We start from the raw sequence: 128,588 nt of genomic DNA, 5'->3' as shown, positions 1-128,588 counted from the left end.
TACTACCTGTTTCTATTTGTTCCCAACCATTACCTTTGAAGTTGAACTAGCTTTTACTATTCTAAATTTTAACAAAGACTTGGGATTGGCATCACCCTTAGTTATATGACATGTGCCTACCCAGTTCCCGACCGATCGACATCTTTTTGCTTCTTGACACTCTACATTTGAACGAAGCCTAGGGAGCGGTAGTACAGGCACATGTCGTACAAAGGTTTTGAACAAAAGGCTTTGGGAGCGGTAGAGCAGACTTGGGGGTGGTATCTCCTTTACTTATATATAGTCTTTGTACGTCTTGTGTCTAGCTGTGACCATGCGAAACCTTTTGAAGTTGAGTTATCTTCTGCTTTAGCGTTCTAAATCTGAACAAAGACTTGGGAGCGACACCTGCGTTAACTATATGAGGTTATATAACCTTTGTACTACATACCCCATACCTGTTACTGATACGTCATGAGTTTATGAGCCAGTGACAATACGGCTAGAATCTAAGCACATGCTGTTATAGCCCTTGGACCACATTTACAGTTTGGAACTTTCTCAGTGAGGTTGTAAATTTTTCCACTGTTGTTTTTCCCTAAAATGCCACTGCATGAAATGTTTGATGAAGTAAGAAAACCGAACGTAACTTTCTACAGACGGCTGAGTCACAGTAGTACAGTTCGTGTTTATTGCCACGAATTCGAGCCACATGTTGCGATCGAGACAGCTAATACGCATATGATGTTATTGAGAAGACAATGGGATGAATTCAAAGACAAAATGGATGATATCATGCTTTCCGTAAGAGCTAAATCTAAAGATGAAATCCTACTACATGGACTCCGAATCAATACCGATGGTGGTGTTTGTGATTTCTATTGGAAGCAATTCTCGCTAGCTGCAGAAAGACGAATGACTCTACACCTTTCTGAAATAGAGTCGATATATACTAGAATCATAGACATAGATTCTTTTCTTCAACGTCTAGAAGACGAAAAACCTGCATTTTTGTTAATGCAAACAGTTATATTGGAGCATCTTGACTGCGTTAGAGAGCGTATAAAGAACGACATGTTTATCGACTCTATCGATGTTTCGTTTAACGATGTTTATGCTTATTTTCTTAGAAATGCAGAACCATCTACAAGTGTTAAAATTTTTTCTAATAAGTGTTTGAAAGAAGGTGTAGCTACGGTGTTCAACCATTATGCTTTGTACAATGCTGTAGTTTCGATGATTGAAGAACTTCAAACTGCTTACACTACGAAATATACAAAGTATCCGTTCTGATCAAAGCAATGTACATATGTAAGTGCTTGTGTTGATTTTTTTGTGATTAGTAACTACATCTGTAAAACTTAATAATAAAAACATATCTATTTGAAAAAAATATTGTCTGTCTTTTTTCTTAGAAAGTAGAAAATAGGTTTTAATTTTCCATTAATCAATAACCTTTTTTAAAAATTGAGAAGTTTCTTTTAGGAAAGAAAAAAAAAGACATAAAATGATTTCAAATATAGATTAAAAAAAAAAAAAATTCAAAGTTACAGATAGAATCTGAAGATGGAGCCACCATATCACGAAGACGGTAAATAAATAAATATACACATCAATACATTTTACTTTTCAGTTTTTTTTTTTTTTTTCCAAGATAGACTCTAAACATAGGGATACAATTCAACTCGCAGAGGAACCATCACAAATAGTTATAGGTAAAAATATATACATATTAATTTAACCATCAAAAAAAAAAAAAAAAAAAAACACACATAACATTAAACAAAACCACATAAAATGAAATACTTAATTTCAGATTTTCAACTTACAGAATGACCTGGTAGATGGAGCCACATCTTGCAAAGCCACGGAAATATATTTTAAACGTCAAAGTCATAGCTATTGGAAAAAAATATATATTTAAACATCTTAAATAAAATCTTTAATTTCAGATTTTCAACTTTCAGAATGACCTGGTAGATGGCGCCACAGTTTCTTAGTAGTTACGATGTTATGACAGTCTCAGTGCTTTTGGTAAAAAAAAAAAATTTAAACATCAAAGCAACTTAAAGAAAATACTTAATTTCAGATTTTACAACTTTCAGAATGACTCGCTAGATGGCGACACAGTATCTAGGTCTTCCGATGTCAATGTAATCTCCGTTCAGGAAGTATTGTAACCCCAAGTATCAGTATGTGGGAAAAAAATATATATATATATATTTAAATAAAATCCTTAATTTCAGATTTCAGCTTTCAGAATGACTCGCTAGATGGAGCCACAGTTTATTGGTTGTTACGATGTCGTGGCAATCTCCGTTCAAGAAGTATTGTGACCCCAAGTATCCGTATGTGGGAAAAAAATATATATATATTTAAATAAAATCCTTAATTTCAGATTTCAGAATGACATGCTAGATGGCGACACAGTATCTGGGTCTTCCGATGTCAAGGTAATCTCTATGCACTAACTGTTATGACTCCAAATACACGTATGTGGAAAAAAAAATATATATATATTTAAATAAAATCTTTAATTTCAGATTTTCAGCTTTCAGATTGCTTCCATAGATGGCGCCACATCTTGCAAAGCCACTGAAATATATTTAAACGGCAAAGTCATAGCTGCCTAGGAAAAAAATATATATACGTATATTTAAACACCTTAAATAAAATAAAATCTTTAATTTCAGCTTTCAGAATAACTCAACAGATGGCGACACTGTTTCGGGGTCTTCTGTTGTCATTGTAATCTCCGTGCGCTAAGTGTTGTGGCCCCCGCGTGTGTGTGTGTGTGTGCGCGCGCGAACCCACGATCCATTGCGAGCACGGTAGCTTGAAAAACCAACGCGGCAAAAACAGACGATTCCTACGGCAGCAAGCGACCAGAAATCACAGTCAGACTCAGAGCCGTACTCGGTTTATACCCCCAGACCAATCAGAACATCGGTTCATATCCCCCTCCAATCAGATCAAGGCGAAATACAACTTCCTACGTCACACTCACACCACTCTTAACTATAACAGCTACATTTACACATATTCTTATAACTGAAAGGGTAGCCGTGGGGATAAGCACCGGACCACCAGTAGCAACGACATGGGTTCAAGCCTAGGTAAAGCAAAAATAAAATTTATATATTTAATACCGAAAATAAGTGGTGCCACCTAGCGGGTGAAATAAGAACTAAAATATTTTTGGCGCAACAGCTAAGCCTAAACCTCGGCTCGCTTCACCGGCACACGCTCAAAACCTAAACGGCAAAACAAGCGACCGAGGCGGCAGCACGCACGAAAATTGACGCCAAAATTCATAGAGCCGTACTCGGTTAGAACCCCAACCTTATACTACTTAAGCCCTTTGACACATCTTGTCCTCAGCTGACGAATGTGTTGTAAAAATGTCAGCTTTTTGTCGAAAATAAGTCCAAGGAATTTGAATTCTGCTACAACTGGGATGTTATTTCGCCCAAGCCTTAATTCTGGGTCAGGGTGAAGATTACGTTTGCAACAGAAGTGTATACAAACAGTCTTCTGTGATGAAAATCTGAACCCATTAGCCAAAGACCAAGCTGTAAGATGGTCAATGGTTTTCTGCAGTTGCCTTTCAATGATCCTCATATTGCATGAATGACAAAATATAGCAAAGTCATCAACGTAGAGGGCATTGTTTACAGTGGGTGGAAGTTGTTCTGCGATAGTTTATTTTGATTGCGAAAAGTGTGACACTTAGAACGGATCCTTGTGGGACTCCCTCTTCCTGAGAGAAAACTCGAGAGAGGGTAGATCCTAAACGGATTTGAAAATGGCGATTCGAAAGGAAGTTTTTAATAAAAAGAGGAAGGTTACCTCTAAGGCCAAAGTTATAGACGTCTTTTAAAATCCCAAATTGCCAGGCTGTGTCGTACACTTTTTCAATATCAAAGAAAACTGCTACCAAATGCTCGGATTTAATAAAAGCATCACGAATGGACGTTTCCAATCGGATTAAATGATCCAGAGTGGATCTATTTCTTCGGAAGCCGCACTGTGTCCTGGAAAGCAGACCATTTGTTTCTAAATACCATACGAGGCATGCATTAACCATTCTTTCCAGGACTTTGCATAAACAGCTTGTCAGAGCAATAGGACGATAGTTACTTGGATTTCTAGGGTCTTTTCCTGGTTTTGGGAAAGAAAGGATGATAGCCCTTTGCCAGGAATCCGGAAATTGTTTGTGAATAAAAATTCTGTTAAACAGAATTAACAGGTGATCCTTAGATTGTGGTGAGAGGTGTTTTAGCATTTCGTAGTGGATGTCATCGGGCCCCACAGCACTTGCATGCGTGAGAGCGAGTGCTGCATTTAACTCTTCCTGTAAAAAGGGCTTGTTATATGATTCAAGCCCTTTTGAAGAGAAGTTCGGTGGGTTTTTCTCAATTTTCTTTTTCAGGGCCAAAAACTCTGCGGGAAAAGATGTTGTTGCAGAGATTTTTGCAAATGTTTCCCCTAAAATATTTGCGACTGCAGTTCGATCTGCAATTGGACATCCGTTGTGCTCGAGGATCACTGAAGGGCATGGTGGATATTTTCCCTTCATTTTCCGGATCTTATCCCAGACTACTTTTGAGCTAGTAGCCTGAGTTATAGAAGATGTAAAACGAATCCAAGATTTCCTTTGGCTCTGACGTCGTACATAGCATGCTTTTGCACGTGCACATTTGAATGATATTAAATTTTCAGTGGTGGGATATCGGCGGAATATCCCCCAGGCTTTGTTTTGTGCTTTTTTTGCTGCCGTGCATTCTGAATTCCACCAAGGTTTCGGGAATAGTGGGAACCGGCTGGATGATTTTGGGATTGCAATTGCAGCTGCTTGGACAATCGTTTCTGTGACATGAATGACTGCTTCATTGATTGGCTCCTGACTGACTGTATGGATATCAAGGTTTGCCAGATGTTCAAAGGCATTCCAGTCAGCCTGATCAATCTTCCACCACGGTAAACTAAATGGCAGACACTGTCTTCCACTAGTTAGGGTGGTTATCACGGGGAAGTAATCGCTTCCATATGGATTTTCTTCTACCTCCCAAGTAAGTGAAAGGAGAGAAGGGGAGCAGATAGAAAGATCAATGGCAGAGAATGTACGGGTAGGCATGTGGAAGGTGTTTGTTCCCACATTTAGGAGGGAGAGATCATTGTCAGTGAGCATATGCTCTATGACTCGTCCCCTTCCATTGATGTCAGCACTACCCCACAGAGTGTTATGTCCATTGAAATCCCCAAGAATTAAACAAGGGGAAGGCAATTGCATGATAAGATCATCAAGGTCTTTCTGGGGGATGTCAATCCCAGGTGGCAAATAAACAGAGCAGCCAGTTAATAAGAACCCCACTGTAAGGCGAATTGCTACAGCTTCAATGCTAGTTGTAAGCTGCAAAGGCTGAAATGGGATCTGGTTGCCGACGAGGATTGCGACTCCTCCGTGGGCAGGACCATCCACAATTCTATCTTTACGAATGATGGTAATGTTATGCATGGTGGGGTCATCATTTGCCTTTAAATAAGTCTCCTGTATGCAAAAGCAAACTGGTTTGTGCTTTTGCAGGAGTGCCTTGATGTCGTCAGTATTTTGCCGGAATCCACGACAATTCCACTGTAGGAATTTAGCCATTATTTGGACTTGGTGGGTCCATCAGGCGGCTTCTGAGGTGCTGAGGGCTTAATTTTGTCAGTCTTGGATTTATCTTTCTTGGGGAAGTATGGACGCTGTCCTGTGTCCATTTCTTCCTCAGCGAAGAGTTCCAAAACTGACTCATCATGTACCTCCTTCTGCTCAACATCCATGTTTTCCTGGGTACTAGGTGTTACTTCCCCTTTCTTATTCTTTTCTTTTGCTTTTGTTACTTGTGGAGCATTAGGAGGTATCGATATAGGAGTGGCAGCTGATTGGTCCTTCTGTGCAGGTTTTCGGGAGCTTAAATGGGAGTAAATGGGAGTAAATGATTCTTTTGGGGGGACGGACATGTCCGTCTGAGTCCCAATCGAACACCTCCCTGCTACCTTCTGGGCGTAGGTAGGTTTTTTGATGTTAAGAGGTTTCACTGCTTTTCTTGCCTCCTGGTACGATATGTTTAGCTCTGCCTTCAGCCGTTGAATTTCTTTTTCTTCTTTCCACCTCTAGCATGCCCTTGAATAGGCCGGATGTTCTCCCTCACAGTTAATGCAGGTGGGTTTAGTGGCTGAACATGCTGTTGTTTCGTGGTCCTTTGCACCGCACCGGGCGCATGCAAGGACTCCACGGCAGGCCATTTGAGAATGTCCATACTTCTGACATTTAAAACACCGTAAAGGGTTCGGAATGTATGGACGTACTGGACAGTTGATGTATCCAGCTTTAATCTCATCAGGAGGTTTGGGAGAGTTAAAAGTCAGGATAACACTCCTGGTTTTAACAATTTTCCCATCCCTTCGCGCAGTGATTCTCTTGACGGCAGTAACTCCCTGTGGTTTTAGTTCGGAGCAGATTTCCTCCTCGGTGACGTCGAGAAGGTCCCACTCCGAAATGACACCTCTCGATGAATTTAGTGTTCTGTGTGGTGTCACTGTTAGGGGTATTCCTCCGATTGGTGTTACTCGGAGTAGATGTTCAGACTGCCTGTCATTTTTTGTTTCAATCAAGAGGTCTCCAGAACGGAGCCTCTTAACTGATTTGGGAGAACCTGCTAACCCGTCTAACCCTTTCTGAATAAAAAAGGGCGACATTTTGCCAATCGGTTTTTCAGTGGTGGAATGCATAATGAGAAATCTTGGGACAGGCCCTGATGATGATGTTTCAGTTCGCTGCCTCTTTGTCGCAATAATATTATCTGCCTCTCCGTTTATGTTTTCAGATAGGGACCGGGTTGGGGCCCCTGAAGAAATAGGTTTATCAGGATTCATTGAGGTTTTCATATTGTTCAGTGCCCGGGCTCCCCACCCACCACGGAGCCCAAAGGGATGCCCACTACCCGGCATGCAATAAATGCGCTCGGGAGTGGGACGCCAGGGCTACCCAGACACTATACCCGCACCGCCGCCAGCCTGAATCCTGTCCCTCGGACCATGAGGGTAGGGGCGTGGCATTGACACGGTTGACCCTCGCAGGCGAGCCTACTAGCCGATTGATCCTAGCCGGGCCTTCCAGGACCACCCGTCTTGTCGAAGCAGGGGCCAAAGTGGTGTATTGAAGCTGGGCCCCTCAACCACCAGGGTCCCCCTTTCCGAATTTCCACGGGTCGCAGCGCACGGCAAACACGCCGGATTCCATCGATGTAAGCCTGGAACCTGGGCTGTGGGCGTTGGATCCCAGTGATGCTAGTCTGGAAGTCCAGCAGCGTCACTGGGAGGTCCCCTCACCACGTACAGGTGCCCACGTCGAGGGGCCTTGCTGAAAAAAAATGTGGCAAGTTGGGTCAGAATGTGTATGTCTGAATTCTGCCCAGATACAACAGGAGGGATTTGTGGCACAGTGATATCGTCACCATCCTCCCCACACCAAGTGGAAAAGGCCCGCTGTTTAATCCCATCGATGACGCAAGGAAATTTAATGGGCTTTTTTTCACTCTGTGGCTGAGTTAGTCGGTCTCAAGCATAGATAGCAAGGTTTTTCGTCCAGCAAAACAGACAAATCGACCAGAGAACACACGCAATTTACAGACATAAAATACATACATGGGTATATGTAAGAAATTACAGGTAGCCATAATACAATAATTTGAATTTGTTGTTGTAGTAGGGTTTAGGAGTATCACCGACTAAGGCCATATTTCTCCGTGTATACTGTCTGTAAATTGCATGTGTTCTATGGTCGATTTTCTGTTTGCTGGGTGTTCTGCAGAAGCCATGAAAAACCCGAGTTCTGCAGAAGCCATGAATGCATACATACCTTTAAGAAAATATTGCATGGGGAGGATGCCAAAATGGGTGACTGCAGAATTGGCTAGTCAAATACAGCAGAAAAAGATAGATTGGGACAGTTACAGCGATGAAAAGTACTGAAGCCTACAACAGGTACAAGTTGATCTGTAATAGTACCACAAATAAGGTCAGCGAGGACAAAGCTGCGTATGAGAAAGCTTGACTAAGAGAGCAAAGAATGAGGACAGGGAATTTTTCATGTATGTGAATGCAATGAAGAAGAAAGCTAACTTTCGATTGGATAACTAACGATTGGAACCTTGTGCACTGGGTGCGGGAAAGTCTTAGATAACCTAGCTGACGTTGCGAACGAATTGAATAGGTACTTTGAATTGGTTTTTATGAAAGACCTTCATGCTGAGAAGAGGCTGTCTGATTGAGGCCGAGCCATGTGAAGTTAGTGAAGTCGTAATTACAGCTGATTGTCTATTAGAAAAACATTTGAGCATAAAGGCAAGTTAGGCTCCCGGAATTGATGGTATATACCCTGTAGTTTTGAGGGACAGCGTGAGAGATGTATTGAACCATTGAGGTTAATTATTAGAGCATCTTGAGACTTAGGGGAGATTGCCAACATATCGTCAATACAGTCTGCATGGCTCACATAGTGGTATCGTCACCAACCTCCCCACACTGGCCCGGGTTCGAATCCAATCGGTGACACCAAGAACTTTTCTGGGCTTTTTCACTCTGTGGCTGAGTTAGTCAGTCTCAGGCGTCAAGGTTTTTTTTACATAAAAACCGGGGTTTTTACGTAACTCACACACAATATATATGGGAAGTTGAATTAATATTCCAGGTACCCTAATATAATAGTACGAGTATAAAACATTTGAGCATAACGGCAAGTAAGGCTTTCAGAGTCGATGGCATATACCCTGTAGTTTTGAGGGATAACTCGAAGGTTGTATTGAATCATTGAGGTTAATTATGAGAGCATCTTTGGATTCGGGGGAGATTCCTTTGGATTGGGGAAGTACCAACATATCGCAAATACAGTTGGCGCGGTAGCACAGTGTTATCGTTACAGAACTCACACCGGGTGAAAAAGGCCCGGGTTTTCTAAGTAGTAGACTTGTTAGATGGCTGGTTTCCAAGAAAACAGCAAACACGCGGGAGCGTTTGCGCGCGCGCACACACACACACACACACACACACACACACAAAAGAGGAAAGCTTCGCGTAAAACAGGAAAAAAAATTTTTTTTTTCCTCATCATTATGGTAAGAAATACTAATTTAACATATATTTGGAACTAAACTAAGATTTCATTCAAAATAATAATAACTAAAATTTCAAAAGGTCGAAAACTAAAGCCAAGCAACATGTCTCAGAAGAGTCCAGTCGCCTCTGTGCTATAGCAACCTGTCTTGAGAACGGAATCCGAATGTCGACATCAACTGCAATTTTATTTAGTTAATTGAATGCACCTTTTTTTCACCCCTCGTTAACAATAAATCATTTAATTTGCAAAACAAAGGTGGTTTTTTTTTTTTTTTTTTTTTTGAAATTTAATGATTAATTTCCATGTAACGCCTTTTACAAAGCTATAATTTAAAATTTGATTATGCAGCATTTTTTTTTTTTTTTTTTTTTTTCACATCTGAAGAATTGAGAGGTATATAAATAAACCATGCCCACTCAACGTTACTTCGTACAGATTCATCGTACAAACTGTAATGTTCATCTGTCCACAGAAACTGAACTTTTATTGAAACATTTGAAACTTTATTATTCTGGCTAAGCAAGAATAATAACGATTAGAGAATGGAGTAACTAACAATGGTTGTAAAATCTGTTAACTACAATGAAAAGTGAATCTAACTAAAATTATATTCATCAAACTTACTTAATTAGAAAATACTGGACATTTAAATATCTGGTATTTTCTTAATTTGTTTACCGGACAGCAGGCTCAAATGCCAGACTGTCCGAGTCAAAACAATACAATTATCGCTTTAATTTCACGACAGTACTTCATCCAGCAAACTTCAACTTGTGCAAGTTTTACGGCGAGAAACCAATAACAGCTCCAGCGTTTTGTAGAAAATGTGAAGATGCAACATCATCCGATTTCATGAACATAGTTAAGTGTCGTGTTGTCATTTGTTATACATATACACAAATAAAGACATAACCTGACTCAACATTTCTTGGTTCTCTTTTACTGCTTAAGGGCCTCGAAAGGTACCGCAGTAAATTCCTCTGTGAGATTGTCCCACTTTTTTAAAACTTAGAAAATAAACGTCGGAATTCTCTAAAGTTATGAGTAGTGATACGATGCACAATTAATTTGGCACATGTCACTAGGCGGTGCTAAAATCACCAGGAGAGAGTACTATTTAGGAGAAATGATAAAACTGAATAATTGTTCACAGAGATTTTATTAGTTAAAGTGAGCCGTTACTTCTTATCCTAGTATCAGGTGAGTTGAATGTTTTTGCTCGGTAAACTGCTTTCCTAATCTTTAATTTATTGATGTTTCTGTTCTTGAAGCAAATAAATAAATAAATAAAAATAATAAATAAATAAATAAAATAATTGTGCGCGTGGGAATATTATTTTCAATACTAGAAACACCAGTGTTTAGAAAAGCACTGCTAAGGTTTTATTTGCTTAGTTTTTTTATTTAGCTGTAAATAACTTAAACAATTTTAACAGTTAATAATTTATTCATGTTAAAATAAAGTTACTATTTCATTTATTACAGTAAGTCATGATAACTGTAATTCAGGTGAAAAAAAAAAAAAAATACAAGGCAGTAAGTAATTCATGAGAACTAAATAGTCCAGATTTATCTATTCATTATTTTCCAATTTTCAGCTTGCTTAGATCTCCTCAGGATCCGCTTCCGCGACACTACAATCCACCTTTTAAAGAATTACTAAACTAGAGGTGATAACTGAATTTTCCAATTTCTCTTCCTTGCCAGTAAATATAATTTAAAATTAGCATTACATTTACCTTGAATGCAATAGCTTTCATATTCACCATAAAACAGTTTAAATTCTTGGACGAGTGTATGTGAACTTCGAACTGCTAATATTAACAAAAGAAAAGCTCAATATATTTGTCAAACTTCAGTTTCACCTCAGAAAAGTTTGGATCATAACGTCTGGAAGCATATTAATTGCTTCCAGAAGTTGCTAAGATCCAATTTAGACATAAGCAAAATAAACCATGGCTTGGGATCATGCTGTTTCCTTTTGTGAGGATAAAAATCAACAATTACAATTTTAGGGCTTCTTCATATGCTTTGGGTCTGATTTATGTCAAAATTCAGCCTCTGATGGGGGGGGGGGAGCTAAGCACCTCCCTTTAATTTAGCATGTCGTAGTAACGTAACTTCTTAACTATGTGTGCTGTCTTAATTAAGGCAGAAGACTAGGTAGGAAAGTGGGCATGTTCATTAATATCTTAAAGATCCTCTGAGAACATTTATTTTTTGAATGTGGAACCTAATTTAGCTAAGCTTACTATGTTACTTTGAAGAGGTAGGGGGATGCTTAAAATGCTGACATTCAGTTGGACGAGAAACGGTTATAACATCATAAATTGCAGATCAGTTTCCCCGTTTTCGCTTGGATAAACAGCTTTCTCACTAAAACTTAAATGTTTAAATTAAAATATATTTGGCAAAGAATAGGCATTTACTTTAACATTGCAGACAAACTGTACCCTCAGGATACAGTTAGACTGCGAAAACTAAATTGTGTATTATGAATAATTTGGTAAATTATGCATATCCAGAATGTCTACCGAACGAACTAAATCGATATTTTACATACTGGCTCCTTCTCATCTTCAAATGTAGGTTTGTTTTTTGGCAATAATTTTCGGAAAGCATTTACTCAACTTCCTTTAAGTCATTTTCCGGATTTGGGGTGAATGGAAATACGAACGTAACGCACACTTCGTTTTTGTTTCCTGAATTACTGAAAACACCAGGTGTAACACGTTTGTCTACGGGAAATTACAACAGTTCTTGCCATGTCTGATCAAATTTAGTAACGTTAATGGGGAAAGTAGGGAAGGTTTATATATCAGATTTGTTTTTTATTTTCTCTTAATGGCACTGATTTCTCATATGCAATAGTATCACAACGAAATTCCTTAGTATTGCACTACAAATAAAGGGTACGTCCTTTCGAGAACAGTACAGCATACGCAAATCTCTAAAGTTATAATAATAAATTTTCTGTTTATACTCCGGGACGACCAAATGATCAGAGGAGTTCACAAGATAGACAGAATACAAGAAACAGCACCGTATTCAGCAGTCACGGGCTTGAACTCCAGTCACTCAAGACACGTGTACTTATGCACGCGCGCGCCTGACCACTAGGCTACGGCGGCCTAACTGTGACATTTTTGGCTTTTGCATCAGCGTAACGATTCAACTAAGAAAATTTTTTAACCATTCTAATTTGATTTAACTTTCCTTTCCAGCGCCCGCCCACTTATGGTAATATTTGCGACATAATACCATTTACCTTCTCATAGTTCGAAGGGTGCATGAATACTTTGACTCTGTGTGTATTCGAACACGTGCATTTCTGTATCCTCATGCTTCAACACTCGGTTATAACAGTGTTAAGAAAATGCTGAAAAGTATAGGAAGTCTAGTGATTTACTGAACGATTTACTAAACTAAAATTACCATGAAGATGCCGTTAAGTTATCTTCATCGTAATCGTGGATATTTGATCTTGTATATCTTCGTAAAAATAAAATAAATGAGGGTACATACGAACAAAAACAAAAAAACACCTTTTCCTAGTCACATAGCTTACACGGTACAAGAATTGATGGCGCCTCCGTAGCCAGGTGGGAAGGAGCAGCAGTGCATAGCATACACTTTTTGATAAGACCGGGGGGTTCGAGCCTGTCACCACCAAATACAGAGGATGTGGAAAGGTCAGGGAATGACCACCGCATATCCCGGAGCAATATGGCCTTAGTTGCTAATGCTCCTAAAAACCAAATAACTAACTAACTAGCTCCTAAAAACCAAATAACAACAACAAGAATTGATAAAGCCAAAGGGCCCATGAATACGAGGTGGAGAACACTAGTCTGTCCCGATAACTTTTTATAAACATAAAAAAAGAGAAAATAATAATAATATTATTATTATTACTATATAACAATAATAATATTACTACATAATAGTAGAGAACCCATACATCGTGTCTTACATTTCCGGTAAATCAAAAAAAAAAAAAATAATAATAATAATAAAGGACTACAACAAAAAAAAAAAAAAAAAAAAAAAATTATATGGGTCAAATCAGATTAAATTATCTCGCTATACTAGCTGTTGGACACAAAAAAAAAAAAAAAAAAAAAAAAAAAAAAAGCCGCCAAAATGACCCTAAAGAACATTAATGATTTTTCAAACAAAGGCAAGTTAGAAGAATTTTTACATAGCAGCCAAATTTATAATTCAACCTCATTATATCGTTATAGATTATTAAATTGCTTATTTTGATGTATCAATTTTTGAGCAGTTTTTTTTTAGTTTAGATCTGTTGAATATTACTTAAAATGTACATTAAAAATAATATTTTTACGGATTTTTACGAATAAAGTTTCATGTTAACTATGTTAATTTTAAGGTTTTCCTTGTTAATTAAAACATGAAACACCAAAGTCGGGGGGGAGGGGTGTCCACTTCGGAGGTCTTTGCACAGGGGCCCAAAAATTTTTCTTTTTTATTATTTATTGTATTTAATTTTATTATTTTCACGGTTTTTTTTTTTTTTATTTTTTTTGGCTGGTGCAGCAATGAGTCAGGCTTCCTTGCACCATATGGCCTGTAAGCTTAGGCTTGCTAAAACAAACAAAAAAAAAAAAAAAATATATATATATATATATATATATATATATATAAATAAATAAAAATAAGGTAATAATATATATTGGTGCATTTAACATCGGAATATTCTGACAAATTCAGTGAACAATAATTATACACGCAACGAACAATTAAAATAGATTAGAAATAAGTCATTAGGAAAATGCTTAAGGGCGAGACAAAATTCTTAGGAGGGTGAACTTCGATCTACTGAAGAGGGTCAGATTAAGTTTCCCCGGAACGGGCCGAACCAGGAGAATAAAATACGGAGAAGATCAAGAACAGGGCAACTAATTAGGGATTACACTAAAGTAAGGGATGGGAGAATTTAGGACGAAAAGAGATATAAGGATTTGTTCGGCGGGAAACTGAGTTGTTGGTTGTTTTAGAGAGAGTGGGTTGTTTCAAGTGAGTAGATAGTTTTAAAGTGAGTGGGCAGTTTTAGTACAAGTAGACCGTATTAGAGTGAGTCGGTCGGGGAGATTTTGGTACAGAACAAATAAATCAGATGTGGAGAATCATAAAGCAAAGTTGCCTGAAGATCAAGGAGCTGGCCCAACTTGGAGAATGGGAAAAGTTATTGTAAGTACTGTTTAGTATTATTATTCCTAGTCAAAAATATAGTCCTGGAGAAAGGCATTCTGTAATCCTAACTGATTAATTTGATTAACCTAGGAAGTGGCAGGATAAACAAATTGGATGTTTTTAAAGGAACTGTATATAAATCAGCTTAGCAATGAGATATAGTAAGGACTTGTTGTAACTGTCCATCCCAGCGGAGGTCGCCTGTATTAAAAATTTAGTGAACAATTTGTATGTACATAAGTCAGTTTCCTAGAATTAAACATGTTGCAGTTTTCATGTGTTTTGTCAGTTGTCTCACTCAAATTCTAGCGAAAAACCCAATTTCCCTGGACTTGTTTATGCAGTCAGAGGCCCAAGGATAACTTATAGTTACCTGATAAAATTAAAAGTAGGTGGAAAAATTTGTGTACATACAGGGTGATTCACTACCAGTGCGACAAACTTGCAGGAGGTGTAAGGGGCCAAAGACGAATCGGTATCACATAGCATTGCAGGGTCCGAAATGCCTTCGTCATGCGGTAGAGGACGTAAAACGGGAGGTCGCGTGAACAGCGATCCCGCTGGAAGTCCGCATTTGCGAACCGGTTCCCGAGGCAGTAGGATGGACGAGTATTCAAACGTTGAACTGGCCGACATGCACCTCGTGTGTGGAGCTGCGGACTGTAATGGGCGCGCCGCTCTGCGCTTGTACCAGGCACGTTTCCCGCACAGGCGTGCTCCTCATCATACGATTTTTGCACGTGCGCACAGAAGGTTACGTGAGACTGGTTGTTTCACGAGAGGTACCATGAATCGAGAGCGAACGACGAGGACGCCAGACAATGAGGAGAATGTCCTACGTCTTGAAGAAGGCAGTACGAGTACTTGAGCGATAGGCCAACGATTGGGTATTTCCCAATACACTGTATGGAGGATACTGTCAACAAACCAAACGAGTTCATACCATCTGCAACGCGTCCAATCATTGGAGCCTACGGATTATCCACTCCGGAGGACTTTTGCTACTTGGTTTCTTCAACAGAGTGCGGCAGACAGCGCATTTGCTGCATCCATATTGTTCACGGATGAGGAAAGTTTCACAAGAGAAGGAACCTTCAATCAACATAACGCCCATTTGTGGGCTTTGGAGAACCCCCATGGTACACGAACACGTGCAACTCAACGCCGTTTCTCTGTCAATGTTTGGGCCGGCATTGTTGGAGACCACCTTATTGGACCGTACCTTCTGCCCCCTCGTCTGGACGGTAGGGCATACTTGATCTTTCTACAGCAAATCCTGCCCGGACTTATTGTATGTATGTATGTATGTATTTAACTGTCGAAGGGTGGCACCCGGACATACATCCATCTCCACCAATTTATCATATAATATCATGTTCTCATAATGGCCTGTTAGTGTAAGTGTGTGTAATGTGTTATAAGTGAAACAGGCTACTCTGCCACCAGGTGATAGTCCATTGGGCAATTACCACCTGGTGCCCATCCCTGGCACGAGGAGTTATGCCTGGATCTATTAACTCTGGCTGTGCATATTGCACCTAAATCCCGCACCCACCAGTAAGGGTGCAAGACTGGTGGGTGCCAGCAGTCCCGCTCCTGGGGTGCCCACACCCAAGAGCCAGCAAAAAAAAAAAAAAAAAAAAAATGCACGAACTAGGAGAATACATCTTACTAGTGAGTGCAACAATCCCGCCTCATGGTCATTCCACAAGGCCAGCCAAAAAAAAAAAAAAAAATTTCTCCCTGCCTCCAAGACAGAATGCCTATCCATCCAGAGGAGGGGAGAAAAAAAAACAGGTCTTTAGTCAGTATTAGTAACAACATGTATACTCCTCCTTTTATTAAATGTCAACCTGCAAAACCGTTGAAATTCTACAAAATTCCTTTCATTAGACAGCCAAATTAATTCAGAACCCCTAATAAAATTAGGTACCAAATTAAATAAGTCTAATATAAATTGCATTCATATAAGATATGATCCCATGTTTCCAACCTTCCACAAACACAGTAAGGATCTTCCACTAAACTGATGCAACTTACTTTTTAAGGAACCATGCCCGTAATCAAATATGAGCATTCCATACATGGATAAAACCAGCGATGCAATTTGTTATTAAAATTAAATTCCACACTAGGTATAAATAAATAAGTTACTCTACCAGTACTTCTGGAATCCCAACGGTCCTGCCATAATTTAATTAATTTCACCAAAATTTCTTTCTTCTGTTTGCTGACTGCAGAAGAAACTTCATTAGTAATCCCCAGAAATGTAATTTGTATTCCTTTTCTTATAAAATAACAAAAAGCTCTATACACGACTGTTAAATCCAAAGGCAATACCCCCACAATCACCTGTAGAGCATTAGTCGAAACCGTCTTACAAACACGCAAAATAGTTAGCAACATTATTCTTTGTATTGATAATAGTTTTTGTTTAAATTTTACATTGACAGTACGAACATACCAAATTGATGCAGCATACGACACAATCGGAATAAAAAATAGCTTTATAATATAGATACAAAATGCGTTTACCTAATCCCCAATCTTTTCTGGTAACCCTAACTATAGAAGCAGCGTAATTTTTTATTTTCCTACTTAAATAATTCAAATGTTGGGAAAATAATAACTTATCATCCAAGATAACCCCTAAATATTTTACCTGGGAAACAAGAGGAATTTGTTTACTAATAATCGAGGTGGTCTGTAGTCTAATTTTCCTTTTAATAACATCATGACAGTTTTAGAAGATGAAATTTTTAGTTTATTTAATGTAGCCCAATCAGTCAAATCCTGAACAATAACCTCCATTCAACTTTCTAATACTGCTCTAGATCTTCCTGTCACGCACAAAACCAAATCATCAGCATAAGCCACCTTATGACAATTAGGGACTGTTCTACTTAACCACTGGTTTAAGACCAGATTCCATAAAATAGGACCCAACACAGATCCTTGTGGACAACCGCGATCAATAATTCTATTAAAAGTTAAATGTTGAGATCTTATAATAATCTGTGTATCCATTAAATAACTTTTAATAATTTGGTATAACAAATTGGGACCCCAATTTGTTATACCAAATTGATATAACAAATTTGGTATAACAAATTGAGAACCCCCATGGAACACGTGCAACTCAACGCCGTTTCTCTGTCAATGTTTGGGCCGGCATTGTTGGAGACCACCTTATTGGACCGTACCTTCTGCCCCCCTCGTCTGGACGGTAGGGCATACTTGATCTTTCTACAGCAAGTCCTGCCCGGACTTATTGAAGAAGCACATGTTCCTCAGTCGTTGCGCCGCTCAATGTGGTTCCAGCATGATGGAGCTCCCCCACATTACACCAGTGACGTCTGCCAACACCTGAAAGTTACATTTGGATAGGTCGTGGTGGTCCGGTTCATTGGCCTGCTAGATCGCCGGACCTATCATGCCTGGACTTCTTCTGCTGGGGTCAAATGAAGACATTGGTGTACGAGACCCCCGTTGATTCAGTTGAAGACCTCGTCGCTCGCATCTCTGTAGCTTCCGGGGAGATTCGAGACACGCCAGGAATCATCCAGAACGTTAGGGATTCCATGCGGCGGCGCGGTGAAGCCTGTGTGACTGCTTCTGGTTGAACTTTCGAACACCTTCTGTAGCATGGCTTTTTGCCAATGTAAAACGTCATTAAAATGATTTCTGTTACACAAACGAATTGCTGTTTCTGTTCTTTTTCTTTGTTCACACGACCTCCCACATGACGAAGGCATTTCGGACCCTGCAATGCTATGTGATTCCGATTCGTCTTTGTGCCCACTACACCTCCTGCAAGTTTGTCGCACTGGTAGTGAATCACCCTATATAAGTACACTACTTATTTATGTATGTAGTACGCAGAAGAAAAAGTGTACGCCTACAGGCCATTGCTACGCCACTGCTGGACACTATTAGGACCATGAGCTAAACAGCATGCTGGACTAGCACCACTTAGGTGACACTGGTTGGATCGCCTCTGGTCTGAGTCACTGCTTCGACACGACGTCGCATGGAGTCAACAAGGCGTTAAAGTGGCATTAGGGATATTGTATCATTCATAGAACAAAACTGTTCTTTTTTTCTTGGAGAGAAAAGGTCAACGGTTTGTGCTGATGAACACTCCCTTCCAGTTCATATCACTAATGCTCAATGGGATTGACATTAGTGACTGCGCTGCCCATGACAGAACTTTCATCTTTCTCGTGTTCCTCAAGCCACTCTTTCATACATTTGGCACGGCGGGTGACTGCATTATCTTAAAAGCCACCCTCCACTTTCCCCTGATAATAGGTATAAACATGTAACATTGCCGAGTATACCTGATCCACAACCATGTTCAGATATGGTGTGGCATTAACGGTACAATCCAGTGAGATTAGGAGGCAGGGTATGCCATGAAAACATACTCAGCACCATTGCACACCTTACACGTTGTGTGAACAAATTGAATCTAACTAGGCGTCCAACCTCCAGCACGTCAATCTCGATAACTATATAGGCCTATGCATTAATTTTTTATTTATAATATACTTCTGTTGGTGCTCCGTATACTAAAAACGGTTCGAGAAATACCTAGTACGGAGTTCTGCCTTGAATTTACGCTTTCGTGACGAAAGCGTAAATTTAATGAATTGGGTTAGGGGGATCAGCCACAGGGTTCTCCCTGGATGTCTCCTAACCACTCACCATTATTCACATTGGGAGAGGTTCTAAGTATCCCGCAACATCAATTGACCAATCAAGTGACGGAGTCCTTGTTAGTACTATCCACATTCTTTTTCTCCTAAGTCGGCACGCTTTTAAATGAATAAAATGCTTATATTCTTGAACGCGGAGGAACCGCAAAATAAAGAGCAGTTTACAAATACTCGTAAACTGCAAGAATCTGCGTATTTCTTGGCAGAGCTTCGGAAGCGGTCCGCTTCATTAACGCAAATGTCCATTAAATATATTTTCAGTTTAACTCGGGACAGTCTTTTACGGTCAAAGTTCTCGTTTTGTTATTTGCGATAGAAACTAGGCATCCAATTAATTAAATGCAAATACAGTACATATAATTCGACTATCCATTTTAATCATTAATGCATATAACACTAATGTTACTAGCAAAACTGCATGTTTCATTAATTTTTTTTTAACTTTTTCAGACATTCATCTTTGAAACGAGTCAATCATTGAAAACGCTGTATTAAAATAAAACGGCAGTTATAAAACGTTTCAGTCAGCAGGGATAAACATGTCAATGACGTTTTTGTTTTAGTTGTCGTGGCATCGATGACTCTGGATAAAATCACGTTCTTTGTATGAGTATCACATAATTGTTCTGCTTTCAATAAAAAATCAAATCTACTGCTAAACTCATATTATTAGTACCTTCCCATTTCACCTATCCGAACGAATGTGTGAAATGGAAATAGAGAATTCTCCAACATTTTGTCTAGTTATTCCTTGAATTTATCCAGGCTGTCCACTTCTACAACATCGGACGGAAGTTTATTCCACCAATCAACCACCCGTTGGCTAAAGACAAATTTCGGCACATCTATTGTGCAACCGTACTTCCTGAATTGGAATTTATGCCCTCATGTGCATAGTCTGAGCAAGAGGAAGAATCCCATAAGAATTGAGCTTTCTCAATCCATTCCTTAAATACCTCAATCAGATTATCGCGCAGGTGTCTAGTCTCCAGACACTGCAATTTGCAGTACTGAAGCCTTTTTCGTAAGGGTGCTCCTTTGTTCCTCTCACCAATCTGATTTCTCTTCTCTATACCCACTCCAGCAACTCTACATCCTTCCTAAAATGAGGCCTCCAGACCTGTATGCAGTACTCAAATGTGGCCTGGCCATTGCCTTAGACAAGGAAATAATCACCTCATCCCTACTAGCAAAATTACTGTATATCATAGACAAAACACCATGTGCTGTCTGGCAACCTGTCTGCACTGCTCAGAGAACTTCATATCTGACTACACAATTATGCCCATCTCTTTTTCATTTTACACTACCCTGAGTGTAGTACCACCTAGTTGGTACGTTAATCTGGGATTACTGCTACCTATATGCGGTACTTTGCATTTGTTAATCTTCAATTGCTATTTCTCAGCTCAACGCCTAATTTTTCTAGATTTTTTTGCAGTAGCACACCGTCATTACTGTCATTAACCACCCTGCCACCCTTAGTATCATAGGAAAAATTATACATTTAAGCCTGATATACCTTCAGCAATATCATTAATAAAAACAGAAGACAATTTGAGTTCCCGAACCCTGGAGTCTACAATGATAACATTAGTCCACGATGAGCAGTGCCCATTACAAACAACTGTCTTGTCTTACTCAACCATCCGTTTATCCATAGCAGTAATTGACAATCTGTCCACCCATGCATTATGTACCATACTGTGCAACTACTTCAAAATCTCTGGCAACATCTTAGTTCTCCTTAGGAAACTCCTTCAGTCCAGGACCCTATGGATCAGAAATCAAAGCCATAATCACCACATTCTCTGCTCCAGAGGGCTCCCCCAAGGGGGGGGTTCTCTCTGCCGCCCTCTTCGCCGCATCTTTAGAACCCTTCCTATCACAAACCGTACTAATTTTACCACCTACGCAGATGATATTAAGTTCTTCATCATCACAAAATGCCACCAGTCTATTACTGTGAGCTCCAACCGGCAGCTACATGAATTGGAAAACTACCTTCATGCGATTGGGCTCTCCATTAATAAAGAGAAAACTGCACAACTCTCTATCACCAAGAAGAAAAATACCAACAATGTGAACATCATCATAGCGAACTCTCCAGTTAAAAAAGTCACCCAACATAAAGATTTGGGTATCATCTGGGACAAAGACCTCACCTTCTTGCCTCACTTTAATGCCACTCGAACGAAAACATATTCGGCTTTATGGGCAGTAAAACAAGAGATCTCCAACTTCCATAACCCGGACCTTATCATCAAATACATTCTTCGTTGCATTTTCCCAATTCCATTATATGCCTCGACTATATGGTCCTCAGCACCCTCATCATACCAAGCCAGGTTCCTCTCCCTGGAATTATGGATCTTGAAATGGCTAAATAGGGTTGCCGGGCTAACACCTACAATATCAAAATCTGTTCTTGTCACCAATCTTAATACGCTTCCATGGAGGTATCTCTTCATCTCTAGGAACCTTCTTACCCTCTTTCAGCTTCTATCCGGAAAACTGAACTCACCCAATATATGGGATATCATCGCCAGACCGTCCGACAGGAGAAGATGCCAGTCCAACACCTCCCCATACAGATCGAAGCTGCGTTGCATGTCCTCCCTGGACAACATGTTTCCACAGAACTCCTTCCAAATATTTAATAGATTAGCCATAGACGCTGAGAAACTTTGCAAGGACAGAACCTACAGATCTTCCATTCTTGCAGACATGTATGCCTTAGTCAAGCTCTAGCGTGGATGGTGCGACATCACTCTCTGTGATGTCTCACCATCCACGCTCCGATGTATCCGTATGCACTTTTATTTGTTGTAACTTTATGTTTTTGTATTTGTTGTAACTGTATGGTTTTGTATCTTCACCAGTGGCTGTTTAAGGCCGTATATTGTATCTGGATCTGTATTCAATGCATTTGTCTGTATTTTATGTCTTATCTCTATATGTAACTCATGTCCTCTAGCTGCACAGCTGTAAAGGGACATTTCTTCGGAAATAAAATTGATATTAATAATAATAATAATAATAATAATTTTCCCGTAATGCCACACAGTTACAATTTGTGCAGAAATCCAAGTATACATCAAATTATTTTTTGCATCCAGTTATTTTGTGACTGCATCATTGTATCCCATCAAATTAGTTATACAAGATCTACCCTTGACAAACCCATGCTGTGACCGAAGTATAACTGCACTCCTGTCGAGATGGTCCTGCATTACTTTTTTAACCAGTTACCCCATTATATTCCTTGGAACAGAAGTTAAGCTAAGAGGTCTGTAATTACTCATGTCATTCTTTGATTCCCCCTTTGTGAATTGGTTATAAAATCGCACATCTCCAGTCCACAGGGACTTGCCCTGAATCAAAGGATGCTTTCATAATTATGGCTAAGGGTCTTCTAACTCATGTGTTACCTCCCTTAATATAACTAAATAGGTTCCACTACCCCAGGTGCCTTTCTTACATTTAACTTCAGAAGCTGACTGTTGATGATTCTGCTCAGATAGCTGACAAACTGAATGAGTATTTTGTATCTACATTCACACATGAGGAATTAAGGGAGGAAAATGACAGAAGTTTATCAAACTGTAACAGGTTGCTTAATGAATAACTGAGGGCAAATTGGAAGAGAAATTGTTGAAGTTAAACATAAAGGCACCTGGGGTTGATGGGATCTATCCAGTTATATTAAAAGAGGCGGCAAAGGAACTAAGCAAACCCTTAGCCATATGAGAGAATTCTTGGATTCAGGGGAAGTTCCCACGGACTGGAGATGTGCAAATGTATCCCCGATTCACAAAGGGGAATCTAAGGGTGACACGAGTAATTACAGACCGGTTAGTTTAACTTCTGTTCCGGGTAAAATAATGGAGTCACTGGTTAAAGATGCATTGCAGGATCATCTAGACAAGACTACAGCAATAATTCAGACACAGCATGGGTTTGTTAAGGGAAAGTCTTGTCTGACAAATTCGATTGGATACTATGTGGTTACAAAGGAACTAGATGCAAAAAAATAATTTTGATACCATATACTTGGATTTCAGGAAAGCTTTTGACACTTTTGCGCATGAAAGATTACTGTACCAGTTGGAGCAGTATGGTATTAAGGCTAAGTTTCTACAGTGGTTGAATGGGTGAAGACTGGTAATCTATGGATGCTGCTCTTCATGAACTAATGTTATTAGTGGAGTCCCACAGGGTTCAGTGTTGGGCCCACTGTTGTTTTGTATATTTAACAATGATATTGATGAAGGTATAACAGGCTTATTGTCGAAGTTTGCAAATGATACAAAGGTTGGCGGGATTGGTAATGGCAGTGTGCTACTGCAACTGGATCTAGAAAATAATTTTGGGCAGCTGTGCTGAGAAGTGGCAACTAAAGTTTAACGTTGACAAATGTAAAGTACTGCATATGGGTAGAAGTAAGCTCAGAGGAACCTACCAACTGTGTGGTACTATACTTAGGGTGGTAGAAAATGCAAAAGACCTGGGAGTGATTGTGCAGTCAGATATTAAGTTTTCTGAGCAATGCAGACAGGCTGCCAGGGCAGGTCATGGGATATTGTCAATGATATACAGAAATTTTGCTAACAGGGAAAATGAGGTGATTATCCTTTTGTATAAGGCAATGTTTATTCATACAGGTCTGGAGGTCTCATTTTAGGAAGAATGTAGAGTTGCTTGAGCTTGTACAGAGAAGGGCAACAATATTGGTGAGGGGAACGAAGAGGTTCTCTTACCAAGAAAGACTTAAGTTCTGCAAATTGCAGTGATTGGAGACTAGGCACCTGCGAGGTGATTTGATCGAGGTGTATAAGGCCTTGAATGGGTTGAGCACATTGAATTCGGATGGGATTCTTCCGCTTGCTGAGTTTACGAACCTGCGGGGGCATAAATTCAAATTGAGGAAAGACACTTGTAGAATAGATGTTCAGAAATTTGCCTTTAGCCAGCGGGTGGTTAATTGCTGGAACAAACTTCTATCTGTCGTTTTGGAAGTTGATAGCTTAAATAAATTAAAGGAGGAACTGGACAAACTTTTAGATGGAATGGTTGCGTGAAATTTTATTATTATTTTTTTTTTTTTTTTTGGCTGATGCTACGTGAACTCATACACTTGCTTTCTTGCATCACATGCCTCTTACTATAATTTATCTTCCACTTTCATCTTAGATATTACAAAATCCTTTAACTCTCTGGTGTAGTGTTAAATAAACTTCTAAGGTCTGCTCCCGTAAATTCCTCACATGTGAATGCGAATGCAAAGTACTTATTCAGCTTGTCGGCAACCTGACCAGGATCATCAAGAGTTGAACCATCAGTATCAAATGACTTATGTGATTTATCCCCTTCCTTCTAGTCTCAAGGGTAGCACAGCTGGTAAAAACACTTGGTAGAAAACGGCCTGAGTTCGAGTTCCGTCGATGACGTGAGGAATTTCCATGGGCCTTTTTAACATCTTGGCTGAGTTAGTCGATTTCAGGTGAGGGTTGCATGGGTTTTCCTCCCGGAAACTAGGGTTTTGCGTCCAGGAAATAGAAAATGACCAAAGAACACTCAATTTACAGACATTACAGATGGAGTATAATAAACTAAGTTACCGGGGAAACCCCGGTGAGCTTTAGTCGCTAATGTTCCTAAAACCCTACTACAAAAACAACCCTTTCTTATAGTGTTTACATAAGTAAAGTCTTCGCTATTTTTCTTTGTATCCTTTGCCAATGATTTCTCATAATCTGCCTTTGTAGAAAGTCAACGACGGAAAATCTTTTCCGTCATTGATGTTCTACAACTGTCTTTTGGGAAAGCAACGTTCCATGCAGGAAAGAAAATTGCCAGTTCGCCCAACATTCGAAAACAGCATCCAACACTGTGGGCAAAAACAAAAGAAAAAGTAAAAAATAAAATTAAATAAAAATAATTAATTCCAGGTCAGCTCCTTTTAACCAAGTCGTTTAGCTCAAGAGAAAAGAACGGCGAGTTTTCAAAGTATCGGTGGGGGGGGGATAAAATAATGGAAACTGGTACGAAAGTAGTACTTTTTGTAATGGTGATATGATGTATTTATGAAAGTGCAGTGATGGTTTTTCTTGTTTCCTGCGTGTAGTACAGTGAAGAAAAGGCAATGAAAACTGATGTTTATTTAGAGATGATGTGAAAAGTTACATGAAGAAAAGGACCAATCCAGTCAACCTGTCTGATTTCCAAAGAGGTCAAAATATTGGTGTGCGTTTAGCAGGGACACAAGTGACTAAAACTGTTGATTTGTTTAACGTATTCAGAGCAACTCTATCAAAAGTAATGTGGCGCATTTAGAGCCTTAGTTCTTAGTTGCTTATGCGCCAACAAAACTCAAACCAAATAAAATCAAAAGTAAAGTCGGCATTCACGAAGTATGGAAAAACAAAATCCGATAGGACGATTTGTGATTAAAAAAAATCGAAGCTGGTTAAGAGGTGCCGGACAGTGAAAAGGTTTGTATCCCCGAAAACGTAAAACCACTCCTTCAAAAAATAACTGCAAAACGTAATGCGAGTATCAGCAATCCAGTTTCTAGCAAAACAGTTCGGCGAGAACATCGTAAAGCTGAAATTTATGGCAGAGCCACTATTTTCAAGCCACTCGTTACTGATGATAATGCTAGAAAGAGGATATAATGGTTAAGAAGCATAAAAGCCGGGCACTTGATGATTAAAAAAGGTCATATATTCGGATGAATCATCATTCACACTTCAGAGAATTTACGTTTGGCGAATGTTGAAGCATATCGTGGAATAACTGTCAAAGAGGAGGAGGAGGAGGATCAACAATGGTTTGGACAGCAATATCTTGGTATTCTTCAGTTCCGCCATCACCCTGAACAGGAAAATTATTGCCATTGATTACCTTGATATAACTGAATGACCAGCTTCATCCCAGGTGCAAGCAGTGGTGTATTCGGACCGGAACGAAATTCCGGTACGTTTTTCTAAATGTAATAATAGAAAATCATTAAATTTATACACCTAATATTATGAAACAATGACATAATCAAAAGGGGGGGGGGAGAAATATCTATTTTACCCATTGCTACTAAAAATATATATTAATAGTAATCTTTAAAATTAACAGATTTCTTTAAAAATTTATTTAAAAACAAAAATATAAATTTCGCAATGAAACTTGAACGTTACTTACTAAAGTACAATGTGGTAGATAGAGATCCAACGAATGAGATATACTTGTGATGCGTGCTAACGCTGCATTTTGTTTCGCCATGAGCTGAACGCTAGAACTGGTTTTTCTATGAACCTTGAGTCGAAGTCTGATTCAGTTACTGTACAGTCAATGTGGCGTTATCATATGTTCTTCTGGAGAAGAAGCGTTCCAGTACTTTTTTTTTTTTTTGGCAATACATCTGTGGGTGCAATCTGTTTCCCACAAATGATGCCATGTTTCAATATGATAACGCTCCGATACACACAGCCAGATGTGTCCAAGCTTAGTTTGATGAGTATGAAACTGGGGCTACGCATCTTCGATGGCTGAAAAAAAATTGTGCGCGCCGAGCACGCATAGCAGAAGTGAAACTTCTTGTAGAACCTTTTGAAATGTTTATTATTTCAATGTTACAGTGGTTTAATATTTTACAATTGTTTTACAAAGTTTTTACAGATCTCTCCTTTGTACTCAATGGAGGTGATTTCGGTGGTCACATTGCACGTATACGTGCTCTATACGCCTCACAACGCTCACTATTAGTCTTTGGCATGTTGAATTATAATTTTTTTTTCGTCGAAGTTTTTTTATGAAATACGGTAGCCAATGACGAAAGAAATATTTTGTTTTTAAAATCGAACTGCTAGAAGTTGCGATATAGCGATTTAAAACGTAAACGCGATTAGCGTGCGCGTTACACCGTGGGCGCGCTGTAGGTGTACTAATTGCGTCATGCGTTGCTGCTACGTATTTCATTTCGCATTTTCGTTGCGATTTTTGTCAATCCACGGACGCAAGTTTCACTTGGGATTTACCGGGAGCGTAACTGCCCGACCTTGGGATTTACGCTCCCGGTAAATCCCAAGGTCGGGCAGTTACGCTACCGGTAAATCCCAAGTATCTATATAATATGCTGCTTCCATGCTTTTGCTTTCTTCTTGTTTACTCTAAATTTTTATACCTTAAAATCTATTAGAGTAATTCGAGGGTGACTGAGGCATAAGCCTTTCTTTTTCATTACATAAATAAATTGCACTAATTAATAATAGTTGGTACTCACTTATCCTTGATTCACTTCCCTTAGTTTTTATTAATAATTTTCACTGCTATCTGTCGGGATAGCGGTTATTCTGCCAGTTTCCTGCTAAATGTAAGGTATATTAAAGAAATCAAACTAAATTGATACAATATTAGCAGTAAATTCTCAGTATATTTGAACCTAGAAAAACTGGCAAATGACAAACAGAAACAGATGGCCTCGGCTAATTTATTGATGGGATATATTGAGCGGAGTTAACGTTCCATTCAATGTATCCAAATATCAATAATTAGCTACATTTTAATTTTACTATAATATATGTGTTTATTTATAGGGTACATCAAAGAAGTCTAACTTAGGTTACCTAAATACTTGGCCCTTTGGCCGCATTGGGTATAGTTTTCACCACTAATACTTATATTCTAAATTATTATTTAATTGCTCCAGTTGTATGCAATTTATCCAATGGGTATTAAATTTAAAAAATAAGGTTATATACAGACAATCATTATTTTTTCAATCATTATTATTTTGATAGCATTAATCTGTTCTGATACTCTATATCTATTCCTCATATTCTTCTACATAATTTCATATATATATATATATATATATATATATATATATATATAATTCAAAACATTCCAAACGAATCCACCTTCGTCAAGGAATTGGAGAAAAATGCCTTTGATTTCGACCAATGAAACGGCAGATGCATATAGTGATTATATTGTCTATTGGTATATGGAAAATTAGAAACAGAACGTGTCTTCCAAGTCTGCTTGCTTGTAAGGTTCTCGTAAATGACCTCACAACTGCAAGATTAGTGATTGATTGGTTGCATGTACTGTATTATGGTCGTACCGAGAATCGAACCATGACCAGAGTGCATTTCTGTCGGTGACACTGCATATATTTGTAAAAGCAGTTCCTGCATTACGGGTGTTTTTTTTTTTTTTTTTTTAATCCAAACATGATCTACATTATTTGCTTAGCCCACAGCTTACATAAATCTTGCAGAAACAATATGAAAAAATTTTTGCGAAGTTAAAAAAAAACTTCGTAAAAGACACGCATAGCATATTTATAGAGATGTGCCAACTTGGCCTTCCTCTTTCGCCAAATTTTATTTTGACAAGGTTCCTGAAGAAGAGGATTAAGTGCAGTACGGTTTTATGACAAAACTTTGATGAAACTGCTATTAGCGCTGATTATTTCGTTACAGAACTACTGTTTCATTGATATTCATTTTGCTTGGTAATCCAATTCTATAATCGAACTTGAAGCATGGGGACTTTCTTTGAGCAGTGTGATGGTAGAGGAAGTTTTTTTTTTTTTTTTTTTTGTAGTTGTTGGCGCATCGGCTTCTGTGGCCATAATGCACCTCCCAAGGTTTTTGCAGTACTTTGATCCAAGCCCGAGGCGGGATTCGAACCCGCAACCTTTGGGTTGCCAGGAAGGCACTTTACCCAGCCAGGTCGGCAGAGGAAGTTCAGTTAGAAATTTCAACCATTCCTGCAGACATAAGAGGAAAACTAAATTTCATAAATAAAAATAAAATTCGGATATCATATTTTAAGGAAAATATGATTAGATGACTGTTAACAGAAATGACCAGGAAATTCTATTTCAAGCAGAAGCTTTGAAAGCTCGCATTTTTAAGTTTAATCCTGTCACTTCTGTTGATATGGAAAGATCGTTCTCTGCTCTTGTATTGATTTTGGACAATAAAATGCCAAGTTATAATGAACCACATTAAAAAAATGTTATGTACGATTTAAAACTTTATAGAAATTTTTATTAACGGGTTTTGTAAATTTTAACTTTTTTTTTTTTTTTTGGTAGTTGTTGGCGCATAGGCTTCTGTGGCCATAATGCACCTCCCAAGGTTTTTGCAGTACTTTAATCCAAGCCCGAGGCGGGAATCGAACCCGCGACCTTTGGATTGCCAGGCAGGCACTTTACCCACCCGGCTAGCCCGGTCGGCAATTTTAACTACTAAATACAATCGTAATTACTGAATATAATTGTAATTCAGTTAATTGTGATAAGCTGGAAATATAAAAAAAACGTGTGAGAGTGTTGTGTATTTTGGTGCGTATTGTCTACCGATTAAATATTCTTACACCGTGTATTTCTGAGAAAATATTAAACAATTAATTAAACTTATCGTGGCTGATAAGTTTTTTTTTTTGCGCTTCACGTTTTTGAAAACTAGGCCGTACCTCATCAGTACAACGCGAGTATATAATGGAATCCAGTATATACTGGATAATGATTATGATTTGTGCATCAATTTCTCAGCAGTAATATCAGAAAAACAGGACTTTTTAAATTAACGTTTACTAAATAGTTTATTAAATTCTGCTGATCACGAAAACAAAATACAGGACGAAAAAGCCCTCGTCCTGTCCTGCTTTTAATAAATTTTATAAAACAGCTTCTTATGGGAGAGTTAAATGTGTACACAGGGACAATTAAAAGCACGAGAGCATTTAGTATAATCTGTGCCATGTGACACGATCAGATGTAGATGTATCACCGGCTGCTCCGAAAACTTCCGACATTTCACGCTCATTTCCTTACCGGGAACTTAGTCATCTCTTTGAGGAATACTGAATTCGCGAAGCGTTTTTGTATACCCCACTCGTAGATTGGAAATCGTGTGGAATGTGGAACTGTGTGGAATGCGAAAATAACAGATGATTTTATTTTCTCACGACGTGGCTTAGTTTGTTTGTTTTTTTTTTTTTAACCAAGAAAATTTCGCATACTTGAATATGAATAAACTGTTCACAGTTGGGCAGAAAGAGCGTAAGTAAACGTCAGTTGTTTTTAATGGTGAAGGATTAATACCTTTTCGTTGCGCTATATAATAATATCACTTTGTGTACCTGATAAGTTATGCTTATGAAACTTTGTTTAGGCCGAAAGCTCGTGGTCTAAAAAAAAAAAAAAAAAAAAATTACCTGGAGGTTCAAATACGCACTTGATTGAAAATATTTAAAAATAAACGTTCTTTTTATAATCGGCACGACTATTAGATCAGAAGAGTTTTTACGATTAATTAATCACCAACGTTCGAAGTAGTTCTCGGTTACTGACTGCTACGGTTATAGTCTTTGTGATTATTACACAGTGGCTACGACCGCTGTGATTTATTCAGTCTAGCAGAGCTGTCGGTGCTGTCCCATCCTGACCAGAGAAAGGATCTCTTACAGATTTTTGCATATGGTAGCAGAATTAGTCCATTTCGGAAAAGTTTCTCTCTGTCTGTCTCTTGGGGATGTGGGGTACCTGAAGACTCTTCTCACGTCCTTTTTGAATGCTCTCTTTATGAGGACCTAAGATCGGCTCTTAAGGTAACAGGTCCAAACTTGTCTCCTGGATGTCAGGAGACTACTCATATCTATCAATAATTTCCAGGCCCTTGAAACCTTCTGCAGTGCTGCTTTTAATCGTAGGAAGACTTAACATCAATGTTAATGCAAAAAAATAAAATTGAAAATGCATCATAAATGAACCTGTTACCTCGTCTGTCGTCCTGATGACCTCGAACAAAATTTGCTGGTTTGACGAACACGCCAAGGTTTTAACAGATGTTGCGTTTTTCTGGCTCATCATTTATTAAGACTCTCCGCAACTCACTCCTTCCTCTGTACAATAATACTGTCATCAAATAGTGATTTCTGAAACAACTCCGGATTAATAGATTTACATTTAGAACTTGTTCCTGCCCTTGTTTTTGGTTAACTTTGCTGTTGCTGTTGTTTAACTGAAGACTTTTACTCCTTGTGGATTACTTTGGGCAGCACTGGATAAAAACATGGTCGAGCAGTATCGTACTGCACTTCCCCTCCCCCTGTTATTTTTTTCTTTTCTCCGTCTTTTGCTGTCGCGTTTCCTGAGTGAAAGGAAATGATTGTGTATGCGTGCTAGTGCCAGCTTGCTGGCACCGAGTTCTTTTGAATGGTTCCAAACTAGCTTTGGACATTCAGTACGTGACTGTTCAGATTGGTCACGATACATGCATGCGCACTTGTGGCCTGTCTCCCCGTAATGTAGACATGGGCAGGCTTTCCAAGATCGTCTTCCTGATGACAAAATGGCCAGAAACAACACACACACATCACTCACATTTCTGGCCTTTACAGAGTTCTGTATTTTCAGAAACGGGATTCACTGCGCGAATCCTGTTTCTGAATTTTGACTGCCTGCTTTTTGCAAATTTGCATCGACCTGACATTTCGAACTCAATAACTGACCTGATCCTTGCCAAATTTTGAGACAATATCGTAATCAAAACTAAATGAAAAAAAAAAAAAAAAAACGAAAAATAATGCAGTTCTATAATGAAACTTATACTGTATTAGTATCCTGCATCATAAAAAAAAAAAAAAAAAAACTGGTATCAACGACCCCCAAGCGGTGTGCTCATAACAGTAAGTGTATTTATGCCTGTAGAAGTGTGTTCATCGGCCAGTTTTCAGGTTGTGTGGGTGAATTGTTAGTGACTATTAAGAATATAATTAGGCATGGGAATATTTCAGGGAAATCCTACATCAGGGGCGCACCTGCTGTAGCTGATACGAACGCGTCAACTATTTTGTAACCATATATTTTTTTTTTCTCCATCGATAACACGCTACAAACGCTATTGGCCCAGGAGACAATCGCCCCCTAGGCGTCAGGCCAGTTAGCCCCCTGCCTCCACTCTACGCCTGAGATCGGCTATCCACAGTCTCAAGTGAAGAGGACTCCAGAAATTCCTCTAGTCATCGATGGGAATCGAGACCAAGCCTCTCCAAACGGGCGGCAGACGACGATGTACGGTACCGACTAGGCTGCCACGGAGGGCTTACTGTACTGTACAATTAAAATACACCGATGAGCCAAACCATTATGACCAGCGAGTCGTTATTCAAATCAAAGCAACTGCAGGTGAAACTACGGCGCGGGTCGGGACACGGTATGTGTGTGTGTGTATATATATATATATATAAAAAACCTGATACTGAGCTCCGTTAATCAGTCAAAAGCCAAATTGTAATGGTCAGAGCATATCCGAAACGGCACGGCTAGTGGGATGCTCACGGTCAGCCGTGGTTAGTACCTATCTAAAGTGATTTTTCACTTTCGGTAGGTACTTTCTTTCATTTCTTTCGAAAAAAATTTTAATTTATTTACACACACACACATTTTATTTACACTTCCAATATAAATATACAATTGATTTATATACAGGCAGTTCCCGCTTTACGAGTTTTTTTTTTTTTTTTTTTTTCCTCAAGTATCAACAAAATCGAAAGTATGCAAATTAATTTTCATATTTACATGCGGTATTCATGGATGTTAAACATTCATGAATACCGCATGTCAAACCACGCTCGTAGCTATACAATACATGTGGTGATCGTTGTAAAGCGTATAGCGCACATACACGTGTAATGCGTCGTGTGATTGACAAAAATCGCCAAGAAAATGAGACACGAACCATTCATCCCCCCACAATTGTACCACTCCGTACCAGACATGAGCGACGCATGACCCAATCAGTACCATACTGACTGCGTCATGCTATTTCTTTCATCATTTTCCACCGTATTTAATAGAAAATTTCGACAGAAAAAATTAATTCAACATGCCGTGCAATGCGACCACCGAAACCACTGAGTACGAAGGAGAGAAGAAGGATGGAGTTGAACAAAGAAGCCGGAGAAGGTCCAGCCACATCTTCAGAGCTCTACATCTCCCCAGAAATGTTAGAAGTGAATTTGGACGAAGGAGTTATGAAAGTTGATACGGTAAATGAAAACGATCGAGTCCTCGAAGCCCAGTAGTAAGCGAAGCCAAAACCAACTGCCAGAAGTACTCCATGAAATCGTTCAACACGTAGCGGGCGTAATACACAGCCAGAGCAGCAACAGGATTTTAAGAAACACTGGAGCATACACGCACAGTTTAAACTTACAATCCTGGATAATGACTTCGGTTTAGTCTGTTCCGTGTGTGATTTTGTTCAAGAACGATGTGAAGATTGTAGCAGCTCGAGACCACGCTCTCCTTCAAACAGCATTTCCAAATGAGGATGTAAGTCAAATATCGGCCTGTAACAGTTGTCGTGGCTCTCTCAAGAACAAAGTGAGACCGGCTCTGTTGAAGTCAAATGGTTTTAAATATCATCACTTGCCGAAACTAGATTTGGTAACGGAACGTCTCATATCTCCCGGTCTCCCATTCATGCAGATTCCTCGCCTTTTTTTTTTTTGGTAGTTGTTGGCGCATCGGCTTCTGTGGCCATAGTGCACCTCCCAAAGTTTTTGCAGTACTTTGATCCAAGCCCGAGGCGGGATTTGAACCCCCGACCTTTGGGTTGCCAGGCAGGCACTTTACCCACCTGGCTAGCCCGGTCGGCATTCCTCGCCTGTGACATTCATACTGTCATTATGGGATCCTCGGTCAAGTGATAAATGTTCATCTAAAGAAGTTTCATTTAACTTTAGCTATGCGTGCTCGGCGCGCACACTTTTTTTTTCTATTTACACATATCCAGAGCGCACATGTATTCAGACACCTAACGTTGACATTTCCAGCCACTCGACACATTACCCAGAATGTAAACAATATATTTAATGTGTGTGTGTGTGGTTAAGTTCATACATACAAAGTCCTGCCCAACACAAGCACCATTTCTTCTTTACATAGCGGGACATGACAAACATACACATACAGTATATTCAAAAAAGGGCAGCCAAACCTGGGGAGGAGCTAATCGATATCCATGGACATGTATTGTTCCTTAACTAACGACTCCGCCAAATCGATATCCATATGAAGAACTTCTCAGAAAGTGTGTGGATTAGCATCCTGCATCGGTTCGATTCTTAGGTAATTTTTGTGGTTCGCAGACCGTTTTCAGTTCCAGTTTTTATAAATAATTTATTGCCATACGACAACGAAAGACCAGAATTAAAAGGTTAGACAGAAAGAAAAGGACGAAGACAATTTACCTGATGTGGAAAATTCAAGCGATGAAAGCGTTGACCTCTACCTGACGAAATAAAAAAAAATATACCACAAATTTCAGAAACTAATTTCTGGAAATGAATAAGATTTTCATTTGTTGAAGTGATGGAGAGGGAAAAATAATATATATATATATATATATATATATATATATATATACTCTCTCTCTCTCTCTCTCTCTCTCTCTCTCTCTCTCTCTCTCTCTCTCACCCACATGCACTATATTTCCCCTCCCCCCCCCCCAAATCTTGCAGCTGTTGCTTGTTTCATTCTTGCCATTTCTGACAGCAGTGTAACTAGTGAAAGATTTTTCTGTATTTCTAATATATAGCTGAACCCAGAAATTAATGATTGTCCTCTTTCTGTATAGGAGAAATGCGTAAAATTAATTGTTATGAATATTTTCATTATTCTTTTTTTTTCATATTTAACCGTTTTATTTATTTTTGAAATTATAAAATAAAAATATGAATATTGCTGATTAATTTTTGCGTTATTATCACTGATTTGTAAAAAAAAAAAGACAATATTTGTTTTTAATTTTATTTAATTTGGGGGCGGGGGTTGAGGGTCGGATTCGGGTCTAATGCAATAGACCTGCAGAGGACTCCAGTATGACTGCAAAGCTTGACAATTAGACATATTCGGGGATGGACTGATGTGAACATATGAGTCCCCGGAACAGAAAGGTGTGTTACAAATTTGTTAGCAGGGAGCTCGCTCGAGAAGAATTTCAGCTCAGGGTCGTCTCCAGTAAAAACAGTCTATTAAATTTTATCAGACTATTTTAAACAAAGGGCTCCTAGATCCCAAAAAATTAAACAAGAGCAAGCTTTAAGCAAGCCCCTTGTTAAAAATTTTGGATTACTTGTTAAAAGTATTTAACACCATAAAAATCGAAACGGAACTTAGTAGAAGTAATTCTGTAATATGCGTACGAAATATTACTAACCTATAAATTCCCGAGTTTATAAGACCTGTTTTAGAAGTCTTAGAAAAAGGTGAATTGTAACAGATATGCGAATACCGTACCACAATACACAAGTATTGACAGGATGGAAGCACGAAGTTACATGCAAGAAACACTGTCGCAGCCTTCTCTAAGCGAGCCCTAAACCGAATCGCACTTTTAAGCAGTTGCAGGAGAGCACAAGCCTGCTGGAACACGTCAAAATTTTCATAATATGAATGAGTGTACATTTGTGCTTCTGATGGAATACATATCAAACTCGCGTGTTAACTTTTTTTTTTTAATTATTATTTTTTTATTGCCAAGTCTTTAAAAAAAAAAACGCGTCTGATCCACTTATTCTGGCGAGAAAATGAAGCTTCTGTAAAATGTAAGCATTACTAACACTTCAGTCAAATTTCTCAGAATTCCCTTCCCGACTTAGTACGACACGCCATGGCTGAGAACAATGACCAAAACTTGGATGTATCACCAAGTTTTGGTCATTAATACAGTATTATTACATGTCTGTTAGTTGCACAAGGGTCTTACTCGTAGTAAGAGGAAAATGGCAATCGTATTTCGTTGATTCTATTAGATTTGTACGGCAGTTATCTCTTATGTGTAGAGTCAAACCATTATACATAGTTTTCTGTCCCCTTTTCTTCATTATCCCTAAGGTTTATTGGCAACTAGTGCGACTGTATGGTGTATTGTTGGTGGCAGGGATTTAATTAACGCTGTGAAGCCAAAGTATATCTTGTCTGTAAGTTGTGCGTATTATATGGTTCGTTTTCTGTTTCGTTTGATGAAACGATCGAACCTTTTTACCCAAGGTGTCAACTAACTTTTCTCCTCTTTGTACTGTATTCTAATTGCAGTGCAGATTCGCTGTCCCCCGGCATTGCAACGTATAGCCTTTCTAGTTATCAAGGAAGCAAAGGGACCTAAAAACCATAATAGTTTTATGAATTAGTTTTCGTGCTCATCAGACAATTGCATCATATAATTGTAATAGAAACAATCAAACAGGATCCTACTTTTCGTTACATGGTACTTCTGTAGTTGTTGGTTTTACGGTACAAGATACATCAGTATCTTGTGCCGATATATTGTGTTCATCGACCGATTTCCCCGTTGTGCGCACTAAAAAAAAACCTCTGAGTAACTCACGGAAACTATTCTCTCAAGATTGGCTAACTACAGCTCGACTGAAGAGACCTATAGGAATTTCTCCTGTCGAAGACAGGATTACAGACTTCTAGAATTGGAATATACACCTTTCTGAACGAATGAAAAGTGAAGAAACTACTATACTTCACGGAGGATGATTTCTGTATCTTAAAAACATGTAATAAAGGATTGAATAATTCAAATCAATACATCTTATCAAACAAAATGGAATTGTACAAATTTGTATTTAAAAAAAAAAAGATGGTAGCAATAAGAATAAAGCAATAATGCATCCAAGTCTTCATGAATTTCCAAACAGTATTTTTCTACGGCAGATGGAAAAATAATTTATAACAAACGTTTTGATAGTGTTATATTTTTTTTTACACGTACGAGGGGAGTTAAAAAGTTTAGCTCAATATAGATCAGAAAGGTTTTCGTGAAAGACCATATTGCCAATCCGTGTTGTGACACTTTTCATGTGTTCACAGAAAATTTCATGTTTATAACTATATTCTTCTCCTTTAGAAAGAGCGCTGAAGTGTGGAAGATGACTGTTGAAAGAATCAAGCACTGTGCAGTCATTGAGCATCTTCAGTAAAGAGAATGTCGCCAAAAGAAATTCACGAAGACATGCAGCAAATATTAGGGGAATCTTGCCACGGTCAAAAAGTAGGTTGTAGCATTTAAGCGTGGACGAGACAGTGTTGAAGATGCACCCTGCAGTGGAAGGCCTGTTACTGCAGGATGCATTTTCGACTGTCGATACCTGCAAATGTGGATGCCATTCATAACCTGATCATGCAAAGCCGCAGAATAACATTTGAAGTACACTGAGAAAAGGTTCAACATTTCCCATGATCGCGAGCTCACGATACTGTAGTGAACGTTTGGGAAATGAAAGTTTCTTCGAGGTGAATCCATAAAGCACCTGAATGTAGGTCAAAAGCGGAAAATAGTGATGTGTTTTCATGAGGCTGTGCAGCATTTTGAAGCTAAGCTCAGATTTGGGGACGGTATGTCAATGGACGAAACATGGGTGTACCACTTCAAACCTGAAACAAAAGGACAATCGAAACAGTGGAAGCATCCAATCCCTCTTCTCTCCCTCCCAAAAAGCTTCGAGTGCAGAGGTCTGCTGGGAAAGTCATAGCATCCAGCTTCTGGGATGTGGAAGGGCTGATCACGGTTGATTTCCTGGAACGAGTGCCACTATCATTGCCGTGTAGTATTCTAACCTACTGAGACGTTTCCGCGAGGAACTGAAGCTCAAGAGACGCGAGAAATTGGCCAAAGGAGTCATCTTGCATCAAGACAATATACAGCGTTTGTGACTCTGCAACACTGCGTGACTTTGGGTTGGAACTATTACAGGATCCGCCCTACTCATCGGATTTGGCCCACTGGACTATTTTCTGTTTCCAAATCCCAAAAAGAACAGAAATTCGACAGTGACAATGCTATGATTGATTCGGGCAGCAAGTGGTTTGAGTCAAAAATGTTCTGAATTTTTTTTGAGTTGGTCACGAAAGCTAGTAGCTGTGCCAGAAAGTGCTGATAAGGGGGGGGGGAAATAATAGGTTTCATAACTTTCTAGATCTTTATTATTATTACAGCTTAAAATTTTATCTGCATAAAATTTTAAGCTGTCGAAATTGAGTTTCGGAAATTTGATTGTCTCCAGTTTTTCTAGATCTTTAAAATTTAGAAATTTGGCATCCCCATTAGTAACCCTAATTGCATAACCTGAAAACTCACAAAATCATTTAAAATTTTATGCAGATAACGTACTTGATGTGCTTAATTACAAAACGGTCATGCTCAGCTCTACTTTAGTTTTCACCAATTAGGCGCATCCAGAGGATGAAAATCGCTCCTGCAAGTAACTGCCATTGAAGTGAAGAATGAACAAACCTCGATGGAGTTTGGCGGAAACCCATCTTTAGCATATTAAGATCACCTTCCTACATAATGCCATCTGGGTAGAAAGAATTCTCACAAAGCTGAAAACTGCATTTAATAATTAAATCATTACAAATTGTAACCGCTAATTAAAGTACCATTTGTAAACACTGTCTTAATTTTTGTATAATCTGACATAAAATTACCTAAAATGTGTGTGTAACATATAGAATTTAACTATTCGGGTTCACTATGGATTTACGTATAAGAATGTGATTCATCAAACTGTACTACCCGAAGAATCTTGGGAAATTAAGTTACGCTGATTAGATTAACCCTGAGGCAACTATGCGTATTAACGTGTTCTTAACAGGTTTATCTTATTCTGCTGTCTATGAACTTCTCCCTCAACTTTCCCAGGTTGGCGAAATTTTACAAGAACTGTAATCATGTGAATGAGAACTGGTCAGTCAAGGCCACCAGATCAGTTAAGTACTTTGCTTTTCAAATTGCAAAATTAAATACAGGGTATAACTAGATAAACAGAAGTACAAGTAAATAACTAAAATCTCCTGAAATTTTATATATATATATAAAATAGGATATAACTATTTCACGTGTGTTATAGAACCGCGATGAGAATAATGAGAAAGAAAAAGTGCATCTTACTGTCAATAGAGTTCTAATTGGCGACAATACTACGCAGCCAGTTTTGTTCTGGAAGTTTCCGATTCTGGGCACAGTTGTCAATGAAAGTAATTTGAAAGTATTTTTCGAAGTTGTCCAGTAATAAAACTGCTTCACGGAAATAGATAGTCTTGATAAGACTATCAGACGTGATCCATACTACTAATTACTTTTGCAGGTGCAAAGGTCGAACGCTTTACTTTGTACTGTTTACACCCACCAGTATGTCTTTTTGGCAAAACTCTCCAGTCCGCTTGAAACACTGACCCTTGCAACTTTGACTACAAGTTAGTGTTAAAACAACTGAACTGCATACAATTGTAAAAATAATTTAACCACATTCTTTATTAATCGTTCATTAATTCTTCGCCTATCCATATTTTCATCACGTATGTAAAAGTGATTAGTGTTATAGTTTATAGTAGATCTATAACAACGATCACCAAGTTTTAAGTCAGTCACTTTTATTTGAGAATTTGAAGGTGTAATTTTAAGCAACTTGTTTTTCTAGTTTCAGGTTCTTTTCGAAAGATGCCGCGTTCTCAAAAATATGCAGTTTACACCATCAATGTACCTGAAAATTCTAGTCGATCTCCTGTGTACAGCTCATCAAACTCTTCTATAGATGTAGAAAAACATAAAGGAAAGGTGTTCGCGCGTGGCTGTAAGTGATCTTGAATAATTTTGTACTGTTTGTTTTTATATATAATACTGTTCTAACGGAGCCTAATCAAATAATTTAAAATTATTTTATATATATATATAAAATTATGTTAAAATATCGTGAACTCGCCAAACAGCAACATGCCATTCTGTGACCATTTTTGTTTAATTATTTCTGAAACGGTTAAGCTTCGTATTACATGGCGAAAACACGCATACTCTCCATCCCCCCCCCACCCCATAAAGGCTGATTTTGCAGGGATGACAAACATAATTCCTTTATTAGTATTCCATCATTTAGTCATGTACTGGTTAAACAAATAAAAAAAAAAAAAAAAAAGATAGAGGTAAGAATTAACCTCTATCATTTTTAACTGTTCCTCGACAGCGACAGCTGAAAATTCTATATTCACAGTGTTTTGTGAGTAATAGGCCGTTCTAAAATCTTTGCAAGTCATGGCTGTTTTTTTAGTGTAGTTATCAACTAAACATTCAATTGAGTTTTCGATTCGTTTCGCAATCCGATGGCAAGCTTGTACTGTGTTGTTTATTTATTTATTGAGAGATGTAAACTTAGCAGTTTTTAATGGAACCGTGCGTATGGTGACAGTCTTCGGTTCTGTGGAAATCACTCCTATTAGTTAAGAAAAATATCCAACGAACATTTTTTTTTTTTTGTGCATCTTTCTGCGAACCCAAATTAGCTGCTTTACAGGAAATCCGTTCCAGGAAAAGCCAAATCTTTGTGTACCCGTACCCACGTATTTAGACACCCGGACAAAGAAGTTTTATGAACGCTTTAGTTACATCCAGATGTAATATCTTGATTGGTGGAACAGTTCATGTCAAGGTGACCAGAAATTTTCTGATGAGTTAGGAAATGAAAACATCTGTGTTATGAAAGCACGTAGGTGAAAAGTTACCTAAGATGGAAGAGAGAGAGAGAGAGAGAGAGAGAGAGAGAGAGAGAGAGAGAGAGAGAGAGAGAGAGAGAGAGAATACAGCTAGATAGTAGATTAGTTTCTTTGACGACAGAAAACAAGCTAAGCTGCTCATTAGCGTACTTTTCTAACTACAGCGTTTGATGTATTTAGAAAATAGAAAAGTTTCTATTTTCTAAATACATCAAATTAGAAAAGTAATTAGAAAAGTTTCTGAATTTACAGGTTTTGTTACGAGTTAAGATGTGCGGCTAATAGCTATTTTGAATAATAAAACTATTTTTAAAAGTAGATATTTCCTAATAATCAAGAAGTAGTCATATTAGTCTAAATTATCTACTAACGTTGTGGATTCGGCTTGCCTATTTTAAAGCTCTCACGATGTGTCGAATTCAAAAAGGGGCATTACCCAAGGTGCGCCTTAGTCTGTCCCACGTGGATGATCTTGCTATTTTACAATATTTGCTACTGAATCAATAAATACGGTAAAATTATTTCAGTGTTGAACCCATTGGCCAGCTTCCAATAAGCGAGAACGAGGTAAACTGACTAATAGGTAGGAAAGCGAAATCGATCATATCATAATCAGCAACTGGTTACACAAGAAAATACTAGCATTGTCTTTGATGGATTATATGAGAAATCAGAAAGTGATTAGCTACAAAGAATGTAGAGTGATTGTGTGTAATGATGTGTATTATTATTATTTTAACTATGGGGAATACACCTAACTGAAGTTTAGTTCACTTCCCCGGATATCAGTGATATCACTGCCCTATTACTCTGCACTTTTATCGAGAAATGGTGAAACCACGTCCGATGACCCACGCAGCTGAGTCCCCGATATTAACATTTTTATAAGTTTATACTTCTGCACGACCAGGTCAGCGGAGTTCACAATAAATCATCAATACAAATGTTAATCGTATTTAGCTTAATTTGACGTTCTATTGCCTTATCCAGGTGGCCAAGAGCAAGGGTACAAGTAATACACTCGTTCGAATTGTCAGTGTGTGTATTCTTCCATTCTGTAACAATAACTGTTCTGTAATTAAATGAAATAAAAATGTTATCATAATTTTCAGTTGACTTTATTAATTTTATGCTAAAAAAGATCAGAATCGCGATGAGCGTTTGTTTCTTTGGGCCAAGTAAACTGACCGGCAACCTCTGGAAAATCACGTTTGCACAGTTCGCAGATATTGATAATGGACAGCTTAACATGTCCAAGACCAATGTGGCAGCCACCGTTTTTAGGCGCGTTAGAATATATAGTCATAATGCGCCTTTTGTCTTCACCATGTCCGTCCGCATGTAACAACCCAACACCCAGTGGATGAATTTTCATATTTTACATTTCGTTCTGTTAAAACAATTTGATTTGTCGACCCTTCCCCAAATTTCATTAATATCAGACCAATAGAAATCAGGCTATTATTATTTTATTTATCTATTTATTTTATTTTATTTTTTTTTTTTTTTCATACATATCACATAGGTTATCCGTATACCGTACGCAGCGTTGGTCGGAGCAATGAATGGGCAATATAGCGGTTGCGCAGAAATGAAATTTTCTCCGTTCTCGCATAAAATTCATTGCATCTTTTGTAATATATCATGAATTACTACTATTTCCTAACGCGCGGGTACATTAAGTTTTTGACTTGAATACGTCTTTAAACTGTCCAACTGTCTAACCGAGTGGGCAGGAGCGGGAGTGCAGTAGCACACGCTCTTTGAGTAGACCGGGGTTCAAGCCCCTGACTGCTGAATACGGTCGATCTGCCAACCCGCACTGGACCAGCGTGGCAGATTATGGTCCATTTCCCTCAGCATGAATTGTTGAGGAGGCTTCCATTTTTTTTTCCACTTTTTTTTTTCCACTTTTTTTTTTTACTACGTCTTTAAATTCGGTCCGGTATGGGGGGGGGTCTCTACGAAAACTCTAGCGACCAAAACAAATGGCAAGATTTGTCGCGCTTATATCTCGTAAACTATAAATGATAATCTAATGATTTAAATTTTGTTGGATAGAGGGTTTATGTCCGTATCTAAAATGGTGGGTAGTGGGGGGGAGCAGCGGTTAGGGGGAGGGGTAGCGCTTGCTCGTGAACACTGAAAATGGCGACGCCGCGCGGCGTTTGGATTGTGTAACTTGGGATTGCGAAGAGATAGGACGTTGAAATTGATGTCGATTTGTAGAGAATAACAGGATCTACAATATTATTTAGCAATGATAAAATAAAATTTGTAAAGTTATAAGCCGATAAGTATGCTGAGTTGAAGAAAATTTTCATAATGTCGAAAAAATTGCAAAGGAAATATGAACAGATTTTGGAAAGAAATCTGTACATCATTGGAAAGAAAAATTCAAAAGTTCAACCTGAAGTACATTTCTACATCGCCCACTACTCTGCGCAACACTTGTATAGCTTTAACCTTTGTAAGAAACATCGATGTAAATACTATGCCATATGTATCTTACTTCTCCTATAATCGGCCTTTGATAAATAAAATTATACTTCACTTATAACCACCAAGACTTTATTCATTTACATCTTACCCTTCCTCTAATAACACAAAGACGGATTCACGCCTTAAAGGATTGCGTCCCCGTACACAACCCACCCCATTTTTTTTTTTTTTTTTTTTTTTTTTAAATCAAATGAAGCTGGTACTTAATTACAAAGTATTTCAATTAATCCATACTTTACCGTTTTCTACACACATTACAGCGTTGCGCACTCGATGTAATTTTACGATCTCTCATTGTTGATGTAACTGGTTGCAATCAACTGTGCATGTCGAGCATGGAGACATTATCAATGGTATTTCCCCGCACGCACAGGATTTTCAAGTACAGCTCGGTTCAGCTGCAATAACTTTTGCCACTCGGCAGCTCAGTGAATGCTTTGTTAGGCATGTCGCGTTTTTCTCCACATTGAAGAAACAAATGCAGAATTATACGATTAAACTGTGGTTAAAAAGGATTGGGTATATCCCGTTAATTTTTAGGCTGAGGTTATATTTGTCCTCTGAAATTTTTGAATTTGCTAAAATTGGACAAAGTAGTATCAATTAGATTCAACTTCTAAATTTAAAATATGCCCAGTTAACTGCTTGATTCTCAATGGGAAAGTTGTTCCCAGTCTTCGATTTATTCTAAAAATGTCATCGGTGTATTTCTGAAACTAATATAAGCCAATTTTATTTGAAGCAATAAACAAACACAACGGTTGTATGTGATATTCGCTCTGCAGTACATACATTTAGCTCTGTAGAACTGGCATATAATGGTGTTATATTGTTTCTCCTCGTGCTAATGATTTTTTCAATGCATTTCATAGAACAAAAATGAATTATTTCAAATTCTAGAGAAACCTGTTCCACATTTGAATACTGTATAACGTAAACTGTTAAATGTAAAAATTTGACAATTCACAAGACGTTTTAACAAGGAAACGTATAAAAAGACAAGACTTGTGGCTGTGGAATCAAAGAATGCATTGTACCTTCCCCTGTTTATTATTTTTGATTAGATGATATCTAATCAAAATCAGATATGATGGATGTAAGCCATTCAATTGATTGTATTAAAAATACAAACAACGGTTATAGTTTAATTAATGGCTAGACATGAATACAATACTCCACATTTGTAGTATTCTATTCAGGTTTGGAGACCGCACTTAAAAAAGACAACTTCTGGAAAGGGTTCAAAGAAAGGAGAGAAGACCAGATTAGTGAAGTGTAAATCGATGCAAATTTGAAGACTGGCTTAGAAGGTGGACTGCAAAAAAGTTTGACTGGTCATCTAAGAAGAGATCCGATTGAGATGTATAAAGAGCTGAGGGATTGAGTAAAATGAAGATCTATTCTCCTTCGTAGATGAGACAAGAATCAGGGGACAGAAATATAAAAAAAAATCCCATGGAATAACATAAAACTTGATCTCATGAAATTCACCTGTGTGGATCAAGCTGCCTATATTATTATTTATTTATTAATTACTATTTTTGACTCGTGCAGTAAAAAAAAAGACCGCTTCCTTGCATCATCTGGCCTTACTAATACCATATTTTAATCAGAACATGGATTTGTTCAAAGCTTGGTGCTGAGGATGGATTATTTATTGAAGGAATGCTGAAACAATTTTTTTTTCCATTAGTTATTCCATAATTATCAAAAAAACTACAAAGTTTCAAAAATCAAAACATACGTTACAATCTCTCCTTTATAATATCAATGAGCCGTCAATCCCCAAAATCAAGTGTTTGGTAGTACCATCTTCGTGCATATCAGTTACACTAATGGTGTCTAACTATATTCAAAATAGTTTCGTATTGACTTTTGAAAAATTTATCTTAAGTACTTTTTATGTTATTTCCCTCTTATGTTTTTTGTCTCTGCCTCAGTATTTAACATTATTAAAACTAAGGAATGGTATTAGTGTTATGTAATACTTATATAGGAGTTTTCTATTTACTACTTAATTATTAAATGCCGAAAATTAAACTATAAATAATATCAACAAAAATTAAATCCTATTCTTATTTTAAAAATGCATATTTGGTGGTAAATAACCGTTCTTAGTTAATTGATAGAACTTCTTAATGTACCGTTATTTTGAAATTCATAATTAATAGCAAAGCTTAACTGAACTAACGGTACTCATCTCGTTCTTTCCCAGCCTTCAGCATTTTGTTTTGTCATCGTGCCAAAAAGGATCGAACGCCATTGGCAAAACTACCGTACTGGTCCAATACCACGGAGGACCCAAAGAGTTGGGGGAAGGCGACAGTTAGTTCTGTATGAGCTGGAAAAGGAATTGGAAAATGTGAATTGGAATATCATCGGCTTAGCTGAAACAAGAAGAAGAAATGAATCACTTATAAGTTTATCAAGTGGAAATCTGCTGTACACCAATGGAAACAGTGAAAGGAGTGAAGGTGGAGTTGGGTTTCTGGTCCATAAAGATTTTAAAAACAACATTTTGGAATTCAAAAGTACATCGCCAAGAGTGTCAAGACTAATACTCAAGATTTCTAAGAGATACAAGCTAAAGATTATAATGATTTATGCACCAACATCGAGCCATGATAATGAAGAGGTTGAAGAAATGTATACCGAAATTGAGTCTTCTAGATGAGCATAAAACCCACTACACTATTATTATGGGAGACTTCAATGCTAAGGTTGGAGAAAGACAAAACAGCGCAGAAAGGGGAACAATAGGAAATTTTGGAATTGGTGAAAGAAATGAAAGAGGTGAAAGACTTGTGGAATTTGCAGAATCTCAAGGATTGTCAGTAATGAACACTTTTTTTTTTCAAGAAAAGGGTGAACAGAAAGTGGACATGGAAGAGTCCAAATGGATTAACTACTAATGAAATCGACTTCATCCTCACTAACAGCCGATATATTGTGAATGATGTTACTGTCCTGAATAAGGTAAATGTTGGAAGTGATCACAGAATGGTAAGATGTACACTTGATATAGATAAAGGAAAGGAAAGGAAAGGAAAAAACTGACTCGAGTAAATAATACAAAGGTCTTTGAGATAACAGAAGAGGAGAAAAAGCAGTATGTACTGGAACTTAAGAACAAGGTTGAGCTTCTGCAGACTGCTGAGGACCAAGATATCGACGAGGAATATTACAACTTTTTGAAAGTTGTAAAGCCCAAGAAATCTATAGGGAAAAAGAAATCCAAAGAAGAAAAAATTAGTCAAGAAACACTTGTCATGATGAACCGAAGACGACAAATGAAAAGCAAGAAAAACACTGACAGGGAGAAAATTGAGTATACTGAGTTATGCAAAGCCATTAGAAAGAGACTCAGAGAGGACATAAGAAGATTTAACACAAGAAAAGTAGAACAAGCATTAAGGGAAAACAAAGGAATTAAATCAGCAGCCATGAGCAGTAATACAGAAAGACAAATGATACTGAAACTGAAGAATAGCGATGGTGTACTTATAAACAGCAGAGAAGGCATAATTCAAATAGCAGAAGACTACTATAGAGAATTATACAAGGAACAAGGGAATGATGCCAGCAGTGGGGAAGATGGATTGCAAAGTAGCAACACATACGACATACCCAATATTCTTCCTGATGAGGTAGAATATGCATTGAAGAAAATGAAGAATCAGAAAGCCCCGGGCGAAGATGAAGTTACTGTAGAGTTGTTAAAATTGGGAGGAAGAGACATAACACAAAAACTGGCAAGGCTCTTCACAAAGTGCATTAGAAAAGGTGTGACGCCTAAGCAGTGGAATAATGCAATCATAGTTTTGCTGCATAAGAAAGGAGATAAATCAGAAATTATAGACCAATTAGCTTGCTATCCCACATCTACAAGTTGTTCACAAGGGTCATTACTAATAGATTAGAAAGAATACTTGATGAGAATCAACCGAAAGAGCAAGCTGGCTTTAGGACAGGATTCTCAACTATGGATCACCTTCATGTAATATCACAGCTAATGGAGAAAGCAAATGAATATAAAACACCATTATGCCTGGAATTTGTGGATTATGAAAAGGCATTTGACTCCATACACCATAAGGCAATGTTTCGGGCACTGGAAAGACAAGGCATTGATACCCCATATATTATGATTTTGAAGAAAATATGAGAGTGCTACCTCCTTTATTAGACTAGACAAAGGAGACACTATCTCCGAAGCTGTTTACTGCTGCCCTTGAGGAAGCTTTCAGAAGATTAGACTGGTCGCAGAAAGGAGTCAATGTGAACGGAGAGTACCTAAACCATTTACAGATGACATTGTGGTCATTAGCCACGATCCCAACGAATTAGAGGAAAATCTTAATCAGTTATGCACAGCTAGTAAGGATTTTGGACTAAAGATGAATATGGCTAAACCAAAAGTAATGATGAACAAGTATGCCATGGAAAGGAAAATAATGATTGAAGGAGCAGTAATTGAAAAGGTGGAGTCATATACTTATCTGGGACAAGTCATTAGCTGTAATAATGATAAATGGCTGGAAGTCAAGAGAAGAATAAATTTTGGATGGATAGCATTCAGGAAATATAGTCACATACTGAGGAGCAATATCCCAGTTTGTCTGAAACGTAAAATAATGAATCAATGTATACTCCCCACCATGACTTATGGAAGTGAAACTTGGGCACTCACCAAAAGAATGGAAGAGAAGCTGAGAACTACACAGCGAAGAATGGAACGAATCATATTGGGAATCAGACTGTTAGATAAGAAGAGAAACACATGGATTAGGCAACAAACTCAAGTAAAGGACATTCTTATCAAAACTAAAGAACTAAAATGGTCTTGGGCAGGACACATAGCTCGAAGACATGACAGATGGACTAAGAAAATAACAGAATGGTATCCAAGAGGAGCTAGAAGAAAACCTGGAAGACAAAGGCGGAGATGGATAGATGAAATTCATGAGTTTGTGGGTAGTAAATGGATGGCCAGTGCTCAAAACAGAAGGAACTGGAAAGTTGCTGGAGAGGCCTTCATCCTGCAGTGGATTGAAAATGGCTGATGATGATGATGGTTGATAAAGAGAAAAATATGAGGGGGCGGGAGACAGAATTTATACTTTCATCAGTGTTTGGTTACAGATTGTGCATTAACTAAATCCCCATCCCCCACCCTAAAAAAAAAAAAAAAAAAAAAGTTCGTATGACTTTTCTTCAGAATTCCTCGAAAAGATAATGATGACACATATAAATAAGTTAGTCTTCAGTGATGAGGTAACACTTCATATGTCAAGATGAGTAAATCGGAAAATTTACAAATGCCGGGAGAATAAAAAACTCTCCATAATTCAATTAAAAGGAACTTCCAAATTTTTGAAGCAAAAAGGAAACGTTTATTGCAGAACCAGCAATCAAAGAACTGCCTATCAATACATGATGCAGCTGCAGGACAGTATTCTATATCTGATTTACTAACAAGACTGATCCACACTAAGTTTCCATAAGATGCGATTATTACTGTTAGCAGCTAACGATGCAAGAAAGCAAGCTTATAAAGCATCAAAAGTTTGACCAATAATCACACAACCGCTGGCTGAAGGCGAAATGACGCACATCTACCCTCCAACCATCCTTCAATTTGATTGCATGCCCCCTTGTGTGTGTAGTTTGAGCACGAGGATGAATGCCATTAGCAGTGAACTTGCTAAATCCATTCAAAGCCTTAAACACCTCAATCATATCGCCTCGCAGGTGCCTAGTAGATTTACTTCGCAGGCAGGGCCGGCCGCAAAATTTGTAAGACCCCTATTTAAGGTTTACTTGAACAATGACTTGCGGGTCGTGAGGTCCTGTGCAAAACTTATACGGGGTGTTTTTGAAATAGTGATTTCTTTTTTTCAAATTTCACAGCAACTAAGAAATATATAATTCTATATTGTACTGAACAAAAATTTCGAATACGAATATTTAATACATTAATGAACAATATTGTTTAACAATTGCAGTCATCTCATAAAAATAGGAACATCGATAAATAATAATAGGAACCAATAATCTCACATAAACAATTCAAATATTATTGAAAGTGAATAAACATAAAAATTACATTTTTAAATAACGTCTTATGTTCGATAGGACGTTCAAATGGTATAAATTTTCAAGTCGATTCACGAAAGCGCTCTTGGAGTGACGACAATGTGAGTAAGACTGCGATAGGCTCATTGATAGAAATGCGGGAAAGACGCGGATGATATTATTATTTAGACCATTTGAACGTGGGGCCCTGTTCAATAGAATCGGTTGAACATGCTTGAGGCCGATCCTGCTCGCAGGTAAGACCACCTTTCGTTCCCTTCACCAATCCCGTTGCCTTTCTCTGCACCCGTTCCGCAGATCTACATCATTTCCTAAAATGAGACCATCAGACCTGTATGCAGTACTCAAGATGCAGCCTAACTTATTACCTTGTACAATGAGATAATCACTTCTTTATCCCTACTAGCAGAATTCCTGCATATATCATTCGCAAAACCCCATGAGCTGTCCTGCTCAGAGAACTTCATATCTGATTGCACAATTACTCCCAGGTCTTTCATTTTCCACTATCCAGATGTGTGTAGTACCACACAGTTGGTACTTTAATCCTGGATTACTGCTACCTATTTGCATTACTTTGCATTGTTTCAAAGTTAAAACTTCTTCAACTTCCATTTCTCAACCCACCTGCCTAATATTTTTAGATCTTGTTTCAGTAGCTTACCCTGATTACTGTCATTAAACCTGATATACCTTCATCAATATCATTTAATAAATATAGAAAACAGCAATGAGTCCAGCACTGAACCCTGGGGGGACTCCACTAATAACTTTAGTTCACGAAGGGCAGTGTCCATTAATAACTACTGTCTTCTCCCACTCAACCATCCCTTTACCCAACTTGTCCTTAATTCCACATTGCTCCAATATCAGAAATATCAAAAACTGTACAGTATCTATCAAAAACTTTCCAGAAATTCAAGTACAGTATATGATATCAAAATTATTTTTTTGCATCCAGTTCCTTTGTTACTGCATCATAGTATACAACCAGATTGGTGAGACAAGATTTTCCCTATACAAATAAATCCATGCTGTGGCTGCAATATAACTACACTCCTGTCTAGATGGTCCTGCATTATTTCTTTAACCACAGACTCCATTATTTTCCGTGGAACAGAAGTTAGCTAATAGGTCTGTAATTGCTCGTGTCACCTTTTGATCCCCTTTGTTAACTGGGAATACATTCACCCATCTCCAGTCCATGGGGACCTCCCCTGAATCCAAATACGTTCTCATAATTACGGCTAAGTGTTACTTATCTCCTTTGCTGCCTCCCTTAATATAATTGGATAGATCTTATCATCCCAGGCGCCTTTTTTATATTATGTTTCAACAATTTCTCTTCCATTTTACTCTGTTATCATAAAATCAATTAGCTCCCTGTTAGATTTTGAGCTTTAGGCATTTCCCTCCCTAAAGCTCCTCATACGTGAATGTAGATGCAAAATGTCGTACTTGGATGAACTCCTAATCAATGGATTGGGCGTGGAGTTGGCCCCCATATCACCAGGTTTAACACTCATAGATTACTCTTTGTACAGGATCGTTAAAGACAACGTCTGGGTTCTTCCTTTGCCACTAGAAACGCTCAAGTCACAATCACAAAAGACTTTTTCTGGTACCAAAAAATGACTACGCCATTCTCCATAAAGTGTAGCAGCAGGCTGAACATCGGCTTAACATTGCTGGAGACAGTCGTGGTGCTCAGATTGAACTTAATTCTTCATAACATTTTTTTTTTTTTTTTTTTTTTTTTGTGTTTCAAATGTTTTGTATTACTTAATGATTCTCTAAACGTATTCTGAATAACAATGGGGGGAAAAAACTAAATGGTAAATTCACTTATGATAGAGGTTTAGCCAAAGTAATCGGCAGTTCTTACAAAGACTTTTTTTTATAGTTTCAAAGTTCTGTCCGCATTGTTAATAATACTCTTACAGACAATGATGAAGCACTATGCGAGTGAGTGGAGTGAGCTCTGGAAACGCTTCATGGTTAAAGAGCACACATACACACATATTCTTGTTAAGTCAGAATGACACATTCGTATAGTTTACTGCCAATTTTATTTGCAAACCAATGTGAAATACGCGATGCATTACACAGGTTTCTTACAGCTGTAATTCCAGTCGAATTTATTTCTGGTAAATTACCACGATGTAATAATTAAGCAGGTGGATGCAGGTAACAATTTTGACATTATATCTTGACTTTAGTAAAGCATTTGATACCGTATCACATGGAAGGCTGCTATATAAACGGGAAGAAGCTGGAGTTCCTGATAAGATTCTACGCTGGATTGCAGGTTGGCTAAAAGATACGAGGCAGAGGGTTGTAAACGGTTAATCTTCAAGACGGACCAGTGTAACAACAAGAGGGGCCCTTCAGGGAGCTATTGGATCCATTCCTATTTCGAAATCGTTATGTTGATTTTAAGGTGGGAAGGGCGGTTACCATCGGAGCCGGGTCATGCTGCTTCAAAAGAATTTGAATCAGTTGCATAATATTTCCAGAAAAATGGCAACTATAGTTTAATGCGGTCTCAGGCAGTTCTCGTGCGGTGTTGGAGGTGAATGAAAGCCGGATTTTAACTGACCTTTCTACCTGGTCATTGGCTAACAAACTTAATTAATCCAGTGAAAACAAAAATGATGCTTTTTAAATCCAAGTTGGATCTCAGCTGGGTTCCCCAAGTCAAATTTTTGCAAGCAGGGGTTATTATTGACCATAAGCTTTCCTTTTGTCCTCTTATGATTCACATGAGTACTAAAATCAAAAAATTCACAGGATCAATTATTAGAATTTCCAGAGGGGAGTGGAGTCTCTCTAGGAAGTCACTTTCTCTACTATGATGCTGTTAACCCTGCCCATAGTCACCTACGCGGCAGGAGCTTTGTTTCACCGGGCCACCAATTCCAAAATGAGGTTAAAACTGAATTCCATCCAGCGGAGCATGCTCCTCTCTATTCTCAGAGTCTGTAGAACAGTTTCTACCGCTGCAGTGCAAGTTATTGCGGTCCCTTCCTTTGGATCTATTTGTCATCTATTGTGGCCTCTGCTATTGATTCAAAAAACAAATACCTTCAGACTTACTTGGTATCCAGCTAAATTTAAATGAAGATCATAAAAAAATAGAAATCCAGATGCTTTAACGAGCTAATGAGTATCTGACAGACCAGATGGGACGTCACTCCACTTGGAGCTTCCACAAGAAAATTCCTGTCTGATGTGACCTTGCTCTCTAAATCGGTTAAAACCTGGTGCCCCTTAGCTATGGAGACTTCCTTTCTGGTAACTCGACATGGCTCTCTCAATCAAAAACTAAGTTTGGCTTGCATCACACCGATCTCTGCTGCTGCGGGAATACAGAAGACTGGAGTCACCTGCTCTTTAACTGTGCAATCTACGACGACCTTAGGATGAAGCTCCGAGCTGACGTTCAAGATCTGTCTCCAGGGCGGTAGAAATTGCTTCTGTAGAATAAGAACCATCTTTCAGCTCTCCAGAACTTTGCCCCCAGAAAGAGAATCGACGCAATAGTAGCGAACCAAAATAGTCCATCACATGCACCTATGTGAGTGGGGAAACAGTTTGCTTCTCTGCTGTCCTGGATGACAAAACATGTACTTTCAGAGGACACTCATATTTCTGTGTAGTGATGGCCTGCTCATGAATTAAGCACGACTGCACCAAAATTAGCTATATTTTCTTCTATGGTTTGTGTATGCAAGACTTGTCATTGTACTGATCCTAAAGGTCACCAGTTCCACTTTTATCTCGGAATTATCCTGGATACAATAGTACTTATTGAAGATTACTTATTATTATTCTTAATCAGCAAGACTTTTATTTATTATTATTTTAATTTTTTTTCTTTATCCCAACTAGCACAATTTTTTTTTTTTTTCTTTTTTCCTAACCAACACTACTGGCTTTTATTTTTATTTATTATTTTTTTTATTTTGCTATATTTTATTTTATTCTCTTTTATTTCTAACCAGCACCCACTACGGGTCGGCTCTCTCTCTCGCTTTCTTTTCTTCTAGAATGGGGCCCAGAGGATCCTGGCCCACCTTTTGGCAACACTAGGTGGGTCAAACTCTTTTGAGACAGTACGTGCTCTACTGGAACTGGCCCACCTTCCCGTGGTGTGGACGAGTACCCAGAATCATCTGTGCAGGTGACTGATGCTTCTGGGTAGCCAAGAAGTCAGAACAAAATACACACAAGGGCGTATTCAGGGGTGGGCATATGCCCCCTTAACCAAAAATTTGAAACTGAAGAAAAAGAACGCAGAAGGCTTAAAAAACAAAAGCCTGGTCGGTATGTCCCCTCCCCTTAGTGATACCTGGACCTGGTCGCCATGCCTCCCTTACGAAATACCTGGATACGCCACTGCAAACATACACCAACATATTTCTGACCCTTTTACAGTTGACTCTGTTCTTCACAGAGACACGAAGCGGAGTTGAACAGACGTTCCAAGTGCCGCCCTATACATATGTCCACGTAATGCTTCTAAATGTAAAGTTATGCATTTGTGAAGCAGAAATCCTGGAGTCGCATATATGGTAGAGAGAGATGAGCTAAACTGGTTCGTTTTGAACCAGTTTAGGGTCTGTTCTCCCTCGTGGTGAGATATGAAACAGGTGGCATAAATATAAAATTTATGTTGTCGAACCGAGAGATGAGCTAAACTGGTTCAAAACTGGTGTCATGCTTCAATTTGACATGAAAATTTTTCTGAAATGTAAACAGGCGGCTAGGAAGGCACATGGTGCCCTGTCTGTGATTTACAGGGCCTTTGCTACTAGAAATGGCTTCATTATCCCTCTTTACAAAGCGATGGTTGAACCACATTTGGAGTATCGTATTCAGGTTGACGACCGTACCTAAAAAGGCTTAACTTTTGTAGAGGGTTTAGAGAAGGCCAACCGGATTAGTGACGAGTGCAAAGAGATTAGTAGAGGCACACGATTCAAGAAAGCAAGCTTATAACACCATCAGCCGGAAAGAAGAAAAAGAAAAAAAACTTCCCATTTCACTAATCCAGTCATTCCAAATGTTTATCTAGTTCTGCCTTGAATTTAAGCTATCAACTTCCACAACAACAGATGGAAGTTTGTTCCATCAATCAACTATCCCCTGGCTAAAGGTAAACTTTCGCACATCTATTCTACAACTGTCTTTCCTCAGTTTGAATCCCTACCAGCTCAGGTTTGGAATCTGAGCAGGAGGAAGCATTCCATCAGCATTGAGCCTGCTCGATCCATTCAAGCCCTTATATACCTCAATCAGATCGCCTCGCAGGTGCCTAGTCTCCAGAAGCTGCAATTTGCAGAACTTAGCCTTTCTCATAGCACCTGTCCAATGACAGAAGATGCATATACAACGGCTTAGAAGGTGTGCAACCGCAAGGTTTGAAAACCAGACATCAACTCATCACGAGGGAGCAGGGTTTGTTCTCCCTCGTGGTGAGATATGAAACAGGTGGCATAAATATAAAATTTATGTTGTCGAATATTCGAATAAGTGCGTCCAAACGCGGTGGAAGTAGTGTTTTAAAAAAAACTTAGGCAACGGGAATAATACGAATATTCTGTTTTATTTTAATTATTACATTTTTGACTAATGCAGAAAAATTCGCTTCCTTGCACCATTCGGCCTTACTAATGTCAATTAAGTTTCTCTAAGCCATAAGGCACACTTTATTATTATTTTTTTTTCTGCGTTATTTACTTTTTGTTTATTTTAAGCCAAAAGATGATCTTTTGGTTTAAGTTCATCTTTTGGGCCTGCAGCCCAAAAGATAACAGCCCAAGTAGGGTTAACATATTCACTGTAAAGTGAATATGTAAACTCTACTGACCTCGGCCGTCTCGAAATTTACTTATTACATACAAAATACGGAAATGGGAGGGAACAACATTAATGTGCTATACATGAAGTGACAGATTATACGAGCATGTGTGCAAGCTTTGCTTAAATAAATGAGACATTTGTGGGTTCTCTGTCGAATCCTATCGTTATGCCAGAGAAACTTTCGCTACTTTAATAATAGTGCTTGAACAAGTTAAACTAACTTGCGTTTCGGTTGTTAATATTTTTCAATTCGAGCACTGCTTGTACCTGCACTCATTCTTTATTTTGGTATGTTCATAAAATCTGCACAATATGCCCTGTGTGCTAAATAGGATGTGGGCCCTAACCAAAAAAGGAAGGAAAGAGGAACGGCCGCCATTACAACTATCCCACATGCGATCTCAATATCTGAGCGACATCGCCAAATTAATTCTGCGGGATATCCGCAGGATATGATATCATTATTTACATGTACACTCATTCGGCATGCTACAATTTGTACATGGAAGTATCAGAAAAATAAACTGTTTAAGTAATGTTTATAACACTTGTATAAACTGTGCTGTCTCTTATACTTTTAGTGGTGGAAAATGTCTCTGCGGAGGCAACTTCGAGTAATAATCCATCAGCTGCAATTCAAAATACATGGGCCATTGTGATTACTATACAGTAATATCGGTGTAAATACACCATAGTTTACCCATAAATTTTACTCCATACGTAGTGTAAAGGCATTGTTAATTTTATCTCATTGTGGCCTTCACAACGAGATACCAGGTATTGCACTATTTCGAATAAATAACACTCCTCTAGTAGTACAGGAGACTACTGTTATTTATTCTCAGTGAAGGCAGCCACAATATGAGATAAAATTAAACGATGCCTTTTACACTACGTATGCAGTTAAATTTATGGGTAAACTATGGCGTATTTACACCGATATTATATAGTTAATTTAAACGCATATCATTAAATGCGCAAGGCATAATATCTTCAAATATTGTGTTATTACGTAACTTTTCCATATCCGAATGCGCATGGACCGTGACGATTAGCTCTTGGATTATAAGAATAGTTTATCCGCATGTATAAAATGAATAACTTGGAAATAAATTAATGCATTTTGCTGCTTTGAGATGGAATAAGGCAGAAGGGGTTTGGCAACGGCTCGCAGTGCATTTTACCTAGGCATATTGCCAGAAGCACAAGTCTTACTGTCAGTAAGAGGACCACGTCAATTTGGAGTGAACGACAAATCAATGTATTCTATGCAAGAATCTGTGTAAGAAGGAGATTTAAAAAAATTTAAAATTTAAAATATCCTGAATTCGTTAAAAATTTTTTTTTTTAGAACTATCAGGAAAGAAATCCAACTATTCACAGCTAATAGGATTAAAAAAACTCAACAATATATCCCATCCACTATATATCCCATCCACTACCGTCAGATTTCAACTTCACACAACTCGTTTCAACAGCAAAACAAATCCCTGCCCAGAATTTAAAGAATATATGTCGTGCATCAACAAATTAAGCAGTATTGCTGTCTCGAAAGAGGCAATGATAAACGCAATTAAAAATCTCCCTTCTAAAGGTAGCGCAGGACACGACAATATACCGATCTTCATGATCAAAATCGCTAGTGTCTACATTGTAGACCTTCTGGTCTTCTTTTTCAATCAGACCATAAATAACAACTTTTTCCCCCCAGAATAGGCTCACTACAAAATTTTCCCACTACCGAAATGCAAAAACATCAAAAGCAGCAAAGACATCAGGCCAATATCAATCTCATCCTATGTACTAAAACTCCTAGAAAGATATATGCTACCAATAGTGAGGAAGCAACTCTTCCCAATACATCATAACCAGATTCACTACGGAATTATCGGCCAACCCTCGCAACAAACCAAATAATCCTGAAGGCTCTCGATTCTAAAAATCAAATCGATACAATTTACACAGACATCAGCTCTGCGTTCGATATAGTCTCCACACATTCTCTCTTGCAACTTCTAGAACTGTTTTACCTCATCAACGGTAATCTATTAAATCTCTTTGCCAACTTCCTCAAAGAAAGGGTGCTGATAGCAGACTTCAAAAAAAAAAAAAAAATCTTATCGGGCCATTTGCTCATCTGAAATCCCCCCAGGGCGGGACACTATCGGCAATAATGTTCTCCGCAATCCTCCAACCGTTCCTACTAACCCATAAGCATGTAATATCTTATGCGGACGATGTTGAAATCATTGCCACCCCAGACTCAAGTCAATCAGCTAAATGCACTGAAGAGCTGATCTATAACATCCTCCAAGAGTTCGCTTTAACCTCAAATCTTTCAACCTCGCACTCAACCCCTCAGAATCCAGTTACCTCCAAATCTCACTTAAAAAGAGCATCTTTCCCATAACTACCTCCCTGAATGCCCAAACAATTCCTATCGTAACCCATCATATGTATCTGAGAATTTTCTGACTCAAAATTCAACTTCGCTACTCATCTGAACAACCTGTCCAAAAAAACTCACAAGAGCCATTTGGCTGGCAAAACAAAACCTTCAACATATACACTCTGCCCATATTATAATACATTTCTTTTCCAAAATCATCAAGCCAAAAATTCTCTATGCTTGCCCTGTCTGGGGCCGGCGTGGCCAATGCAAATTTCAAAAATATCTCTTCCCTTGAGTACTGGTTTCTTAAATGGACTTTCTTCAAGTCCAGCAACGAACCTGTCTCTTCCCGAACTTTCATGGTTGACTGCCTAAACTACTCCGACTTTTTACATTCAATCTGATACAACCTTTCTTTCTTTACAAAACTGTTCAACGCAGACATTGATTGTCCAGAAATTTGGGAAGTTATAGCTTGGAGAATCCCCAGGAAAGTAGCAAGATCCTAACCAACTCTAGTCCCTTTACTAAACCGACTCCGTTTAATCGAAAGGCACATCCCATTCAACACTCTGCTCTTTGTCAACGGTTTGAATATAGACCCGGTCTTATAGCCCAAAATAGGGCTTCCCTGTCACAAGCGGCTAAACTCATACTAACGAATCTCCACCGAACTAAATATAACCACAATGTTACATCCTTCCTCTCCATTCATCCTGACTTTACAGTCTAGATATCTAGGGGAGCACACACCTTCCACTCATCAGATGACTCCAGTATTTTATGTTTTCTTGAATTGCAGTTCTCATGCATTAGCTGATCTCGAGAATTTAGTGATAGCCAAGTAACGCGCAGTTGTGTGCACTGAATGCCAGCTACATGTGTCAATAATTTTTGCCTCTCCTGTTAATTGTATTCTATTCTATTCTAATTGTATGTGTCTTTATGCTTTAACTGTAAGCCCCTATAGCTGTTGCATGTTACATGGCCACGCTGGTCCGGCACTTTGTCCAGGATGCCTCTTGGACAAACCTGCAACCACTGGCTTGTCCGGAGCTGTTGTCTGTATGCATTGTAGGAACGAGTGACCGAGAGCTAATAAACGGAATTTTATTTATTGTTTTATCTGACAATCAGTGTGTCTCACTGTAACATAAAGTCGAGCACGTTATCCAAATTATCGGGGTGACAGAGATCATGCCTAATGCTTCTAAATAAATAAATTCTTTATTGCTAATAAGTACAGGACATGTACTAGAGACAATAATACTCAACACGGCGACATGGCCAGGAGTTTTACATTATAAATGAAATTAATTGGCAAAAAAAAAAAAAAAAAAAAAAAACGTTGACTAGACAAGATAACTGAAAACAATATCAATTACTTCATTCGATATCTAGTTATAACCAGACTTGAGGATTCAGTGATAAACCACCAGTTATTTTTTTACCATAAACGCAGATTTCATACCAAGCGGAATTAAGTACTTCATTTCAGAATTGAAATATGACTTTTCTTCAGTTATTCAGCAAAATACCGAATTTAAATCTCTCTCTCTCTCTCTCTCTCTGTGTAATATAGTGATAAATAAATTTTCTGTTTATACTATGGGACGGCCAGAGGAGTTCACAAGATAGACAGAATACAAGAAACAGCACCGTATTCAGCAGTCACGGGCTTGAACCCCGGTCACTCGAGGCACGTGTACTTATGCACCCGCGCGCCTGACCACTAGGCTACGGCGGCCTAATCGCGGGATGCCGTGGCACCTCAGGTTGCCGCAACAACATTCCAGGGGTGCCACGTATTTTGGGTTTAAGTTACTTAAACTTATTTTTTTATTATTATTTATATCATTATAAAAAGGTGTCCATTGTGCGGTATATTTTTAACTTTGTGGTGATCTATAATTGATGTTTATTTAAACCTCTATATAAAGAATAAAATTATTATATAAGTATATATAATTTGAATTATGAATTGTAATATACAATTTGTTTATAATTATATTATTATAATAACTATGATATAACTTTTTAAAATATTACACACACACACACACGCGAAAAAAAAAAAGAAGGATTTTTTGTATATTCTCAGGCAAATGTAATGTTAAATCATTTCTGATGGCATTACTTGTTCTGACTAGTAATTTTAACTGTTTTAAATAAATATAGTTTTAAATTAACACACACAATCGGATCTAACAGGCAGAAAATTGAGTAAGGGTGCCATAAAATAAATTACTTAGGGGTGCCGTTATTAAAAAAAAAGGTCGAAAACCAATGTGGTTTTCGACCTTTTTTTAATAACGGCACAATACATGCAGTGTATCCTAATAGTTTTTTATGAAAATTAGTTTGGCACCTTGCCAGATTTTACCTTAAGGTAAGGTGACTATACATCCGAGTCACTTAATAGAATTATTCACAAATGTAGAATCTTATGCAAACAATAAATATGGAATAAATAAATTATCATGCTATATTATTCTATGAATTTATAAAAATTAAAAAAAAAAAGTTCCATACTGAAAAAAAATTTCTACGTCAAAGAAATATGAATGATGTAAGAATAAAAATAAGGAAAAAAGGTGAAGATAATGACTACATGTTTATAACTGCAGTGTTATCGTATGTATTTCCTAGAACTGTGAGAAATTTCTCTTTCATAAATTTTTTACAAAAGTTCAAAATTCATATAATTTTGTGATTTAAATTCGCCAAATTCATATAAATACTAACAATAATTAAAATTAAGAAGTACGCATATTTAAAATGTTTAGCATTATATATTTTCTTAATTGATTCCGAAATACTAAAATTCTTCGAAAAAAAGAATTTTCCGTTTTAACTAAGTGCACTTGATTTTTTTGTAATGATTACTACTGAATTAACAAAAAATAATAATAATAAACACTGAGTTCTTTTCATTTATAAAATCTGTTCACATTATGAACAGATTGTAATGTAACTTTATTATCCCACACTTATAAATCTGATTCGTTACTTATTGTTGCACATTTTTAAACGGATTTTAAAGTTAAATTATTTATTAATATAATAAATAAAATATTATTAAAGTACTCAGAAAATTAGAAAATAATTTACTTTACTTACGAAGGTACATTAATTAAAAAGACGCGTACACTAACGTGTGTAACTTTCAAACAGTCGCTTTGTCCTGGATTTTCTTCTCTTGAACACGTTTTGTCCCGGTTTTGCTCCAAAAGTATATGGTTACCCTACTTATAGGGGAAATGGCCACAATATTTGAAAGATGGGGAATTTAACTATCATCTGTACTGGCAATTATAGTAAATTAAGGTTTAATTTAATGTGGTAGTATGCTAATTATGTTTTTGTTGTAATAGGTTATACGTATGCATATAACTTTACTTTATAACTCAAGTAAGATTCCCCTGGTTTTTCTATAACGGTAATAGTTTCCTGTACAGTTTTTTGCGAACAAGAATTTTATTATAATGGCACAACATTCTTGAACACTAAACTAACCCGTGTGCAGCTATGATTATGGACATCTCACTTACACGGAAGAATCTGAAATCGTTTGAATCATTACCGATAAAATCCGTGGTTGAACAGGAGCACGGGGGGACACGACTTAAGCCCCTAAAGCCCACATGTTTACGCTTCTAAAATCTGCCGATGCAGAACGTACCGGCAAACCTCAGACAAAATTTCTGAGCATGCCATTGTATAGATGGCAATACTACGAATAAGAATCAAGGTTATAGTATCCACTCTAGCTTGAAATCATTCATTTCCCTATTGCTGACTTCATACCAAGTATTATCATCGTGGCTCTTTCCGTGTTTCCCAAACGGTGTACGAGTCTTTGACAAGGCGTCATCGCTACACTTAGAGCTTATATGCTACTACAAGAAGGTTGCGAAAGGGTAATAGTAATTTTTCAAATCACGGAAGAACAGAACTCAATTACAGTTTGGTCCTGTGTACATTTATAAATAAATAAATTGGGTTTATTAAAAGGAGTCACGTTTTGCTGGCTGGTTTTGGCTAGTTTTTAAAACAGCAGCGCATGACAAAATATTCTATAATGATGATTTAGAATATAATCACTGCTGAACTAGTAAGCTATTTTTCAGTGGTGAAATATCTGTAGGTTTAAGAGTATAATTTTTTTTTCCATATTTAAATATCAACCTTAAAAATACTTAGTTATTCATAACTAGTATCTGCTTGTATATTGTAGAGTCCTCTCTCTGCTAATAAACTCTGAACGTATTCACTTTTCATTAAATGTCGCTCCTTCGTTACTAGATGATTAGATAAAAACTATCACAAGCAATAATTTACTTGTGTTTATTTGTTCAATTACCCGTGATCTTTTTACATGTAGATCATGCAAAAAAACTAACTTCTTTCCCCCCACTGACGTTGTATGTAGTTTTCTTGCATCATTTGCCAATACTAACGTTCTGCTGTTTTATAGTGACAGTAGAAACAGTGATCTCTATTCCTGATGTTCTTGTGGAGGTGATGAAATCATTTCCGTCTGTGAAGAGCATGGGCTGATTTAAAAACGCTAATAAATAGGCCAACACCGATTTAAAACTTAGTTTCTCTAAAACCTTTCTTTCTATAAATATATCCTCCTTTCAGAGACTTAACAAAAACATTCTGTGCATTTGGCACATCGCCGCCTCCCATTCATTTGGAGACGTCTAAATCCAATTTCCACAGACGACTGGAAGAATTTCTAAAAGTCCTCTTCAAAACCGGTGCGTTAGTCCTGGTTTTTCTGCTCGCGCTACATGCAGATCGGGCCAAGACCACGCACATTTACAGACAATGGCACAATCTGGCCAAAGAAGTTAATGCTCCTGAGAACTCAACCACCTTTAGGAGACCTTTTTTGAGATTTAGAATTACCAAACAATTTGTACTTTTTCACGAGTGTACTCTACAATCGTATGTTTATATTTATATTGTTACATTGTAATTAAAGATGCCTGTTACTTACCGTATTTGTAAAAAAGTAACATTTTTTTCCCCTTTGTTTTTAGGGTTGATTGCCTGCATAATTGGGACGATGGCTTTACTTTTTATGCTGTGTGTTTCTTTAATCCCTCGTCGTGGATACCTATGGAAGTCTCCTCCTCCTAAACTTCAATCCCATTACACTGTCCAAGGTAATTTTGCTCCGTTCTCTTAAGAGTACTCACGCTTTAAATTCAAAGAAATAGGCTCAATTCTTTTGTTTTTCATTTTTTTTTTTTTTTTTTTTTTTGCAATCACTTTTACATTAAAAATCTAGCCACACTATAAATGAGAGCATCAAAACTAGGCCAGAGTTTCGAAATGATGTTGAATCTAACGCAATTCAATGTATAAACTGTCACAGAAGTCCCGACATAAGTTTACATTTTCATTGAAAAACATCATGCGCAGTGCTAAGACTGAAAAACATGAACTGCTCAACCGCTAATATTTAGCGATAAAAAGGAGACATTTTTTGTCAAGAAGACTAAATATATACTCGTATATTTCCGTAATCTTTTATGGAATTTTAAATGTATTTATTTTATTGATATGTTTATTATGTGATTACAATGGTAACACTCGTATATTTAGCAGGTTAATTAGACAATTCGAGAATAATCAAACTCCATAAAGTATGTTTCTCATTCGTTGCCACTAATAATGACTGACGTTAGCTGTCAATCGAACTGCACATCATATATTAAATGCTTTAGTAAATTTCCCTAACTTAGCGTATTGTAATGAAACTATTACATATAGCCAAACAGAAATCAGTTGTAATTATAAGTGTTCAGTTAATACTACAGGCAGCCACATATGGTTATGGAAGTTTACAAAACAGAAAGCACAAGAACATTACCAGATAATTTAGCAACGACGTGGGCTTCGACCTCTGACCTCGTAGTCGTGCCGGAGCACGACTGCTAGGTCAGAGGAGTTTACAATTAGTTATTTCGATAAGGAATAAAATCGTTAACTGTATTTAGCAGTCATTCGAGCTTGAACCACGTTCCACTCAAATAAGAGTGTATTACTGCACTCTCGCGCTTGAACACTGGTCTTCTTCGGGCCTACATATGTGCCCACGTTTAACCACTAGCCTATGTCAGGCCTTTATGTCAGCTCCAAAGAAACTACGACAGAGAAACGCATTACAATTTATTTGTTCTGTATCTTCCTCGCTGTTCCAACCTAGGGTTGGGTCAGGTGAATCAGATGGAAAAGCCTTCCATCTTTTTCTATCTTCCTAAATCTTATCATTCTCTCCCACTCAATTCCCTTCGTTTCCACACCTTCCCTAATCTGATCTCTCCATCTTTACCGGGGTCTTCCTCTCGGTCTCTTCTTGTTCAATTTCATCTCAAACATTCTTATTAGTATTCTGTTCGAGTTCATTCTCTTCATGTGTCCAAACCATCGCAAACGTGATGCAGTCATCTTCTCCCTCAAACTTTCTATTCCCAAGTTCATTCTTTATTTTGTCTCTTCTAGTTTTAACTAGCATAGTCCTTAACACCTTCATTTCAATTGCTTGGATTCTGTTGGTATCATTTTTATTCGTCCTCCACGTCTCAGCAGCATAGGTCAAAATAGGGACAAAACATGCCTTATTTACCAACTTTTTACACTTCTTGCAACTTCTCTACCCCCATAACAGGCCGTTAACGTTACAGAAAAAAACTCTGACTAGCTGCTATTCTCCACATTGAGGCTGCCATCCTTTGTTAATACACTCCCTAGGTACTTAAAATTGTCCACTACTTCCAACATTTCATTTCCTAATTTTATCCTTTTTACACTCGCTTCTCCCTCTCTGTTCATCACATCTTTGCTTTTTTTTACTTATCTTTAGACCAGGTCTGGCCAACCCAAATCGTTCTGCGGGGCCGCCTTGAAGAACTACAAATATTCCGCGGGCCGCACATAAAATAAAACAATCTTAAAAAAAAAAAATCAAATGCCTTAAAAATTAATTTATTCCTTAATTTTTATTATATATCTACATCGCTGAGATATTTGCTTTTCTATGCGATCACTCAATTTTTTTTTAAAATCTACTTCAATATCAATATTGGTAGTTGCACATCTTAATTGCTTTGTTATTGAAGCTCGAGATTTACTTTTAATAAATTAAATTTTTGAAAAGAAAGTTTCACAAACGTATGTGGATTCGAAGATGCTCACAATTTTTTGTGCAAAAAATCTTAATTTGGGATACTGTTTCGCTGTCACATACGCGTTGTAAAAGTTGATTTTTGATGGCGTGGCGTGAATGTGTTTTAATTCATTGGTGCACTGTAAATCAATTACTTCCATCTGCAGAGTTCTGTGGGATTTGAAAAGCAAAGATAGTCTAGTATTATAATATTTCTCGTTATTTACAGTGCCTAGTGCAGCTAGTGAATGATTTCCCACTGATGTAGTCAGTAGTATAAAAATCATCTGTCGGGTCGCAAAAAATGTGGGCCGCGGGTTGGCCAGGCCTGCTTAAGCCCATACTCACTGACTACACTTTCTCAATGTGTCAGTTTATCTTGAAGTTCTTCCTCCTTGTTTGCCCAGAGGACAACATCACAGCTGTTCCATTTTTTTTAATCATCCACCGCTACAAGGATATTGTCAATGACAATAATAAAAAGTAGTGGTGACAATACACTACCCTGTCGAAGTCCATTGGACAATGAAAACCAATCTGAGCCCCAAATTTTGTTCTCACAACTTTCACACTTTGAATACTTTTAATTATTACAACCTCCTCCCTGTCTATTACCATTTTCTCCAGACTTTCCCACACTATCATATAATAAGATTCTTTATTAACATAAATTTTATACAATATATGCCGTTTCGAGGTCTAAAAATACAGAAAGAGGCTCTCGGCAAACCAATGTCTTTCTACAATTCTGTTAAAGCAGTCAATCGTTGACATTCCTCTTCTTAATCCATACTGTTCTTCCCTCATTCTCTCTTCTGCTTTATTCCTTAATCTTGTCTCGAGTCGCTCAAATATTTTACCACGGTGGCATAATAAATTGATAGCAATAACAATTTCTTTGTTTTGATATTAAATATAATCAACAACATTAAAGAAACATATCTCTTTGGTGTTTACGTATCAGCGGGTAACCACAGTTATTATTATTTATTTATTTTTTTCGTAAATAACCAAACCTTCTTTTACAAACAAACAGGTATACTTCATAGTGTTGAACAGTATTTGTTCGCAAAAAGAAAGTTATGTTATGTGACTAAAATTTGAGCGTCTTGCTTCTTAAAACTAGGATCACGCGACAGCATCACATTCTAAAATGTTTAAAAAAATGTTTAGCTTTACCGTCTGTATGACATGCGGTTTGATCGACAGTAGCTGCCAGTTCTAATTAGGAGCAACCAATGAGAAACACCCCAGGTACTCACATCTGGTGAGTGTGGGCTTGGCAAACCCAGGGTCCTGAGCTGGATATCATCATTTTTCTGTTTCTTGGTGATTCCTCACTCACACACACGGTAACTTGAATTTTTTTTTGGTTGGTGCAGCATAAGCCTCAGGCTTCCTGTTACCATATGACTAATAATAATAACCGAATTTGATTGTCAACCAACCATCCAATAATATCATTGAGTAAATTTTATAATTGAGGAATTTATTGTAGCTTAAACACAGAGCGTACAGATAAAGCAGAAATATATGAGCTTTCGGCTATATGGTAGCCTTCATCAGAATTAAAATACATGAATGGCAGTTGGAATGAAGATGTGCACTGCCAGGTGCGTGAGACGCGAGGTTTAATTGTTTGTTGACGTCTGTGGCTGTGACGCATGATGACGTGGCCAGCGCTTGTCCAATGACAGAACTACTGACTCTGTGATCGGGTTGAGTTGGTAACCACTGTTCCTGTTTAAGGATTTATCCGAAGATTTTATATTTAATGATTCCAACCAGGTACGCTTTAGGTAATGGTGGGATCTGTCTACCACCACGACATCGCGGTGTGGGTCGATGTCGTGGTGGGTTGTCCAGACATGTTCGGCGATAGCTGAGTGTTCTATATCCGCTAAACGGATCGCTCTTTTGTGCTCCGAGAGACGTTTCTCGAGTCGACGTCCAGTCTCTCCGAAGTAGCAGCTAGTGCAGTCACGGCAAGAGATGCGGTAGACTAAACCGCTCTGCAGAAGGGTGGGGACAGGTGTTTTCACGTTGGAAATGAAAGAACGCAGTTTCCTGCCTGGGAGCTGGATGCACTTTATTCCGTGCGTTCTCAGGATTCTGCCGATCTGTTGTGACAGGTTGGGGTAGTATGGGATGAATGCCCTTGTGGATGGCTCGTCACTGTTGGTGTTGTAGCTGGTCGTCACGATGTCACGTGTCTGTAGATCACACCTGTCGAGGACGTCAATGGGGTAGCCACACCTCGTAAGGTCTACTTTGACCCTAGTGACCTCTTTGCGTCTTTCATCAGCGGAGCTGGAGTGTGTCCAGGCGCGAGTAAGCAAGGTTCGGGCCGTGGAGAGGAGGTGGCCTCGCGCGTGTGCTGACCGGAAGTTGGTAAACTGGCCAGCACACATGGGCTTACGATAAACTGTAGTCCTCAGGTATGTGCCTTCACGTCGGACAAGTGTGTCTAAGTATGGTAAAGAGTTGTTCGACTCCAGCTCAATCGTGAATTTTATGAAGGGCGATAGTGAGTTGAGGTATGATAGAAGTCGCTGACCTGAGTCTCTAGGGATGACCACGAACACATCGTCAACATAGCGACACCAAAAGGCGATGTGATCAGGTGCGTGTGCAAACGCACGTCCCTCTAACTCCTCCATCACGATGTTTGCTGTGACTGAGCTGACCGGGGAACCCATGGCCGTGCCATGTATCTGCTGGTAGACTGAGTCATTAAATATGATCGCACCCCCTGTTAAGCACAGTCTGAGGGCGGTGGAAATGTCATCGGGTGTGAGACCAGTTCTTTCGTTGAGGGTTCTATCATTGTCCAAGAGTTGTTTTGCACAAGAAATGGCAAGTTCCCCAGGGATGGAGGTAAAGAGCGATATGACGTCGAACGATGCCATAACTTGATTCTGCGAGATGGATACAGTGCGAATCCTCTTTATGAATTCAACACTGTTGGAAACGGTGTGGGTGGTCTTGCCAACCAGAGGAGAAAGAAGTCTCGAGACAAATTTAGACAGCTCGTAAGTCGGTGATCCACAGCAGGATACAATTGGTCTCAGTGGTGTGTCTTCTTTGTGCACTTTCGGTAGGCCCTTAAAACCGTGGGATCTGACATCCGGAAGCACGGAGGTGATTACGGGTTGACTGTGTGATCTTCCCTTGTTTCAGCCAACTGTTGACGAGGATATTCACCTCTGATTCCCATCGTTCTAAAACTCTGTTGGGGTTGATGGTCAGGGGTTTGTATACAGTAGTATCCCGTAAAAGTAGTAGCGCTTTCGCCATGTAATCAGTGTGATCCATTACAACCGTACGGCGGCCTTTGTCTGCCGGTAGAATGACGATGGACGAATGTCGTGGTGGTAGACAGATCCCACCATTACCTAAAGCGTACCTGGTTGGAATCATTAAATATAAAATCTTCGGATAAATCCTTAAACAGGAACAGTGGTTACCAACTCAACCCGATCACAGAGTCAGTAGTTCTGTCATTGGACAAGCGCTGGCCACGTCATCATGCGTCACAGCCACAGACGTCAACAAACAATTAAACCTCGCGTCTCACGCACCTGGCAGTGCACATCTTCATTCCAACTGCCATTCATGTATTTTAATTCTGACGAAGGCTACCATATAGCCGAAAGCTCATATATTTCTGCTTTATCTGTACGCTCTGTGTTTAAGCTACAATAAATTCCTCAATGAATCCAGAGCACGTGGGCCTGTTTCGTTAAATTTTATAATGGCACGCTTGTCTTCTCAGCTTTCAACCTATGAAAATCCTAAGTAGCACAGATTATACCTTTCGTGTTTGTGAGCTTTCATAATAACGATAAAACGCTGATTCGGGAAGCGAAAACGTCAGTCAGTAAGTTTCATGTGTCAAATGCTCTTTCTTTCAACAGACGGCAAGATAATACTGTAATAAATTTAGGTTGTACAATATTTGATTTAAAGTTTTTTTTTTTTTTTTTCACGTATAATAGAATACAATGTAAGGTATCTTAGTGAGTCTCTCTCTCTCTCGGCTGATTTTGTTGTAATTAACAGTAAAGGACTATTAAATTCGAAGACATCTCATGAAAAAACGTTTTAAAAATAACAAAAATGGTACTTTATTTACACATAAAACGATCAATGGATAAAATCAGCTATACAAGCGATTTACTCATTATCATCTCCAACTCGCGCTTTTTTTTTTTTTTTTTTATCTGAAGAACTAAATTTGATTAAAGTTGTTTATTCCCTTTGAATCTGCAGGTGGACTGTACCTTTATCCAACAAGCATGCCATATAAAGAAATGTGGATGGAAACTCGTAAGGAATATGTTATTTTGTTGGATGAAACATCGATCAAAACCAAGATTATCCCCGAGATGAGCGAGCTCTACAGCAGTGAGTGATCTCTTTAATATTTCTAAAGTTTAATAACGTGATAAGCGAACATTGCCAGTTAGTCAGTATGGCGTAGCCTTGCATTACTAGAAAAAAAAAGACGTTTACTGCAACCAGATCTATTTTTGTTATCGCTTTTTTTTACTCTCATCGCGGTTGACGCATGTGCAGTGGAAGTGATTACCTAACATCCCGATTTGACACGTTGCGAAAAATAGAAAAGAACTAAACAAGGAATGTTCCAGGGAGGTGTACTGGTTTCTTACCAGTAACCTTTAGCCACAGAAAAATGAGAATTAAATTTAATTTCATCACCCAAGGAATAATCAGAGAAACTGCCCCCAGTGCTGGGGTCTTGGAAATATGCTTCTGGGCGCATTTAGATTTCAAAACTTCACCATCTTATGCTGAAAACCGGGTTACTGAAGGCATCTAACGCTCTGCTATTGAAGTACAGGCAAACTAAATTCTGGCAAATCTTATGTCCTGGGTACCTACAAATTAAATTAATACTTAAATGCAAACTCAGTGTCATCAGATCTCCCACAATCAGGATTAACAGTCAATTACTAACAACCAGGCTGTTAAATTTCTTGATATCACTCTAAATAACAAGTGGTCTTTCATCACATACATATGAAGACAATAAGAGAGAAAATCGAAAACTTCATTTCCATGATTTCCTGTATTACTAGGAGAGCATTGAGGGTTGAAGGGTAGATCCCTACAGCTTATGTATACAGCTCTTTTATTCCTATTATCTTGTATGATGTTAAAATAAGGTACCATTACACAAACAAACAGTTCATCCGTACCCAACTTGACCAGATACAATGGCTAAAGCAAAAGTGTTAGCATTTATCATATTATAATTCTTGCTTTTAATATATTCTTTATTTGTTTTTATTGGTTTGTATTTAATAGGTGACAGAGCTGCAATGGCTCAATACGTTCTACGTTATATATCAATTAGTTAAGGAAAGGAGGAATTACCTCTATGAACACTTCTGTGCCGATATTCTCCGTTGTTGTAGAATATATGCGGACTGGAGTTCGTATCGGGTCCGGGATTTGTTGACCCCCGATCCAATGTTATAGATGTATGACATTCGGCCATGTGGCCAAGCATTGTGATGCAGAGGAGTTCTGCGAGTATTGTGCTGGACGGGGTTATGTGTACAGAAACTGTAAAAGGAAAAATGAGTCGCCAAAGTGTGACTATTGGCGGAGGAAGTTGCCGTCGGTAAGATCTGCCCAGATTATGTCCGAGCGGTTGATATTCTGAAAAGAAAAACCGATTTTGGTGATTAGCTGGGGACCCTCTTGGGTCGGCGGTCTCTGCTGTAGGTTTGTGCTATTCAACTCAGTCCACAAATGCTTGCGGAGATTTCTGCAGATCTGAACGTTAGACAGGGGCATGGGCCGGCTGCTTGGGTCTGGTGTGACTCCGGTATTTATAATTGTCATATGGGTTGTATGAACTGAAAGAGGAGGCTGTACCTCTTTAATGTAAGAATAGCTTAAATGACAAAGAAATGGATTTAGAATTAGATCTGTTTTTTTGGTTATCTGACCGGGAGTCGAACTGGTTTTGTTAGATAAGGCGACCTACCTCCTCGTGGTGGGGGCGGCGATGACGTCCCTGCCACAAGACCAAAGGTCGTTCTAAAAATTTTATGTTAATGGTCAAAGACTGACTGACTGTTTGCTGTGGTATTCCTAACCAGGAAAAGTCACAACAAAGTACAGAGTAGCATATGGGCGAAAGCCTGGGGGGGGGGGAGAGCTACATAAGGTTAAGTTTTTGATACATGAACTCTCCGTTGTTGAATTAACTATGCAAATACTTTACATTAATTCGTCATACTCTTAGACAGAATCAATGATCCAATGCACCACGGAATCGGTGGCCCACGCACCTCAAAATTACATCGAATCACCAACCTAAATCTTTGAGTGCGAGAAGACAATAAGTACATACTTTAAAAACAATTTAAATGCTTTGAAACCAATTCAAACAATGAGTCCATCCTTTAAACACTTTAAAAAACAAATGTTAAAAACATCAAGAATGCACTGAAACATTAAGAAATTAAAAGAATTTTGTTACTGCCCTGAAGCGGAAGTTTTCGACTAACTCTCTCTCTCTCTCTGGGTAATTCAGAATCTTCTTTTTTTTTTTGGCTGGTGCAGCATAAGCTTAGGCTTCCTTGTACCATATGCTAATAATAAAGTTATGATCACAGGAAAGTGAAACCTCGCCTTGTGTGACAGATTTATAGCATGGAGATCAGTTGCTATCTTGGCGCATGCGCGTAAAGGACCAGGAATCTGAGATGGGGTAGGGGCGACGTACATTGACTGAATTTTGATGTAATTTAATTACTAGTCTCAGCAATTAATAATTTGGTGTAATCATGTTGGATGCTAAGTATTTTTGCTTCGTTAAATAGAAAGGTGTGGTCTTCACTGATCGCATGGAATGCAAGTTCCGAACCACAGTAGCGGGACGCAAGGGCAGACGTTGAATGTTGCTTCATTCTCGTATTGAGGTATCTACTCGCTGTCAGGGGCGGGCGTCCCTAGGGTGAAAGGGATACACTGCACTTGTGCGCCAACTTTCAAGGGACACCTGAAACTTACACATATAAAGAAATTTTAAAGGGGGCATATTGCGATTGGCACCTGGACGCCACATACCCTAGGAACGCCGCTGCTCGCTGTACACTCAATACGAGAATGAAACAACATTCAACGTCCGTCCTTGCGTCCCCGCTCCACTGCTTCGGAACTTGCATTCCATGCGATCAGTGAAGACCATACCTTTCTATTTAACGAAGCAAAAATACTTAGCATCCAACATGATTTGGTGTAATCATGTTGTAACTCGGATTCCTGCTCCTTTACGCGCATGCGCCAAGATAGCAACTGATCTCTATGCTATAAATTCTGTCACACAACTCGCGGTTTCACTTTCCTGTGATCATAACTTTAGCCGAAAAGCCTTGTCCGCTTCAGGGTAGTAACCAGTGGCGGATTTCCGCACTTCAGGTTTGAGACCTGAGATTTGAGGGGGCCTCAAATCTTAGGTCTCAAAAAAAAAAAAAAAAAAAAAAAAATTCATTTTAAATTTTTACAGTCATCTTTATTACCGTTACTGAATAAAACTATAATTTAATATGAGAAGTTAGTAAACTCTTATGCGAATATCCCCACATATTATATGAAATATCTATGCGAACTGAGTGAATCTGAAGTAGAATACATATTATCATTAATGCTAGATTTTATGTATTAATGTTAGATTTGGGAAGGATGGTAGTTGTGTCATTTTTTTAATTTAAACAGTTAAAAAATGTATGAAAGGATTGCGCAACCAAAATGATTAAAATCACAACACCAAATTTAGAGCGCGTGCTATAGTAAAAACGTGCGCATAGAATGCACACTATAGTGGTACCGAAAATATTTAGAGGGGGGGGCTCAAAATTGAACTGCGCCTGGGACCTCTCAAATGCTAAATCCGCCACTGGTAGTAACAAAATTCTTTTAATTCCTTAATGTTTTAGTGCATTCTTAATATTTTTAACATTTGCTTTTAAAGTATGGACTCATTGTTTAAATTGGTTTCAAAGTATTTAAATTATGAACTTATTGTCTTATCGCACTCAAAGATTTGGGTTGGTGATTCGATGTAATTTTGGGGTCCGTGGGCCACCGATTCCGTAGTGCATTGGATCATTGATTCTGTCTACGAGTGTGACGAATTCATATAAATTATTTGCATAGTTAATTCAACAACGGAGAGTATCAGCACAGAAGTGCAAGACCTCAGAGGCAATTCCTCCTTTCTTAACTATTAGTTTGCATGTACAATATTTCCAAAAACATTAGGACAGTTTTATTTATTTGATGACTTTCTTGAAGAAACAGTGAAACGTAAAAATAAAGTATTTTATACTGCTTTGATTGTGATATGCTCTTCCCGTCTACTTCCACCTTTTTTATGTACACATTTCCGTTCTGCATCAACAACTCTGAAAAGCTGCATTCTTGTTTCATCGGTTATTATTATCAATTCAGCTGTCCTGAATACAATGGATGTCACGATAAGCGGCATCCATTGTATAAGGAAACCGCATTTTTTAATTGTGATTCAGCAAGTCTAGAAAAAAAAAACGAATAGTGACTTCCAAACTTTTAAAAAGAAGTTCCCCCCCCCCTTCCAATTGTTGGAAATATAGAAAGCCCCTCATATTACAATTCCTTGGGTTGTAATATGAGGATTAAATCCTCATATTACTACTATTAAATCAAATTATACTGTAATTAGTGCAATGTTAACACGGAAACCTTCAAGCGGCCGTATCCCGTCACTCGCTCTTGGGGCAGCAGATTGAACACGAATACCGTTTTGTTTTTGAGCATTTTATTGTTTGCCTCCACATGCTGAAAAGTACTGATTGCTTACAGGTATGGGAGATTAATCCATTTCAAAGTCATTTTCAAGAGCTTAAATCAATAGACTGGAATGCTATCTATAAATTACAACCTCTCGGGCAACTGATTGCATCGTAGATCACCTCCGACAATCGCGCGAGTAGGAGCAGCAAAAAAAAAAAAAAAAAAAAAAAAAAAATCCTAAATGTCCACGCCCTTCTTTTTCTGGTCTAAGCAATGCTGCACTTAATGTTTGAATCTCGGGAGAAGTTGTCTGTCTGAAGCCACTCGTACACCACCATCTTGACCTTTTTAACCGATGTGAGGTGCTGTTCTATTATTGATCATAGAGGTGATAATCACATTGAAATAAGTTCAGTGAATAAGAAGGATGGAGTAATACCTCAGATTTTATCTCCTATAACTGATTCCTTGTAGGGTGAATGCGAGGACGGGCACCATTATGCTATAGGTACACACCTGAGGCAGCAAACCAGGACTGTGAATACCTCAATTAAAATATATCGACGTTCATAATGATTACACTCAACACCAACCATGCGATTAAATAAAATATTTTTACTGAAATTATATGTACAATGAATAATAAAAACTGATCTTTTTACATTAAAAGCGATAAAATGACAACTCCTTAAAATACCGGTAACCTTTGCTTTCGGAAGCGACAGCCTCCTTTCTCAACAGGATACTTCTGTTATACAGCACATCCTTAAGTAGCAGGTTCACGGCATTCACACACGTGGTCCCACAGGAACATAATCGGTATTCCCCACCTGCGCACTGCAACCGGAAATGGCTCGGGAGCGTCCTATACGGAACCGATCGTCCCGTCCGAGGACAACAGCCTGAAGAAGGGGATGCGAACGCACACCCCTATCTCTATTAATAATGTTGTTAGATGAACTAATTCGCAAGTCCCAGAACCCATGTGCACGGTCCACAATGACCGCATCTTCTGGGTAGGGTTCCAGCTGCTTCCACCTCAGAGGTAAATTGAATGAAAGGTGAGAAGCTATTAAGCACATTAAGTACTTCATCTTCCTTACCTTTCTGTATAATGGTAAACGTGTCATCCACGTACCTTTTCCGCTTATGAATGGGGAACTCCAACCTATCAAAGATCCCATTTTCCAGTTCCTCCATGGCTAGATAAAGATGATTACCATAAAAAAAAAACCTTAGATCTTTTACAGGACGCCACTACGTATAGGGTTACCCAGAGAAATACGTTGGTTGGCCTAGAACGGCAGGTTAATAGTATCATACAACGCTGGCTGAAGGCAGGAAAGATATTCAAGGAGGTATTCTGGTCTTTGCATGCAGCAGGATGCCGGCTGCCCAGGTTCTGCGGTCTCCCGAAGACGCATAAAGTGGGTGTTCCACTTAGACCAATCGTGTCCTTTGTAGGTAGCCCTACCCATGTCCTATCGAGACTTTTAGCCTGGCTGATTGCCCCTATAGTGGGTCGTTCTAGTTTTGTTATCAAGGACAGTAAGGGTTTTGTTGAAGATCGGATTATAAGGGAAGGGGAGATTATGATTTCATTTGATGTAGTATCTCTTTACATGTATCCCCATCAAACATCCCCACAATCCGGGCATCTAATCTCATTGACTACCCCACTACTATTTTATTCAATGCGCAAGAATGGCTTTGGAGAATGATGATACTTTAAATACCAGGTCTCTTCTAAGCACTGATGATATTTGTACGGGTGTAGAGTTTTGCCTGTCTAGTACTGCTACTATGGTCTTTCAAGAGGTTATGTATAAGCAGGTTCATGGCACAGCCATGGGTTCCCCTATTGGCGCCATTGTGGCCAATCTAGCCATGGAGGAACTGGAAAATAGGATCTTTGATGGGTTGGAGTTCCCCATTCATAAGTGGAAAAGGTACGTGGATGACACGTTTACCATTATACAGAGAGGTAAGGAAGATGAAGTACTTAATAGTATGATGTGCTTAATAGCTTCTCACCTTTCATTAAATTTACCTCTGAGGTGGAAGCAGCTGGAACCCTCCCGTTCCTTGATATATTGGTGGTCAGAAAAGGTTTTAGGCTAAAAACTGAAGTTTACAGAAAGCCGATGTGCCGGAGCCAGTATATTCATTATAGCTCGCCGCAAACTAATCAACACAAGAATAGTGTGGCCAAGGCATTGTTGGATAGGGTTAGGTTCCACTACAGTACCCCCGAGGACAGAGAAAAGGAAATTAGTAGGGTCACAGAGTCCAATTCTAGCCGGCCGCACCAGTCGCCACTGCATACATTCCTTACTATCCGGGCCTTCTGAACGTATTGCACGAGCATTACGTGAGTGCCAGACCCGCTGTGTGCAGCTTCTGGGACAGAGGTTGCACACGGTGGTTTCTCAAGTTAAAGACCCCATAAGAAAAGATGCTAGTAGTGGGGTAGTCTATGAGATTAGGTGCCAGATTGTGGGGAGGGTTATGTTGGGGAGACGGGGCAGCGGTTCAAAGATCGTCTGAGAGCACATGAATGTTATAAACACCATGAATTATGGGAAGTCTGCTGTGGCGGAGCATTTTTGGGAGAAGAAACATCAGATCTACCCAAAAGATGCGGTCATTGTGGACCGTGCACATGGATTCTGGGACTTGCGAATTAGTTCATCTAACAACAACATTGTTAATAGAGATAGGGGTATGCGTTTGTATCCCCATCTTCAGGCTGCTGTCCTCGGACGGGACGATCGGTTCCGTATTGCACGCTCCCGAGCCATTTCCGGTTGAAGTGCGCAGGTGGGGAATACCGATCATGTTCCTGTGGGACCATGTGTGTGAGTGCCGTGAACCTGCTACTTAAGGATGTGCTGTATAACAGAAGTATCCTGTTAAGAAAGGAGGCTGTCGCTTCCGAAAGCAAAGGTTACCGGTATTTTAGTCATTATTTTAACTATTTTATAGCTTTTAATGTAAATAGATCAGTTTTCATCATTCCTATAATTTCAGTAAAAATATTTTATTTAATCGCATGGTTGGTGTTGAGTGTAATCATTATGAACATGAACTTTCCCAACCTCGTAGGCCTATTTGAAGATAAAATATATCGACGTTTTCTTTTGAATTGCTGACTTTAAATGGTTCAGAAATAATCACAGTATTTGTCACCCGTCACGGTTTCTCCACTCTTCAGACAAATTTCCAAAATCACTCGTTTATCATCCCAGAATACAGTAACATTTTCCCAGCTGTTGCTTTGATATAGGCCTCCTTTCGGTGAGGGGTGAGCCTGTATGGTGTCATTCTGAATGTGTAAGTTTGCTTTCTGGTGTGTAACAGTGCACTCAGGATTAATTTCCAGTCACTAAGTTCTAAGAAGGCGTCTCCTTCGAGCTCATACCGTCCAAGCAGGGAACATACACTGTTATCGTTCCTTTAATTCTGGTGTTGGAGGCCTTAGAATCCGTCGAGTGAATACTTTTCGAAAGTGCAACGCCTCGCTAACGATAGTATGCGCTGAATTCACCAATCGGACTACAGATGCAGTAGCGAAACTACAAATTTTCTTCCCCAACTAAATACAGGAACGGGTCTCCTGTGCTCTTTAACAACCAGTCCAATGTCCGACCTTTCGAGTCTCTTCTCGGTGGTGAGACTCCACCATTATAAAGATCGCATATGACATGCTCAGCCTTATCTGTCTATCTCTCACCTTTCTCTCGTTCAGTAATGGAAACACAGTTGTAGTGTAAGTGTACAGTTTATCTGTGTATCTGTTGCATATTGATGGTTTCTTGTGTTTTACTTAGTACATGTACAGTATTTTTAAAATGTTTAAGCAGAAGAAATGAAGTGTCTGAATCACCCCAACAATTTCTGCCACATTTTGGAGAGTTTATAACAAAAACTCAAAAAGAAAATTAATATATTATTACAGGTGCGTATTCTTTATACTTTGATGATCAGGACAGAACTTGGGCTCCACGTATCTGCTGCACCATAAATCTAAAGATGTTGACTAATTGAGAAAATTAAGTAGTATGCCTTTTGCTGTTCCTATAGAGTGGCGAAAACCGTTTAACAATATTGACGATTGCCATTTCTGCAATCCAGAAAACGCAAGCATAGCATAAAATATCCTAACACCTTATCTGCAATAAGATCTGTTGCACATAATGAAGGCCTCTTGAAACCAGATCCCGCCAAAATCACGGATAAAGGAAGCAGTAGAGAGTATAGCGAGGATTCTTGTGTTGCAGACTTTGCTGGATCACTTACAGATTTCGACTACCAACCAGAAAATTATAACGCGTTGCACTTAAGCAAGAAGAGGGAAATGACAGTTCGTGGTTTAAACTTATCTAAAAAAAGCAAGCAGAACGCATTGGTTCAGGGTTACAACAGTGGAAGTAACTTGAAACAAGAACTAAAATCACAGCATATCGAAAATCTCTCAACGGGATTTCAAAATATTTCTTTATGGAATGCGGTATATGTTTTTGTAAAATATTAGTAGTCTTCTGAACGAACTGGGCATGGAACACAATCCTAATGAATGGCGTATATTTACAGATGCCTCAAAATTAAGTTTTTAAAAGCAGTTTTGCAATGGAAATGCATTACCATTATTTACTTTAATTTTTATAGACTTGAAAGAACAATATGAAAGTATGTTCAAGTGCATTAAAGTACCGCGACTTTCATTGATCTTAAGCTAAATTGGGTTACTTACTTGTGTACAGGGAGGTTTCACAAAATACTCAAAATACTGTGTGGAACAGTTGTGCAACAGAAAAACATTGTTCAGCATGTAGACATGTATAGTATCTCATGTAGGGCGGTACCCCAACGTCACACAGTAGCGAATTTTCACGAAATAGTGGTCAAAAACCCTTACTGTATGGCAAAACACTGAAATACTTCTTAGAGTCATGGGAATGGATATAATTATCAAAAACGCGTATTGTTTTTAATTCTCAAACCATTTAGGCTATTATTATATTAAAACCACTCTTGCTGTTTGCCTACGTTACTATGACGTTTAGGGTATCTTACTAATACCCATCATCAGACAGAGCTGTTGGTTTTAGAATATTACAGTTATCAATTTACATTATTACAATTACCAATATTATAATTACAAATTATTGTTGTAAAGTATTAAATTAAGTTACCGTTACAATATAAAACAGGAAATCTAAGATAATTACAAAGAGATTAAATTCTTACCTGCTGACAGACTCATCTTGCCGACGCTTCCAAAAACCGGGTATGCATACAGGCAAGAGGCCTGCCAGCAGTTAATTTATAGGAGAGGGATTAACTCCAACTATATTTGATCTTAAGGCCTCGGTAGCGGAGTGGTCAGGAGCGGGAGCGCAGTGGCAGACGCTCCTTGAGTATACCGGGCGACCGTATTTAGCCGCCCCTGACTGCTAAATACGGTCAATCTGCCAACCCGCACTGGACCAGTGTGGCAGATTATGGTCCATTTCCCTCAACATTAATTGTTGAGGAGGCTTCCATCCTGCAGTGGGTTGATAATGGCTGCAATTTATATCAATATTTGTGAAAAATAAGATATAAATAAAGGAGTGTTGTCAAAACATGAACAAAGTACATGTTTTCATTAATTCCCATTATTCATAGTATGCACATACAAATTTCAATTAATAGAGGATTCCGAGTTAAGTTAAATTAAATCGGAGTCACTAGAAACACTATCACTAAGTAACACGACTGAGCTGTTAGTCGTGTTACTCTGGCTTAGGCGTGTCACTCTTTGATGCAAATTGTGATGATGGTGTGGATATAGCAGCATCAGATTCTACTAGAAGTGTTAAGACAACCTTTGACAAATATCGTAACTTTCTTTTGGGTAGCTTTCTGATACTAGAAATTTATGCATCTGAGGAAATCAAAAATTGACTAAGAAAATCTTCCAGTTGTTCTCGAAAACTTACGCCCAAATTCCTCGCGATATTTCTTTATCACTCGGGAACGTTAACTAGGAAACTTAAGCTAGTTTCAATCCACTCCTTGTTTTTATTAAGAAATTACTCATGCTTTCTTGATGCTGTTTGCCACCTTGACTTGAAATTAAAAGTAATCAACTGTTTTAATTCATTTGGTAATGTTTCTTAAGTTTTTGCCACGATTCACGTTATGCCTCTAATTTTATTGTTTGGCATCTTCTCATGATGTTAACCATCTCCTTTCTTTTCAAAGAAAGGCGCTCAACTTGAGATGCTGTAAAAATATAATATAGCGTAATCTGTTGTCTAAAGGAGACAGAAAGAAGTGTTCTGGCATATTAAAAATGTTCGGGAAAGTCAGAAATCGCATTCTATCTACAAGAATTGCCAATATTTGCAGAAATTTTTATGCTACTTAATAAAGTACTAAACACTATAAAACCATGCCCACAACTTAACTTAATAGGCAACTATAACATTACATAAAAAACATTATTAGAAAATTATTAATTTTTGATCAATCGGCTCCTGAAATTTTAAAATTGTTAAAATAATAAAAATATTCTACAAACCTCCAGGAATGGAATCTATGCTTTTACAATTCACTTCAGAACGAACTATTAGACATTTCCTGAGCAGAAATTTGTCATTACCCTAAGCGTAAATTTGAAACACTGACAACAGACAAAATCAGACTAATGCTGTGGTCCAACCCAAGACAATGGAGTGATGGGAATCACGTCACGTGGTGACAAGATCATTCACATTTCTATTGGTATGCTACCAAACCCCGAAAAAAGACTTTCGGTTTGGCCACAATTTCGAGCAATTTCGCTTCTGCGTCAGTTCGACCCAGCCTTGATACACTGTGATGAACACTTTTCTCTGTAAAAGGCCAGAAGTGTGGGTGTGTCGCCACAAGGAAGCGATTTGCTGGAAAGCCTGCCCAGTGCCCGTCTACACCACGAGGAAGTGGGTCACAACTACGCATGTGCCGTGGCTGACCTAGGAAACCTCTATTCTACAGCTCTTTACTACTCTAACAACAGAGCAAAAAAAGAAATAAATAAAATATCCGTACCCAATGGAAGAAGTGCTAGACCAATGGGAACCAGCAAATAATCGGGTACCCTGGGCAACCCAAACGCTAGGTATCAAAAAACGAACATAAAAAGTTTCATCAGTGAGAAAAGGAAGAATTTTTACCAGAGAGAAGTAACAAAAAATATGTTCCACTGGAGGATTTTGTTAAGGCTCTGGATGAAGAGGGAAGTGAAGTCTGCTACCTAAGGAAAGTATTTGCCAATTTAACAGATGCCAAACTGAAATAAGGAATTTTCATTGGCCCTCAAATAAAGAAACTCCTCAAAAATGATCTATTCAACTTGGTATCTTATAACAAAGCTACAGAATACTGAACTAGCAGCTTGGCGATTTAAAGTACTGTAGTTATGCATATATTTCTTGGAGAAGGAAGGAAAGAAGATAATTATGAATCTCTAGTGTCAACTTCACTGTAATGTTATTACAATATGCTGCCGAATGTCTTTGAAATTTACTATTATTATTATTTATTTTTTTCATTGCCATCGCACATTTTCCGTCTCAAAATTTGGGAGATGTAAATTAACTTTCATCAGGACATATCCACGATGGAAAAGCGGTGATAAGGTCGCTAGGATAACACCAGGATGGGAGATTACAGCTGGTTTCTTAAGAGGGAAAGAAAAATTCTGTTAAGTGGCAAATGTTTCTAAGGAAACATAATGTATGTAGTACATTGGTCGTTCCTTGTATTACTAAAATTTCAGTATATCTTTCATCGAGATGTGACAGACATAATTTGAAATCAATTTCCTTTATAATCCACAACTTTTGCTCCTGAGGTATGAAAAAAAATTTTTTTTTGTTGGACAATGTAATCCGACACGAAATTATGAACAGTTTTTGCATAATAGGCACTTTTATTTAAATTGAATTTAATTTAAAATTCAATTTCAATTAAATTTATCATTTAAATGATAAATTTAATTGAAATTGAATACAGAGACTGAATACAGAAAGGCGAATTGAAGACAAATCTATTTTAATCTCAAATCAATTTAAAACAAATGTTAATTGTTGCTGTGCACCTTGCTTTTTTTTTTTTTCTTTTCTTTGTACTGTATTCGTTTAAGCGAATATCTTCCTTTATTTACTTCTTAGGCTACCAGACAAATGCTTCCACAAACCCTGAGTCTCCACCGCAGCCCTATGTAAACTGTCCTACGAAGAAACCTTCCCCTTCTCAGCCCTGTTACGTCAATCGAAGTCTGTGGGATGACACTGGATGTTCGCCTGACACGCAGTTTGGTTATAAGGAAGTAAACGGGGTCATAAACCCATGCCTCCTCCTCCGTCTAGAAAACGTAAGACAAATTAGTCAGCATTTCCATAGTTTTCTGAAACCAGTATTTGCTGAATGTACTGCAATATTTTGATTGTAAAATATTTCATACATGAATGGATGCAGTTTCGTTTCAAATGCGTAAGAAACAAAAATATTCATGCACTTTAAATATACAAAGATTCATAGCTTTTCACCCATTTAAAGTGTTTTACGTATGATGTCTCCTGATTTCGCCGATATACATATATATTTTTTTTCCCATAAGGTGGACTAAATAATAACATAAATAGGCAAACATCCATCTCTTTTCTCTGTGGACAGCAGCTTTCTCTCCAATCTAACACTGATTATCTTCGTTCATTTTTCCAACTTTATTAAAGGTACTTCAAGACTCCAAATTAGGAAAAAAAAAAAAAAAAAACAACAAACAACAAGAAATCATAAAATTCAAGTAATAACTAGAATAGGTATAAACAGATGTTTTCGAAGTCGCAAATAAGCGCCGTTATAAGTCGTCATTGGGAGATTAGTGTACCTATTATCTTTGGTTTAGTTTGTTTAGTAAGTCGCGTCGATTGTTGTTTCGTCGCACCGCAAAAGGACAAATTGTTTCGTTATTTATGGCAGGGATGTCGGGTTTTTTTTGTTTAGAAATCGCGAAAATCATGGGCAAACGCGAGAGTTTTGCTTTCAATAAAACAAACTTGAAATTATTCAAAAGTTTGAAAACGGTGTATCCGTTAAATCTCTAATGAACCATTATAATGTTGGTGACCAAACCGTACGCGACATTGTAAAAAATAAAAGGGAAGCTATTCGATTTAAAATGGCCATCGTAAAAAATGAAGGGAAGTATCGCATTGGACACGCGAGTACTGCGTGGTAAGTTTTTTTTATCTATCGCCATACTTTTTACGTAAGTTGCTGAACATTTTTTCGATAGAGTAAGTTCTCGACTTACGTAGCTTCGGACTTACGTTACATTAGACAGAATACGAGAAGCGGTGAAGGGATCGGCACCAATGAAGCCAACTATAATAACCAAGGCTACGAAACACATCAGTTTTTACAGACAATAACATGCGTTTTTTCTTCCTTTTATGTTTTCTTTTCTTATATGCCACTCTGGCTACTTCACCGCTGTCCCCACATAATTTAATTGAACTAATTAAAAATATATAACTATTTTTATTCATTCTTCTGAGGATATTATGTGGTTTTTGTAATTTTGGCATATCAGAGATATAGTAGCAATATTATATTAGTCATTCCCGAGTTCGTAAAACTCGACTTACGTAAGAGGTCCTGTAACAGACTCTTACGTATGTCGGGGAAACTATATTTTTGGATTAACCGGGAAATAGATTATCCGGGAATTTTGTTTTACCATCTATCCAGAAAAATCGAGAGTCTACTGTACTTTCAAATTTCTTATTATAATAGTAGAACATGGAAAACAAAAGTTTGCATCGGAAAGACTAAAAACATCTTTTAATTGTCATCAGTCGATTGTATTATGAGATTACTACCAATTAAGGGGTGACACGAGTAATTAAAGACCTGTTAGTTTAACTTCTGTTTCGGGGAAAATAATAGTCGCTGGTTAAAGATGCATTGCAGGATCATCTAGACAAGACTGCAGTTATAGTTCAGACATAGTATGGGTTTGTTAAGGGAAAGTCTTGTCTGACAAATTCGATTGTATACTATGTGGTTACAAAGGAACTAGATGCAAAAAAAAAAATAATAATTTTAATACTATATACTTGGATTTCAGGAAAGCTTTTGATACTGCTGCACATGGAAGACTACTGTACAAATTGGAGCAGTATGGCATTAGGGGCAAGTTGCTACAATGGATAAAAGGTGGTTGAATGGGAGAAGACAGTGGTAATCAATGGATATTGCTCTATGTGGACTAATGTTATTAGAGGACTTCCCCCCCCCCCCCAAGAGTTCGTGTTGGAACCGTTGTTGTTTTCTATATTTATCAATGATATTGATGAAGGTATAACAGGCGTAATGTCCAAATTTGCAGGGTTGTTAGTGACAGTAACGACGGGACGCTGCTGCAACAAGATCTGGAAAAGTTGGGCAGATGGGCTGAGAGGTGGCAAATAACGTTTAGCATTGACAAATGCAAACTACTGCATATGGGTAGCAATAACCCCAGAGTATCGTACAAACTGTGCGGTACTACACTCAGGGTAGTGGATAATGAAAAAGACCGGGGGGTAATTGTGTAGCCACATATGAAATTTTCTGAGCACTACAGACATGTTGCTAGAGTAGCTCATGGGGTCTTGTCAATGATATACAAGAACTTTGCTAGTAGGGATAAGGAGGTGATTATCTTTTTGTATAAGGCATGGCCAGACCACACCTTGAGTACTGCATACAAGTCTGGAAGCCTCCATTTCAGGAAGGATGTAGAGTTGCTGGAATGAGTACAGAGAGGGGCAACGAAGTTGGCGAGGGGACAAAGAGGTGCTCTTAACCAAGAAAGGCTTAAATTCTGCAAATTGCAGCGTCCGGAGATTAGGCACCTGCGAGATTATCTGATTGAGGTATATAAGGCTTTGAATGGTTTGAGCAAGCTCAATGCTGATGAGACTCTTCCTCTTGCTCAGATTACGCACTTGAAGGGGCATAAATTCAAATTGAGGAGACAGCTGCAGAATAGATGTGTGGAAATTTGCCTTTAGCCAGCAAACAAACTTCCATCTGTCGTTGTGTAAGTTGATATCCTAAATGAATTCAAAGAACTGGACAAACTTTGGGAGCGGAAACACATTTCAAGCTGCACTGTTGACCAAAAGAACGAAAATTTTTGGAAATATCTGGAACATTGAAATCGAAGGTGCAATAGTAAAACTGCTGCTTTTAATGAGATGGGGAAAAAAGCACAGTAAACTCATCGAGAAAAACCTCAATGAGAAGTATTTAAAAGTTCAGTACATTATAAAGCCTTAATGACTAAAAAGATTAATATTACAGTACTCCATTTAACTTAAACTAAAAAGAATGATACTGTCGAATCAGGCCGAATAATCCAAGGAAGCGAACTTGCTGTGCATCAGCAAAACAAAAAAAAAACACTTACTCGATCACAACTTGCCCATCGCTAAAAAGTAGCGATCTGATTCTGTTTGCTTTATCTTGGGAGACATCTTATTTCAGTGATCAATAACATACTTTCTAAAGGTGACCTTCATGAAATCTAACCTTCCAGTTGCTTCCCAAAATTAATGTTCGTGCCCCCTTGTTCTAGTTTCAACTGCCATCACTAATATAACTCCCCATTCATTTTGCTTATTCCTTTAGGAACCTTAAATACCTCATTCAAGTCACTTCCTAAATGTGTCCAAAGCAATGCAGTCCACATCTTAGGAACAATTCTAAGCACTCCAAACCAATCTAATTGCCCGTCTTTGGATCCTCTCTAGAAATTATTTTTTTTAAGTGACGCCTCCAGACCTGAATACAAATTCCAAATGTGCCCCCCCCCTCTCTCTCTCTAGAGAATAACAAACAACCTTCTCCCTACAAAGACTAAAAAAGGCCCTATAGATTGTTGATAGTTACACCCCGAACCTCATTGGCTGCCCCCTGCCTGTCTTATATGCATGAAAACCTTCGTGTTTACTTTAATCAAGTTCTTTAATTTTTTTTTTTTTTTTTTCTCGTCCTGAATAAAATTGAATTCTTTAATTCCTTGCCCTCTACTCTGTCCTCCGCGGCTGCTTAGTCGGAACGATACATTTCCGTATGCTATTCATTTGGAGAGGTCTTGGTTTGATTTTCGTCGACGGCTGGATGAATTTAAATTCCACTTTGCGGTTCCAGTTATCCAACTTCAGGCGAAGAGAGTAGTAGAGTTCCCCCCCCCCCGTGGGTTATTCCTGGTTTTCAGCTCACACAATATGCAATCCACCTGGCAGTATACATTTCTGCGAATAAGATGAATTACACGGATATGACCGACAAACTCCAGTACAATTTAAAAAAAAATAATAAAATATTTCATTTCAGTGGATCCTAGTCAGTAATTCACTTTCGGATTTCTTTCTCCGAAATGAACCTCTTACATTTAAGTAAGATTAAACTTCAGTTGCCCTCTTCCAGACCATATGTGTAGACCATATCTAGTTTATTCTGAAGCGGCATAGCCTAGTCCAAATTTACTATCCTACCTTTAAATCAACAAACTTTGACGACTTTTCTTGTATACTCTTATCAGTATCTTTGAGAAAAATCCGAAACAAGAATGGCCGTAACACTGAATCGTGAGGGATCCGCTTGTTCCACTGATATCTGAAGTATGTCCATTGATTACTAGTTCCAGTATTTTAACTACATAGTCATACTGCGACGAGAATAAACTCAAGATCACACCAATGCAGCCTACTTTAGGAGTAAAGGGATGATTTAAGTAGTTTGATTTTTAAATTCATTTGGATTATTTAATTAAACTATATAAAAATCAATGTGTAGATTGATTCTTTCCCCATTCAGTTTTGGTCTACTCGCACAACAGAAATTAATACCCGCATTTACCTCCCTTTTTCCTACTTCACTAATCTGTGTATTACAGAAGTGTCTACAATTACTTGGAAACACATGTACCACAATCCCTCTTATAGATTTCTTGACAATTCTTACATAAAAGTAACATATGAAATAACCCATAAACGTATATTTAGGTGCGTACTTTACAGGTCTACTCGTGAAAAATATATATGCGTACTCGCAAAAAGGGATAAATAGCAAGATACTTCTCTTTGGAAGTACTGCGCGATTTAAAAAGGTGTCACCTTTTTGGTATGCCAACTAAGAGTACGCGATAGTATAGTGGTTTTGTCACTTGTCAAACGATTGGAGAGGTTTAGGTATTTATTCCGTCAGTGATGAACAATCGGGATTGCGATTAGCCGATCTCACTTGGATGGAGTGGGATTCTCCCCCCCCCCCCGCGAATTACTCCAAATATTTCATTAGCTATTTTATGAGTAATCAGAAAAATGACTGGTAAATATCAGAATCCCTCTCTTTATATGCAATGGATGAGAGTATCTCTGAGTCTTCGCAACTTGCCAATGTCTTAAGGGAAACTTTTGTTGAAACACCGGAAACAAAGACCAATACATCACTTCTCCAAAGATACAAAATAAATCCAGAAAGATGTCAAATTTCTCCACAGCACTGTACGATAACGTTTACTATTCAGCGACACAGAAACTAAGTAGTGAATTTATTTCAATCTGTATGCAATACATTTTGTTTAGAAGGTATGTTCCCCAAACATTGGCATAATGCTATAATTCCTTGCTTTTCCCAAACCGGGTAAAGATCCAAGGAACTGCATCCACTAGAGCAGTACTTTCCAAACTTTTCTGACTCCGACACACTACGTATATCCCAAAAACAGACAATCACCCAAAATTTTTAATTATTCGACAGCCCACCCTTTTTGTTCCTTATTTTTAAGTTGATAGTAAATGCAACGGTAAGCAACTTTTGTTTCGGGCCAAAACAATTAAAAAAAAGAGGGGGAAGATGCGAGGTACTAAGCTTAATTAGGACTTGTGCATAGTACCTTAATTTAAAATAAACACTTAAAACGGGGTACAATGTCGGGGGTGGTAATCTCATATAAAACATCTTATTTATAGGAGGTTTGTTTGGTTTTTTTTGGGACATTAGCAACTAAGGCCATATTGCTCCGGAATATGCAGTGATCATTCCCTGCCCTTTCCGCATCCTCCGTATTTGGTGGTGACGGGCTCAAACCCCGGTCTAATCAAGAAGCGTGTGCTACGCACTGCTCCTTCCCACCTGGCTATGGAGGCGCCTTTTTAGGAGGAAAGTGCATGTACAGTAAACATACAGTATACTTGTACTTTCACTTAGATTGATATACACTAGGGTTTGGTTTGGATTGGATTTTATTGGCGCATTAGCAACTAAGGCTATAATGCGCCAAAACCTGGTTATATATAAAAATTAAGCATTCAGTGGCCTAATTAGTTAGGCCACCATGTCAAGATATATACAGTAATAACATAGCTATTAAACATATATCAACAAAGAAATAACAAAAAGGTAAATTTTAAATACGAGTAAAAACAAACGTTTACTGATTTAAAATAGCTAAAAACAGCAGACACATGGTCATTGTCGGATAAAATCTGACTGAGTGTATAAGGCTCAGCCATATGACTAAAGACAGTAAAATATAAATCACGGTCGTGTCTAAAACGTGGACACTCGGTTAAAATGTGACGAATACTTAAAACGGTGCCACAATTCTCACACATAGGACAGTCATCTGTCCTCAGCAGAAATGCATGTGTAAGATGACTGTGTCCTATGCGGAGGCGAGCTAAAACAACTTCCTCTCTGCGGTTCCTGCGCAGACTAGACTGCCAGTGTCGAATTACAGGCTTTATCTGATAAAGCTTGTTCACGACTTTTCCAAGATTGTTGCCATTGGGAGAGTAATTTTGCGTGTATTAGAAGCCTGTAGTCTGTATAGGAGACTAACAGGCAATAAGTGTCGTGGGGATCTGGTCGCGGCATCTGCCAATTCATTACCCCTGATCCCAATGTGGCTTGGAATCCAGCAGAAACGAATGTCGAAAGAACACTCAGAGTGCAGTGTCTACTGAATTCTGGTCACAAATGGATGAGGATTATACCTCATCCCCGATAATGCCTGCAGTGTACTTGGAGTCAGTGTACTCCATACACCTTTGATACCTATGGGTTTTAATGTGGTCCAAGGCTAACTCTATAGCATACGACTCAGCTGCATATATATATGCTGCAGATAAGCTGTATATATGCAACAGCAGATCCAACAGACAACTCTGACTTCGAGTCATCAGTAAAGACAGGCAAGAAGTCGGAATATTCGGCTTGGTGGGCAGCGTAGAGTTCTTGGTAGACAGAAGATGGAGTATGGACTTGCCCCAATTTGTAAAGGAGAAGTCGCATGATGGTAAGCGAGCATGCCAGGGTGGAAGTGGTTGCCTTGGAGACTGGGCAACATTGTCTATCATGATGTTGAGCTCTCTGAGCAGCTCTTGGACACGGATACCAAAAGGCCGATTGGCAGTCTGACGAGTGTTATATAGGTTTTCCCATTGTGACTTGAAAACGGATGTCCACGTAGGGTTGTCTGGCAGGGATTTTAATTTAAAGTTATATTTTAAAGACAACGCTTTCGTCGGAATGACAGTGGTGGTTCAGTTGCTTCAACAACTCTGGACAGGGGATGTTCTAAATGCTCCAGTAGCAATACGGATGGCTTGGTGGTGAACTGGGTCCAGTCATCTAAATACGCTGTTTCTAGCCGATGCGTACACTTATGACCCATAGTATAGTTTAGATCGAACAAGTGCACGATAGAGGCTGAGTAAAGTGGAGCGGTCTGCTCCCCATTTATTGGAGGAGATAGCACGTAGAAGGTTCAACCCTCTCGTGCACTTTGTCCGCAGTTGACGGATATATGGTAAAAATGTCAACTTGTCGAAAACGAGTCCCAAGAATTTTGTCTCTGGTACTGCTGGAATGATGTCTTGTCCGAGTTTAAGTTCTGGTTCAGGGTGAAGGTTCAGTTTGCGACAAAAATGTACGCAGACAGTCTTCTGTGGCAAGAACCTAAAGCCATTAGTCACTGCCCAAGAGTTGACGTTGTCAATGGCATGCTGCAATTGTCTTTCAATGACCTCATATTGCATGACTGCAAAAGGATGTTAAAGTCGTCTACAAAGAGGGCACTGTTTACGGTTGGTGGAAGTTGTTCAGTTATAGAGTTAACTTTGATAGCAAAAAGCGTAACGCTTATAACTGATCTTTGTGGAACTCCTTCTTGGCAAAATGGCCGGGAGAGGGTGGATCCTACACGAACTTGGAAAGACCGGTCTGCAGGAAAGTTTTCCATATCAAAGAAAACCGACACCTGGTGCTCACGTTTCAGGAAAGCATCACGTATAGATGTTTCCAAGCGGATTAAATGGTCAAGTGTTGACCTGTTCCTTCAGAAACCACATTGTATCCTGGAAAGGAGGTCGTTAGCTTCTAAATACCATAAAAGGCGAGCATTGACCATTCTTTCCAGGATCTTCCAGGACGTCAGAGCAATAGGACGGTGATTTTTTGGTATTTTTGGATCCTTACCTGGTTTTTTCGGAAAAGGAAGAACGGTTGCCAGATGCCATGAGTCGGGAAATATCTCTTAAATATAGATTCTATTATAGAGACAGAGCAAATGATCCATGGACATCTGATGAAAGATGTTTAATCATATAATAATGGATGTCGTCTGGCCCAACAGCACTCTCCTTGGACAGAGAGAGTGCTGCTTTGAACTCCAACTGTGTAAAGGGCTGATTGTATTCCTCGCAATTATTAGAGAACAGCTACAGGTGATGTTTTTCTGCTCTTAGTTTGAGTGCGAGGAACTCTGGGGGGTACGATGTTTCTGAAGACTCTAGCGAATGTCTCCCTGCGAGTATTTGCAATTGCAGTTAATCTGCAATTGTACATAACCATTATGTTCCAGGATCGATGAGGGGTGTGAGGTGTATTTGCCCTTCATTTTCCGAACTTTGTCCCAGATGGCGTTGGGATTGGCAGCCCACGTGATGGAAGATGAAAACCGGATCCACGATTCCTTTTGGCTTTGACGTCTGATGTACCGTGCTTTGGCACGTGCATGTTTGAAGGCTATTAAATTAACTGTGGTGGGGTAACGACGAAACATTCCCCATGCTTTGTTTTGAGCCTTCCTAGCTGCTGTGCATTCTCCATTCCACCATGATTTTGGGAAACGTGGAAAGCGGGACGATGTCCTTGGAACTGCAACTGCCTGGACCATACTTTCTGTGATGTGCTTTACTGACTCATTAATTGGTTCCCGGCCGACTGTAGTGGTATTGAACGTTGCCAGATGACGAAAGGCATTCCAGTCCGCGTGATCGGTCTTCCAACGTGGTATCCTCGACTGGTGACATTGTCTCCCATTAGAAATGGTGGAGAACACGGGGAAGTATCACTACCATAAAGGTTTTCTTCAACCTCCCATGTACTCAGAGGCAAGAGGGAAGCGGAGCAGATGGAAAGATCAATGGCAGTAAATGTACGAGTAGCCGTATGGAAAAAAGGTCCGATTCCACATTTAGAAGGGCCAGATCATTGTTTTCGATCAATCGCTCGATAATCCAACCTCTTCTATTGATGTCAGAACTATCCCACAGAGTATTATATCCATTGAAATCCCCTAATAATAGAAAAGGGGGGTGGCAGTTGCTTAAAGAGATCATCAAGATATTTTATAAGTCAGTTATGCCTTTTCTAATTACAGTATTACAATTTTTAATTTAATATAATTTATAGCCCATAAAATGAGCCAATTAAAAAAAAGAAATTGATGCCGAATGCCCCATTTTCAATGATAGTTGGATATTCTAATTTAATTCCAAATATAGACGATAAAGGTGTTTGTTTGGTTTGTAACGAAACTATTTCCGTTTTTAAAGAATATAATCTAAAAAGGCATTTTTCAACAAAACACTAAGTAAAATATAAGCTTTTTTCACCAGAACAAATGAAAATTGAAGCAGAAAATTTAAAATGTGGTTTGCGTAAGCAAAAAAATACTTTGAAAATTTTGTCAAATACAGATAGAGCTCTGACAAAAACTAGTTACCTTGTTGCACATAAGATTGCAAAACAATGTAAATCATTTTCTGACGGGGAATTTGTTTGATAGATATTGCTGAATTATTATGCCCTGATTAAAAAAAAAACTGACGTTTAAAAAAATTTCTCTGTGACGAAAAACTCTTGTGAGACGAATTGATAATGTTTAAAGTAATTTATGTGATCAATTAAAATTAAAATTGGAAGATTGTACTTACCATGCACTGGCTTTAGATGAGTCATGTGACATTACCGATACGAGTCAACTTTTAATCTTTATTCGAGGTATAAATCATAGATTTTGAAATTACGGAGGAATTATTTTCTTCATATCCTATGAAAGACAACGACTGGTGAAGATTTTTTTATAGATCTTCAAGAAGCTTTGCAAAAACATAATATAAAGTGGGACAAAATTTGTCAACATCACAACCGATGGGGGTCCTAGTTTTACAAGAAAAAAACATTGGATTATTAAGAAGAATAAGCGACGAAATAAAGCGTATTCCAGGAAAAGAAATAATTTTCTTACATTGTATAATTCATCGAGAAACAATTTGCAAAAGAGTTCTAAAACTGAAGCATGTTATATCGGTTGTAACGAAAGTAGTTAATTTTATTCGTGGAAGATCTTTAAACCACCGACAATTCATAACAGTTTTGAAAGAAATTGAATGAATTTTGTGAATTAAAAGATGAACAATGGGTTGAACGACTTTTTCTTCTCCGTTGATATGTTTTCGCATCAAAATGAATTAAATTTATTATTACAAGGGAACTGACTTTATTTTTAATATGTATACAAATGTCACACATCGTTTACGAGAAAACTCAAGTTATTTTCGCAACAATTCCAAAATAAACAGTTAACTCACTTTCCAATCTTACAAAAAAGAGAAAAAAAAACTTGAAATGTGCTGATTTTAATAAATATGAGGCTATAATAAGTGACTTATTTAATGAATTTACAAGAAGATTTGATGATTTTCAGAAAATTTCTAAAGATTTATTTTTAGTAAGCCTACCATTTAATTTTAATGTCAATGATGCACCACCTTGTATCCAGTTGGAACTGATAAATTTACAATCAAATTTACTAATATTAAAGAATCAATTTGCTGAAAAAACAATAACGGACTTTTATGCCTCGTTAAATCCAGAAATGTTTAAAAATATTCTGGATAATGCACAGAAATATTTGGCATTCGTTGGATCGACATACCTATGCGAAACTACTTTTTTTTTTTTTTTTTTTTTTAATGAAAAATACAAAGAGCAAAATTAGATCAAGAATAACGGATGAAAATTTAGGAGCAGTTCTACGAATAGCCACTAGTGAATTGTAAATCAGGAATGTTCCTGATTTACAAAATCATAAATCAGGAACATTCCAAATGTAATCCCTCACATTAAAGTTTTTGTTTTCTGCATTTACTTTACATAACAATAAAAATGTTTATTCCAAATTGTAGTTCTTATCTGTACCTATCTATAATCGACTTCTTTTTAAATATTGTATTTACTTTTTTAAAAAATACATTAATAATTTGGTAATTCAAGTAATATAACATTTTTTAGGTTCTGATTTTTTTTGTTAAATCGTTCAATCTATTCCGGCCAGCGTCATGATACGAAAATTTCATTCGGCCTGCTGACGAAAAAAAGTTGCCCACCCCTGCTTTAGTGGGATGACTAAATTTCTGATGCATAAAGGGGGCTAGGAAGAAGGCGTCTCTTAATATACCGAGAAATTAAGTTATCCTAGTAATTCTTTAACGAAAAGCAGGTGACAACCAAGCCTCGAAGGATGGGGAGCGTTATTTCTTCCCATATGCGATGTATGACGTAATTCCCTGGCCTAATGCTACATATATTTTTTTTTTCTTTCAGACCACAATCTGGCAGCCAGTGGTGCCAAATTCTAAACCTCAACAAAACTACATAACATTGGGATGCCGACCTACTGTAAGTATGCTGTGAACTTTTCTTCCTTCTTTATTATTCTTTTCTCAGTGAGCGTCTCAGTGACTTAATTTGTTGAAAGCTGTTGGTTGGAATCCAGCAGATCGATCGCTTTAAAAAGCATTTCCTTAGTCTGTATCAGAAGGAATTTTTTTTTTTTTTTTTTTTTTTTTTCATCAAGAAAGTGCGGTTTTTCACCTTCGAGGGGGCTGGCTTTGAAAACGAAACTTAGAAAAAGCACAGTAACTGCATTCGCTTGTTTGTATATTTATGGAGAAATACTCAAAGGAAATGTTTCATTTCTATCTATCATGCAGGAGTCTGATCTACAAGTTCTTTCTTATTGAAAAACTTGTGAACGGTAAGCAAAAGGCCCTCCTCCATCAGCCTGTGGCATTTCCTGCAATTTCTGACGTTCAGGACATGCCACCGGGAACAGACTAATTCTCATGATCGAAAATTGAACGAAATAAAGCGTGCGAGTTGATTTCTACTGCATTGAAGTGTCTCACTGGAATTCTATGGTAAGAATAAAGAGCCTCGGTTCAGTTCTAAGGGAAGGGCTCATGTGTGGTTTTTTTTTTTTTTTTTTTTTCCCCTCTACTAAAGTGAGAGAATGCACGGAAATTTAGCTTCCTGGCCTTACTTGCCTCAGCTCATGTTTAATATAATTCAACGTTTTCTGGTAGCTTCCTGCTTGAGCCAATAGGAACAGCTTCGGTCAAAAATCCTTTCGCTCATTTTTCATCCTTTTAGTTCTGTTCTATCTTTATCTAAAGACAACGTTGACCTGCTAGAATTTTTCCTTTTAATCCTGCACTGATTATCTTAGTAAATTTCCTACAGTTCCGAAAACACATCCTGCTCAATACCACCTTTGGTTTTAAATAAAGAGATTAGAATCCTGAATAATTTTGATATCTGCAAGATCCCGTGTTCTGGCTGCATTTCTCTGCTTGTTTTTGATACCTGTCCTTGAGTAACTGCTGTTTGTATCCCTTTTTTAATACTGTTATTTCACTGGTGTTTTTTTCTCTGCATGGTAATTTTTCCATATCCATTCGAGTCCTAAGAAGGGTGACAATTCCTGATTTCCATTTATTTTTCCTATAGATCTTACCTCAACCTTTACAAAATAATGAAAAAATCAAAAATTCCACTCTTGTACTATCTTTGATACCTTCTAACCGTTCCAATATACAGGAACTCCCCGGCTTTATGTAAGTTTTTGCCGGTCGGTGCAAACTTAAAAAAAATCGTGGAAACGTATTTTGCATCCCGTAGGAATAAATGGAGGTATCGTGAAAACCCAATAACACATTGGGTTTTTTTTTTTTTTTTTTGTAATTCGTTCGAAGTTGAAAATTTTCGCTATATTACTAAGCTATTTATTTCTCTAAAAGGTCAAATTTAAAATGGAAATTGCACTACCCTTTCATCGTTATCATATATTCCCGTTATAAGAATCAATTTAGAACACCTTTGTGATATTTTTCTAATGCACGTTTCTGGAGATCACGACCAAAAAACAATTTGCACTTTCCGGTTTATTGGACTTTTCTGTTAGTGCATCTAATTTATTTATTTCGTATGATGTGATCAATACACGAAGGAACCAGTTTTTTCTTGCTTCCTTCGTGTATCGTGGCCGGGATATCCAAACAACCGGTTGGTTCGGCACCATCATGATATCCAGCCCGATGCAAGAATCGAACCCTCGTCGTTTGGGTTTCCAGGCAGGCAGGCACTTTACCTACCCGACTAGCCCGGTCAGCAGCACATCTAATTATAAACGGGTAATAAACTCGATCTTATTACATTTGCGATACAGTAATACCAATAACTGGAATTCGGTGGGTTTTTACGTTACGGTATTATTGTTAAATGTGTTCCCCGTCACCGAAACCTTCAATCACATAAAAAACAAATTTTCAGAAACTTCTCTTCATTCCTATTTACTTATTACAATGGTGAAGGGAAAGGGACCATCGGAAAGTGCTGGCAGTGCCAGGAAACGAAACAAAATTGATTTAGAAATGAAGTTGAAAATGATTAAGAAGTACGAAGCAGGGCAAAGTTTGTCATCTATTGCAAGGGAATTAGGTCTCGGTGCTTCAACAGTGAATACCATTTTAAAGGACAGTGCGCGTATAAAAGAACATGTCAAAGGATCAACAGTGATCACAAATCAGCTTTCAGGTGCTATATCGAAGATGGAACAGCTGTTAATAATATGGATGGAAAATCAGATTCAGAAGCGAGTCCCCCCGAGTCTAATTACCATTCAAGCAAAAAGCAGCAAGTATTTATGAAGTTATTAAGGATAAGTACGGCGAACCCCAAACCAAGTTGGTGGCAAGCAACGGGTGGTTTTATAGGTTCAAGCATCGCGCTGGTTTCCACTACGTTAAAGTATGCCGTGAAGTTGCCAGTGCCGATTCTGCAGCTGCAGAGAAATTTTGTGATGTGTTGGAAAAATTATTGATGAAGGCGGCTATTCAACGCAGCAATTTTAACGTTGACGAAACTGCTCTGTATTGGGAAAAAAAAAAAAAAAATACAATGCCAGATGTCAAGTCAGGCCACGCTCTTGCTTGGGGCTAATGCAGCGGGAGATTACAGATTAAAACCACTGCTTGTACGTACCATTCTGGAAACCCTGGTGCATTTAAGGGCATCAATAAAGCCACCTTACCCGTGCATTTCCGATCGAACCAGAGAGCATGGATGACAATATCTCTTTGAGGATTGGTTTAAATGCTGCTTCATTCCCGAGGTTGAAAAATATTGTAAAGACAACGACGTTCCTTTCAAGATTTTGCTTCTATTAGATAATGCTCCTGGACATCCTACGCATCACGATGATTTCTATTCGAACACGAGCGTCATACTTCTACCGCCAAACACGACTTAACTCATCCAATCTATGGATCAGGGTGTTATTTCGAATTTAAAAACAGAGTATTTTGGCACAATATTCGCTCAGGCATTGTCTGCAGAAGACGATGAGAAAAAGTTTACGTTAAGAGACTTTTGAAAATATTACAATATTTACCACGCCATCTTAAACATTAATAAGGCCTGTGCGGAAATTACTAAAAGTTTGTTTAAATGGTGCATGGAAGAAAATATTCCCACGGTATGTAAAATGCTTCGAAGGATTTGTTAAAGACGAATCATATGAAGAAGTTACAGATCAGATTGTAAAGGTTGCAGAACTACTTCAGTTGGAGGTTGATGCCAAAGACGTGGAGGAGTTAGAGGAAGAAGAGAAGGAATTATCTAACGAAGAACTTATTCACTTGCAGGCAGCGAAAGTGAAAGAAGAAAATGCTGATGAAGCTCAAGATGAAGTTGCTACTAGTGTAGCAACTGACCAGACAATACATCACTAGGTTCAGCTAAGTTTCTGCCATTTAAATGTGGACCATGCATCAAACACCGGTAAGATTGGACCATCGCAATCAACGGTCCACCCGACTACTTTAAATAAGAATTTATTTCATCTTTGTCCCCGGAGACGGTAGAGCGGTTTCGCCACCTGTCACGTTTGGAGATATCTAGGTTCGAATCTCATCGATGATTGGAGGCATTTTTAAAGGCCTCTTCAAATCAGGGCTGCAGTTAGTCGATCTCAGGAGGTGAGAGGGAGGGAAAAGGGCTCTTCCCCATGAGGTATTCAAGTTTTCCAGACCGCACAACATGCAGATCGGCTCGTGAACACACTCTAGTATAGACATAATAGATAATGCTATATGGTTTAGGTTGCTGATGGGCCTGAAACCCAATAACTTTATCTTTACTCATTTTATGCAATTTTTGAACAATGATTTAAGTACTATTGTAAAAGTAGGGTTATTGTACTTTGGTATTATGAATTTGTAATTGATAGCGATTATTGCATAGTAGAATTTGGAGTTTAATTTCATTAACACATTAGGCGTTCTGAAGCTGCTCAGGATAACCCTTAAGTATTCTGAAAACACTTAGTTTTGAGTGTTCAGAATGATTATAAATATTCTTAAAACTTTAACACAGCTCAGCACGGCACACCAGCTGATGTCTATTTTAAAATATACATGTACTAATTAATACTTGTACAGTTTCTTTTTAAAATATTTGATTAATCAAAATACAATTTTTCTCACGAAATGCTAGAATAAGAAGCTAATCAAAGAAATAAAAATGAGCCCAGACGAAGGTATTCCAGTGGACTTTTTCCCAGCAAGTAGTTTCGATGCCAACGTATATATGGTTCCTGCAATAATGATAAAAGTGACTGGACTGCCAGTGGGAGCACGTTTTACTATGTCTTGTTGGGTGAGTGTGGAACAAGTAATTAAATATTGCTTATTTTTATAAATACGCAAACTGAGTACTATACATAGGTGACAACTACGTGTATGCTCAGGTGCTTGGTCGGCATTGCAACCTTGACCAGATTACATTGAAACTACACAATGTCGGTTAGAAGTGATGGCTAGCGGGTGACATTTTCTACTACAGTAGTGATGGCTAGCAGGTGACATTTTCTACTACAGTAGTGATGGCTAGCGGGTGACTGGAGCCATCTAGCCGAATTAGTGACTCGAGTTAACAGATTAGGGTCGTAGCCACCTACTCCGACAATACATACACCAGTGATCGAGTTACACCAAAATCAGTTCAAACTACATATACATGTATATTAACCTCAGCTTCAAAATTCCGATTAGTGCTGCAAACCATCCGGTTTTTGGCCGCGAATATTCCAGTTGTTTTAAACCGAAATTAATGCCGCAAATGGTTGGTATGTCCGATGGTTTATTTATTTATTTTTTTTTTTCTGTGCTTAAAAGCAAAAAAACAAAACAAACGGATTTAGAGTTATTAACAAATCTGCGAGGTTTTTTTTTTTATTGTCCTTTTACTCGGGCTGGGGTCACACTTTTTTTTTTTTTTAAGTTTCACGTGTCAACCTTTCGGTTGCAGTACTGTACTCTAATTTGCTAGCAGCCTGTCCACTACACTGTTATTGTTTCACTCTTTATTCAATACATTTTTTGCCGTGAAAAGAATTTGTCATTTACATCTCGATTACGTGAATTTTAGCATTAAAAATCGAAAATACAACCAAGGGTATTGTCCTTTTACTCGGGCTGGGGTCACACTTTTTTTTTTTTTAAGTTTCACGTGTCAACCTTTCGGTTGCAGTACTGTACTCTAATTTGCTAGCAGCCTGTCCACTACACTGTTATTGTTTCACTCTTTATTCAATACATTTTTTGCCGTGAAAAGAATTTGTCATTTACATCTCGATTACGTGAATTTTAGCATTAAAAATCGAAAATACAACCAAGGGTGGTACTGGAGTCTGGTAAAAATTTATTCTTATTATTGGTTTAATACTAACTATCGCTAATGTTAAAAAATAAACAAACTCACTTGAAAATGGGTTGCCTCAGCGTTAAACTCAACCCACGTCAAAACGTGATCACTGCCAGTTGAAACTAATATTGCTTTAAACTTTAAATTGATAAGGAAAATGCTGCCCGCCTAGCATTGCGGCTAGCGATCTAAATTCCAGAACACGAAAAACATACACATTAAATTTGACGAATAACTATTATATTTCTGTGAAAATATTATTAAAGAATTTTACCTCGTATTACTGATAATTAATTTTTTTTAATACAACAGCAAAAGTTACATAAACACAGTTATCGGGATGTTTTGGCTTGGCTTCCTGACAAATACAAAGCGGCTCGTACATGAAAGCACTTAACATTTTCATAAATCTTATTTTATACACTTTATAATAACAGTGGCCGCCTCAATACAGACACTTGCTTTGACAATATTGGTCAATTTCTAATGTCATTAATGATAAATAAATAAAAAAATATAGTTATCACTTACAATGCTGCTCGCAAACGTTTTTATCTCCTGAATTGGCCCCCACGCCAAAAAAAGGTCACTGCTTTAAACTTTGCAAACATTATTTTGAAGTAACTGACATTAATACGAGAAAATCGAAGCTGTGGACACACGAAACTGGATTTTGTCGGTACGTGAAACTGATAATTTCCAGTCTTTTGTGAAGATGTCGCCTAGCAACACTAAATCCGACTTGATTTGACATTAATTTGGTTCTACTGCAGCACATCTTCACAGAAAACTTTAGAGTATCTGACATTATTAAATTCCAGATATTCAATAACACGCTACTTTCAAATAAATGGCATAATCTGAATACAATACTGGTGAAACCTGCTTGTTTTAAATAAATAAGCACTGCTTTTCAAAACAAGATATTCGATTTGAAGTTTAGTATTAGTTTTGGAAAAAATGTTGCAGGAAGCAAGTACAGTGTGTGTATATATATATATATATATATACATACATACAGGAAACACCTGTGATAAGAGTTATAGGTATGCACTAATATGATGTTGTGCCACCCTTTTCTTTTAAAACAGCTTGTATTCTACCTGAAATATATTCAAATAAATCTTGAACTGTCTTAAGAAGAATATTGGACTCCTTCGTGGGGGAACGTTTCCAAGCTCCTTGAGTGATGAAGGTGGAGGGAATGTGGTTCTCACTCCCTTCTCCAAAATTCCACAGTTGCTCAATAACATTAAGTATTGTGATTGTGCAGGCCATCGGAGATACTTGGCCTCAGTTTCATGCTCTTGAAACCAAGATTGGACACCTTTGCCTGTGTGTATTGTAGCATTATTTTGAAACATGGCATCATTTGTGGGAAATAATGTTTGCACATGACAGAACCAAAAGAATACCAAGATATTGCTGTCCAAACAGATTGGCATAAGACAGTTACGATGATGGCATTCTCCAAGCGTGAACTCTCTCTGATGAAAAACGTGTGAATAATGACTTATTTCAAACATCAAGTGTCCAGTTTTTGTGCTTCTTACACATTGCATCCTCTTTCTGGCATTCCCATCAATGAGTGGCTTGGCAATAGCGGCTCTGTCATAAATTTCAGCTTTATGAAGTTCTCGCCGAACTATTTTGCTAGAAACTGGATTGCTTGATACTCAGCAGTAGTTTTGTTTTCGGGCTACAATCCTTTTCATTGTTTGGCAGTCTCTTTCAGTCCCCTTCGATTTTTTTGCCACAATTGGTCCTATCGGATTTTGTTTTTTCATACTTGGTGAATACAGGTGATCTGGATACATTAAACAAATCAGCAGTTTTAGTTACCGATATCCCTGCTAAACGTGCATCAACAATTTTACCTCTTTGGAATTCAAACAGGTTGGTCATTTTCTTCATGTACCTTTTCATATCACCTCTAAATAAACATCAGCTTTTTTCATCTTTTCCTCACAATACTGTCTAGAAAAAACAAAAACACAATCTCTGCATGTTTATAAATACGTTATAAAGAGAACTACTACTTTTCATATTAGATGTTTCCATTATTTTGTCGATCCATACACACATCGAATTTCTTTGGCATCTAATTGAAATATATTGTTAAATTAAATTTAGCTTCCCACAACAAAATGTTCTCCGTAATAGTAGTTTCACCACTTTTTACTCCTTCGGAGAAGAAAGGATTCGAGTCCCGTCAAGAGCTGTTAGTTAGCCGATCTTAGGCGGAATGATAGGGCTTTTCCTGCTTAATATTCTGGGGTTTTAAGCTCGTACAACATAGAAATAGGCCTGTGAACATACTTGCACAGAGATAATACACAGGGCGCAATACGATGCCTAAGTTGGTGATGGGTCTGAAAATCGACAAATTAATCCTAATATTTCACGTTACATTATATTTGATATCACCTTTTAAGCTGAATAAATAAAATAAATTTCGTTTGCCCGTTCAACATAGTTTATTCAGCACAAACTAGAACACTTAACGGTCAATTCATTAAATACAGTCGAGCAACGTAATTTAATGCACAAATTCGCAAAACTTTTTCAATAATTCCAATTTTAACAGCAAAGCTATAGTTTGACGGTTTTTGTGAAAAGACAAATCTTAAGTTGGGATAGTAAGCAGGAGAATGGGTCAAAAACGAACTCTCCGTAAATCTGGAGAGTTGGCAGCTATGGAAACGTGTTGCACGCACATACACACGTTGTAAACTGGTTAGGACCCAAGAGAAGAGAATTAAGTCAATGGGAAGAGGCTATTTTTTCTATTTTATTTAGTCGGTAGAGACCAAAAAAGTGTTTAAAAAACAAGACTATATATTATTGTAATATTCCAAAATAAAAATATTGCATTTTTATTCTGAAAAATTAACGTAGTATATAGGATGAACAAATAATCAATATCATAATAAAAGTATACATTTTAGAATAATATTAGCCTATTAATAAATTATTTACAATGTATCTTCTAACCTTCATCTTTGGTAGATGAATGCTCTGAATGCTTACAAGTTGCACTTCGACGGAAAGCTTGATGCCCATTTCACTTATCCCGGAAAGTCCTCTACTGAAAAGTTTCTGTCTCTGAAGGGAATGGAAAATACAGATAAACTAGAAGTGAATAGTACCGAGACGGTCGACTCAGAACCTACTGCCATTACTACTACTAACGTTACGGAACATACGCCATCCGTGAATACGCCTACTACCACCACCACCACTACTGCCAGAACTACTACGGAAGAGGACTTGCTGATATTACCAGATGTCTCAGTTTAGCACACATACAGCCAGTTAAAGGACTTCTAACAAGTGAGGAAAAAGCTGACTCTTGAACTGAACATCACCAGAAATAATTTAATTACTACTGTTAATTTCAATAAAGGATTATAATACGCAGTAAACCATTAGTGTTGGGAGTGTCATAAGTATGGGATTAAATAAAGCATCTGATGAAATTCAGTATCTTGGACCTGCTGTGAAATCAGTTTTTTAAACGAAAATATTTATAGCGTATTAGTTTTAATTTTTCCTGATAATTCCATGTAATATAGCCCTAAATCTACACAAAGTTCACAGAAAGTTGTAATACTGTACTGCTGTTCCTTGCTAACAGTTTGGAAAGAGCCAGGATCAAATTCGTCTATGACGGGAGGAATAACTTTGATACCTTCAAGACGGGCCTAATTAGTCTGGCTCAGGCGGAGGGGAAAGAGAAGAAGGCTAATTAACTGATATTGATTGTTTTAAATAATGTAGAATCTATTTAAAACATGTAGAACTCTTTTACTGGGTTTTTTTTTTTTTGGCGAGCAGATACGCATGGCACCCCTGGACATTGTTTCAATTACAGCGAAAGCGAGGCAAACTATACAATCATCTGCAAGTTAAGTCTGCCTTATTAGAAAGCAGCAAACTCTGAATTAGCAAAAACGGCATAGTTTGCTGCGTACTAATATGATGCGTTTGCACTAACTTGGACGTTGTCTAATTCTCCCGCAGCCTGAGGCTTAAGCCCTTAAAGCGTTTCAGTCTGCCTTATTTGTATATATTTTAACTTGACAGTAAACATCAGACTCAGGTAGTTAGTCCTGGGTCCAGTGCAGATAAAAAGCCTGGTTCTGTGGATGCTGTCCCGTTATTTACGGAATCCATTAAATCAAGGATTCACTGTACGAAGATTAGTTAATGTAACATATCTAGATTTCATTGATAATTCTTCATAATTGACCTTGACTTCAAGGTCACATTAGGTCATACTGACTAAATATGTCACAATTTTCGTACAATAGAATAAAACAGTAAATTAGGTTATGGATACATGTTGTATGAAGCAAATCTGATATTTATGGAACAACGGACATTCCTGATATTGACTGAAGATTCTATGCTTCTACTGATTCAGAGGATGAGAACCAGTACAATATCAGGAAAAACGCATAAATACTATCACAGAGTGATAGTATTCCTAAAAGGTTCATTATTGTAGGTCACATTTTGTTGATAAATGTTTGCGTTGATGCTTTTAAGTGGACATTTCATGAAAAATGTCCAATTTTCGCATAATTCGTTCAATTCTTCCTTGGAAAGGAGGAATTGAATGACTATCTTTTTGATGATCCTGAACAACCAGAATCATTATTATTCATAATCGGACTCCATTGGTTATTATTAATAATAATATAGTGATTTCGGGAGACTGATTGGAGAGAAAAACTATGAAGTTATTGCAGATCAAACTACGAGTTTGATCTGCAATAATCTGCCCAAATGCAAAGTACTGCATATGGGTAGAAGTAAGCCCAGAGAAACGTACCAACTGTGTGGTACTACATTTGTGGGTGATAGAAAATGAAAAAGACCTGGGAGAAACTGCGCAGTCAGATATGTAGTTTTCTGAGAAGTGCAGACAGGCTGCCAGAGCAGGTCATGGAGTACTGTCAATGATATACAGGAATTTTGCTAGTAGGGAAAAGGAGGTTGATTATCCCTTTGTATAAGGCAATGGTCAGGCCACGCCTTGAGTACTGCATACAGGTCTGGATGCCTCATTTTCGGAAGGATGTAGCGTTGCTAGAAAGAGTACAAAGAAGGGCAACTAGATTGGTGAGGGGAACGAAGGGGTCCTCTTACCAAGAAAGGTTTAAGTTTCTGCAAATTTCAGTGTCTGTAGTCTAGGCACCTACGAGGTGATCAGATTGAGGTGTATAAGGCCTTGAATGGGTTGAGCAGACTCAATACTGATGGGATTCTTCCTCTTGCTCAGACTACGAACCTGAAGTGGCATAAATTCAAATTTAGGAGAGACGGTTGTAGAATAGATGTGCAGAAATTTGCCTTTAGCCGGCGGGTAGTTGATTGCTGGAACAAACTTTTAGAGGGAATGGATGTGTGAAATGTGTTTTTTTTTTTTTTTTTGGCTGATGCTATATAAGCTTACCTCTACTACTAAGAGTTATTGTCTAATGTGAGCTTTGTGAACCAATGTGACTGTGGATGAACTTAAACAGTTTATTGGGTGTAGTTTTTTTTTTGTTTATTTATGGTTTTCCTGGGACTAAACTGTTTGGGAAAACAGACAAGAGCTTCTTTGAAAGCAGATACTGAGTCGTAATAGTGGGAAAAGATGAAAACAAGACTAAATTTTGATGATTACTTGAATTTTAATTAAGGAAAGCAATAGAAACGGATCCACTCTAGCAATTCCGGTGGGCGTATTTTAACTTGGATATTAAATACCATAGCCTGATACAACGGACGCTGTCTCTGTTATCGAAAATGTCCGTTAAATCAAACATTTTAAAATATTTTTAATAATAGAAAAGAAACTTTTTTTTATCTCAAGAAAAAAAAAATTGACCATTACAGATTTCATATTAGGAGCAATTTGAACTCTTTCAACGCTGAATAAAATTCAGAACTTCGTCCGTATATAAAATGCAAGTAGTATGGCTTGAATTTGGATTTCGAGAAAGTTTCAAATTAACAAAAAGTAAAAATACCATTTACAAAATCAAACCAAAAACCACTACTCTTTTGTACGTGCGGTAACTTTCAAATTACTCTGCTCATCATACATATTCAACGTCTCTACCATGTGTGAAATGGTTTCAATATGGAAACACATTTTGTGAAAGTCCCTTAATGCGCCCTCCTACATATTCTGCTATTTTGGATTCCTGACAATGCATTTATAAGTCTATTTGGCTTTGAACGTTCTACAGTGTAAACGTTTCCATTACAGTACTGTAATGGAAACCTAATTATACAACTATAATTTCTTTAACACAATTATTCTCCTGTTGAAAATAAGATATTTTAATGAATTTATAATTAAAATTTCTATAATTAGAACGAGTGCCTGAGAAAAATTTGTTCAAACCAAACATTCTTCAAACTCTAAGCATCCCATTGCTAATTTATGCTAGTCAAGGTTTTCCAGCATTTTGCCTTTTCTTATTTGTTTTATTTTATTTTTTTATAATAAAACTATACATCTGTGGGAGCCAAACTTGCATAAAAGAGTGTTGCAAATAATTAAGTTATACATAATAAGGGAAAGAACATTATGGTTTGAAAAGGGAAAAAAAAAAAAATATGACTGAAGTAATTCCAATTTGGAAAAACTTACATTATAAGAACATCCGATGCACTTGTATTTGCCAGCAACAAAAAAAAAAAAAAAAAAAAAAGTGATTTTTTTTTTCCCCTACTATGAGAAGCGAGAATAGTCAGAAGACTTGCCATCCGTTGGAGAGGTCTGCTTCAGATTCTGTGGAGTGGCAGCCGAAGACACTTGTACATCACAACTTTTTTTTTTTTTGGTAGTTGTTGGCGCATAGGCTTCTGTGGCCATAATGCACCTCCCAAGGTTTTTGCAGTACGTCGATCCAAGCCCGAGGCGGGAATCGAACCCGCGACCTTTGGGTTGCCAGGCAGGCACTTTACCCACCCGGCTAGCCCGGTCGGCGCGCACAACTTATTCTACGATCTTCAAAGGTCTTCAATCATATCTGCGAGTATACCTCAAGGGGGCGGGAGGATAATTATTTGCCTTATTGTTCTCTTCCTTAGTATTTCCTCTGTTTAGAACTTAGCTTTCCATAGATCTGGATGAAGCTCATAGCGCATTACAGTGTGGGAAACTTCATTAGAACTCACCCGACCTACGTCTAGGTTGATTAAGAAGGGGCAAAAATTGTTTTTGCACAAGTACCGGAGTTTGAATTACTGGAGACGGCAGAAAATGTGGGCGAAGTTGGCGTTCATATATTCTGCTTTCTGTGTCCGGCATTAACACCTCCAAGTTCTGCGTGGGCTTCAGACCGGAAGATGTGTCTAAGACCTACAATCAAACTCCCCCGGACAACAAGTGACGAGCAGACTACATTCACTTCCCACGACTACGTAAACAGTACTAAACGTTCAGCAGATCAAGAGGCCAGGAACTATCAGACCAGCATTGACCTACTCTACCATTGTATCCTGCGAAGTTCCCCATATATGCGAAATATGGGACTGAATATTTCACAGATGTGGTCTTTGCGTCCAAAATTGGACACCACCTTTCACGTACACTATACGTGAAAGGTATAGTGTACGTGAAAGGTGGTGTCACGTACACTAGACCGACTGTTTCCAGACGGAGTTTCAACACTAGTAAAACCAGGCTTGCCAAATGTTCGCAGAGCAGGTCACTGCACTAGTAATCTTTCATTTTACTGGTACGTCATGTTATTCTGATTTCTCCCTACAAGTTCACGGACCCTGTAAGGAGGAATATATCCCCACCATGCTGCCGAAATATCATTCTTCGCAATGCTGTTTGTTGTTTGTTTGTTATTTGGTTTTTAGGAGCATTAGCAACTAAGGCCATATTGCTCCGGGATATGCGGTGGTCATTCCCTGACCTTTCCGCATCCTCCGTATTTGGTGGTGACGGGCTCGAACCCCGGTCTAATCAAGAAGCGTGTTCTACGCACTGCCGCTCCTTCCCACCTGGCTACGGAGGCGCCTCTTCGCAATGCTGAATTAGAGAAAAATATTCACTTTAAGATGAATTCAAGATTTCATGGCGCTCTGATGTCTGTTTTCTTGCCTTTTATAAAGGTTTATTTTACAATTGGGTGAATTTTAAGCATTTCATACAAACTTACTGTATGTAATGCTTGAAAATCATGAATATCCGAGTTCGCATATTTCTTTAATCCTGAGTTGTAAAATTTCGCTTAGAGAACTAATGAGCAAACATAAATATAGTATTACAAAACTAGTGAATGACGTCTCTCTGGCAATGAACCATACAAGATACATTGGAATAAATATTGGAAATAGAGAATAAATAAATTGGAATACACAAGATACATTTGAATAATGTGACATGATACTCATAATAATAGTACTTTATTCCAATATACACCCACATTAGACCCGGGTGGTACAATGCTTTGACAGTCTAGAGACATCAGAAAACCTAACTTCCTATCAACCAAACATCTCCGTTTAAAATTTCCCTGATTACCCGCCCTCTGTAAATTGAACAAATTCTTATTTGAAAGAGTCGTTGCGAGTCTGTTGGCGTGTACATTATTACAACTATGGCAATGTGGAATTCGGTCGACATATTCCAAACAAGATATGAATATATGCAGGGTCACCGTGACGTCATGCATGCCACTGAAACCCGGGGATGCCGAAGGGGAAGCCTGCTTGTTGATCCCGTTGTTGCGTGACGCGTACCTGGGTGGTTGAGAGTAAACTCTGCGCTGCTGGTTAAATATCGGAACCCAGTGGCACGTGCTTTCAAACGCTCACTTGCTCGGTGAATGACTGCTCAGGAGAGAGAGAGAGAGGAGATGGAAAAGACTATAACGGAGCGGCGCTAAATTGCTTGCGTTGTTATTTGTTTAAATACTACTGATAGTGCTGCCCTCTAGAGAAAACTGCTAAGCGACTTAAACAGAGGGGTGTAAAACCAAGTGGAGATCAAACGTAAAGGATACACCGTGCACATTTTAAGGTAAGCATATTTTTCTCATTTCCTCAAACAAAACTCAGTCGTGGTTGGAATATTTTGGATAGGAATTGCACCTTTCATTTGGGTGTAACGTCTCAGTGCAGAGATTTTTTTTTTTTTTTTTATTCATGTCTATTCCCTCTCAATAACCAATACTGTTCTAAATATTTTTATTTTTCACTCCTCTCCCTCTTCCCAAAGTATTCATTTGAATTTTATAGCTACTGACGGTTCTTTTGTCATTCGTGGGACTTAAATTCAGTTCCATCTCCAGATAGCTACAAGTATATAAAGTACACCTTTATTTAACTGCTGTCGGGATATAAATAAGAAACATAAAACATGTACCTAGCATGAATAAACATTTTTAGTTATGTGCCTGCTTATTCTTATTTATATTTTATTACTAAGATTCCATAGCTAATTTTTTTTTTTAAACAGCCATAGTTCCGTAACTGTTCAGAATCGTAAAAATGTTTATATTTATACTTTTTACATAAAATAACCGCTGCCGTTTAAAAAAAAAAAAAAAAAAAAAAATTTTAATTTATATATACGTTTCTCACACACAGGGCACACACTCCCCCTAAATAAAGGTGAGAACGCTAGAATTAAAATATATACAAAATTTACATTAAGAAAACAGAGTAAGGGGCAAATTCTTATAGATAGAGGGATTAAGTGTAAAATCCATTTTTTAATTATTCAGTACCTGGAGGAAACGAAACAGAGGACTTCCAAGTAAGTGATGAATAAAGAACAGGCAGGGAGAAATTAATTTTATAACGAGAATTCAAACGGGGTATAAAGAAAGGTATTTGTTCAAGAAGAGATGGAGAATCGATAAGAGTTTTATGATATTGTAGACAAAAAGAGATCCATGGCGTTGTCGTCTAGAGTGAAGAGGAATGATTCCGAAGCGACCACAAAGAGCTCCATAATTTCGACGATGAAAGGCAATGTGATTTCGACAGCATAAGAATTTAATTTGAATTCTCTCAAGTCTGTGAGAAAGATATTCCTGTTGTGGGGACCAGATAATATCGCAATAAACAAAAATGGGAAGTATAAGCTGCTTGTAGAGAAGAATTATAACTTTGTCGCTCTTGAAAACAGAGGAAGAACGCTTGATTAATCCAAGAAGTTTAGAAGTGTGAGATATTACGTGATCGACGTGGGAAGAGGGATGAAGGTCAGATCGAAATAGGACACCTCTAATCCTTGAACGTATCAGTACTTGCAATTAAAGAGATTCCAATATAATAATCAGTAAGGGTGGAGGGTCTAACTACACGATTCAAGCGAAAACGACATAATTTACGTTTTAACGGGTTTAGAAACAAGTTATTTTTAATGAGCCAGAGTGAGAGGAATCAAGACAGGACTGGAGTTCATCGCTGTCAGTTGAAGAACAAATAACTTTGTAAAGCTTAATATCATCTGCATAGAGTTGCCACTCAACATTAACAGACTGAAATAAGGTTGACAAATCATTAGTATAAACAATAAAGAACAGCGAAACAGTAAACGGAGCACCATCAATTATTACGGATATTTTACGATTTCTAAGCAGCAAATCTAATAAAGGGGATCATAGACCATAAGATGACAGCTTGAATAGCAAAAGATCGATGTGGACAGAGTCAAATGCATGTGAAATATCAAGCAAAAGCGAATCAATTTGATTTCCTTTGTCCAAGTTAGTTTGTAGGAAATGAGAAAACAAGGCAAGATTTGAAACAGTTGATTTCCTAGGAAGAAAAGTATACAGTACTGATGAAGATAGGAACTAAGATATTTATAAAGTAGTTCAAATATTTTCTAACTTGTATTCAGTATAGTAATATAGGTCAGTAGTTATTAGGCATAATAAAATAATACCTATCTTTTACCAACAAACTGCTTCGCATTGCATCAAACAAAACACAGACGACTGGACATCAACTACTTTGCCACTTTATTTAGGCACCGGTCATTGTGCATGCAATACACATAAATTTTCTGGACCACTGCGGTAGTATGTTACGCTGATATCTAAATAATGTTCTCACAGTATTGAAACCGCTGGCCTCGAAGATTGCTTTACATTAGCTTCAACGTAACCCTATAACTTGTAAAACAGGAGGAAGTCGAAGGGGGAAAGGTCTGGAATATATTTATCGTTTATAAGTTTAATAAATTCACTCAAATCGAGCCACCGGAATGAGGAGAGTTCACAATTGTATGGCACTGCATTATATAATGTTAAACTTCTTATGTTAATAATAAATATCTTCTACTTTTATCTCAGGTTTTACCAAAATATATGCTTACATTAATTTAATTTTTAATTCTACTTCTTCCAGTTAATTGACTGAGTGTAAGTTATTCTTTTAGGCAATAAATCAATAGTATACACCATTTTACAATTTAACGTTTTCTACATTGATTACATTGCGCAAATAGTGCATTTTAGTGTGTGTGTGTGTGTGTACACGTCAATTGTCTTCACCAATAAACAATTTTATTGGTGAAGACAATTGGCATGTTAATTTCCGGATGACGCGACAGAGGAACAAAAAAAAAAAAAAAAAAAATATATATATATATTTAGCCCATGTAACAGAGCCTTCCAGTGGATGGATTTTCATGAAAGTTTATATTTGGGTCTCAACAAATGTTTCTCGAGAATTTAATTAAAGAATTTAATTCCAAATTTAATTAAAATCTGACAAATAGAAATCCGGCAACTATTATTTCTCTTTTCCATACGACCTACATTAAAAAAGAAAGGGGGAAAAATTCGTACATTAAATGTAATTTTAATGCTGTATTATTAACTTTATGGCAATGCTACACAAGCATGCACGTTCGTGTGAATATTGTATGAAATTAGACGGTGTGTTGTCAGAAAGGCGGAGTGTCACACGCCCCAGTAAACTACACAGGCGGCATTTTTTTGTCAGTTGCAAAATGGATTTCATTCAGATCGGCTGTGTGTCACCACTCTGCTTGTATTTAAAAATTAAATCACAAGAGAAATCGTAAGTGGTACGAGGGTCCATCCGAAATCCTCCTTAGCCGAGTGTTAAGCGCAAAGGTACAAACGTGCACCCGCTCTGAGTGACTGTGGTTCAAGCCGCGTGACTTCCAAATACGGTAGAATGTTCTTGTATTCTCGGTTATCTTGTAAACTCCTCTAAACTTATATGGCCCTCCTGGAGTATAAACAGAAAAATTATGTATTTAAATTTATAGCGTAAATACTAGAAATAAAAATTTTTTTATTCCATATAAATTTCACTGTACAAAAAATTATCCCGTAAAATTCTTTTCATATTACCGTACGTCGATGAGCTCTTGGCATTTCTGATTAAGAAATTGCGATAAGTAATTGTTTTTTGTATTATCTCCTGTAAGCATAGTTAATTTTGGTTGTGCTAGCAGGATTTACATTTACTTACATCGTTCAGAGCAAAAAAAAAAAACCTTGCCTCCGCAACTGTACTACTTCAAATGGCATTGCCAAAAGTATTTCTGTCGATTTTTAATTTTAAAGAGACTACCTACTGCCTGAAGAGGGATCAGAAAGTCTTAAGAGACTGTCATAGCAGAGTTCCATCTTTTATAAAAATGGTAGATTAGCCATTTGTCCGAAAATAGCGCAATACATATATAGAGAGAGACATAAAACAAGTTAACGTACGCTGTGCGCTCGATTTTTTCTTCTTAAATTATTATTTTTTTCTTTTCTATGATTAATAGAAGTGAACAGTAAATATAGTTATCTTCTTATCAATTAATCACTAAGATTATAACTTTATAGAAATCATTAACTCAATCTATTTTACGCTCTAAATTTAGCCGTTCAGTTTAATTACAACTATATAATATTTATTACTCTTTGCCCGTAGAGTGTTAATTTTTTAGGTCTCTTTTCTCTCAATATATAACTATGTATCTCGAGTCTTATATAACCACACGTGAAACGTGTGCGTACTGTTTAAACTAACGCATACACTGAATTAAAATTACATTTATCTATGAATTTCTTTTTAGGCACGTTCGCGCGCGCGCGCGCGCCCACACACACACTTCGTATATATAATGTATAGATAAATAACAGTTGCTGAGGGGGGAAAAAAGGTTGAGTAGGAAGTACAAAAAAAAGCACATTTTAAACACTATAGAAATAAATAAAATACTTATATAAAATTATATTGTCGCATATCGCACAATCCTGGCGTCTCCTTGAGTGCAAACAACCAGAATTGTACGACAATATAATGTCCTCTGTTTCTAACATAAAATACATGCCATGGCAAAGTAAAATTAATAAATAGACTTAAGGGAAAGAGAGGAAGGAAAAACTTTTAGAGACAGCCAAAGTAAAAATATATGCGAAAATAGGGGTATAAGGGAGGATATATAGAAAGTTGGCATGTTAATTTCCGGATGACGCGACAAACAAAAAAAAAAAAAAAAAAAAAATATATATATATATATATATATATATATCCGTCCTCATGCAGAGGACGGATTTGCATGAAATCTGATATTTGAGTCTTTTAAAAATATTTGTCGAGCCATCCAAATCTCGTTAAAATCGAACAAGTAGAAATCTGGCAATTATTTATTTATTTTATGTGTAAACATAAGCTGGCACCTCCGTAGCCAGGTGGGAAGGAGCAGCAGTGCGTAGCACACGCTTCTTGGTTAGACCGGGGTTCAAGCCCGTCACCACCAAATACGGAGGTTGCGGAAAGGTCAGGGAATGACCACCGCATATCCCGGAGCAATATGTCCTTTGTTTGTTATTTAGGAGCGTTAGCAACTAACAGTTATGTGTAAACATCTTTGGCGGCACCTGCTAAATTTCAGACTGAAGTAAAACCGATTTTTCACGAAAATGTGAAACGTAAATGACAGTGGACTGAAGTAACTTGGTAATGAAAATGCCAGAAGGAAATGACGTCACTAACGTTAATTTTGTAGAGTAAGTAGCGGGCGTGATCATAAAACGTTACATCGTTCATACTAAATATTTCAAATTGGAATAAAACGCAAACGACGTCACTTCGAGCGGTAGATGGTTTTATGTGAAACATCTTTCGCGTTTCTTTCAGCTATTTTGATTTGTATATATTGATTACGAAATAAGAACTTTTATTGTAAAACTTTTATTGGTAATTCACAAATTTCTATAAATTCAGCTGGAAGACAAGATACAATGGATTTATAACTAAAGTAAGGGACGTATACTTGCGATTGTAACATATCTAAATGTCTCTGGAAAACAGCGTCGATGGAGGTACCCGATCTTGTAGTTGAAATTGAGGGATTAGACCGAACGTCTCTTGCAGGAAAGTAATTAGCAACAAATAATTACTTTCTTGCAAACAATACAAGTATTTGCATATACAAATACTTGTAGTGTTGCGCAAATCCATGGACGCCTGCAGGATATTTTGCAAGGTAGTGCGCGCATGTGGGAATAAATTTTTTCTTCACCAAATTTTCGAATACATACAATATCTTATGTTTCAATAAATTAATATATTAAAAATTGCGCCCGTGGTTGCATCATATGACAAATACTTGTATTGTTGCAATCATAGTATTCAACAAATGGGTAATTAGGCTATTGGCTTGGATTTCGCTAACCTCTTTCAAGCCAAGAATATTTTCACATAAAATAAAACATCTTTCGTGCGTACAAGGTACACATTTTTATTTTATCCCAATGGCTATCTATCCATATAGTATATTGTAGCTAAAGCACTGGATGTTTGTTATTGTTCCCTGAACGGGCAATATGGCGGATGTGCAGATGCAAAATATTCTTGGTTCGCGCGTAAAAAGTCGTTACTTTTTGCTCGGTTTTTTTTTTTTTTTTTTTTTTTGATAAATCATGAATTATTACTATTTGTTAGTGCACCGGAAATGTAACATATACATTACCTTACTTCCTTTAGTGAATCATAGAGTATAAACACTTATTTACATAATTATGAACTGGCGACATCACAACATAATAAGACATAATTGCCATTATCACATTACATCGATCACCAAGTTACTTTAGGAGTGAAACTTCTTTAGGCGCGCCCCAGGCAGTTTTCAGATGGGAGTAATTTGCGTTTTTGGATACAAATACTATCGATACAAGATAAATAGATACAAGAACAATCGACTATCGTACTAGGAATATGCCCCGGTTCTCGTGCGATCACCGAAGTTAAGCAGTGTTAGGCCCGGTTGGTAATTGGGAGGGTTAACACCACCTGGTAATAACTGGTGTAATTGCTTTTTTTTTTTTTTTTTTTAATCTGTGGAAAATATTCTTCCAATTTTCAAGTATCATTTAATTTGTTAATTGGTAAGATAAAGTGTAAATCTGTGCTTAACTTTACTTTTATATCCTGTGAATAATATTCCTCTTATTTTCGCTTATTAGAATCTCCGTTAATAGAATTAAAATTCAGTTCATGATCACAATGACCTTCCCCAACTACGTATCGTACAGTGAACGGCATTTTGTCATGGAGTGTCCATGGTAAAGTGATTTGATCGTACAGTGAACCAATTGTAAAGCCAGCCAGAGTCCACTCTAGTGAGAGTTGAGGAGCACGTATACGTACAAGCGTCCGTGGATTGGCAAAAAATCGCCAAGAAAATGAGACACGAAATGATAAATAATTATTTGTCCTACCAAATTTAAAATATAGGTGTACATTGGTAAGTAGCAAATTCCCTTCACGGCAGAAAATGCCAGGGGATTACCGTAAAATGTGAATAAAAGAATGTCTAAAATATACAAGAAAGGTTAAATATACACGAAAAGATGAAATATAAACTGCATTACTCGTCACTACATTTCTGTCTAGAGTCCTGGCAATTGCAATACAAAAGTTCATCTTAACATCACATCCACTGAATCAACTTGTGCGAGATATACACTATTCAACTGCGTACACACAGTTCTTGACAGAAATTCACACAACTACTAGGCAACAGTAGCCTCAGCGAACCACCTTGCGATTTGTTTCCTATATTTCGGATCTTCTATGAGCATTTGTAGGTCAATTCCAATATGTGTTAAGCACTGAATTGATTCAAACGCACTGGCTGGTATAAGCCTGTCGGCCATTTTCAGTCTTTATTCTCAAGAATTTTGTGCCTCTTAAGGCAGATGTCGGGATGTGCCACTCACAAAGCTGCCAGAAGCATGATGATGATATCGTGCCAGTCATCATTTTGATTGTGGTTATTAATCGTTTCCAGGCAATGATGTCTGGTAAACGCTGCAATTTAAGCTGTTCAGAGAGCTGCGTGGTCCTTAACTGTTGAGGGAGATGGTGCTTATGGTTTGCCATTTTAGCAGCCAGAATTCACTCGCCTATATTCTCCTAATGTGGGTAGGGGTGGCTGACGCCCACAATTCGGCGCCATACAAAATGGCCGAATACACTGTGGTTCTTAAATGTCGTGCGGTTGTTGTAGTCTGTTTCATGTGCAAGAGGTGCTGTTTTGTTGCCCAACGTAAGTAGTTCATTTTCTTTACAATCAGGTCAATATGAAACGTGAACGTAAGTTTCGTATCAAATGTTACTCCCAGATCTCTATGCGTCTCAACAACTCAGATAGGTTTGCCATTAAGTTTCGGGTGTACGAGCGTAGGCGATTTTTTGAGCGAGTACACCATGATTACAGTCTTCTGCGGATTTAGGGCCAAGCCAAAATTTATCTAAGTACACGAATAAGTTCAGAAGCTTATAATTAATCTGTTCACACAATGCACTATTGGTCCTGGACGGTTGGATGGGTGTTAAGATCTTAATATCGTCTGCATAAGTGCATACATCATCCCTACCCTTGCAGAACGGGATAATCATGGCGGTAAAGAGGAGTCCAGATAAGACTCCACCCTGTGGAACTCCTGCATGGGGTTGGCGTTGGAGGATCTGACTATCTGTATGAAATGATTCATCCCCCATCATTGTACCACTCCGTAGCAGGCACGCATGACGCAATCAGTACCCCTACTGATTACATATACAACGTGAACGCCTCACACACTAAATTTAACAACACTCAAAAAATCTTTGCTCAGTCTCGGCCTATTCATCTACGTAATATCAAACCCCCCAGAGGTGTGTATAGGCATACAACGTATGGTGTATGCAGACAAGTGAAATGTGTATATACACATACATGTTTTTTTTGGTCCTAGCCGCCGAAATCTCAGGAAACTAAGTGGCAGGACGTGCTAGAGTAACTAAGTCTACTGGGTTCGTGGTCTGCCTCCACGGGGCGAAGGCGGGGCAACGTTGGGCTCCAGCAGGGGCCCAGCGGCTTAATGACCAGATGAACAACGGTACACGACATTACACATGAACAATACCCACACACTTTTAAATCTCTAGCATTCCCAGCAAACTGGTACACCCACAATGAAAGCAACGCGGAGATGGGGGAAACCCCTGGTGCCGCATGACATCAATACACCTTACCCCTACTGATTGAGTCAGGCTATTTATTTCGTCATTCTCCACCGTATTTAATAAAAAATTATAATTCAACATGTCGAAGACTAATAGTGAACGTTGTAAGGTGTATAGAGCACGTATACTTGCAATGCCACCACCGAAACCACCTCCACTGAGTACAAAGGAGAGATCTAAGCGGAAGAAATTACAGCGTGCGATGGAGTGGAACAAAGAAGTGGGAGAAGGTCCATCTACATCTTCAGAAACTTACATCTCCCCAGAAATGTTAGAAGTGAATTTAGGAGTCATGGAAGTTGATACTACACATGAAAACGATGAAGAGTCCTCGAAGCCCACTTGTACACGATAAGCAAAAAAGCCAAAACCGACTGAAGTACTCCATCAAATTGTACAACACGTGGGCATAAGCAACAGGATTTTAAGAAACACCAAAGCATTCACGCAGTTTAAACGCACATTCATGGATAATGATTTTTGTTCCGTGTGTGACCGGCTTTGGTTCAAGAACGATGTGAAGATTGTAGTAACTCGAGATCACTCTCTTCTTCAAATAGCCTTTCCAAATGAGGATGTAAGTCAAATGTCGGCCTGGAACAGCTGTCGTGGCTCTCTCAAGAACAAAGTGATTCCGGCTGTATTGAAGTCAAATGGTTTTAAATATTATCCAATGCCACAGCACTTGCCGAAACTAGATTTCGAAACGGAACGTTTCATATCTCCGAGGCTCCCATTCATGCAGATTCGTCGCCTGTGGCATTCATACGGTCAATACGGGATCCTTGGTCAAGTGATAAATGTTCGCCTAGAGAAGTTTTAGTTAACTTCCGCTTTGCATGCTCGGCACACACTTTTTTTTTTTTTTTTAATTAATTTGCTCGTATTTGTTTGCCTTTACACCTTTATCTACAGTGGATGGTTAATAAATTTCTAATTTCCAGTTTTTCAGGAGATGTTGGGTTTAGTTCGCCGTACAAGACTCCAGTTGTCAAAGCAGTATGGCACCTATTAAAAGTAGACTTGGTTGTGTTTTTAGCGAATTGCCGCTACCTTCAAATTCGATGCGACAGTTTCAATCCAATGAGGATATTCAAACGACTAGACAGCACAACAAAACTCAAATGTTGTGTATCACGGTAGTAGTATAGAAAATTTTACAAAATGGGCAAGTTTTATTGGTACAATTGCCCTTTTAATGAAAATTTGATTGAAAGGGAAGGTGTTTAAATTAATTGGCGGATTGTGTAGAAAAACTAGTCAGGCAAACAACTAGTTTTGTTTAATAAAATAAAGCAGTTTGTTGGTAAGGGCAGGGAATCCTTTTTTTTGCGTAATTTTTATATACCCCCTTATATATTTTCATAAAATATTCTTTTATAAGGATTTTTTTAAAATAACAACATTAATTACTAAACCTATTCTTAAGGAATATTGCAGCCGAAGCAAGTAGTGAATATAAGTAGTAGAACAAATCATCACATGAAATTATTACATAAAATATAGTATATGTTTGAATTTTGTATTGGAATTTTGAACTAAATTTTCTAAAAAATATTTAATGCTATAAAAATGTTTTGTCGTGATTACTTGTAAGTTAGTTTCGAAGTTAGGATCTGTCAGTCTTGATTTCCTTCGTTCATTTTGCTGATCCCCTACAGCCTTTATGCACCTCAATAGGCCTCATCCCTCCCCCAAGATGTCTAGTTGTCAAGCTTTGAATACCGAACCTTCTAAGCTGTTCTCCATACATATCTGATTTTTTTTTTATTAATTATAACTTTGTCACGATTTTTTTAAATTTTATTTTTTCGTTTTCGGTACCATCCTTCCCTGCTGGTTGAGCTCCGAATGATTTCCCCGCTCAGACCGGAAACTCACAAATGAGCGAACTGAACTCGCTTTACTTCCCCCCCCCCCATTTATCTCAGCAAGGGTTGCCTCTGCATTGTTCGTCACTTCCATGCTGTGTCTTATTAGGCAGCAATTAGTGAAATAAATTTATTACCTCTGCAGATTCTGAAATACAAAGCTCAATTTACAAGTGGGAATAGGGATTAAAGAAATACATTGTTTATAATACACACAACATACTGTATTTAAAAGCCAATATTTCTTCAGTTTCGTCGGTTTTAGCAAGATTTATAAACGCGCATGTTCTTAGACATGTTTTTTTCCAACAGAGAAACGTTTTCGGGAATATGTTGTTGTTGTTATTTGGTTTTTAGGAGCATTAGCAACTAAGGCCATATTGCTCCAGGGATATGCGGTGGTTATTCCCTGACCTTTCCGCATCCTCCGTATTTTTTTTTTTTTTTTTACTATCAGTTTATTAACACAAGGTTCACCCCCTGTACAGCAAGTGGGCTAGAAGGGTATACAGAAATTATAAAATATACATTATACACTTTTGTACAAATTTTCAGCTCTTTACAATATAATTATTGTATAATAAAAACTATTAAATAGATATATACATTTACTAAATGTATTCCTTTTGAATTAACATAGATCTTGATAATTGAAGAGTTAAATACATAGGTTGACTTCTTTATCAGTAACTAACATAACAGATTTATTTATTCATTACATTATTGCATTTTATTTGGTCATATCCTCAAATTTCTAATAAAAACTGCTCAATTTTCACAGCAATCCTGGTGATTTAGTCCAGATTTGGTCTATAATTTGGCTTCTGTAGGTTTTGTTGACTTCAAATTTTACCGGATCAATGGAGAAGGTGTTCCATGGTGTTACATGGGAACGTTCCTTTTAGGGAGCCCAAGTTTGATAGCTTCATCCTAAGTGGGGGATGGCTTCTATTTGGTGGCCACGGGCTCGAACCCCAGTCTAATCAAGAAGCGTGTGCTACGCACTTCCACTCTTGCCCACCTGGCTACGGAGGCGCCTTTCGGGAATAAAACTCCACATCTCGGCTTGATACCGACTAATGCAGATGAGCGATAACCACTCAACTGTGTTAGTTGGTATCGTTAGCGTGCAGTGGCATTTGAGTTGACTGGGATTCGAACTCACACGATTGCTACATACAGTAATTGTTGCATTCATTGCCTAGGTGATAGCAAACATCCTCCCTCTGGCCTATGTGGTTATACCGAAGTATATACAGAATTTTATTTTTTTAACTACAGATAATCGTTTAGTATGTACATAGTACTGTTTACATTTGGACTACTTTAGAATCCGTTCTTCCTTTTTTGATTTATATATAACGTGTGTAATTTTAGTTCTGATATCTTTAAGTTGAACCTTTGCTTTTGAGGCAGTGGGGGGGGGGGAGGTTGATTTCAAAATTTATAAAAGTTTTAAACAACTCTCGAATTTAGCATAATAATACTACATCGATTAATTTTATTACCTACGAGCGCAGTTAATAAATTTCTTGTGCTTGAAAGTAGCACAGTTAAGGAAGGACGTTACGTGGTTGTTTTCCAGGACGTACTGAGTGGTCAGGGGCAAGAGTGCAGTAGCACGCGCTCTTTGAATGGACTGGGGTTCAAGCCCGTGACTAGCATCCGCAAGAGGAGTCTGTCAGCAGTACGGTCTGATACCTGAAACGTTACTTTAATGCAGCGGTTCTCAACCGGTGGCTCGCGAACCCCTGGAGGTTCGCGAAAGTGTTCCAGGGGTTCGTACTAAAACTTCTGTAATAGCATCTACTTAGATTTAGATAGATATATTATTGTAAACTAAAAATATAACTAATAAATAAACAATAAAATTAAATAAAAAGTAAAGAAATTAGCCAAAGAAAGAAACCACATCTCTCGCAATTCCTTATCAGTTTACTATCTTACAGTATCTCATGTTAAATAAATGTTTTCCATACTACTTTTTTTTTCCCATTCTCAAGGACCATCGTTATGTATAGATACTTTTTTTTTTTATATAGAACCTATAGTACCGTACATGGGTTGAAGGTTGAAAATATGAAAGATACTTGTTAACATTAGATTCCATTTTCTGTAGATTGTAATTTTCAGGAATGAATGTTGAATGGTTGCGACACGTGTTCGGACTGCTTTGAAAAAGAGAGCGGGAATTATAGAAGCCAATTCAGAAGAATAGTGTCCATGGAAGTATCTACAGAAAAGGCATGCAGCAGAAACAGTACGTCTATAAGACAGAATGGAGAAACTCTGTTAGAGATGAGACATTAACCTAACTGCCCTCTTCTGAATGGAATCAAGAAGCCTGGGAAAGTTTTTGGGGGCACCACCCCATAGGAGCCAAAGCAGAAATCTTGGTAAGCTTAAATTATAACTTTAGCGGGACGATCTTTGCCTGCTGGAGGCCGGCGTCGGTGCGGGCCTCGGAGCAGACGACCCACCTCACAATTCAAAGCGCACACCTAATTACACATTCACATCACAGACTGATCTTCAACTACACCTTTACTCTGTCTCTCAAAGAACACCATAGCCCTGAGGAAATGCACAGAGCTGCCACCCAGATAGAACTGTGATGAAATCCACCTCGAGGAAATAAAATCGAAAAATAAAATCAGAAAATATCACTAACACTATCTAGGCACAAAAAAGAAAAACAGTAGACAATAAAACTTTTCACCCTCCCTGCACAACTAACATTTTGAATAACGTCATTGGCGAAACTACCATACCTACAATCGGTTCAGATCGCAGGGTATTCTACTGCCCTCCAACATATGAGAAAGGAGAGTGTTAGCAGGTGGGGGACACATCACTATTAATGGCTAGTCGCCTCACTCATGTCTTCAAGGGAGAAACGTTGACTCCTTGACGATATAGAGTTGAAATCTTAAAGGCTCAGGTGAGGCAATTCTGGGATGCATTTCACTCTATTCCGTTTTAGGCGCGTTTTCAAATGCGTAAGGCTGCTGTTGTCTTCACCATGTCCGTCCGTACAATAACAGCTGCACTTTTAATGAACACATTTCATTAAATTTTATATCTTTTACAAAAATTTCTTGACCATTCCAAAAAATCGGATTTTTTCCCCAATTTGCGAAATTTTAGGTGAAATTCGAAATTTTTCGATTTTTCTACATAAACTGCGTGACAAGTTTATTAGGTACACAGCCTAGAACCAATGGGATCAATTGTTCCATCAGACTGTCACGTATCCTTATACCAGACTACTATATACAACGCAGGTAGTTAGAATGCTAAGGCAATGTGTGAGAGCGCGCATGCAATTCACCTTGAGCGCAGTTTGATAGCCACTGCCAGACACCAGCGCAAGTATCGTATGCAATATTATGTATATTGTCGCTCAGCTGGTGTGTTGGAATACCGTAATGTCTAGAGCGTACGGAGAATATTCCAACAAACAGAAAACATTTGAGCCTCCGCTGTTGTCAATACCTCGTAACATCAATCAGATGAATATTGAATGCTCAGGTGGCTTTCACGCAAACATACTTCAGGAATGGCATACACACTACCACAACAGAGCGTGTTAAAACTATACAAATATAAAATAAACGACTGGAGAAAGAGGACTGATTACTACCATACGTCACTGGTGGATTAATTACATGCAGATCCTTAAAAAGCTTTTCCCTCACTTCGCTACTACAATGGGCTCCACCTAGCTGACTTTTTTTTTATCCCTACCCATATGCTTCAGACATTCCAGAACCTTGATACAGATTTACACCTATTTATACTGATAACAGGTATAGAATACAAATCCTAACGCTAAAACTCATCCATAAATTGGCCACTCACTCAGTACATGAATGTTCAAGTTCTTTGGGCATTACTCGATAAAGAAAAGTTGAATCGACACTAATTTCTAGCACCTTTTGTTGGCCCCTAAGGAGATTTTAGGTCTAATTCCATAATTCGTCCTATCCCCGGCAGAGAAACAATGCCATAAATTTAGAATACAGCTACGACCCTTTTCAGATTTTCAGGACTTATTTAAAATATTCTTATGAATATTTTATAATGTTATATATAACAAAAATCCTGGAGTCAAATATAAGCGGGGGGAAGGAACTAAATCTTTGTTTGTTTGTTATTCGGTTTTTAGGAGCATTAGCAACTAAGGCCATATTGGTCCGGGATATGTGGTGGTCATTCCCTGACCTTTCCGCATCCTCCGCATTTGGTAGTGACCGGCTCGAACCCCGGTATAATCAAGAAGCGTGTGCTACGCGCTGCTGCTCCTTCCCACCTGGCTACGGAGGCGCCTGGAACTAAATGTAATTCCATGATCAGACTTTCTGGTGTTACGATTCAGTCTGACGTGTAATTTTTCAAGCAGAGTAAACGGGCTGCTAAGAAGGTACAAAATGCCTTGTACATGATTAATACATACTTTATTAGGATGATAATACAAGAAAATTACCAGACTGCATTTGGAATATTGCATTCATGTCAACAGCAACTTAAAAAAAAATTAAAGCGTGTATACCCTGTACGCACGAAAGATGTTTTATGTGAAAACATCCTTGGCTTGGAAGATGTTAGCAAAATCGAGTTGTAGAATAGTATGATTGTGACATCGAGACTACATCGGCACAATCATAAGGAAGTAACACTGAGTGATCACTGAATTATGACCACCTACCTAATACTTCGTAGGTCCTCCTTTTGCCCTCAGTACAGCAGCTATCCGACGTGGCCTTGATTCAACAAGATGTCGCAAGTGTTGAGGAGGTATGGCCAACCAAGCTGTGTGTAATGCGGTCAGCAAAGCATGGAGGTGATTGGTGTACCCAGTTGCCTGATATGCCTTTCCATAGTGTCCCACAAGTGCTCTATGGGATCGATATCGGAGGCCAATCGATATGCTGGAAGTTAGAACTGTGTTCCTCAAATCATTCCTGCACATCAAATGCCCGATGGCTTGGCGCATCTTGGAAGATACCATTACCATTCGGGAAAAAGTGTAATATAGCGGGGTGTACAGTCAGCAAGCAGTTTACAATAGCGGAGACCAATGATACGTTGTTCCACATGCATCAGGGGTACAATTGCTGCCAGTGAAACGTCCCACACAATACAACTGCCTCCACCGGCCTACACTTTTGGTACCATGGGTGATGAATGAAGAGCCTCATGTTGTTGACATCAAATCCGCACACAACCATCCACGGTGTGGAGTAAACTAATGTGACTCATTCGACCAGCACACCTTCTTCCAGTCTTCTAATGTTCAATTTGCATGCTCTTTACACCAGGCGAGCCTTTTGCGCCGATGAACCTTGGTTAGGAGAGGATGCCGAGGAGTAGAGGTCGTCTGCTGGTATAGCCCATACGTGCGACGCATGGTCATGCCAGATACTGTTTGGGGTTTGCCCATGTTGTATTGAGTAGTCAACTCTTCAACATTGCTGCGCCTGTTCGCGTCGTCGGACCCGCCGTCACCTCTAACATTAGCCTTTCGCTCACCTTTGCAGTTTTGCCGTCGGATAGTTGTTTGACCATTTTGACGCCAGTCCTGGTACACTTTAACAACGGCGGTTCTCGAACACCCCACCAGTTCAGCCGTTTAGGAAATTGAGGCACCAGCTCATCGAGCACCCACAATCACTCCGTTATCAAAGTCCGATAAATCCTTCCTTTTACCCAACACCTCGGAATTTTACTACCCACTGAACCACTGACACCTTATCTATGCTACGTAGGTCGACTAACTGCGCACTCTCGTACCTCACGAGGTCAACGGTTCGCATTCGGTTTTCATACGGGTGGTCATAATTCAGTGATCACTCAGTGTATGATTGTAACGTCACAATCACACTTCCTTAGTATTACGTCACAATCATGCTTCCTGCAGTAACTACTGCAGGAAGTATGATTGTGACATTTTATGCTTACGCCCGCTAATTACTCTACCGAATTATCGTTAGTGACTCAGTTAGCATCGTTAGCGTCATTTAGGACGTGACGTCATTTGCGTCTCACATTTCCGTTACATTCCATTGTTAGGTTCCACTATAGATGTTTTCCCACAAAAAAAAAAAAAAAAAACAAATATAAAATCTCAGGGAATAACAGAAGACCGGACCTCATGAAGTTCACCTGTGAGCAGCAATTTGCCAAATACTGGAATAAGTTGTCTTCCAACATGGTAGAAGCACTGAGTTTGCCTATATGAAAAGATTACTTCATGGGGAAACAGTATAAATATAGTTTTAAGTTACATTTATTTATCTTTTGCTGATGTAGAAAAAGAAAAAATCCGCTTCCTTCCATCATTTGGTCTTGTTAATAGTAATACTTAAAAGATTCTTAAATTTCATGTCAGTAAGCACCATTCTCTCTCTCTCTCTCTCTCTCTCTCTCTCATCTGCCCCCCTCCCCCCTCCTTGAAATGAATTGCTACACAAATTTCAGGTCACGGTTGCCTATTAAGAAAGAACTTTTAAGTGTAGTATCGAAGTTTTTAACCTCTGATGTACATTTTTTGATAACCGAATGCGCATGAAATATCCGTAATGCGTACATTACCTAACTCGATATGAATAATAACGAAAGCCTCATTGATTAATGAATTTTTGGAAACAATTTTGTATAGTATTTTATTGCTACCTATAAAAGTAATAAAGATAATGATTATTAACACGAGTTAAATAGACGCAGATGCCACTGCTTGGCGGGTGCCGCCTACATATAATAATAATAAAAAATGGAGTTCAAAGCATATGTGACGACGCCTTCATAGTACTCATACAATTGGTGGTACAGTCGCCTCTGCATTACAAACCACTCTGCTGGATGCTATTCCACCAGTTTCAATTTGTTTTACAGTTTCCTTATATAATCTTAAGGTTTATAGTTAAGGTTAGCTCAGCAAGTAACGTAACATAAGAAGCGTGTTTTTTTTTTCATCGTAAACGTCAAACGATTACACAGCAGGGCCTCAAAATGGAACATAAATCTTCTAACATAATCAAGCTCTTATTTTTCTGTTCACAACCCTCCGGTTTTACGAACTTTGTAAAAGGCTTCGGGATAAACGTGCTAGTGCCGATTATTTCAAATATTCACCTGCAGGCACGATGCAGTAGTGACGATGTGAGTCATGACCTCTCATAAATGTCGCCAAAGTTTCCGCCTCGTGTTCGTGCTGTGTGTGTATATTACCTTACACTTGACCCTTTGAGAGTTTTTGCCTATGTTCCCAACTCTGCTAATCACAGTCGCTCGCGTCCCCCACATTTATTGATATGCGATATTTTGGTTGTCCTCTGCTTGAATGAAAAAGAAGCTGTTGTCCAACACCTGATTTTAGACGATTCCTCTGAAAATATTTGTTCTCAAAGAACAGCTAGATATTCGATCAAGTGAAACTTATCTCTCCAACCACCCCACTTCTTAATCAGGATTACAGCACAGCGGTGTCTTTAATTCATTTTACAAATATAATAACCTCAGTAAAATCCGGATGTTCACCATCTGGAATTCTAAAATCCCGCGCATTTTACAAAAAAATAAAAAAGAATTCGGAAATATTACGACAGCAATCCGGCACTCGTATCAATCTTAAAGAATCCATGCTAAAAAGGGTGCATTTATTTCTTTATAACATGCTTCAAGACTACCCTGTCCTTTAATCTGGTTTTGTAGCCATTAAGATTTAAACTGCATAGATAATGCATTGGTCGTAATTTTCATAGAAAAAAAAAAAAACAAAAAAATTTGCCTTTGCATCGAGTTATCCTGGTATTATACTACTTCCAAGAAGATGTCCTCTCGAAAAGGTTAATTGGAATTTTGTTAAAATAATGAGACTTCTACGACAGCTTATTTCAGGACTAACTGGTCCCACATTAGATAGCAAGTGGTCTCTAGTGACAACATGCAAGGAAAACAGTTGTAAAGAAGTTGTTCCATGTGAGCTGACATGCGATATACGAATTCAGATTTCAAAGTTACAGCTAAAGATACAACTAAAGTTATTTGCTGAAATACCAGGCAACTCTTTACAAAGGTAATTTTGTTCTGTTGTGAGAATTAAGACCTTTACATCATCTATGCAGTTTAAATCGTGCTGGTTGCAAAAACGGATGAAAGAACAAAACAATCATTGTAAATATATACAGATGTAAACATTTCAGCTGTTTATGCTTAATATTTATTTAAATGTGCTCCTCTCAAACTGCTCAACCGCTAGATATACCTCTTGGAAAATTTTAAAATCCGATACTTCTTAATCCTCGAGAGTGCCGCACTTTAAAGAGTTTACTGTACCAGTAAAAAGATGAAGGAAGAAAAATGTACATTTATATACCCATAGCAATACTATTTAGTTTGAAAACGACCGAAAAAGAGCGAGGAAAGAGATGGGAGGGTTACTATCTGCCTAAAAAGTTCTGTTCCAGGATAAATAATGAAGTCAGTGATTAAAGAAGTATTGCAGGATGACTTAACAGGAATGAATTATACGAAAATCCCAGCATCGGTTTGTTAAACGCCTTCCTCTCTGTCCAATTTGATTAGCTACTATGACGGAGTAACAATGGAACTGGGTTGAAGATAATGATTTTAACATCATATACAGTATTTAGATTTCAGTAAAGTTTTCGACACTGTTCCACACGAAAGACTGTTATACAAATTTGAGCAGTGTGGCATTGGGGCATGCTACTGCTATGGATAAAGGGGTAGTTATAGATGTGTGGCATTGGGGGCATGCTACTGCTACGGATAAAAGGGTGGTTATAGATGGGCACTGCTCTTCTTGAACTAATGTTATTAGTGGAGTCCCACACGGTTCATTACTAGGACCCCTTACTATTTATATTGTTTAATAACGATATCAATGAAAGCGCATCACGCTTATTGTCTAGGTTTGTAGATGATACGTAGGTTGGCAAGATGTCTGATGACAGGAACCAAGGCATACTACTGCAGCAAGACCCAGATAAATTAGGCAGATGAGCTGAGAAGTAGCATTTCAAGTTTAATATTGGTAAATATAATATACCGCATATGGGAAGTAATCCCAGAATAACACACCATTAAGTGGCACCACACTTAAGGTGGTGGAGTAAAAAAAAAGAGACCTAGTAAGGGTTATCCCCGTAGCTGGGGTTTTCTCAAATCATATTCAGAACTTTGCCAGCAAGGATAAAGAGCTCAGTATCCCATTGTATAAAGCAATGGTAAGGCTTCATCTTGAGTACTGTATATAGGTCTGGAAACCTCATTTTAAGAAAGATACGATCTCTTGGAACTGGTGCACAGAAGAGCGTCAGGATTAGTCCAGATTAATCATGGAGGTACTCTTACCACAAAAGACTTCGGTGTTCTGTAAATTGCAGCACTTGGAAACTCGGCGTTTACTTGAAACCTGATTAAGGTGTTTAAGACTTTAAACGGATTGAGTAAACTTAATGATTGTGTTCTTACCAATCATTCTAACTAACTCTTTCTAACTGTAATTAAAGAAGGGAATTCCGACAGAGTTGTTAAATCTTCAACTGCAGCTTACCAATGACCTGAAACAAGAAAGAAAACGTATCTTCAAACACCTTCAAGGACTTTGGCAGCATTCATGGGAAACCACGCCCAAAGGAGAAATTACCAGAAGATTCCTGCCATCCATTGACATGACTTTCCCAAAGTCTCCTTCCTGGTTTTCACCTAGTCTGCAAGTTACATTCCTGATCACAGGACATGGGCCCTTTCAACAGAAATTGACAGCAATGGGAATTGAAAGCAATCCATTTTGCCACTGTGGCGAAGAGAGGAGTCATGGGGGCATCTCATGTATGAGTGCCCTGCTTACGATGATTGTAGACTCAATTTTTTTTACTGAAATCTAGGGGAACTCTCGTAACCATGAAACATACCTGCTTCATAATGAAACAACATACAAAGCCCTAACGAGTTACGCGCAAGCTGTCTTTACCATCAGACGGGCAAAGTTTGCTGAACTTAGAGCTGCTCAAAAACAACGACCGTCAAGTGCAAACACAAACTGGGGTCGGATAGCATTTTCCCAACTGATAAGAGTAAGACTAAAGATTAAAATATTATGCTGGCATCATCATGGTTGGCACTCCTTGGAAAGCTAACTCCCAGAGAGTGCTTGGCCTTTGGTACTCGCACAGTGGCGCCTGCCCCTGTGACTTTTGATCCTTCTCCCCATCCCCTATTTCTCCCTACTCGGGTGGACCGCCTTCTCTATCT

At 38.1% G+C, this 128,588-nt stretch overlaps 1 protein-coding gene across 3 annotated transcripts; it reads left to right on the top strand.

Moving 5' to 3' along the window:
* The first annotated feature begins 10,098 nt into the window (after window positions 1–10,098).
* On the top strand, window positions 10,099–102,367 carry LOC150080832 (uncharacterized). 3 transcript variants are annotated; one of them, XM_090382119.1, is made up of 8 exons: window positions 10,099–10,342; window positions 39,583–39,735; window positions 62,555–62,680; window positions 68,959–69,093; window positions 81,699–81,901; window positions 93,478–93,552; window positions 97,708–97,869; window positions 101,926–102,367. In XM_090382119.1, the coding sequence occupies exons 2-8, from the start codon at window positions 39,603–39,605 to the stop codon at window positions 102,214–102,216; spliced, it is 1,125 nt and encodes a 374-aa protein (XP_090238245.1). In that variant the 5' UTR covers window positions 10,099–10,342; window positions 39,583–39,602; the 3' UTR covers window positions 102,217–102,367. The 3 variants fall into 3 exon arrangements, with proteins under 3 accessions (XP_090238245.1, XP_090238243.1, XP_090238246.1); XM_090382117.1 differs by lacking the exon at window positions 10,099–10,342 and adding an exon at window positions 29,928–30,148; XM_090382120.1 differs by lacking the exons at window positions 10,099–10,342; window positions 68,959–69,093 and adding an exon at window positions 29,928–30,148.
* The last annotated feature ends 26,221 nt before the right edge of the window (window positions 102,368–128,588 follow it).

The sequence above is a fragment of the Mastigoproctus giganteus genome, chromosome 9 (genome assembly GCF_048544385.1).
Source record: "Mastigoproctus giganteus isolate SK-2022 chromosome 9, ASM4854438v1, whole genome shotgun sequence".
Lineage (NCBI taxonomy): Eukaryota > Metazoa > Arthropoda > Arachnida > Uropygi > Thelyphonidae > Mastigoproctus > Mastigoproctus giganteus.
The sequence above is the reverse complement of the archived record's forward strand: the minus strand, read 5'-3'. Positions and strand labels throughout refer to the sequence as shown.

Excerpts from the sequence above, each read along its gene's own strand:
- LOC150080832 (XM_090382117.1), top strand. The coding sequence starts at position 30,115 with ATGAATAAACTGTTCACAGTTGGGCAGAAAGAGC. Across the intron at positions 30,149-39,582 it reads CACAGTTGGGCAGAAAGAGC|TTTCAGGTTCTTTTCGAAAG; the intron begins GTAAGTAAACGT and ends TTGTTTTTCTAG. Across the intron at positions 62,681-68,958 it reads ATCCCATTACACTGTCCAAG|GTGGACTGTACCTTTATCCA; the intron begins GTAATTTTGCTC and ends TTGAATCTGCAG.